Below are 144,179 nucleotides of genomic sequence, written 5' to 3'. Positions count from 1 at the left end.
ATGCTTATGCAAATATGTACGAAAATGTATAATTAAAAATCAAGCAAGTCGAAACATCTTTTTGATTTCAATTGATTAAGCGATGACTCTACACAACAAACAACTCTACACAACGGACAATTAAGAAATAGTCAAAGATGGCCATTGATTATTTTTTATGCTATTTTAAATGTAGCAGGAATTAATTCACACATAATATATTGTTTTAACATTTCAAATGAAAATATTTAAGAAAATATTTGAGAGAACTGGCAAATTTATTAGTGCACCCTCATTTACAGGCACGTGCTATAATGACAAAATGACAAATATATCAATAAATTTTCAGGTTGAATTAAGACATATGTGTGGCACCAAAAACGCTATTCAACCTGTTCCTCCAAAAAGTAATATACCTGGAAGGTGCAGTGTTTATGCCTGGAAAAACCCCAAAAAGCAAAATACTATTGTTTCATTTGCAATGGAATATTAGAACACGTTACGGTTATTTGCCGACCTTGTTATAAAAATTCCCAACATCATGCAGTCACACTATTATCCTAATACGCTGATCAGCTTAAGTCACTAACTTCCTAATGTCCTAATCAGCTTAAGATGGAATACTGGTAGTTCTGTTATGACATTGTGAAGTCACACTCAACTTCTAATACGGTGATTGGCTTGGGTCACTAATTGCCTTATATGGTCACGAGTAGTTCGGTGATGACACAAAAACACAGCGGAACGAGAGATAATAATTTGGTGTGATTTAATTATGACCATTGTGAACGAGTTTGATTTAATTTAATAAAATAGCTATATTTACGTAAATACGTGTTTTAACTATTTTAATAGACGATACTATTTTAATAGACGATAATCAGTGATGGCAGTTTTCTCAATGGTTTAACTAATGTCTTATAAACATTTCAGTATCAAAATTAGATTTCAATTTTCATAACATTGACATTTTTAGCATTGAAAGTTCTGTATTAGAACTACTACCAGTTTTAGTTTATTTGAATAAAACTGAAATCACCTTTTGTGTTTTTTATACTGTGTGTGTATCATTAATTGTTAAAGCCCAAGTAGATATTCACTAATGAAAAGGTATCATATTGTTTCAAAAAAAAAATGTACAAAAAATGCCGACCTCTTAAACTACGATGGCACGACTATGCACGTCCTGAAAATTCATGAGGGAAATCTAACTGGAAGGACAATGGATACACTTGGAATATAATGACAAATAACTTTGATGCACAAGTAGGTGCCTTGACTATTTTACGTATTACCTTATTCTGGAAACATTACAGAATCTCAATGTTGCTGTTGCTCACAGTGTCCCAGATTTGGAAAACATAGCTCAATATTGGTCGCAAAACAGCTTTATATAGTAGGATTCTATTATCAAAAGACAGTTATGATTTTGATCTAATGATGAAAATAAAGATATCATATCCTCTTAGTAAAGATACGATTTTTCTTTATAAGCCATCGACCAAGGTGCATCTTCAAATACTTGGCGTCATTAGTCTGAGAAATTAGATTTTGATTAATTTGGATGAGAGGACAGATTTCTTTACAAAAAATAAATGTCACCTACTTTGGTTAAATTTTATTTACCTTAATGCTAGATTTCTTAAGCGATAAATGAATTTTATATAGATTATTTTGTAAATTTGTGGAAGCACGAATTGAATTTTGGTACGAGGCCAATATTGCAATATCGTCTGCATAGGTTTCCACAGTTGATCATTTAGCAGAAGGTATATCTGCAGTGTACACTAAGTCTTGTTAAGGACACAATATGCTGCTCTGTACAAAAACAGATTTGATAGGATGAAGAGATCGTTAGTTTTTTTTTATGAAAGAGTAACTGTTAGTGAGATAAGATCTAAGCAATTAATAATGGGGATATGGTAGGTACCTTTTTGGTTTGTGAAATACTCTAGTAAAATAAACTTTATCAAAAGCTTGTGATGTATTTCAATAGTCACTGTTTATCTGGTTAATTAATCTATGTACTCGTATTATCATTTTATATTTGTTTCGAAACCTAAGTTCATGTTCTGAAAAATTTGGTATCCTTATAATGGTTTTTGGTATTCCCATAATTAGTTTCAATCTTTTTGCATACACTTTTTCAAAAACTTTGGATAACATTGAAAGCTGTAGTTCTGTAGGATTTAATATCTCGGTATTTTTCCTGGGTTTAAGGATTCTATCTTCATAAGCAACTATCCAGCTGCTAGGATAATAATAATTTCGAAGAATTGCGTAAAAAATGTACGTTATTATTTAATATGTTGAGGATGATTCTTGTAAAATTTTTCATATCTTTGGTTTAAATGCAGGTGCTTTTTTAATATTTATTTCAGTTAGCACTGTTCTATCAAGTTTCTTTATTTTTATAGTTGGAAGAGGTAAGTCCATTTGAAATGGAATTCAAGATAATATTGTATTTTGTGTTTCTCTTCTGTATTTTACTTTTTTTAGTTGCGAATGATTTGAATTAGTTTTTGGCAATACATCGTACTTTTCTTAATCATTTCTTGCCCAACCAATACCTGATTTGAAGCAGGAATCATTTTTTGAAGTCTATTCAGTCTTTGAGTCGCTGTTTACAAGTAATAGTCAGTAGTAATTTATTATATTATAGTAGTATATTACAAGTAATAGTTGCGTCAGTAGATATTTAATTTCATAAGTATATCTGATTTTCGGTTCTTATGTCCTAACCGAAGATATTATATAACCAAAGGTATACAATATGTCTCTAGTTCTTTCTGCGAAAGTTTGATAAGTTCTGGTTTGGTACTAAACATAATGTTAAGATTAAGTTGTGAATAAGAAAATATGTAAACTAAGAATACAAAAATTCTTTAACCTCTTAAGGGTTCTGCGAACAGCTAGAAGAAGTATATGACAGCTTACCGAGAAATGTTATTAAAATCACATTAGAAGATACAAATGCTCAAATAGACAAACATGAATTTTTCTAAATAATAAGTTAATATTAACTTCATCAAAACATCAATATAGATTATACCTGGTAAAACAAATTCCAACCAAATTGGTCATGTCTTGGTAGAAAAAAGAGAAGCAACAACCGTACAAGATGAAAGGAGCTGAAGAGAAGGATGTTGTGGATCTGATCATTTCCAAATAAAATATAGATGCACAATTCAGCGAAACAGGAGTAAAAAATAGGACCCAACCAAATAATAACTATAGGTAAAAAATTGAGACTACTATATAAGAAACCAGACTATAAGACTAAAATAACACTGACAAATTACTGACAAATACAGAAAGTCTAGGAATTGCAAACAAAATATTTACATCAGTAAAATAGATCATAGGCAAAAAAAATTCAAAAGAGAATGGTTTAATTGTAAGTGTCAAGAAGATAGTAAAAAAACAAGAAACCTATGAAAAAATTAAAGTGTTTAAACGTATATGCAATTAAAGGGAATGATACAAACCCCCAACAAATATATGCAGAAATCAAAAAGTCAGATAACTAGTGACCTGAAATAAATAAAATCAATCTGGAAAACTTATCTCAAACTCTTTTAGTTACACAAGAAAACGAAGAGTATATGGATATGTATCACATCGGGGGTGACACCGAAAATATAAAAATACTGACGATGGAAGAAGTAAAACAAGCAATAAAAGTATAAAATAATAACGCTTTCAAATATGCATATGCTCATAAATAAAATTTGGAATAATGTAAAGATTCCTATTGACTGGAAAACCGGGATTATATGCTCAATCTATAAACTAAAAATAAAATCTTTAAAAAAAGGGATACACTAAAATGACAAAAAAAAATGAACACGATAAGAACTTTTCAACAGTCAAATAATAAAAGCAAGTAAACGGGGTGGTACCGACAATATTCAGCGTGACTCTTAAAAATGTGATAACATAGGGTTAAATTTAAAAAGAGTTTCTTCTAACAAATAAATTAATACGGATTGCCCATAACATCAGCATTATCTTTCACAGAACGTAAAAGGCGGCAGAAATAGATTCACAAATATAAACAGAGGTAAAAGGGACTGGACTAGAAATAAATATGTAAAAGACAAAAAAGCTAACAAAGGCAGAAGATAGGGAAACAAACGCACAGATGAATTTAAGAACGATATTGAAACTGTAGAAAGTTTCACATATTATGTGCAAGATACATTGAGCACGGATGGAACAAAAGAACTAGAAATTAAAAAAAATAGTAAAGGGAAACACAGCTTATTGTAACTCGCCCAAACGTTCATTTCCAAAAACACAAACTGTATATCGAAAATCAAGGTATAAAACAATAATACCAGAACAATAGTATGTTATGCGTGCCATGGGTAATGAAAGGAAACAAAAAAGGAACATACATGAAAGTTTCCAAAAGAAAAGTCCTAATGAAAATATTTGGACTTATTAATCAAAATGGAGTATGGAGATCCAGTTACAAGCATAAATTCTATCAACTGTTCATAGAAACATCGATCTCAAAATTTGTTAAGCTTCAAAGACTTCGATATGCTTGCGATTTAGTAAGAATGGAGAATGAAAGATTGCCGAAAAAGCCGTAGATAATAAAATTCATGGCGCAAGACCAAAAAGAAGTCCACGAAAAAAGTGGGAAGATAAAGGAGCAGCGGATTTTCAAAATTTAAAAATGGACGTAAGAACCTGGAGAAAATCAACTCGGAACCGGCAAGGTTGGAGGCATAGTTTAGAGGAGACCAAAGCTCGATTTAGGATATATTGCCTTTCGAGAGGGATATGGTTAAGATAGTCGAACTTGCTTCATTCTGGCAGAGTGTGTAAAACAGACTGTGAGATTTTAATCAAAGATTGTGATTATTTATTTAAAAAAATCTTAAATATTAAATAAACAGAGGTTAGGTTAACCGTTATGTCAATACCCAAGTACCTGATACGGGAGTCTATACCCGTGCTACCCAGGTACCCGGCATTGTTTCGGTAAACTTCGCTTGTACATTCCGAAAATAACAGACAATTGGGATTTTTCTTTGTTTGCTATCAGTGTTTATTTAACTGTGCTTACAAGTTGTTAATATCTTTGTGACTATATGCGTGTTTTATGTTGTAATTACTTGTAATAATGACCAGAAGAGAAGTGAGTGTTAGCGAATTTAGAAGGTAAGTTATTACTGTTTATTTTTACAATCTTTTATACATAGATCATTCAATTTTAGAATGACGTATGAAAAGCAACAGAAGTACTTGCAACAATTTATAGACGATATAGATGAGGAAGTAGACAAAAATATCGAAAACCAGGAATCAGATGAGGACTATGTTTCGCAAAGCAAACCGGATGGAGATGAAGCTTCTGACGCAGAGGACGTTTTTACTGATATCAATAATAAGATTGAAATCGATACCGACGGCGACGATAGTAGTGATGAAGATTTTGACGATTTTCAAGAAAGTTCTTCCCAAAGTGATGTTCTGGTTGCAAATGATAAAACGATTTGGCAACGAAAACCGTTTACTGCAAGTCGAACACTGAAACGTAACCTTTTGCGTGAAAAAACGGGCCCAGTACGTTCTACTAAAACTCTTTCGATTAGAGATATATTCAAATGTGTTTTCAGTGACGTAATGTGTGACATAATTATACGCGAAACCAATCGAAAAGCTAATAGCGTTTGTGAAAAGTATAATGTTGAAAACCCCGACAAACCTCGAAATGTTTGGAAGTCACTCACAACAGAAGAATTTTATGCATACTTAGGTATTATTATTACAGCAGAAGTACGGCATTCAAATTCAGAGCACTCGAAAGATTTATGGAAAACAGACTCTCATCCTTTGTACCGAGCAAGTATGGGCATAAATCGCTTTTGGAGCATCAGCAGATTCTTACGGTTTGACAATGACAAAACACGTGCAGAACGTTTGCAAAATGATAAAGCTGCAGCTATTACAGATATATTCCATCTACTCAATGATAATTTACGTCGTAACTATGTACCGTCGGATTCTCTTACTGTGGATGAACAGTTATTTCCTTTTAGAGGTAGGACACGTTTCACGCAATATATGCCAGCAAAACCTGCCAAGTATGGCATCAAGGTTTGGTGGGTTTGTGACGCCAATAATTCGTATCCACTTACTGGACAAATTTATACTGGAAAAAATTCGACTGGACGTGAAACTAATCAAGGTGAACGCGTAGTAAAAGATTTGTGTTACCGATACAAAAATTCTGGACGAAACATAACACTGGATAATTTTTTCACAACTCTTCCACTAGCCCCTCTCCTGTTGTCTTGGAATTTATCATTAGTTGGTACTTTGAAAAGAAACAAACCATATATTCCACAAGAAATGCTGCCTTCGCCAGAGCGTGAGCCTGAATCGTCATTACACGGATTCAGTGCAGATCGTGTTACTATTTGTTCATATGTTCCAAAAAAGAAAAAAAGCGTTATCTTGCTGTCAACAATGCATGACAACGATAATGTAAGTGGCCCAAAAAATAAACCTGAAATAATTCAGTTCTATAATACAACTAAAGGAGGCGTAGACAACATGGACAAAATGGTTTCTCATTATTCCACTAAACGCAGAACTTTGCGTTGGCCAGTAGCCTTCTTTTACAATATCCTAGACGTAGCTTGCCTAGCAACCTATATAATTTAGACAGAGAATAATCCACAGAGTTCTACTGAAACCAGTAAGCGTAGAATTTTTCTACAAGACTTAGGGAAACAACTAGTGATGCCTGCAATTTCTGCTAGATCTAAAGTACCAAATGTATACCGAAATTTTTCATCAAGGTCAGGAATTGAGTGTATGTTAGGAAAACCTCTACCTACAGATTCAAGTAATACTGCAGAGTCATTACCACTTCGAGATTCCACAGGACGCCTCAAAATTGTTGGAAACTGTTACATCTGTAGGTCTTTAGCGAAAAAGCGGCTAAGAAAGACATGAAAATCATGTAATGTTTGTAATCGTCCACTATGTAACGAACACTCACTAAATATAAGTAAGTGACTACAATGTGTTTAAAATGTAACTTTTATTTACGTTTCCATATCAATTTTATTATAAAAAAAACTAGACAGAGCTTCATAATTTACTAAACATTAGTGTTACCCGGGTGCCACGGGTGTGGACGTAATGGTGTAAAAACTTTGACAGGTAATTTTAATATATTATATGCATTTTTTTCTTTGATTTTTATTATAAATCTCTTCGTTCTAAATAATTTTAGGAATAACTAGAAGCTCGAATAAAAATATTTATACTATCGTCAATGATTCAGATAAAACAATTACCAAGGATACCCAGGTACCTGGGTATAGACACAAAGGTTAAAGTAACCAAACTTATTTTGCATTTTCATTTTAAAATAAAGTAATTTTATTGATAAGTAAATTTAATTTGTTTTAGTGGTCGTGTAATCTACAGTCTAATAATTTATTTTGTTTAATTATTAATATTATATTTTAAGTGATTTTATCTTTCTCGGCCAAGAAAATATCAAAAATGACTTAATATTTTGATTTCTCTCCATTGCATTGACTTAATATTAATGAGTTTAGTTTCGTTTAAATACATATATAATTTCCAATTAAAACCAGAAGTATTTGGTAAGACAGAGTTATCAGTTCTACATTGTACATCATCATGTTTTGTCTTGATTCCTCTATGAGATATATTATATCCTCTATGACTATTGTTAAATCTTACATAAACCGAACCAGCCAATTTCTCGGTCAAAAGTTATATACAAAAAAATAGTTTCTAAAGTTTCGTTTCATATATGTGTCAGATGTCATTTTCTAATCCTATTATCGTCAGTATTATCTCTATATGTCTGTATATTATTATCATTATCATAATTTTATTGTTTTTAAAGTTGATTTTTTGTTTTTGGTTTCGCCTATTATGCCATAAGGTGAAAATACTTTTTGCTACTTATCGCTCATTTTTCTTCTTAATTAATTTTTTACACTAAAACCTATTGTTTTTCTTCTATATCCTATTATTGTTTACATCAGATACGTCAAAATTATTGTTACCTTTCCTGTGATTCTCTTATAAAATAATGTCAGGTGTTCCTGATAAAATAAGCCCCTGTTACATTTAGTTTTATATATTATTTTGCGTAATATCGCTACTTCGTCTCTTCAGTTTATTTATTCCGTAGTAAAGATCAATCTTAATATTTTCGTAAATACAGTTATATTTTTTCTGCCAACTGCAAGATATTTGTTTATTTCAGATATCCCTGTAAACCTTTTGGCGCCTACTAAAAATATCTTCGGTTCTCGTTAATAGTAACAATGAAACCTAAATGCGGGAGAGAAGACAATGTTGAATACACAATAGTGCACTTGGACCACACACTGAGGCAACGAAAATCCATTTAACACATAGTTAAACAAAAATAGATATCTCTTTTCCACTGAACTCTCTAAAATAAAGACAGACTAAAAATAACAATATTATTAGTTAGTAATCATATGCATCATAAAGATACTACAGAGATTTAGTAAATATATATTATATACATATATATATACATATATATATATATATATATATATATATATATACATATATATATATATATATATATATATATATATATATATATATATATATATATATATAGATATACATATATATTTATATTATATATATATATATATATATATATAAATCTGTAGGAAATATCAGGTATAGTGGTCTATAATAAAAATCTTTGTTTTTGTTAAGACTTAATATTTCGCCATTTATTTTATAGCTTCATCAGGAGTAAACTGTAAAACAATTAGAACATTACAAACAAATGATGTACAAATAGATTTAAAAATCACTCACAGAAATTAAAAGATTTCACAAATAAAACTAACATTGAAATATATAAACTTTTAAATGTCAAGATTAAACTGTCCTAAATACGTTTTTCACAGGACTACGATAAAATAATCAAAATTACTTCAAATGTACAAATAAAAACAACAATAAAATAAAAGAAACGTTAGAAGAATGATATCACAGGCCGACATGATTTTTGGTGTTTTGAGTTTGACCTAATGTGTCCTTAGCTAATACGGGTACGCTGATTCTGAATATGAATTCAGTTTAAGCCCATCAAGTCAAAATTTTTCACAAAATTAAAAAAAAAGCCTTGTGAGATATTATGTACTGGTGCAAACAAGTACCTTATTGATGCTTGTAAAGTTTGGTGATCAGGACAGACCTTGGGCTCCACACAAAGTGTGGTTTAAATGTGCCGAACTACTGAGAAAATAGACAAAAGGTACACGTAACTCTTTAACCTTCGGTATTCCTATGGCATGGAGAAAATTACAGCAATACAGAAAATTCAATATCCTGATTTACCTTCTGCTAAACTACCTGTATCTCATGAACCAGGAATCCCTATTCCTCCAACTTTTCTTTACACCATCCAACAGCAGTCATCAGATGAAAGTTCAGACGAAAAAACCGATGAAGATGAATTTAATCCTAAGATAGACCAACCTCAAAAGTTTATCCAAGCTGAACTAAACGACTTAGTGAGAGACTTGGGCCTATCGAAGAATGCTGCACAAATCTTAGGATCACGACTGAAAAATTAAAATCTATTGGTTCCAGGTACCACATTATTATGGTATAGGCATCGTGAAAAAGAGTTCGCGAAATATTTTTCTCCAGAGGGCTCACGGGTGTATTATCATAATATTTCTAAAGTAGGCATAAAACTGGGAGCTAACAATTACGATTCCACATCATGGCGGTTATTTAATCATTCTTCTAAGAGGTCTTTAAAGAGTGTCTTGTTGCCCAATGGTAATACTTGTGGCTCAGTGTCTGTTGCTAACTCCGTGCATCTGAAAGAAACATATGAGAATCTTGAGCTGTTGCTAAATAAAATAAAGTATAGCGAATATTGTTGGCAACTCTGTGGAGGTCTCAAAATAATATCCATGTTTTTGGGTCAGCAGTCTGGATTCACAAAGTATCCATGTTTCTTATGCGAGTGGGACACTCGAGGACGAAATTTACATTACGTTAAGAAAGAGTGGCCACTCAGAGAAAAACTAGTACCGGGACAAAAAAATGTGCAACGTGATACACTAGTTGACCCAAAATTAGTTCTTTTGCCTCCTCTTCAAAAAATTAGGATTGATGAAGCAGTTTGTCAAAGCTTTAGATAAACAATGTGACTGCTTTAAATATTTGCGCGTCAAATTTCCTTCTCTTTCTGAAACTAAACTTAAAAAGAAGGAATTTTTGTAGGCCCTCAAATGCGAACCTTACAATGGGAGAGATTGTTTCAGAATACAATGACTCAGGATGAATCTGAAGCATAAAGTTCTTTCGTAGAAGTCATAGACGGTTTCCTTGGAAACAACAAGTCTCCAAACTATAAAGAAATTGTAGCTAACATGGTTGAAAATTATAAAAAACCTGGATGCAATATGAGCATCACACTTCAATTTTTGGATTCCCACGTTGACTATTTTTCCGAAAATCTTGGAGCTGTCAGCGAGGAGCTGGAAGACAGGTTCCATCAAGATATAAAGGAGATGTAGAGACGGTACCAAGGAAAATGGGATATAAGAATGATGGCTGATTACTGCTGAAGCTTGAAGAGGGACTCGATCACAAAAATCCATAAAAAGGAGACCACAAAATGCAGTTTTCATGGAAAACGAGAACGGTTTTATTAAAAAAAAACAAATATTGTCTAATGTACGTTATACAGAATTATTTTTTTTAAGAAAAACTCAATTTTGCAGTGTAATTTTATATTAAAAATAAGGTTTCAATAAATATGTTCTCAGTATCTTTGGCAGTTTCTATGAAAAATTTCAAACACACTTTTCTTGAAAACCTGACGTGCTGGAAAAAAACTAAGTACAGATTCGTGATCAGCACATCCCATTTACTATAGGACACCTATTCAACTTAAAATTCTTTTTCATGAAAATAAAAATGTAGGCCTGTGTATTTCTTTAATGAATTATTAAGGTTAGTTGTTATTAAGATGAATGTTAGCTATTTTGAATATTTATAGATTTTGATCAATACATTACAATATATGTTACTTAATTGATTAAATAGATTTTATGTCACTATTTACTGTAACATTCTGGCCAGCATTGTTTTTAAAGAAGTTCGGCCCAATAATTCCACAAGATCATAAAGCACACACAACAGTCAGTTTTTCTGGATGTAATGGATTTTCAACATACATTTAAGGATTATCTTAACTTCAAATAGGAAAATTTTGTTTGTTGGCGTAGCCATTCAACCAAAAGTGAGGTTCATCGCTAAACAAAATTCGCTTATGAAAATCAGAATCAACGGCAATCTCGTTTTAGACCCACTTACCGAATCTACGAATCCACGCCTTGCTATGTGATGATGTGCCTTCAATTCTTGCATTAGTTGGATTTTGTAAGCAATTAAAGCAAGATCTGCTGTGCACGATCGCAGATAGACAGATTTGGGTTTTCTGTATGCTATGCTCTACAGCAGCAACAACTTCTTATGTACGCACTGAACGACGTATTTGTGATTTCTTTCATGATTTCTGTTCATGGTGTCTTTTGTCTTCTTTACTTAAACCTTTTTCATTAAAGTTCTCTGTCACACAAACCTCTCAGCCTTTCCTTGAATTTCCATCTGTTCTTCCATTAATTTCTAACAGCTCTTTCCTTCGTTCCACGTAAGATAGTTACGTACTATGTGTGGTGCATATTTTTATACGCCATGGACATGTACGTTTAAAATATCCTCGATTATTAAGTTGAAAACTTTCGAAATGTGCATTCTGCAAAGAATTTTCTGCATATTTTATAGGGATAGGGTGAAAAACAAGAAAGTCTTAAGAATGGCAAATGCTAAAAGAGAAATTATTAGCTTGACCAAGTTACGAAAAATTGCATAACTTGACCATATCCTGAGATGGAAAGGATACACAATTACACAACCCAAAGAAAGATTGAGGGCAAGAGAGGAGTCAATCGCACACAATTGTCTTGGCTTCGGAATATAAAATATTGGACATGCATAAACACTGGCGAGCTTTCTCATGCTCTGAGGGATAGACGTCTGGCCTTAAAGACTTTGTTTTTTTTCTTAAAATGTATAAGCCACAAAGATCAAGCTTTCTCATGTAACAGAAAATAACAAGTTGATGTTACCGAAATACGTAATTACTTTTGACGCTGACACTTCAGCATTTTAGAATAATTATTAAAAACTTAAAAAATATAATTGTTTTATTGACACGTTTATTATTAATTTAATACACTGTAGGGTTGCCCCTCGCTATTCTTAATATTGTAACTCTATTTAGTATATAATGGGAGAATCTTCTACAGCTGGCGCCTTTTCTCGCATCCTAGTTGTCAGCGTTTTCTGTCGAAGCAATCTGTAGTTTTTGCATCTTCGACGGACAACATGACCGTCTAGGTCTACCTTGTTTTCTTCTAGCGAGCGGAGTCCATTTTTTTTTGTTTTTTGGCCACCTTTTTTTCGGCAGGTGTCCACACCAATTTAGTATTTTGGCTTCGATAATATCTATTATGTCTAAGTCAATTTCTATTTCTCTCCTAATATCCACGTTCCTCATCCTATTAAGTCTAGTGTGCCGGCAACAACGTCTCCAATAGTCCATTTTCATTGCTTTAATTTTTGATTTATTTTTGGATTAATTACCCACAGTTCGGCGCCATACAACCCAATACTTTGTATTATTTTATAAATTCTTCTTTTATTTTCTTTTGGTATTTTATTATCCCACGATATAGTCCGTGTAGCTGTCTAGTGGCTGCTCGTGCTTAGCCAATCCTAGAATGTATTTCTTTGTTACTCCCTGCTTTTGATGATATTTGGACATCCAAGTATTTGAAGGTTTCAGTTGATTTTATAGTTTTCATTTCAATTTGTAGGATTTTTTTACTTTTAGATTTTTTTTAGAAGATTATTAGTTATGGAATATACTGTTCTCACATTGACACATAATGTCTGAGAAAGTTTTGTAACTCATTTTCTAGATCTTAATCATCTTTACTATTTAATCACATCCCTTTGAGAATAAAACTGCTTAGAAAAAAACAATATGTAAGCGCTTTTAACGTACCATTAGAAGTATCTTTTCTTTAAGAACTATGGGTTTTTACGAGGGGTAGGTTACTGGCCTAGTCAATCACCCCCACATTTTATCGGGGCTTGGGACCCGTTGTGGTTACCGCAGAGCTGCTTGATTCATTTCGCAGTTATCCCAGATAGTTATCGGAAAAGACATTAAAGGCAGAATTTACAAAACAGTCATCATACCAATACATCAACAACAATAATTAACAAAATACGCGGAAAAAAACACTACCGGATGGTGAGAGATGGTTCTTCAAAAGTGGGAAGATCATGACAACTTACTGGAGGTATATTGAAAAAGAGAGAAAGCCAGTCTACATAAAAAGCAAAAGAAGAAGAAGAAGCATTTTAAGTATTCAAACAAACAAAAAAATAAAATATAGTTTGTTTGTCATAACCAAAAATTCACCGATACCATAATCAAACGTGTATCAATTGAACAAACATAGCACTTATTAGTTAAAATAAATTTAATGTCCAATGACAACCTCTAGTTAAATAATAAATAAGTAAAATCAATCTTACCTATGCTTGTATGGATCAAAAATAATTTTCATTGTTTTATTTTCATTAAGCGATCCTTAATAATTATTATCATTATGAATTATGATGGAATCTGCTGGAAGTTCAATATAGTGTTTACAGTATCTTCGCCAATTTCTAAATCTTTCCTAAAAATAGATTTCGAATATTCCAAAATATCATCAGCGAACATATTTTTAGATGAGACGTGGATGCCCAAATGCATAAAAATATAAGGTTTATTAAAAATAATATCATAAGGTAAAATATTTTTTTAAATTATCAAAGATGTGGTTAGTTAAGTAAATACTGATTTATTTAATAAAATTTTTGCTTTATGAACTTTATTAAAAATATTAAGTACAGTGAAGTTTGGACTTTACATATTGAATAACTGTGTTTTTTTTTAATTATTATAATATGTTTGTATTTTTTACTAAACAATTTTGCAACTGCAAAAGTGAAAGTAAATCCAGAGGGATAAAACGGTTACCTGATTTTGTAAATATGTGTTAAATTATATATAAAAGTAAGAACTGTTTTGAAGAAAACTGGAAATATAGATATGTATAACCAATCTTGCACATTACAGATATGGCTCTTAATATCAGAAAACCTAGAAAACTTCAGAAATGATATTACTAGAGATTTCCTAACACTGGTATCAAGCTTTTAACAAGATCTTATACCAAGTACCTAAGAGAGCTATTCAGCTAGTGCTAAAAGAGGCAAGTGAAAAGAGGCGATCATGTAGCGGCTGCTCTCCCACTTTTTTTGTCGAATTCTAATTTTCACTAGCAGATTTGTTAATGATTACTTAAAAAGTATTTACCCCATATTCGTCTGCCAGCTGCACGGTATTATTTTTTTTTTTTTTTTTTTTTATTTACAAAGAAAATAGTCGCTTCAACCACTTGGGTCATTAGCGACATTAGTTTTTACATTAGATTAAATTATATAAAGATGTATCTTTAAGAAAATTAATTAAGTCTTTGATGTTTAAATGTTCACCTAATACTGTTTTTAAATTGTTGGAAATATTGTTATTTTGTCTGTTGACTGTATATTTTCCACATTCTGTTAGGAGGTGTTTAACAGTAATGTTGATTTGACAGTATTCACACACTGGAATGTCTTCTTTATTCATTAGGTACTTATGTGTAATGTTGGTATGACCTAATCGAAGTCGAGAGATTTTGACTTGATCAGCTCTTTTTAAGTTCACTAGGCGCCACGGACTCACTGTCGATTTAATTTCTTTTAGTTTAGATTCCGATAAATTCCACTCATTTTACCACGTACTGATCACTTTTTCTTTGACGAACTGTTTTATATCACTGGAAATAGTCTTTGACACTATTGTAGCATGATCGTTTTTGTAAGCTTCCCTTGCTTGGAGGTCGGCTTTTTCATTACCTTGTATTCCCATGTGAGATGGAACCCATATAAATTTGACTTCGGAACCAGTTTCTTGTAAGGCTGCAAGTTCTTTCTTGATAAGTAAGGCTATAGGGTTCTTAGTGAATAGTTGATCAATTGTTGTTAACGAGTTTAGAGAATCTGAGATAATGACGGAGGAAGACTGTTTTGTACTTTTGATATGAATGAGGGCTTGTAATATTGCATATAACTCTGCTGAGTATATAGAGGTGGCCGACGTTAATTTAAATTGGAAGGATGCATATGGAGTGACAAATGCTGCTCCTACGTCGTTTGCAGATTTGGAGGCATCTGTATAAATGCAAAAACTTTCCCCGCAAGTCTCGAGTTCTTTTAAAAATGACTGTCTGATTACATTTGGTGATGTCTCTGATTTGTGATATTGGAGTAGTGTCGTATTAATCTCGGGAATCATGATTAACCAGGGAGGGGGAGTTTTTAGATTTGAAGGATAGAGGTCAGGAATTTGCAGTTGCAGATCTTTTAAATTTCTTCGGACTCTTTCATAGAAAGGTGGATCGAACTTACTTTTTTTATAAGCTTCTAGATACCGGTCCGTAAATGTATTTCGAAACACTGGGTGGAATTTGTTACTGGCAACTGAAGATGCATACGAAAGGCTTAGATACTTCCTTCGTAGGGTAAGAGGTGGTTCTCCTGTAAGACATTGGAGATTCTTAACGGGTGTGGTTCTAAATGCACCTGTGGCGATCCGAAGTGCTGTGTTTTGAATGATTTCAAGTTGATTGGTAACGTGTTTTTTAGCCGAGTCATATACAATAGCCCCATAATCTATTTTTGATCTAACAAGTGACTTATAAATATTTAATAATGTGGTTTCGTCGGTTCCCCATTTTTTATTTGATAATGTTTTCATTACGTTTAATCCACTTTGGCAAGACTTTATTATTTCTGAAATATGATGTTTCCATGTTAGTTTTTGGTCGAATACCATTCCGAGAAAATTAATTTTGTCTGAGAATGCCAGCGGCTTGCCACACAGCTTTAGTGTAGTTCTTTGCATCCGGTGCCTTCTTGAGAAAATCATGCATCTTGTTTTTAGTGTGGAGAATTGTACACCTACTGATGTAGACCATATCTCTAGTTTGTAAATGGATTCTTGTAAGTGTTTTTGAACCATTTTTATATTCTTGCCCTTTGCAAATAGAACCAGATCATCGGCATATAGTCTTCCCTTAACTAGCGGGGAGCAATGATCCAGTATATCGTTGATAGCGACAAGAAAGAGAGTTGGGCTCATAACTGATCCCTGAGGTGTTCCGTTTTCCTGAATTCTTTTTGTTGAAGTGGAATTATCGGCGCGCACAGAGAAAGCTCTTGACTGAAGAAAGTTTTCTATGAATCTTAGCATATTACCCCTGATTCCCCATTTGTGTAATTTTGATATAATGTTAAACCTCCAAACTGTATCGTACGCCTTGGTAATATCGAAAAACACTGCGATGGTTTCTTGATTAGTTGCAAAACCCTCGTGTATCTCTGATTCTAAATCTAATAGATTATCTACGCATGATCTATTTTGACGGAAGCCACTTTGCTGTGGAATTAAATGTTTTTCTTGTTCTAAGTACCACAATAGTCTTTTGTTTATAATTTTTTCTAGAAATTTGCAGGATACATTAGTGAGTGATATAGGACGGTACGAGTCTACCTTTGTTCTGTCTTTGTTGGGCTTGAGCAGAGGAATTATAATGCTGTCCGACCATACAGATGGAAAGACCTGATTTATCCATATAAAATTGTATAATTTTAGTAGCCAAGACATTCCACTTTCTGGTAGGTTTAACAAAAAAATTAATGGTATGCCGTCTGGACCTGGAGCGGAGTTTTTAGTTGACATTAGGGCATCCCTTAGTTCTTGCATTGTAATTGGCACATTTAGTATATTATCATCTTGAGAGTAGTATTCCAACTTCGTTTTTTCTATGCTTTGTTTCTTGAGCTTAAATTCCGGTGAATAGTTATCGTTACTTGAATTTGACTCAAATTCACCGGCGAATAGCTCCGCAATTTCTTTTCGGTCGCTTATAATTTTGTTATCTTTTGCCAGGAAAGGTATTTTATTTGAACATTTTTTTCCAGATATTTTCCTTATATTTTGCCACACTTTACTTGCTGGGGTAGAACTATTTATACTTGCAACGAATTTTTGCCATGATGTTTTCCTGCATTTTTTTAGAATATATCTAGCTTCTGCTCGACGTTTTTTGTATTCTACCATATTTTCACTAGTTTTGTGATGATTATACCTATTGAAGGCTCTTTTATACGTTTTTACTGCTTCTTTGCATTCTGTGGTCCACCATGGTAAAGGTTTATGATATTTTAGTGTTTTTGTTTTTCCAATATGATTTTCTGCTGCTTTTTTAATTATTGATATGAAGGTATCTAGGTCTTTATCTATGTCATTAAGAGTAATATCTTTTATGTTGTTTATTTCATTTTGTATGTATTTTGTAAAGTTCTCCCAGTCTGCATTTTTTGTATTCCATTTCGATGGGGTTGTGGTAATATTGTTATTTTTTTGTTGTGGAAACGTAATTTTAATGGGATAGTGGTCACTTCCGTATAGGTACGGGATAACGTCCCATTCTAGTGTTGGGGATAACATTGGATCACATAAAGATATGTCGATGGCCGACTGACTACCCGTTTGAATGCTAAATCTGGTGGGTCTACCATCGTTTAACAAATTAAGATTTTGTGAGGTCATACAAAATTCCACAATCTTGCCTCTAGCGTTTGTTTTTGTTGAACCCCACATAGGATTGTGTGAATTAAAATCGCCTAAAATAATGCGGGGGCTGGGGATTTGTTGCAGTAGATTATCAAAATCTTCTTGGACTATAATTTGATCAGGAGGTAAATATATGTTGCAAATATTGATTGTTTGTTCCATGTTTACTGTAATCGCTACTGCTTCAAAGCTATGTGTGTTGATTTGTAATTGCTGGGCTTCATATTGTTTATCGACGTAAATAGCAACCCCTCCACTGGCTATATCAGCGTTTTGTCTGTGTTTGAAAAAGTTTGAGTATTTTTGAAACTTGAATGCATGGCTGGAATCCTTAAAGTTGGTTTCTTGTAAACAAAGTATCATTGGGTTGATTTCAGAGATAATATGCTTTAGCATTTCGTAACGGCTGAAGAAACCGTTTACGTTCCATTGTATTATGGACGCCATTGCTTCTATTTACTATGTACTTTACGCTGAATCGACAGAGGTGTCGGATTCTTCTTCTAGATATATCTTCATTGCTATCGGGTCCATTTTTAGTTGCTTCATAATCTTACGTCTTATTCTCGTGCTTCTGTTTTTCATTCTTCGGTCTTTGTAATAAGGATGAATTTTAGCTAATAGGTTCAAAAAATCATGAACATTCTCGGTATATGTTTTAACTAAGCTTAACGGATCTGTGTTTCCTTTCACATTTACAAAGAAATCGACGATTTCATCAAAACTGAGTTTAAGCGATTCTTCTTCGAATATTTTCCTAGTTGGTTCCAGTAACGGCAGTATTTCATTAGATTTTGGTTCATGTGTTTTGGGCAAGCATGATTCTTCTTCAGTATCAGTTTTGGATTTCTTCTTTCTCTGCGTAGTTGGTACTAAAAATGTAACTTCAGTTTGTGAGGACGGAGGAGGTGTTATTACGTCTGTAATACTGCGTTTGGAACCTGTTTGTTGTACATTTTCTGATTCCTTTATTTTTGGGGAAGGCGTAGATATGTCTGTGGTTGGTTGTTTATCTATATCGTTATTATTATTTTGTGTATTTGGTGCTATGTTATGGGTTAGAGGTTGGGAAGGTGAAGATTTTTCATTTACTTGTACAGTTGTCATGATAGGGATTTCATTTGGTGAGGTAGGGATGTTGGTATTGTTTGTAGGCTCTTGACTTACTGCAGTTAAGCAATTGTTTGAGAAATGACCTGTTTGATTACACTTTGAACACAGCTGGCTTTCATGAGACAAAAAAATACGATATGATATGTTATCATGAGATAATAAAATCGAGTCTGGGACCGTATTGTTGGGAGGTGATATATAGATGTAACGACGAAAACTAAGAATGTGTTTATACTCAGGGTTGGTTGTCCCAATTCTGAGAAAATTTAAAGGAGATACTAAGTTATAGCCTTGTTCTCGGAGTTCTTGTTCTATACAATCATGTGGGATAGATGGACACACATTAGATAATAATAAGCGTTGGCTTGGAGTAATGAATCTGCGAGTTTGAATTTGTTCTGAATTTACTGTAATTATTCCATTGTCAGTGTTCATGAATTCATCGACCTTTGCCACACTGGATAGATAAACACATATTCTATTGTTAGATATCCTAGACGAGAAAAGTATATTTTTCGGACTAATTTTCGTTCCGATGGATATAAGATATTCTTCTAGTTTTATTCCATTAAGGGAGTTGAAAACTATAGCTTGATTTTTTAAAGGGAATTTCGGTTGGGTAAGAGCTCTTGAGTAACTTTGTTGTTGATTGTTAGTATTGTTGACAGTAATAATTGCAGCATTATTTTGAAGTTCCATTATTTCCAAATAACTATTTGTACCCCCTCAGGCCGGACCTGCCTTGAAGCAAATCAGACTGATAAGAGGCACGAAAACTAATTAATAAGAAACCTGTCTTTGTTTTTATTTCTTACTTTAGTAGATTGTTTATTTACTTCAAAATAAAATAATAATTGTGCATCTTACTTTAGTTTTAAAGATGCAAAGAGACTGCACTCACTACTACTTATCACTACATACTTATTTGATTAGGAAAATTAACTATAAGTAGATAAAAATTATGAATAATTATTTTAAACTTGGTAAAATTAAAAATTCAATTATCACTAATTGCTATAACTGATAGCGTGTTTACACTTCCGGTATTATTTTTATGATTTGTGTTTGTGTTTTTGTATGGTAACTACTGTTGTTTATTATGTTTGTCTTAATTTTTGCTTTGCCGTTATTTTTTTAGTTATTATTCACAATCGTCATAAAACGGGTCCATGTTTTTTGTTCTTGGTTTTTGTCCCCGAATCTGTGATCATTCTTGGTTTGGATCATTGTTTTTTATTGCTTTAAGTATTATTATTTTTACTTTATGTTCAAAATATAGTTTTACCTCAGTTTGTTGCAAGACCATTGTTGCGTAAATTTTAATCATATTTCCTTTTTTACTTGGTAGCTTTGGAATCTCTTTTTTAACATCGTTATCAGTGTGAAATGGTATGAAGTACTAGCATCCCCACTGTATTTCCTACTGCTCTATAGAGTGTGAACGAGAATATTTTCGATTTAATTTGCTATGTTACCGCCGATGGACATACATGCTGTTTTTCTTCCCTATCATTAGGTGTACTTATGATTCTTAGTTTTATTTTTCTTGCAAGATTGTCTGCTAGAAGTCATGCTTTATATCCTTACCTTTTCTTGGGGCATGTATATTACTTATTGTTATTTTTATATATTTTCCTCTCAGACGTAATCAGTACATTCTTTTGATATTGACTTTAAGTCGAATATAATCTCTTTTTTTCCTAATACTATAAGCCTTGTTTTCAATAACTTATTTGCCTTTTAAGTTTATGTCTTAAAGGATCATAAGCGGCAACTCGTATCTTTTTATTATTTCTACTAGGTTTTGTTGGCCCTCACTCCTTGCATATATTTTTGACATTTCACGTGGCCACTTTGACTTGATTTTAATTTAATTTTTAATGTAGTTTTGCTTTTTTCGGTATAATATCCCTGCATTTTCCTCCCACTGCCTCTCCATTTAAACCTTAACCCCTTCCTTAAATCCTTACTCTTTCGCATGTTCATTGCCTTTGGCCTTCACGGGTGTTTGTAGTTCACCGGATTTTGTCTCCATCCATCTGGTTCATCTTAATCGGGTGACCTCTGGATTCGTTCTTTGCGTAGTGCTTTCTACAAGTTCTTTTGTTAAAAAAGGGTGCTTGTAATTACTATGATTTTGTGTCAACCTATATGGTTCCTATTAATCGGGTGACCTTTAAATTCGCTCTCTGGATGGTTCTTGTTTTTTAAAGCTGAACTAAGACACTTTTCGTTCATATATATTTTCTGAAAAATGGACAAAGGACAGAGAAACAAAGGTCAGATGGCAGATTGTATAAAAAGGCAGAAGAAACGGCCAAACATATTGTCTGGAACTACGGAACAATTATTCGCACATGGTATGAATAACTGGAACAATCATTTTGGTCTGACGATGTCCCCAGGTCTCCGAAACATAAAGTAGGCTTTCTTGGAACACTTGATCTGTTAAACAGAACAGAGATCAAATTTAATAACATAAAGCTAGGTACAAATTAAATACGCAGTTTCAGTCAGAAATCAGTAATAACAAAAGATTTATTAAACTTTTAATTTCAAACAGCCGTCAAAATACTGCCGCCGTCTCTCTGCCATTAATTTCTTTGTACACACACGTATTTTAATCTTTTTAATCATAATTTAAAACACGTTGTCTATGATTTTGGCAACAGTTGGAGATTTTTGGGTATTTAAAGTTCATTCGTAGGATAAAATATTATACAAATATTGTGAGTCATTCTTCTGAATTTTGATTATGATCGTTTTATTTTTATTGAAGTCGTAAAAATAGTACAATCCCAATAGAATTTTAATTTATGCGAAGTATTTTTAGATGATGTAAAATATTAAAAAATATAGATTTAATAGCTGAAAATGTGACAAAGTTTTAAACATAAAATTATGTTAACATTCTAGTTAAAAAGTATACGTAATCAGCTAGCACTTCTGTAAAAAATTTGTATTTTGGATAAAGGCTTTTCACTCAATTTATAGCAGATCCATTATACAATATGCGTCTAAAGACCAAAAAACAAAAATAAAGATAAATCTTTGGATAACTAAACTGAAGCACCTGTTAATTAGTTATATTGTAACGAAATAGCCCATCTCCGATACGTCATAATTCTTAGAAGGACGAATCTAGAAAATGTAAGAATCGGCATGTCAATAGCGGCCGTCTTTCGGACGGGAGACAATTAGAGGTGGGACAACGCCAGAATGTTCTCTAAAAGTAACTTTATTATATATATGTAACGTTGTTAGGAGTGAGTTTAGTTGTTAAGATACTACCGAACTGTAAAGTTATAAATAAATGTATGTATATAAATTCGAACCGCTCGTTTTATTTAATCTCGCTACAGTTGGTGTCCGGTGTGAGATTTGCAAATAAATTCAGCAGTGATTTTTGGAAAAGACTTTTGAACTTTTGAAAAGTATTGTTCGTCGGGAACATCCGCGTAGTTCGGTAGTGCCCTTTGTACGAAAGAACATTTAAAAAAGTACGTGTGTGCCTAAAGAAAGATGCTGCTAGTACAACTCTCAGTAAAACAGTTGCGATAGCAACTAGAAGAACGCGATGAAGATTGCAGCGGGTCCAAGAAGATACTCCAAGAACGACTGAAGACTGTTCTCAACAAGAATGGAGAAGACCCAGAGACATTCCAGTTCCAGTCAGCAGACGAAGCCGTTTTAACTAAAATAATTGATGGAAAATTCGAGACTGTTTCCAAAAGATTCGATGAAACGTCTCAAATGATTGAAGTAACTTCGCAAAAAATTGAAGAATCTTCTCGAAAGAATGATGAAAGATTCAATGAAACGTCTCAAATTATTAAAGAAATAGCTAGACAAAATGACGAGAAATTTGAAAATGTGTCTAGAAGATTCGACGAGACTTCTCAAATAATTAAAGAAGTATGTAATCAAAACAATGAGAAATTTGAAGAAGTCTCAAGAACATTCGATAACATACAGAAAAATGTAAACAACGTAGAAGACAAGATCAAACAGTTAGAGAGCATGATAACTAATACAAAAGTGCTACCACCAGTTAATACAATAGCCTTAGATCCGGTAGTGAAAGAAGAATCACCTAGAGACGAAACGACACATAATATGAGATTCAAATTGCCACCATTTGATGGAAAGTCTTCTTGGTCCATATACCTTGGACAATTTGAAGCTATTGCGACAGCCAATCATTGGACAGAACAAGAAAAAGCTGTTTCCTTGACTGCTGCTTTACGAGGTGATGCTGCAGATATCCTAAGATCGATTCCTAAGGGTCAAGAAAAATGTTACCAGACCTTGTTTACCCGACTAGACAAACGTTATGGAGATGCCCATCTACAACAAGTCTACAAGGCGCAACTAAGAAGTAGAATTCAACGAGCAAGTGAAAATCTGCAAGAGTTTGAAGCAGATGTTGCTCGTATAGTGCGGTTGGCTTATCCGGAGGTACCCGACAACATTTTAGAAGAAATTGCTGTAGATACCTTCGTCAATGGGTTAAAAGAAAGTGAATTACAGAAAGCTTTACGACTAGCAAGACCAAAAGTTCTAGATGAAGCGCTCGCTATTGCCTTGGAACATGAAACAGCCAGTCAAACTTCACGGAGTCATCGAGTAAGAACCATTGAAGAAGGCGACGAACCAAACGATGAACGTCTGGAAGAAATGGTACGAAAAGTAGTTCGTAACACGATGCCGAAGAGACGCGAGCCCAGATGTTGGAATTGCGGTGACGTAGGTCATATTCGCCGTAATTGCAAGAAAATGATACAACAGTCGGAAAACTAGAACGGGTCGACAACAAGGGGCAACTGCCGACCTCGAGAAACACAGTCCCCATAGTAACTGTGAACATTACGTCCTCAGGTGGAATTCATAGCTTGTACATAGAGGGTCGTATCAATAATAAATGTAGATCGTTTTTGGTAGATACAGGTGCAACGAGAACTATTGCACGGCCAGAAGTAGTACGAGGCCATCTTAAATTATTGCCTGCAACAGTAAAGCTTAGAACAGCAACTGGTGAGATAATTAATACATATGGCGAGGCTAATATGTCAGTATCCATTGGCCAGACCACAGTGAAACATACAATATTAATTGCAGAGATCTCCGATGAGTTCATATTGGGGATGGATTTACTAAGGAAAGATGGGGCTGTATTGAATGTCAAAGATGGAGTTCTCGAGATCAGTGGTGAAGAGTTGCCGTTTCATGAAGACAAAGAAGATGTTATCAGCTTAATAACTACTTGTGACGTAACAATACCCGGTAATAGTGAGAAAATTTTGATGACCAGACCTGATGGTTACTGCCGAGAGGGAAGTTTAAGGATGGTCGAAGATGTGAATAATGCCGAGTTCCTAACAGCAAAAGCTTTGGTGAGAATTCGAGATGTCGTTCCTGTAAGAGTTATGAATTTAAAGGGAACTGCTATTAAGTTAAGTAAAAGAACTTTGATCGGACAGTGTGTGCCCGTGGCTTCGATTTGTTCCATGAATACTAATGAGAAACCGTCGAAATCTAAGTATCCAAAGGAGCTTGTTGAGACGATGATTAAAACGTGCCAAGATCTTGATAATGAACGAACTAAAAAAGTGAAGTCTATGCTGATAGAATTTCAAGATGTTTTTGCCATGGATAAGAAGGATAATGGCAAAACAAGCATAGTAAAGCATAAAATTAATACCGGAGACGCTCAGCCAATCAGACAACAACCTAGACGACTTCCATTTGCGAAAAGAGATGAAGCCGAAGACATCATCAAAGATATGAACAAACAAGGGGTAATTGAACCATCAAACAGTCCATGTACATCACCAGTAGTCCTAGTAAAGAAGAAAGATGGTTCAACACGTTTTTGTATTGACTACCGACAGCTCAATGCAGTAACTAAAAAAGATAGTTATCCTTTGCCCAGAATAGACGATACTTTGGATACACTTTCTGGTTCTCGTTGGTTCTCCACACTCGATCTGAAAAGTGGATATTGGCAAGTAGACATGGAGCCAGCCGATCGTGAAAAAAACCGCATTCTCGATAGGATCAGGGCTTTGGCAGTTCACAGTTATGCCCTTTGGTTTATGTAATGCCCCGGCCACATTTGAAAGATTAATGGATGCAGTTTTAAGAGGTCTAACATGGAAAACATGCCTGGTTTATTTGGATGATGTAATTGTAGTTGGAAGATCCTTCGATGAACATTCCAATAATCTAACAGAAGTCTTTCAACGATTGCGGGCAGCGAATCTGAAGTTGAGTCCGAAGAAATGTCACTTGTTTCGACGAGAAGTGAAGTACTTGGGACATATTGTACCAAGTAATGGTGTAACGGCTGATCCTGAAAAACTTGCAGCAATTAAGGATTGGCCAGTACCAAGAGATAAACACGAAATTAGAAGTTTTCTTGGCCTATGTACATATTACCGACGTTTTGTCAAAGGATTTGCCAATATCTCCAAGCCATTAACAAAGTTGACAGAAGAAGGCAAAGAATATACATGGAGCGAAGAGTGTCAAAGAGCTTTTGAACACTTACAAATGGCTCTGATCAGCGCACCGATTTTAAGCTACCCTAGACACGCAGGAAAATTTGTGTTGGACACCGATGCAAGCAACAGTGCAATAGGAGCTGTTCTTTCCCAAATCCAAGATGGGCAGGAGAAAGTCATCGCTTACTTTAGCAAAGTCTTGTCAAAACCAGAAAGAAACTATTGTGTTACCAGAAGAGAATTGCTAGGCGTAGTGAAGGCTTGTGAGCATTTCCATAAATACTTGTATGGCAGAAAGTTTCTTCTTCGCACGGATCACGCTGCTCTAAAATGGCTCCTACAATTTCGTAATCCAGAGGGCCAGATGGCAAGATGGTTAGAACGATTACAAGAATATGATTACGAGATCGAACACAGGGCTGGCAGAGTTCATTCAAATGCTGATGCCCTTTCGAGACGGCCGTGCAGTGCAAATTGTAATCACTGTCTTAAATTAGAAGAACGACTTTGCCCCGTGAGACGAACCACCGTCATTAATGAGCAATGGCAGCCTCAACAGCTACAAGACGCTCAAGCAGATGATCCATGTATAAAAATAGTATTGGATTGGATGCGTCGAAGTGAGAGACCTTCTTGGCAAGACATTAGTGCATGTAGTCCAGAAGTCAAGTGTTACTGGAGCCAATGGAATTGCCTAGTGCTGAAAGATGATCTTCTGTATAGAACCTTTGAGAACGATGATGGTACAGAAACTAAGCTTCAGTTAATTGTACCTAAAAGTAAAGTGTCAGAAGTATTGCGTCAGTTGCATGACGGTGCATCAGGTGGACACTTTGGTATCACGAAGACTCTGCAAAAGGTTCGAGAACGGTTCTATTGGGTGAACTGTAAAGATGATGTAAGAAGATGGTGCCGGAAATGTGAACTGTGTGCAACCAGTAATGGTCCAGCTGGTAAAAAGAGGGCACCCATGAGACAGTACAATGTTGGTAGTCCTATGGAAAGAGTAGCAATCGACATTGCAGGTCCACTTCCAGAGACAAATGATGGAAATAAATATATCCTGGTAGCCATGGATTATTTTACGAAATGGACTGAGGCCTATGCGATACCAAATCCAGAAGCTGCTACCGTTGCAGAGGTACTTGTTAAAGAATTCTTTAGCCGATTTGGTGTTCCTTTGGAGATCCACTCCGACCAAGGGCGAAACTTCGAGTCAACCCTTTTCCAAAACGTTTGTAAATTGATTGGTGTCAATAAGACCAGAACGACACCCCTGCATCCTCAATCAGATGGAATGGTCGAGAGAATGAACCGAACAATGGGTAAACACCTGTCCAAAGTTGTATCAGAACATCAAAGAGATTGGGACCAGCACATTCATTTATTCCTAATGGCCTACCGCTCGGCCGTGAATGAAACTACAGGCCAGACTCCAACCTGCCTGATGTTAGGTCGTGAAGTTCGTTTACCCTGCAACCTAGAGTTTGGCTGCAGACCTTCCGAAGAACATGTTGCAAGCGAAGATTATGTCGACCGCCTGAGGTTAAGAATGAACAACATTCATGAACTTGCCCGACAACACATCCAGATAGCCAGTGACAGAATGAAAGATCAATATGATTCTCGATGCAAGAGTGAAAGCTATGAAGTAGGTGATCTTGTTTGGCTTTATAATCCACAACGTCGTCGAGGCTTATCTCCCAAACTGCAAAGACAATGGGAAGGTCCATATGAAATTAAAAAGAAAATAAATGACGTAATATACCGAATTAAGAAGTTGCCGAAAGGTAAACCAAAAGTAGTTCACATAAATCGTCTTGCACCATATGCTGGCTCAAATGAAACAGAAGAAGCACGAACCCTTCAACATGAGATCAAAGATGACCGGCGACCAAGCTTTAATGAATTTATGTCAAATTACGCAGAGAGAAAGAGTGCTAGATTCGGCGTGACCACAGAAGTTCAGCAGGATCTTTTTAGTGTTCCGCATAACGTCTCTCTAGCCCACTGTGTTGCCCAAGATCTTGAGATGACTAAAGGAATCTCATCCGTATTTTATAAGAAATTCGGTCGTTTGGACGAGTTAAAAAACCAGCAGCCTAAAGTTGGAAGAGTACTGAGATTAGAAGATGGTTCTCGATCTTTGCTGTATATGGTGACCAGGAAGTCTTATACAGACAGGGCAAGCTACGAGGATATATGGCGTGCTCTAACTAATTTGAAGAAAATTGTGTGCAATTACGACATTAAGAATTTGGCCTTACCCAAGATAGGCCATGCACTAGATAATCTGGACTGGAAGATTGTCAGAAGCATGCTTGAAGTGATCTTCCGAGAAACCGGCGTACGAATTACTGTGTGTTGCATTAACCCGATGAGATCGTATCCTTCAAAGTCAGTAGACTGTTATTTCTTTCTAAAGGGTTCATGCAGAGCTGGAGAGTCCTGTAGATTCCACCATCCTGTGCCTACATATAGAGTTGCTGATCGGGACGATCAGATTTAAGAGGGGAGCAGTGTAACGAAATAGCCCATCTCCGATACGTCATAATTCTTAGAAGGACGAATCTAGAAAATGTAAGAATCGGCATGTCAATAGCGGCCGTCTTTCGGACGGGAGACAATTAGAGGTGGGACAACGCCAGAATGTTCTTGAAAAGTAACTTTATTATATATATGTAACGTTGTTAGGAGTGAGTTTAGTTGTTAAGATACTACCGAACTGTAAAGTTATAAATAAATGTATGTATATAAATTCGAACCGCTCGTTTTATTTAATCTCGCTACAATATCATAAAGTTTAGCCACGTAATTATTAAAATGGTGGACGGGCTACACTTAACAAAATTATTTTAAATATATGTCAATAAATATTTTTGTAAGTCGTTGAGTACTGGCGGTGTTAAATAGCTTTATGAGTTCAGCATATGCATTGACAGGTCCAGTTGATCTTGCAGTTTGCTAGCTGTGTTGAATTTTTGAAGACCATGTGTTTGTTTTATCTTTTTTGCATATTAAAATAAATATATAGTGTTTTTGTTCCAACAACTCAACTCCAGATCTCTTCACACTGTGTTTTTAACCAATTTTCTTTAGGCTTTCCTATTTCGGTTTGATTTTCTTCTTTCTTTCATGAGTTGCAGTGTATTGTCATTAATCCAACTTTTCCTCTTTTCTTTATTTTCGATTAGATTTTCTTCTCTAATCTTGTTAAAGGTTTCACATATATTCTGGAGTGATTCTTCTAAATCATATGTTTGCTGTATATTACTAAGCTTTTTTTAAAGAATCCGTGTGACTGTCTTTTTTGTTTGCTTATCTTTTAGTCTTCTCCTATCACAGATTTTGTAACTGTTCGTTTTTGTAACCTGTTGAAATCTAAACCTAAATTTACCAGTAACAGAAATATGATACGTTAGCACCGGGGTAACTTTTAACTAATAAGCTTCCATTATGGAATCTCTTATTCACCATTATGTAATATAAATTTGATTCCTTATTATATTTCCTGTTTGATCTTGCGGAGAGACCCAAGTATACAAACATCTTGGTGGTAGTTTGAAGAACGTATTTAGTATTGCAAATTCTTTTTCCTCTACAAATGGTTTTATTCTTTCCCCCTTTCATTTCTCTGCCCCCGACCAAAATCAGGAATAAATTTACCGCTTTTTCCTTTACCAATTTTCGCATTCAAGATAACCATAATAATAGTTATTATATTAGTTATAGTAGTTATTAGTTATAATAATAGTTATTAATTAACTGCAAATAACAGCCTATGCCGATGATATGACCATCAAAGCAAAGACAAAAACAGTACTGATAAAATTATTAGAAAAATTATCACATCTGATCACCTTTAACTGTAAGTTTAAAACTGTAAATACTTAAGGGTGACAATTAAAAAAATTGGGAGGGATAGAGCAGAGAAATAAAAAAAAAAGATAGCTTATTCTCTTCTCATTGCGCCGTCTCCTTTCGAAGGTTGGCGATCCAAATGGCAATTGTAGTTTTGGAAACTGCTGCGCGAAAGATCTCTGCGGATGAGCTGTCGAACCATCTCCTCAGGTCTTTCAGCCACGAGTTGTGGCGTCTTCCTACTGATCTTTTGCCCTGTACTTTTCCTTCTACTATAACTTGAAGTAATTCATATCTTTCGCCTTTCAACACATGACCCAAGTATTGCATTTTCCTCTCTTTGATTATTCTTAGTAATTCTTTTTGTTTACACATGCGACGAAGTACCTCAACAGTAGTATTAGTTAAAGATAGCTTACTAAAATTTAAAAGAAAAATAATGAGGGCAATACTAGGCCCCAACATAAAATAAAAATTAAAACGAGCATGAAAATAGAAAATAAATTAAAAATAATAAACATAGTTAAAAACATCAAACGTCTTGACATAGAAGGGATTAGATACATAATAAGAAGTCCACATTAAAACATGCTTTGAAGAATAACCAAGTGCACTCAACTATAGCCTAGAAAAAAGAACAAAGACAGAAAAACATGGATAAATAACGTGGAAGACAACCGCAAAAACACGTAGCGAATTATACTAAACAGAGGAGAACAATCCACCTCTAACAAATGGTATTTTTAAAAGCTTAGGTGTGAACCATATTCACACGAGATTGCAAGGATATAATAGTGATTGTAATACAGTAAACAACATAATTTCACCAGTGAAAATCCTTCCCGTAATTTATACGATTTTAAATTTAGTCCAACTTAACAAGAATAAGACAATAAAATTAATTTTGGTTTTCTTGAGAAAGCACCTTGAAGACTCGTCATCTGTTTATAGATGGTTTAAAGAACTCAAGAGTGCATGGACCAACGTGAATGATAAATTTAGACTGATTGTAAAACAATAATGTCAACAACAAGTTTGTCAAAACTATTAGAGGCCTTGATGGTTTCAATTAGAGTCTTGTAAGCGAATCTCCAGTATAGTAAGGTAACTTCGGCAGAACTGTTGCTATTTGAGAAGGTCAGATGTAGCGTTGATAAAAGATCCCTGCATTTACAAGTGTTATATAACAGGTCTATCGGGTATTGGTGAAGAGTCTATATATGGTCCTTAAACTAATAGTCAACCGTCATCAGAAACCCAGTCGAGGGGGGAAATGTATAGTAAATAATTCTAAAACATTAAGGGAATTGCAACAGCGAGAAGTAGTTTGTAGGAAAATGGACTGCTATAATTAATAATTGATTTAGATGCAAAAATGGACCATCTGACCTGAGGTAGTACAAACACCAATGAAAGAGATGAGTCAATACTACAGTTTACTCTGGAATATAATTTAGACATAAAAAACGTAGAAAACAAACTAACTTTTGTAACTCTTTAACGAAGGAAGATCATTGATAGAACAGTGGCGATCACCTACCAAGTGACGAAAATTTAGAAAAATTACATATGTGTTAGATGTGGAATCTTGTTCAGACCATTAACACATTTGTTTTGAAATATTAGGTATTGAGCCTATCAAGTAAACTTACCATAACTCTTTTGAAATAGACTGGGAAGCATATCAAGGGGACTTGGACTAGTATTAGTAAGAGTTAAGAATCAAATCAAATGTCAGAAATCAAACACACATTCCACAATCCGGTTTGCACAAAAAAATAATCTCTCTGAACTAGAAAAGTTAGCGAGTATATTTCAAATCGGCCAAATATTTTTTTATTACAGGTAGATCACTGCAAATTTTCCAAGGACCCTTAAATTATCCACGTTTGGTTGAATCTTGTATCGTAAGTCTTATTATATCTTAATATTGGTCTTTTAGATATCCTCTTTGCTTGACGAATCCTTAAATTTTTTAAAAATCATTGAAGGTTAAATGGATTTGGAGTTTGGGGATGAAAAGGGTTTATTAGTTCGCTTGCGATTTTTCGGTTAATTTTATCGTGACAATCTTCGTAGATTGGAATTCTAAAATAGCTTTTACAGTTGATTCCTGACAATTCTCCAGTTGGTTTTTAAAAGAATGAGGATTATGATTAATACTGCCAATAAAGTTAATATGTTTGATTAACACACAATCACTCGAACATATACATGACGGATTTGTGTTAAAATCTGAAGCTTGCGATTTATAAGTAAATAAAATGTTTGAAATTTTGCCAAAGCAATAAAAAACGAGACTGCTAAATCAGTGTAATGGTGTCATTTAGAACTTAATTAATCAATTATTCCGGTTGTTAAATCTGTGAAGGTGTATCTATAAAGAGACCGTTAAAAACAACATTATTTTCAATTTCATTATGGAATTTTTTAGGTAGATTAATAGTTATTATCTCTATATATAAAATATATACAGTCAAAAAAAAACGTAAAACGTATTAAACCTCTATATTAATTATATTGCGCAATATTGCGAATTTTGCAATACAATGAATCTTCAAGGGCTAATATTGAATATAACGTAAAGATTTAACGAAAGTTTGAGCGGGCTTAATTTTTATTGTGCCACATTTCTCCATTGAATCATGTAAGGTCTGTATTAAGCAATAATTTATAGTCTGTGTTTCGTCTAACTAACAATGCATAATGCACGCCCAATTCATGCACAATGCATACAAAATGCAAATATATATATATATATATATATATATATATATATATATATATATATATATATATATTATATGTATATATATATATATATATATATATATATATGTATTATCTAGCTAGGGGACGCCTTAGACAATGTTATTGTAGGTCTAGGGGCCGCCAGAGAAATGTAAAACAATATTAATGGCAATTAAATAAATTCATATCAGGTACAACTATAAACAGTCGCATTATTGTATAAAGAAAAAACATATTAACCCATTTGGTCCCTCTATACTTCTCCGAGTACATCAATAAAAATTACCTAGTATTGACACACCAAAGAGTGGTACTCCATGTATATTTCTGATTTTATTAGGAACTTTTCTACTAGATTTTTACAAATTAATCCATAGGTAACTCTCCTCTTCCTAACTTTCGCCGCATTAATCGAAAATTAAGCTCCATATTTCTGGTAACTCATTGACTATTTTGTGATTTTTATATTATTTGTCATTTTTTTAACTTTTTTTATTGGAAGGGTAAGCAATGATAATGTTTATTTATGCAATATAATATTATTTTTTATTATTGTTGTTTTTGTGTTAAAAATTGACATGTACTCATTTGAGTACAGTGGGTTTGTTTGAGATCAAACATGTTCATTTGGTATTTTATGCTTTTAGGTTCAATATTTGTAATGGAGTGAATTTTCAAGAATTGCCGCCTATAAGACCAATTGAATTTTATTGAAAACGTTCCTCCTGGGTTTAACTATCAAACTGACAATGAGGACCTAGATGAGGATAAAAGCTTTTCGAATGATGTTCCCGGGAAATATAGGTTTACTACATGAGTGATGAATCTCACAACGACGAAGAAGACAATCTCCCCTTGCCAATGGAAAAAAATTACTAAAGGGTCAAAATAAAACCAAAGAATCTGACTGGACGGAAGAAATTAGTGATATTAGCATGACATCTACAACCGGTTAAAAGGGTCCTCTGGCTGATATGAAAGAGCAAATCACAGCGACTTAGATGGGCCGGACACGTAATACGAATACCTGACAACGTGATTGCTAAAAAGCTCACGACAGGAATCCCTATAGAACGAAGAAGCAGAGGCCGACCTCAAATTAGGTGGTTAGATGAAGTTAAGATCGACTTAGGAATACTAGAGATTAGAAGATGGCAACACGTTGCTAAAAACCGAATACAATGACAACTAATCTTAAAGCAGACCAGGATCCACAGATGATTGTCGAGCCAAAGATGATGATGATGATGAGACAAATTTATATGCCACTCACAATAATAATCGTCAATTTCATGTAAGGCAGAAAGAGATAAAGATATTTCTGATCATTTTACTTTTTACTGGATATCATAGATTGCCTTCTTCTTCTTATAGTGGGGTGCACCTTTAGTGCGTTGGCGAATTATCTTAAGACCAGACGTTTGTCTTTTGCGGCATGCAAAAGATCGCCAGTGTTATTTATGCCTGTCCAGTTCTTTATGTTTCGTAGCCATGACATTTGTTTGCGACCTACTCCTCTCTTGCCTTCAATCTTTCCCTGGATGTTTAGTTGAGGGATTGCGTATTTTTTTCCTCTCAGAATATTGCGGAGATATCCAATTTTTGATGATGTGGCTATATCGGAGAATGCTTAAGATCCCGTGGACTGACTGAGTCACAAATGAAGAGGTCCTCAGAAGAATGAATAAGAACTGAGAGGTACTGACCACCATCAAATCTCGAAAGTTTCAGTTCTTCGGACATATTATGGGAAATGAATCCAGATATGCTCTCCTTCAAGCCATCCTGCAAGAAAAAATATTTGGAAAAAAAGTATAGGAAGAAGAAGAACATCTTGGTTAAAGAACCTTAGAATCAGGTTCAATACAACATCTGTGCAGCTTTTCCGCGCTGCTGCAGATAAGATAAAGATTGCCATGATGATTGCCAACATTCGTAACGGATAGACACATCAAGAAGAAGAATCCAATTTTTCATACCTTGATCGAATTGAGTAGTTCTCTCTCAGTATTTTCCTTTCATAAGACTTCCTCGTTTCTCACCCTATCTGTCTATGGTATGCGGAACATTCTTCGGAACGTCCACATTTCGAAGCCCGTTAAATTATTAATGGAAAGTACTGTTAACGTCCATGTTTCCATACCGGATAACAATATGGACCATACACAGCATTTAACCATCCTGTAGCAAAGATTAAAGGAATGATTGGCAGTTACATAGTTGCTTGTTCGGTACGGCATTTTATTTCTTGTTGAGGATCCCGTTGGTCATTCATCATCATTCCCAAGTATTTTAATGTTTTCACTTGATCGATTGGAGCATTATCGACTTACAGTTGTATTCTTAAAAGTCCATTTTTTCTTATTGCCATGCATTTAGTTTTCCAGCATATATTTTCAAGCCATATATTTTTCCTACGGTGTTTATTTTATTTAACATCAACTGCATATCATGTTCATTGTCTGTTATTGTATATTGCCACGAGAGTGCAATTATTGGTGTTTAGATGTGGGCGTTCAGGTTTCCCTCCTGACTAATGCAATTTCAAGGAACCTTTTCCAATAAATTAAAAATACCTAAATTTAGCAGATAATGCACACATTAAAACAAGAGTAAAAATGTATAAAGCGTTGCTTTTAATGAACAAACAACAATTTTTTAACAATTTTTCATATTCCACAAAGATTTATCAATTGATGCAGCGATGATAAAGTACTTTAGACGTCACTCCTCTAAACAGTATACAAGAGAAAAGCCAGTTAAATTTGGGTACAAATCTTGTTGTTTATGCTTTGTAGTACAACTAAGTCTTGCTACAATTTTGGCACATATTGTGGATCATCAGTGGATAAGTCGAAAGTCTCAGCGTTGCCTTTAGGATCAAAAGTTGTTTTAAAAATGATTGATGTTATTGTTTTTCCTACTAAACATGCATAATTTTTTAACAATTATTTTAATGGTTACAATTTAATCGAAACTTTGAAAGGAAGGAGCAACATGCTCAGCAAATAAAAATCGTGTAAAAAATGTCCTTTACCACCTTCCACTGCAATGAAACAAAAAAAAAGTAGTGAATAATTCAAATATTGCTTTAACAAAACAAGTCTACTACTTTTTGTAAAATGGAAGGAGAACAATTTAGTCATATTGAAATCAAATTACGATAGTATTGAACCACTTTCATAAGTAAAATGTTAGTGTGCTGCTGTCGAAGCTAAAATTAATGTACCCCAACCAAAACTTTTCTCAGCATACAATGCTTCAATGGGCGGTGTTGATCACTTTGACCAATCGGTCAATAACTACCGAGCCAGTATACAAGGTAAGAAATGGTAGTGGCACATTTTTATCCAATCTTAACTCAACTTTATCCTATCTCAACTCGGCTCTTGTTAACTCGTGAAGGTTACAAATATTAGCTGGAGATAAGGAATTAAATCTTCTGACTTTTTAACGAGATGTAGTACGTCAATATTTAAGAATTTTGGGGAAATCTACTTATTCTAGAAAACACCTAGCACGATTTGTACCAATAGGTCTAGAAATGGATGGAAGCGGTCATTTTCCAAGAAAATAAACAAACATTTTCGGTGCCGCTTATGTCATTAAAGGATACGTTGGACTTGTATTAAGTGTGAAGTTGCTCTGTGTATGGAACGTAATTTTTTTGTATAATTTTATAATCGTTAAAGTATATTACAGCATATACCCAAGTATGCACCTATATAGTCTGAAAGTAAGACATTTTCATTTTTAAGCAATATTTTATATTTTTGACTCCCGGTTAGACCATTATTTTTTTTTTTTTGGTAAAAATTCAATTTTTTATGTCAACCAACAATGAATTTTTGCTATTTAACGGAGGTTCAACAGGCACGTTCAAAAAAGTGTTTTATGGAAAAAAAATGTCGAGAGATCAAATGGGTTAAACAAAATTAAATTATTATTTTAAAATACTTAGTTATAGTAAACAAGAAGCATTAGGCTTATTCAGTCAGCTGATAATTGATTGGGTCCTTTAAAAAGTCATTTTATTTGAAGAAAAGTGCTAACAAAATAAGTAGTATAATAAGTGTTTTATTATACTATTGATCAATATGAACTACTGGACAATTTTAGTATAATGCTGAACTTTTTTGTTAAAATTATATGTTTTGATACGTTAAATATAATTGTTCCTTTAACAATGTTAATAGCTTTTGCTCTTTTTTCTTTAGTCATTTAAGTATTTGTTAATATTAATGAATTAATTTGCCAAATACATCTACATATCAATTTATAGTCAAAATGTAGAGGCCAATGTGGCGTATTAGATTTAAATACATATAAAAAAGATAAAAGTATTTACAAAATAATTACTTACCTCAAATTATGATTTTTATTTATGTAAAAATTATCTACTTTGTGTATTTTTACTGCTTTTTAATATTTGGCAAAGACTTTGATACCTGTCTAATATATTTTTAACCTCCAGAATTTACTATTCAATCATGACATAATTTCTGACAGTTAGCTATGAATAATTATTTCAAAGTAATTACAAACTGGAAATTAATATATTATTTTGTAGATTTATTTTCTACAAACTAGTAGTATATATTGTATCTGGATACTTTATTATTGTTGTCACTTATTTATAAATTATACAAAATAGAAAAATGTCAGAAAGACGTAAAATAAAAACATATTAAAAAATAACATACATTGTCAATAGAATTTAGAGCTTAAAACTTAAAGGTTAAAGTAAATAAAACTTAAAATATTCTTAATATTTTTAAACCATCGTATTTTAAAAATAATTTAGAAGTATAAATTGAAATGTTAAAATAAATGTATTGAAAGGATAATTGTAGTTTTTTCTTAATAAAAATGATAAACTATCACAAAAGTTTTTCATTAGAAACATTAATGTGAAATACTTCTATCAGGCTTTTGCTTTACTAGATTTTATTTCATCTATAAGGCTATTACATAATTATTATCTATATATATTAACTAAAATTTTACACGAACTAATGAAGCAGGAGATAAGTTTAGTAGATGGACAACACATCGTGTACGGATACAATAGTCGGCATAAAGCAAATTACAGAGAAATCACTAGAGTTCAGTACAAATGAAAAAAAAAATGTTATTCTCGTTCTTCATGTATTACAATAGATGAAAAAGTTTTCGCAAAAAGTACAGCTTCAGACAATATACCCCTTCCAAGCCTTCCAAGTATGGAATTAAAATTTTCTTAATATCTGATTCAAAATTATCTTATACCAGCCACCAAGTTTATGTGGGTGAACAACCAGATGGGCCTTCCAAATAGATATCATTGCAAAAGAAGTTGTAGAAAGGCTTTGTCAGCAAATCAATGGCAGCAACAGAAATACAATCACAAATAACCAATAGTAAAGAGCTCTTGCAGACAACCTAAAATCAAATAATTTAACTTTATAAGAAACATTTGCAAAAACAAAAAAACAGCACCCTTTATAATTTACTATAAATTCAGGTCGGCTTATCGGCTCCCTGTGGTCTGGAACCAAAACAAGGACTACACCCTTTCAAGTTAAGTTTCGAATATAAACTGAACAGACAAGGCACGTGGCCAAAGCCGGCATCTTTATACCCATTATATTATTAAAAATCTGGGGAATTCCATCCTAATTATCTTGCAACGAATAGTACCTTCGGATATGAAATCCAGGTTTTCTAGTTAAGTGATTAAACGCGAAGATTAGTATTGAAATATCCAAAGAGATAAGGTATTCTTATTTACAAAATTGTTAATGGTTAAATTCTTATTTTTATTAATATAATATAATAACATTAGCCGTGAAAGTTTTAATTGTTTTTTGCTAAATATATTAGTATTAAAACATTATTAATGTTATATATAACAGTATTAAAACATTATATTATTATTTAATGAATAAACACCTCAGAAACGCCTATGATGATAAAAATTTTACGACCGTTTTATGACTTTGAGGCACATTTCGTGCTCTCAACATTTTGTGAACGGAGAATAATAGGGATAGTTTTCACCACTAACAAATAAAAAAAGCAACGAACGGCACAAGTCCAAAAGTGAAGTGGAGGGTAAGTAAAACCTAAATTCAAATTTTCATGCAATAGTAGTAGTGTGTTTTAAATAAACTGAATACAGGCGCATGTGATTCAAATATTTTTTAGTTCTTTCATTAGGAAATCTACATAAATTTAATTGTGGTCATTTGTGTTATTTCGTATTGTCTTTGCACATTACATTATATCTATAAGAAAGCAAAAAATTGTATTTTTTCAGTATTTTTTCCATTTTGGGTATTTTTGGATATTTTAATAAAAATCTCCCTGTTAGTACTGTAGTAAATAAAAATTAGTAGTATTTGCAAGCACATCAAGCATATTTTAGTCTTACCTTCTACGTACATAAACAAAAGAGCTCCTCCAACAGTGTATAACCCCAGCACTATAGACAGGAAGAAATGTGTAAACCATTTTTTGCTTAATTTCGTTACCTTGCCATAACACCAATATGAACACTTTTCACCGATTCCTAAACCAGATTTAGCAAAGTCTTTGATTCCGTCAAACTGATGCATCATAAACATCGATGCCTTTCTTCCGTATGTATAATGTGGGTATCCATGAGAATGATGGGAATGATTGCTTATTCCTCCAGGAGTATATGCACCGAACTGTGGCGGATAATATGCTTGAGGAGGAGGAATGATCAACGTAGGTCTAGCAAAGCCTACTTTCTTACCAGTGTCCACTCCTGGAGTTCTGGGTTTGCTGCTGGAGATTGATTTGAGTGATGTAGAATCTGTTGCCATTTTGATCAGTCTAGCTCTCTAGGTACTTCAGTATTGGCCCCTTGTACTGGTTACGTTTTTAGGCATATAAATCTTAAAAAGAAAAATCAGATACTTAATAAGCAGATACTTTTTATTAAACAGTTTTAAATGTAATACGATATAATCTTGAAATAGACGCTTTATAAAGTAAAAACGTGTATACGAACATCTGGTATATCTATTATATAATAAAAAGTTATTTAAATAATACCTAAATGGCAGAAATTTCTTGATAATAGATATTGAAAAGTAAAATCTAATCATACTCTTATTTTTTATTTTTACTTTTGAATTTCTACTACCTGTTAATGACAAAATTGACAACATTTTATACATATATGGTCTACTCTTTAATTTAGTTCCGGCTTCTGATTGTTTAAAATCCGAATTTCAATGAGAAAAGGTATTGAAGGCAGTTAGTATCAGAGATCAGGTAAATTTATGGATCATTTCATATGTTTCAAATCGTTGGTTTTATGTTGCGATAGATAGTAGAGGCTCTGATATTTTTACAATAACCTAGGAACTCCTCAAGAAGAAATACTGGGTTTGCTACTTTTGCTTAGTGTTTTAAGGCCCAAAATATCTATCCAAGGGATACAATTTGGTGCGATAGAAATAGATTGGTCGTAAATTTGGAAAATAGTATGATTCATAATTATTCTTATAGTGAGAGGTGATGATCCAAACTTTTTTTTAAATTCAAACAGATAGTATAGAATCGTAGACTAATTTTCGAAACCAAATTCAAGAATTCCGCTTTAATCTGTGCCTTCTAAGAATTGCAAGGCAAAAACAGACGTTGATAAAGGTGTTAAGAGAGACATGGGGAATCTAAAACTTGCATTCCACAACATATCTTTTCAACTAAGCAAAATTCTTAGCGAATTGGTTTCTAGTACTCGTACAGAGTATATCGAAATAACAAGGAAAAGACAGTTAAGATTTTATTTCACGTATAGGGACTTAACTGTCTTTTCCTTGTTATTTCGATATACTCTGTACGAGTACTAGAAACCAATTCGCTAAGAATTTTGCTCAGTTGAAAAGATATGTTGTGGAATGCAAGTTTTAGATTCCCCATGTCTTCTTAACACCTTTATCAACGTCTGTTTTTGCCTTGCAATTCTTAGAAGGCACAGATTAAAGCGGAATTCTTGAATTTGGTTTCGAAAATTAGTCTACGATTTTATTATCAGATGTCGCTACATTGCGTCTATACGAAGCCATGTTATAGTTGCTTCCTAAGACAGAGAAGAATTATTTCACGTTCAGAGCGCTTGCGAAAGCCGTTCTGATGATGCCTATTGGGCTGAAATACGTATAAACGGATGCGCAAGCTCCCTATACGTGAAATAAAATCTTAACTGTCTTTTCCTTGTTATTTCGATATACTCTGTACGAGTACTAGAAACCAATTCGCTAAGAATTTTGCTTAGTTGAAAAGATATGTTGTGGAATGCAAGTTTTAGATTCCCCATGTCTCTCTTAACACCTTTATCAACGTCTGTTTTTGCCTTGCAATTCTTAGAAGGCACAGATTAAAGCGGAATTCTTGAATTTGGTTTCGAAAATTAGTCTACGATTTTATTATCAGATGTCGCTACATTGCGTCTATACGAAGCCATGTTATAGTTGCTTCCTAAGACAGAGAAGAATTATTTCACGTTCAGAGCGCTTGCGAAAGCCGTTCTGATGATGCCTATTGGGCTGAAATACGTATAAACGGATGCGCAAGCTCCCTATACGTGAAATAAAATCTTAACTGTCTTTTCCTTGTTATTTCGATATACTCTGTACGAGTACTAGAAACCAATTCGCTAAGAATTTTGCTTAGTTGAAAAGATATGTTGTGGAATGCAAGTTTTAGATTCCCCATGTCTCTCTTAACACCTTTATCAACGTCTGTTTTTGCCTTGCAATTCTTAGAAGGCACAGATTAAAGCGGAATTCTTGAATTTGGTTTCGAAAATTAGTCTACGATTTTATTATCAGATGTCGCTACATTGCGTCTATACGAAGCCATGTTATAGTTGCTTCCTAAGACAGAGAAGAATTATTTCACGTACAGAGCGCTTGCGAAAGCCGTTCTGATGATGCCTATTGGGCTGAAATACGTATAAACGTAGCTGCATTTTAGTAAGAACTAGAACACATAACGCAGAAACGTGAGTCAACAATACAGACTAGCAATCAATGGAACAAAACAAAAGTTATAATAATTGATCGAGCTTAAAATAATCAAGCAACAGTTACAAGCATAGTAGGATATGAAGTAGTGTGAAAGTTCAAGTAACTAGGATTAATAATATTAGATCATGGCGAATTTGAAGAAAAAGTAAAGCCACGAAACTTTGCCTTGCATGTGCATTGATATTTTCTATTGCAACATATTCCTCTGAAACGTGGACTATTAAAAAACCTAATGCAAACATAGTCAACTCCTTTGAGATGTCGGTATACAGGAGGATATTACTAATTCCATGGACAGCACTCAGTGCAAATGAGTCTGTACTTCAAGAACTGGGTATTAATACCAGATTTATTTATCATTATCATCATCATTATCCAGCCTTCATGTATCACGTCCACTGCTGGACATAGGCCTCCTTTAAACTTCTCTATTCTTTTTCATTTTGTGCTCTTTGTTGCCAATTTTTGGTGATACGCCTGATGTCGTCAGACCAACGTGTAGGTGGTACTCTATTACTTTTGTCTGGCTCTTGGCCTCCAATTTGTGATTTTGCTTGTCCATCGTGAGTCGTGCATTCTTGCTATATAGCCTGCCCAGTTCCATTTTAGTTCCGCCATGCGTTCCACAACATCAGCAATACTCGTCCTTTTTCGCAGATCTTCGTTTCTTATTCGGTCCCCCAACGTCACTCCCAGCATAGACCGTTCCATTCGTCTCTGTGCCACTCTCAATTTCATAGCCGTAGTCTTGGTTAGAGTTATAGTTTCCGCCCCATAGGTCATGACCGGTAATACGCATTGGTCAAATACTTTTCTGTTGAGGCTAATTAGTATGTTGGCCTTAAGTGTGTCTCGCAGTTTTCCAAAGGCTGTCTCCACCAGTTCTACCACGTTGTCTTGACTAGTTAAATGGTTATTGGGACCATATTTGTCATAAACTTAGTTTTGGTCAAGTTCATTTTGAGACCCTCCTTCGAAAATGCAAAGTCCACTTCATTTAACATATCTGTGGCTTCTCCTAAATTATCTGTGATAAAGACAATGTCATCTAGGAAACGGAGATGGTTAAGCTTTTTGCCGTCTATTGTTACTCCTCTGTGGTGACAATTAAGCATCTAAAAGGCATACTCTAATGCCGTTATGAATAATTTCGGTATCAATGTATCTCCTTGCCTTATCCCACGTTTTATTTTTATTGGTCGGGTTTTATCGTGTATCTTAACAGTCATAGCGGCATTTTTGTAAATATTGTATATAAGTTCACTATACCTGTGGTCAATCCTGCTGTCATTCATTGCTCTTATAAGGATGTCTATTTCGATCGTGTCGAACGCTTTATGAAAATCTATGAAAGTGAGGACAAGAGGTTTGTTGTATTCAATAGATTTTTCAATGAGCTTGTATATGTAATTCAACAGGTAAATAGGTCTATAATTTTCTAGATCCGTTATATCTCCTTTTTTATGCAAAAGAATGGCTATGGCATTGTTAAATTCTTTGGGCACCCATTTTTGCTGCAAACATAGATTAAACAGTTTCCTTAATTTATTTAATAGCACATCTCCTCCATTTACAATAGTTTCTATTACAATTTCAACCTCTACTTGGGCTTTGTTATTTTTCATTTTTCTTAACGCTTGTCAAATCTCATCTCTACCTTTATTTCTGGCATTAGTTTAGAACCTTGATTCATGATCTTTAAAATGGCTGTTTGTGTTCCTGTTAGATCTTTTTATCTACTTCCATATAATACCTCGTAAAACTCTTCGACGACCTGTAATAACTCGTCTTTACGTGATATTATATCATTTTGTTTGTTTCTTAATTTATGAATTTCGCATTTTCCATTTGTTAGCTTTCTACGTACAACTTTTCTAGGTTAAAACGTTTAATATTATTGGTTTTAGATTTCCTTAAATCTCTCCTGATTGCCTTTGAAACAGTTTTATTCCTTTCTCTTAAAGTGTGGCTGTCTGAGTCACTTAGCCACAGCCACAGACAACCAGACAACCAAATTCCAGTTCGAATTCTTTAGTTAAATTGGTTAGATATTTTTGAATTTTTTGAATTAGCTAGTAATTAAGCTCTAGTAAAATATAAATATATGTATTCTGATATTTATATGACGTAAGTAAGTCAAGTAAGGCGTAAGTAATTTTACAAGCAACGGAAGGCTATAAGTCGCTCGGGAACGACTTAGAAAAACGCGTCTAATAATAGTGATAATAAGGAGAGGTGTGTAAAACTAATAGATTTCAATAATAGATGTACATCATGTGATAATGGGCCCTTTTGTGTATTTGTAAAATACAAATATAAAAATTTATGACTTTCCAATTAAAACAGGACACTTTCTACTTAAAGATGAAACAGATGAAACTTAAAAAAAAAAGATGTATTAGATATCAAACCGGTAGGAGTAAATACTGTAAAGGTTATTTTTAATATCTTGAAAATAAATAACAGCTTAGTTAAATATAATGCAATATTAAAAAAGGACTTAATAGCATTTATACCAAAATTCTATACTCATAAAAAGGAGTTGTCAGAATGGTATATATTTTTAAATTGGCTATCAGATCAAACAAACAGGTAGCAAGCGTTCATCGTATAAAAATAAAAATTATAGACTGATGGAAACGTAGTTTTGTTAAACAGACAAATGATATTAGTAGAACTTTTAGGAAATGAAATTCCACAATGTATACAAATTAATTAATGCAATTTCCATGTTGAAACTTATACTCGTATACAACCTGTTATACATTGTTTCAAATGTCTGAGATACGACCACTCAGCTAAACAATGTAAATAAAAGGGAGATGATGAGAGATGTCCAAACAGTACAGATACAAGTCATACATAAGACGGTTTTAAGGAAAATAATTTGTCCTTATTGCAATAAAAGCGACCACCGCTCAATTTCAAGTAATTATTCTGTTAAGATAATTATATATATATATATATATATATATATATATATATATATATATATATATATATATTTATATATATATATATATATATATATATATATTTATATACATATACATATATATATATATATATATATATATATATATATATATATATGTATGTATATATATATATATATATATATATATATATATATATATATATATATATATATATATAATCCCTTATATGCAAAAGTGCTTACGAATAATCGATTCTCGATTTTAAATAATGATTACAATTTTTTGACTTTACGAAATACTTCTGGCGACAGTTCCTTACCTAGTCAAGAACCCAAACTCATTATTTCCAATCCACACAAAGCAGATTTCAAGGAATATAAAGAGGAAACTATTATGTTAATTACCTCCTTCATAAATAAATTTTAAAAAAATTTTGTCAATTTGCACCAAATTTCCTTATGGAATCTAATATCAGGTACTTTGTAGAAGGTGCATTGGTTCCAAGTGATCCAAATGATGTATTTTACTAATTAAACTTCAAAAATAGCTAATAAACAGTTGATATAATAATGAGTTGCAACTATCAGTTAATACAATACGTACTTGCACCAAAAAATGGCGAATAAAATTAAATAAGACTAAATCTGCACACATTATTTTTACAAATAAAAAAACAGAAAATTTCCTAGTTAGAATAAATGAAAATAAAATAAAAAAATTTCCCAAGAAAGACGAAAAAAGGGCAACCACTCTGACAAAGTGGCGGTAACAAGGATGATAAAACTAAGCTACCAAAAATGGAAAAGCTACTGGGTGCAAAAGACTAGAAGATAGCAAACCAAAATAAACTGATAATTGAACTACGATAAAAGGACTCAGGAATTACAGGATAAGACTGTGAAATCAAACCAAAATATTATCGGCCACATCCACAACACAAAATTCGACGAACTAAAAGCTCCTAGCACAAGCAAAAAACCAGAGAAAAGCTGGGGAAAACAGTTCAAGCAATCAGACACATCCAAAAGTTCTGCAGTAAAAAGCCTAAAAACCAAGAAAAGTGGCTGACAAAAAGCCCTTTCTATACTTGCCCACAAAGAAGTGCCATGTACAAAATGAGAAAATCGCTTGCGCTCTTCCACTCGCAATCGAGGTTATGGAAACTGGAAAAAACGTCACTGGTCGGGCTAAAAAACAACTGACCAAACTAAACAATATAAACCACCTGTAATTAAATTGCAATACTTGAACGAAACAGGAGCAATCCTGAAAATAGCAGAAACCCACTATATATTCACGGTCGATAGAATCCCACGAAAAGGCAGAGAGACTCTGAAACAAGCCAAAAATCCAAAAGAATATAGGAAAATATTATAGAAGATTATTCCAAACTAGTGAAAATACAATAAATTTCCTTCCCATCAAAAAAATACATCAAGACAAAACTAGTGTTAAGCGTCGTACCCTCAAAAACTAGCAAAAAGAATATCATCGAAAACTTGATAAGAGGATATGGCATAACACCATTAGCCGTATCTAATATTAAGTAAAGGGAACCAGACAGGAAAAAACTGGCCAATTTTCATATTCACCGTGGAAAACGAGAAAGTAGTAACAAAAGTGAATAACAAATCTTATGTACATGAAAATGGTCATAGAAGATTGTTCAAAACGCATGCTTTAAGAACGCAAAATACGTGAAATTCTAGGAGGCAACAACTAACAAGACAATAAACCAGGCCATTATATGCACAATGCACAGTCACAGAATAGTCTACGAGGCGATAGATTACATAAAGCTTGCGCTGGACTTTAAGCACGCTAAACGGGGATACTTGAGCTTAGGCTCCTGGAATCCAGACGAATTTTCAATCAAACCAAAATATACTTCTGATCAACTGATCAACAGATTCACAATGTACGTCGTAGTAATACAGGAAACTAAAGTAGCAAACATCATAAACTTTTTCTGGCTACGATATCTTCAGGAACAAAAATACAAGAAGGTCAAGAGGCACAGTTATCCTAGTGAAAAAAGGGATAAACCTCACCAGAATGCTAACACCACAACTTAACACTATGGAAGCAGTATTATTCAGTGCAAATGAGGTAAGGAACCTCCGCCAATGTAGGGCCACAGAATTTACTACTTGACGACGATCTAAACGCGTTTTGTAACATAGCCGAACCATCAATAATTTTATAGGAAACCTAAATGCGAGATTCCAAATTAGAATGATAAAGCTGCAAACAGACACGACTACTACTACTAAAGACACGACTACTAAATTCATCATCATCCAGTCTTCATTTATCACGTCCACTGCTAGACATAGGCCTCCTTTAAACTCCTCCATTCTTTGCGATTTTGTGCTCTTTGTTGCCAATTTTTCGTGATACGCCTGATGTCGTCAGTCCAACGTGTAGGTGGTTTTCCTCTACTACGTTTGTCTGCTCTTGGCCTCCAATGTGTAATTTTCCTCGTCCATCGTGAGTCATGCATTCTTGCTACATGGCCTGCCCAATTCCATTTAAGTTCCACTACTGAAACCGCGATGTCAGATTTAAAACTACTAAATTACTACATAGAAAACAACGTTGACATCAATTCAACACATTTTTCAGGAAATGAACTACCCATATAGACATTGTAGTTGCTAGTAACCTACCACATCAAACATAAGTCCAAACACTTAACGTGGGAACAGCAGATCATAACACATAAAGTGGATCAAATACAAAAGATTTGTGAGCATCAGAATAAACAACTTTCCAGAAATAAACAACCCACAAGAAATAAAGGAAAGAGTCCTAGAGATTGATTATCGTACAGGAGAAACTCGGAAACACAAAACAAGAATAAAAGAATATAACAAGGAAAAAACAGAGCCAAAAAGAGAGTTAGAAGGACAAACCAGACAGGGCAAATGGGCTAAATAAAGAGGTAAAAACGACATTAGAAGAACACCGTAGCCGAAACTGAAACGATCATCAAATATGCAAAATATTTTTAAGCTGTAAAAAATCATAAGAAGCCACAAAAAACTCATCTTTCCAATGCACGAGAAGAATGGAATTGTCCACTCTTTTTGGGAAAAACCTGAGGTGATAAATATGACTTTTGAGAGGCAGTGCACACCAAATTCACCCAGACGAAGACATAGACTTTATAGAAGAAGTATACGAGCAACAAGAAAGGCCCAAGGAACCAAACGAAGTCATTGCTCTAACATCTCCAGAGCAAATAAATGAATGAGGAAATAAAAATTAGTTCCCCAAGGAAAGCACTTAATACAGATTAAATAACAAACAGAGCTCTAAACTACTTACCGGCGAGAGTCATAGTATTTCTAACACACATACCAAAACGCGATATTAAGATATTGGCTCTTCCTAAACCGATGGAAGAAAGCATAATATGTCATTATAATTTTTAAGCCAGGAAAGACCACCGTGTTCCTTTAAAACTACAGGTCGATAAGCTAAATTCCAGCGATTAGCAAGATTGTAGAAATAGTCATCCTCAGCAGACTCCAGGTAACAACAAACGGGCTAGGACTACTTCCTGGAGCTCAGTTCTTCTTTTTAGCAGACCACTCCACTGAGCGACAAGTACTGAGATTAACAGAGTACATAACAGGCGGTTTCAACGATAGACAATACATAGTAGCAGCCATCCTGGACGTAAGAAAATATTTTGATAGATTATGGCATAAAGGATTAACATACCAAATGAGATCCTAGAGAAAAAGTGGGGCCAAAACGAGATTGATTTGTTCTTACTTGGGCAACTGGACCTTTAGAGTTTTGATAGGATAAATCCTTTTCAAACTCGGAACTCCGAAGGCTTAGGTACCTTAGAAAGCAGCCCTGTCACCATTATTATTTACAGTATACACCGTCGATGTTCAAGAATCACCTAGAGAATCACCTTAAATAATAAAGCGTAAAATGTAGCCATCAAATGGAAAAATGATAAATACCTGGGAGATATAATGGATCAGGAACTAACTTTCAAAAAACATGTAGACGCCACACTACAAAAACGCATGGGGACTGGTCTACAAAACAAATAAGAAGAGAATATAAGCAGCACAAGAGTCAGCCCAAAGTCAACGTAACCAGATACGTCGCTGAACATTTTCTGTTCAGGGAATTCCAACAATTCAGAGAGACCAACATGATGGTGGAAAAAGCCAGGATAAAATTCGCAAAACTGTAAAATTATTCAAATTTGATATTACGAGAAATAATGAGGTACTTATAATGCGTTCTCTCGATGGAAGCAAAAACGCTCCAAACAGCAAAAACTGGCATAAATGCAAATATGTAAAATCAGAGGAAAATTCGGAAAATATTAACGTAGATATCCACAATCACTGTGTAAGCCCATTAATTAAGTTATTTTTGTTTAGACATCCTTCAAAAAAAAAATCACAAATGACATGAAAAAACAATAACAAAAACCAAAAAATCTCTGACACGAAGTACACCAAGTCGCCGAACTGGGCGTAGACTGCATCGGGTGTAGCCTACCTAGCTGATTGGTTAGGGAGCTATGTTGGAGTTTTTGTACACAGAACTCCCTCGTGATGAGCATTTGGCTGATAGTGTGCCCCTATCTCACATCAGAGTGCTATAGGGACACAATTCAATATAAATAGTAAATAAACAGTTAATACAGTAGTTAGTTAGTACATTTATGGTCAAAAGAATATCAAATATAGAGGTCTAGAATCTTACAAACAAATATTGGAGAATTAAAACTTCTTTCCCACTTTCTGATGCTTTTACTGACAGTTATAGACATATAGAACTAATACATGGTCGAAAAAATAAAATGTTTATGAAATTATTTTAAAGTCTTAATGTTTAAACCTGTAGTTTTCCCCCTATTTTTTAGCATTTCTACAGTTTCATCAGATTTCATCTTTCCCAGGAGATTTGTTATTCTTCATTCCGTTGAGTGCCTTTTTTATTTCATTTTTAATGATTTCTGGTTGTAGGTCGGAGTTAACGTTCTTTATTTTCAGTTGTAACTGATTACGGATTTCTTGAGTTGGTTTTTGTTCTGTTTTATAGAGATTTGTATAATATTCGTGCGTTATCTGTAAAATTTCTTTTATATTGTTGGACTCCACTCCTTCTTTGTTCTTTATGCTATTAATTTGTATGTTTCCCAGGTTCTGCTTTAAGCACTTCATGTTTCTATTTTTTTTTTCAATTGTTTTCTCTATCTTTTCTTCCTGTACTCTCCGTTTACACTCCTTGATATTTTTTCTAATAGTTTTGTTTATTTCTTTGTATTCCATTTTATTTCTGTCCCCTTGTTCTAGTAATATTCACTACAGTGGAAGTCCTTTATGTACTAATGAATAAAATATTAAACACAAAACAAATACCCACCTCATGGAACGAGGCAATAACACTATTACTATTTAAGAAAGGCGATAGAAACGATCTGAAAAACTATAGGCCCATAGCGCTACTGAATGTAATGTACAAACTGTTAACTAAACTACTAACAAACAGATTAACAACTAAGTTAGATAATTACCAGTCAAGGGAGCAAGCCGGTTTTAGAAAAGGACTCAGTACAAGCTACCATCTGCTTATGATAAAAATATTAATTGAAAAGGCCAACGAATATCAAATCCCAATGTATATGGCATTTTTAGACTTTGAAAAAGCATTCGGTAAGGTGGAACATTGGGCAGTAAAGAAGTCTTTACAAAATGGGTGAATAGACTATAGATACACGGACTTAATTTTCAATATATATGATCAAACAAGAACATCCATTAAAATAGTTGAACAAACGGAGCCCATTAAGATACAGCGAGGAGTCAGACAGGATGACACTATATCACTCAAACTATTCAATCAAGCTTTGGAAGACGTTATGAGGAAAATACAATGGAAAAAACGGGGTATTAACATAAATGGCCAATACTTGAATCACTTGAGATATGCAGACGACATTGTATTAATAACAGATAAAAGGGAAGAATTACAAAATATGATGGATGAATTAAATAGCGAATCAACAAAAATAGGTCTACAAATGAATTATAATAAAACGAAAATTATGACCAACCAACCAAAAGAATTAATAATTACAATTGCACAAACAACTATAGAACAAGTAAAAGAACATGTATATTTGGGACAACTAGTTAAATTAAATAAAGAAAATCAGACCGGAGAAATAAAGAGAACGGTTGGCTTGGGTATCCTTCGCAAAACTTTCCTATATACTAAAAAATAGAAAATACCCCCAATATTTAAGAACAAGAGTATTCAACCAATGTATACTTATACCATTACTTATTAATTTTTAATGCAGAAGCTTTAGCTGTTAGGAAAGCTTTAGATTGGTGTGAAGTTAATTGGCGTATATCCGTGGTAATTGTAATAGACTCTCTTTTAGTTTTGCACGTCGTTAAAAGGCCTCCTTTGAATCATTATAAAAACCATATACTATTTATATAAACTGAAAGAGTACAGGTGCAGGAGTTATATTATTCTGGGTCAGAGGTCATTCAGGGATAACTGGAAATGAAGCAGTTAATCTTGCAGCTAAAAAACCACTTAACACAGAAATGAGCGTGAACATTTGCAACTTATTAGATTATTAATATATAAACGGCTGAAATTAGGTTTCGATGGAAACTTCAGTACAGAAAATTTTCAACTGCATCAAAAAGTCTCTATTTTAAAATTTATCTGGTTTTACCGACAAATATTCCTCACATAAATTCTTGGGATTATAATATATATAAGTCATCAATTATATCACGTTTAAAACTTAATCACGGACGCGTTCCAGTACATATGTTTCGTATTGGTATCTTAGAGTTATCGTATTATCCCCACTGTTAAGAAAAACCTTTAGCTGATATAAATAAAGTTTTCTTAGAGCTTTAAAAATATACTGCACATACAGATGTGCTGTATCAAGAACTAAAAAACTTTGCACGTCTACCAACTAAAATTCCCACTTTTTAGCATAACGAGAGAAATAAATATTCAATGTTTAAATTGTTTGTATGTATATGTATCTATATATGTAAGTATTATGTGTACCGTGTATATGGCTATATATATACTAATATAATTAAAAACATTCCGTAGCAAATAAAAATGTTCTAATGCCATCCATTCTCTTCACACACACACACACACAAAGACTCAATTCAACAATAAACAGATAAACTTTTAGAAAAACTTTTGGTTATGATATTGTGTTTCTCATTTTGGTAACTTTACAATACAGACATAATATAATTGATAGTTTTGTTCCATTTTTGTACAAATTATTTTGTATTTTAAATTTAAATTTCTAAATAAATAAAAAACTTTCGAAAAACTTGGAATATAGACACAGATAAAGTAAAATCTAATACAGAACAATATAAAAGCCAGTTAAAACCCGCGAAAGTATTAAATCTAGATAAACTTAGCTTAAATGAAATCAATGAAGTCATAACAAAAGAACTATTAAATGCAAGCTCAGAAGTGGCAACTGCTAACCGAAAACGAAAATCAAAAATAAGTGTAGAATCACAAAACATGCTGAAACAAAGAAAAGATCTTCTGAGACAAAACAAAAGATACACTGCAGAATTTAAGGAAATTAATCGAGTAATAAGAAAACAGATAAAAGAGGACATTAAAAAACATCAAGAAGACCATATAGAACAAATCGTAGAGAAAAACCGAAGTCTCAAATGCACCAAACCGAAACTAGAAAAGAACAATATAATAAGCATTAAAAATAAACAAGGCAACTAGAAAAAAGTAAATCTAATATTGCAAACTCAATTAAAAACTTCTACGCCGATCTGTACCGTTCCAGAAACGAGTCCTCTAACTCCTCAAAGCAGATTTTGAAAAGGCAGATAACAAATGTTAACTCAGAAGTGATGCCTGAAATAAGCCACGAACAAATAAAAAGAGTAGTAAACGAAATAAAAAAGAATAAAGCTCCTGGAAGCGATGGAATCCTAGCAGAAATGCTGAAGGAAGGCGGAGAAGAAGCCATCACATATCTAAAAATACTATTTAATAAATGTCTATTCCAAGACAACAAACCCGAACAATGGAATACTGCTAAAACAATACTAAGACACAAAAAGGAAGACACTACAGATCTGAAAAATTATCGACCAACTTCACTTCTTTCACAACTTTACAAAACCTTTACAAAGATTATTACACACAGGTTAACAACTAAATTTGACAGATATTAACCAGTAGAACAAGCCGGATTTAGAAAAGGGCACAGCACCTGTGACCATCTATATACTTTTCCTAATAGAAAAGGCTAACGAATACAATCTCCCATTATGTCTGGCTTTTATAGATTATGAAAAAGCTTTTGATAGTGTAGAATTGTGGGTAATACAAGAAGCATTAGTTAACAACCGGATCGACTCCCGGTACAGAATAATAATACATAATATTTAGGAACAAGCTGAAATGATAGTGACTTTGGGTAATGGAATCGAAACAAGACCAGTAAAAATCAAACGAGGAGTAAGACAAGGAGACACAATGTCTCCAAAATTATTTACAGCTGCCCTAGAAGATATCTTTAAGTCAATAGACTGGAAAAATAAGGGAATCCCTATTAACGGAAGATACTTGAACCATCTTAGATACGCAGATAATGTAGTACTAATAGCCGACACGTGAAATGCACTGAATACGATGATTGAGGAGCTCTACATAGAATCCCTAAAAAAAGGACTTAAAAGGAATTTCAGCAAAAGTAAACTAATGTCAAGCAAAGATGACAAACCTATGATAAACATCAAAGGGAGAGAGATAGAACACGTAGATGAATATACATATGTGGGTCAAAATGTTAAGGTAAGCAAAGAAAATCAGACTAGCGAAATAAGCAGACGTGTAAAAATATGATGGGCAGCATTCTAAAGACTCTCATACGTACTTAAAAATAAAAATATACCTCAAAGACTGCGAACCAAAGTATTTAATTCCTGTATCCTACCTGTAATTACATATGGAGCTTAAACCTGAACATTAACTAAAATAAACATGGAGAAGATCAGAAAAACTCAGGGAGCTATGGAACGATAGATGCTGGGTATCTCACTCAAAGCCCATAAAACCAATGAAAACATTTGTAATAGAATAAAAGTAAAAGATGCTGTCAAACTGGAAGCTAAACTGAAATGGAAATGGGCTGGACATAACGAACGTCTTACGGATGGCCGATGGAATAAAGAAATCGGGAATTGGCGGCCATATGAAGCCAAAAGACCACGAGGAAGACCGCAAATGCGATGAAGCGACGATATTAAAAGAACTGCAGGGCCAATGTGGAAACGTCTTACAAACAACAGAGATTAATGGCGATAATTAGGAGAAGCCTATATTCGGCAATCCTAATAGAGAAGAGAACAAACTTACAGAATGTTAATACTTAGGATAATTTACTATTTTTTTTTTTTTTAGAATAGTCGATTTAGTTTTATACTTTCATGTTTTATCCAAAACAGGCGATATTGAACTAACCATATAACACAAATCATTGCATATTATCTAAATTGTCAAAAATACCAAAATAAGTCAATGTACACAAACAAAAAAAAAGTAAACGACTTACAAATGACTTAATGATAGGTAATAAAACGTTGAGTTCTTAGCGAAATATTAAGACAACATAAAGCAGCAATAAAATTAATTCACTAAAGAAATCGGTAAACAAGAATTTATAAAACAAACACAAAGTATTGAAATAGACAGCACGTTTTTCTTAGGCGAATACATTAGTTGATTATATCAACCATTGTGAACTAAATGAGGAAGTAAGAGAATAATGTATGAGTGAATAAATCCGTAAGTGAAATTTAACGTGAAAATGGCAATGAATAGAAAAAAAAAATAAAAATAAATGGTTCTCGGAAAACAGAATAGCAAGAAGAAACCTGGAACAAGTATTAATCTTAAATAAATGGTTATAATAATTAAAATTATCTAATTATAAATACAAATAATGAGGGAAGAATATTTCTTTGGACACAAAAATAAACAAGGCAGTTTTTGAAAATTAAGAAATACAAAAAAAATTGAAATAAAATCAATTAATATGGAATAAATAAAATAAACCAATTTCAGTAAATATAGTAAAATGAATTAAAACTAAGTGGGTATAACTCAAAATTTAACAATATTTAAACTCAAATAAGCTACATACTCAATAATGAATATTTCACTTACCAAAAAATAAAAAAAAAACAAAAATACACAATATAGTCACTAAACAGCACTTAATTACATAAAACCGACTTCACTTTTCTAGCGCGTATTTTTCTACATTCAATAGATAATATTTTGGACTGTTTTTATGATGCGTCTCTCTAAATTGAAACCGTCCCGACGACTAGTATTTTGGTTTTCGAGTTGCTGAAGGCTCTCTCTCCGAACGGTGGCATCATGTGGGGATATTTTTGGAAAAATCGGTTTTGTATTTTTCTAAAAACAATTTGAATGACAATATTTATGTGAGACTAAGAGCTTTTAAGAGAAATAGACTAAAAATATATATAACATAAAAAGATATTAGAAGTCTTTAATGCCACATATTGCTACTATATTATCAATGTTAAATATAAAGTATTGCTACAGTTATACCATTTCTATGTTATGAGTAGACTTTGGCAAATGTGCAAAAAAAGTGACAATTATGAGCAAAAATATGCACTAATTTACCTAAAAATATGCAGTTCTTTTCGAAAATATGCATGCTATCAATGAATAAATACATTTTATAATGGTATATTAATTAAAGTTTATTTTAATAATTTGAAAACAATATAAATAAATTTAAAATTTAAGTAGGTAATTGTAATGAAATTAGTAAAAAAGTAAAATACTGTTCCTTAGAATAATGGAAAAAACATATTTTCAAAATTTTCTATCTGTGTACATTTGTAAATTGAGAAACTTCTTTCTTTCCACATAAACAAATATATTGCCAGTATATTTTAAATTTACAAAAACATTTGGTTCTAAATCAATTTCTTTACAAAAATTACCATCATGAACATCAGTGACCTTAGAAAGTTTCTGAGACCATTGATTGTTTTAATTATTGTTTTAAATTTTGGAAAAATATCTTTTTCAGTGTCACATTTGGCTTCTTCTTCTTCTTAAGGTGCCGTGCATTTCTGCGTAGGAGTCCACCGTACATCGTCTTATCAGTTGAGATATTAAATAGTCAGGATTTCAGTTCAGTTCATAGCTGTGGATTCCTGTCCATTGTCGAATATTGCGCAGCCATGATATTTTTTTACGTCCCAGACCTCTCCTACCCTCTATCTTCCCTTCGAGTATCAGTTGCTGAAAAGTATATCTTTCTCCTCGTAAAATGTGTCCCAAGTATGCAGTCTTCTTACTTTTTACATAACTAAAAAGTTCCCTATCCTGTAAGCCCGCTCTTCTGAGTACTTCCTCATTTCTGACCCTGTCCGTCCATGATATTCTAAGCATTCGACGCAGGCACCACATTTCAAACACTTCAAGTTTGTTAATGGAACTGGCCTTTAACGTTCATGCTTCCATTCCTTACAAGGGAACAGACCACATGTAACACTTAAGCATCTTGTATCAGAGGTTGAAGTCCAATTTGCTATCAGTCAGAAACTTACGAAGCCTTAAAAAAGCATTTCTGGCTTGTTCAACTCTGCTCTTTATTTCATTCTCGGGGTGCCAACTCTCGTTCAGCAAACAATCCAAGTATTTAAATTGCCTGACCTGTTCGATTTCTTCTTCAGAGACATATATCTTTGCGTTGGGGTAATCATTTCTACTTATATTCAATGTTTTTGTCTTTTTGATATTTATTTTCAAACCCCGAGCTTCACTTGCAAAAAATATATCATTTAAAAGGCATTGAAGATCTTCAATGTTATCTGCCACTATGGCTGTATCATCGGTATACCTGATGTTATTAATAAATATTCCGTTAACTTTAATACCCTTATTAGAGTCTGCCACTGCTTCTGCGAAGGCTTTTTCTACGTATAAATTAAACATCGTTGGAGACAGTATACAACCTTGCCTTACCCCTTTTTTAATGGAAAAATCTTCTGTTTCGTTGAAATTTTGAAGACGTACTGTTGCTGTCTGGTTCCAATACAGGTTGGCGATAATTCTTATATCCTTTTCGTCCAATCCCAACTCTTGTAGGTATTTTATCATCAATTCGTGTTTTATATTATCGAATGCTTTTTCATAATCGATAAAACAGGCAACAATATCCGTTCTTTGATATAAACAATTCTGTATTAATGTTTGCATACTAAAGATCACTTCTCTCGTGCCAAGTCCATTTTTGAAACCAAACTGACTCCATCCACTGACCTCTTCACATTTCTTAAACAATCTAGTGTGCAGTATTCTCAGGAAAAGTTTTAAAAAGTGACTTATTAGGCTTATTAGTCGGTGGTCCTTGCAGAAGTTCGCACGTGGTGTTTTCGGTAGGGCGATAAATGTAGAGCGAAGCCAATCTTTTGGAATCTGTCCCGTATCGTAAATGTCGTTAAAGAGCTTGACAATAATGTCTAGGTTTTCTTCATTAAGTAACTTGATTGTTTCTGCGTAAATATCATCTGTTCCTGGGGTTGTGATACTTTTTAATAGTTTAATAGCGTGTAAAATTTCAGCTTTCAAAATACTTGGGCCATACAAATAGTCTCCCAGTTGTGGTGGTTTTTGTGTTCTGTCATCATTGAACAAATTGGCTGTGTACAATTTCCAAGTATTAAGTATATCTCTAGGGTCCATTATTAGTTCATTTTGGTCATTATGTTTTTTCTTGAAGATACCAGATCTCCTTCGCCGCTATAATTTCTTTACGAAATTAACTGTGTATATTTTGGTACCCTACGTGGTTCTAACTAATCTTACACTGTCTGCGTTGTTCCATCATCTCTAATATTTCTTCCGTCATCCACTCATTCTAGGTAGTTGTTTTACTCTCGAGTAGAAAAGTGTTGTTCACCTCGCCAAATGATTCTTTTATGGTGGTCCATGACTTTTCAACATCATCCTTAGTTGCCATATTAGAGAACCTATTGTTTATTTCCTCTATGTACGCTTCACTTGTTTCATTGTTTTTGAGTTTTCTAATGTTTACTGATGCCTTCTGGTGTTTTCTTTTAGCTGTAGCGAGCCTCAGTTTAATATTTGCTAATAAATGATTGTGGTCGGATCCTATGTCTGCTCCAGGTAATGCAGATACATTAATAATAACATTCCTGTACTTTCTATTTATTGTCACATAATCTATTTGGTTCCTTATAATGCCCTGATGTCCGTCTAAAGGCGACTTCCATGTGTAAAGCCTCTTGGGTGGTAACTTATACCAAGTATTCGTTATGACTAGATCTTTGTCTTGGCAGTACTGTATCAATCTGCCCCCCCTGTCGTTTCTCTGACCAAGACTATATTTTCCAACTACGTGATCTACGGCTCCTTCCCCAATTTTAGCGTTAAAGTCTCCTAATACGATGTTAATTATACATTTGGCAATCTGATTTAATTTCATTTATTAAGACTATGCCTTCTACTAAGGACAACGTTGATGATTCTAATTAAGGAAAAGTTTTTTCTTTGCAGCTTCTTTGCTTCAGCAGCAACTTTTATTAATCCATTTTGGATAATTTTTACAAATTTTAATAATAAACCACTGAGAATTTCCCTTTTAAATTTTAAATAGTATAATAAAACATTTTATTAAAATTTCCTGTACATTTAATCAGACTTAAACATCGTTTTATTTATGTGTGTTAGTGTTTCCTTTGGTACATTTTTAGTCTTGATATCCCGATTCAGTGCCAAATAAATTTATTCTTTGCCTGCTATTTTTTGGATATATTCTTTATCATTATTTTAGCTTTACAACCCTGTGTGGGTCCTAGCCTTCTTAATATTTTCCCTTCAGTCATCCCTATCCATCACTTTCCTTCGCCAAGCACGTATTCCCATATTTCTCATGTCTTCATCGATGTTATCAAGGAACCTTGTTCTGGGTCTTCCTATTCTTCTCTGACCAATGGGTCTATCAAGTAGCGTTTTTCTAGTTGGTTTATTTTGGTTTATCCAAATTACATTCCCTATCCACCTTAGACGTAATATCTTAATATGTTTTACGATATCTGGTTTCTGGTATATCCTGTTAACTTCGAAGTTGTATCGTCTTCTCCATACTCTATTGTCATTTACCGCTCCACAGATTCACCTTAGTACTTTTCCCTCGAAATATCCTAACATGTTTTAATTAATTTTTGTTATAGTCCAGGCCTCTGAACCATATGTTAGGACTAAGCGCATTATTGTTCTGTAGAGTTTTATTTTTGTATTTCTCGATATAATTATTGTGGATTTAAGGAGAAAATTAAGCCCAAAATAGCATCTATTGCCCGTTCAAAGTCTGCAATTTATCTCTGCGGTAGTATCATTTTTAGTACTAAGGAGCGCTCCCAGGTATACAAATTAGATCACTACTTCGATGCCGTCATTTTTTATAACAAGTGGTTGTAAGCTTTGTGGTGGCGTGCTTATTTTCATATGCTTCATTTTGTTGGTGTTTACTATTAAACCCATTTTTGTAGCTGATTATTTTAATGCTACATACGCCTCTCGTACAGCGTTTTTCGTTCTCCCAACAATATTGATATCATCAGCATGGGCAAGGATTTGCAGTAATTTATTATATATTGAAAAAATGGTTGTGATTTTTGACATACGTATTACTTTTTCCAGAGCCAGATTGAACAGTATATAGGAGAGAGGGTCTCCCTGGATTCGTACCTTGAATTCGTACCCTACATTCAACTTTTTCGAGAGTTATCAACAAGAATAGCAAACAAAATACCAGAGCTACATAATATCGTTGGTTTCGTAGTTCGATGTAGTGAAATAAACACACATCTGTAGGCCAAGATACAAACAATTAAAGAATATATTTAAATATTGAATTCACAAGAATACATGTGGGAGGATAGTCCGTCAAAAAATTCTACAACAGAACAATGGATCTTTCTACTGTATACTTTAATTATAACATTTCGTATATAAATCCATATACATCATCAGTTCAATCTAAAACAAAAAAAATGTAGGTAATGTTTACAGCTCAAAGTGGAATCATAGACTTCTAAAATTTTAAATATTTTTTTATAGAAAAAACAGAACTACGTTACTTTTTACAGTCAAAAGAGTAGTTGTGTGAGAAAAATTAAAGTATAGTAAATACGTGAAAAACGAACCGTATTTTCATTACTGATATAGGTATTAACAAATGTTAATAAATAAATTAATTAATAATTTAATAAACTTTTAGTATGCTTTTTTCCATTTATAGTTATTCTGTAGTCCTCATAGTTCAACTTGTTTTAAAAAAGATTAACAAATGTGGTGACATGGTATCTCCTTGTCGATTATCTTTTCTTATTTTAAATGGTTTCGTCTTCTCGTGCATGTGTACCTGTAAGGTTGCTTTATCATAGACATGTCATATATTGTTAATGAGTCTATGTCGGTAATATAGCGTGCACTGTCTAACTCTTCTCATTCTTTGACCCATGTATTTGGTATGGTCTGATATTTTGGACATTTACTGAATATCACTTTTAGTAAAGGATTATTTTTTCTTTCGTTTCCTTGATAACTTCTATGATAATCCTATCTTGTCTAATGCTTCGTTTATCGCTAGTGCAAGGGTGCAAGTGTTATTTTTCTTTCAGACGCTGTTATTGAGGTTGAGCCTGCAATAAATATATATTATTTGTTTTGACTTCCTTTGGTTTATTCAGTTTTTTCGTTCTTCCTATTCTTTTTGTTGTAGAACATAGTTCTGTTTATTGTATCATACCAGCTCTTGGGATGTTGATGCAATGCGGTTTTTGTATTGGGTTTATGTGTTTTTGCCCATTTTCTTATTCTTCCTGGATTCATTTTAGTCATTTCTCTACAATATGGATTTCTCTTTTAATATATCCTTATTCCTTATTATCTTTCTGAGAGAAATTTTTCGTATAATTTTTAACACTTTAATTTCTCTTGTTCTCATTGATCTCTAAGTAAGCGACTTTTCAGCTCTTCCGCTGAGTATGTTATTACTGGACTTACACATGATTTATATATAAGGATTTTGTCGTTGACTTTTTTCCACTTCCTCTGCAGTATATCTATTAAACAATACACGTATACCAAGGTAGGTGAAATTCATGGCTTTTTCTGTTATGTGATCGTTAATCATTAGTTTACATCTCATTGAGCTCTTGTCTTTACCACTGATTGGGTTTTTTTGTAGGATACAAACATGTTTAACTCCTGTGCTTTTATGTTAAATCTGGAGATGTTAGCTCTGGTGGTCATCTTCAAGTTTTGCCATGATTACTGCATCATCGGCATACCAGAAGATACTTAAAGGCTCGGTTCACCATTTTATAGCCAAGGTTAGTTTAATGTTTGCTTTATATTATCTTTTTCATAATCACGTTAAAAATATTCGGAATGTAGCTATGATTCTTATTGACAGGATTATTTTTTTCGGTTAGTCTATGTTTCGTTTTTATTTTTGTTTTATCGCTACTATTACCTTCTTTGATTATTGATATGTATTTCTTACTGGTCACTTCTAGTCGTATAATTTCTTATAATAATTTTCTGTGATTAATAATATCGCTTCTTTATTTATTATTAGTTTAGGATTTTTTCTTTATTTTTTTCCCAAATATTTTATATTTTTGTTCTATTCTATGGTTTCCTTCACTAGTAGTTAGTAGAAATTTGCATAAATCTACGAATGCTTTGCCTAGTTTTATTTTTACTGCCTTATATTTTTGGTTTTGGTTTTCCTGTCTGTTTAGTGATTTTCCAAATTCATTTCTTGTGTTTTTATTTTAACTTATTTTTTTTGTATTCTTTTTCCCAGGGGATGCTTCGGTTTATCTTGTTTTTTATTTATCTCACATTCCAACATTCTAAAAGTACCAATTTAAAAGTGTCCGGCTCTCCTTAAGTAGCTTGCTTTAGGTTTAACAAACTTTGGCTGTTTATAGCAAAACAACAAATGTTAAGAAGATGTAGAACTAGTACTAAGCCTTATGTAAATTTTGTACGTTCAATGCAAAGCTTAGAACTATATCAAGAATTTTAAATAAAAATTTAAAAACTTATAATTTATGACAATTCTTAATAAATAAAATACTTAAAATTGTAAGATTATTTAATAATTCACTATTGGGTATCTATAATTGCAGTGATAAATTTCTGTGTTAATCTAAGATTATTCAGAATATTAATGAAAGATGGGAAAGTAATAAAATGCGATGAAATATCAGTCGAATTTTTAATAGTTTTTAACGAGAACAACCTGAATGTAGTATTAGAACTATTTAATAAGGTATACGATACTGGTCAAATTCCATCGGACTGGTTGAAATCTACATTTGTGCCCATTCCCAAGAAATTGAATTCTAAGACGTGTAGTGAATATCGCCTTATAAGTTTAATGAGTCACACCCTTAAAGTATTCTTGCGTATTATCCATTCCAGAATACGAGCAAAATTAGAATACTTTGCAATACAAGTCTTGATTCAAAAATGTCTGGATCAACAGACAGATCTTTATGCCTGTTTTATCGACTATGAGAAAGCATTCGATACTATCAAACATAGAACAAACATAGGACAAACTCATAGAACTATTACATCTTACAGGATTTAACCCTAAGGATATCCAGATTATAAAAAATCTATATTGGAATCAAACAGCCCACATAAAGAATGGACCTATGGTGAGTGAAAACGTAACCATTTCGAGAAGGGTCAGACAGGGCTGTATTCTTTCGCCACTGCTTTTCAACCTGTACACGGAACAAATATTTCTAGAGGCACTAGAAGAGTACAACCAGGGCATCAAGATTAATGGCGTATCAATAAGTAATTTTCGATATGCAGATGATACTGTTAAACTGGCCGATAACATCCAAGATTTACAGATGATGCTAAATAGAGTAAATACAACTGACAACCAATTCGACAAAAGAACATTCAACATATCGACCTGAATATTGAAGCCGAACGTATTGAAAGACTACACCGATATAAATATCTAAGATATACAGTAAATGATAAGTGGGACTCAGATGTAGAGATTAAGATCCTAATTAAAATAGCAAGATCCAAATTCATCAAAATGAGAAAGCTCTTAAGTAACCGCCACCTAAGCGTTAACCTCCGATGGCGCTCCACGAAATACTGTTTTATAAAAAGAGAGGTAATATGAAAAAAATCATGAATGCCTGAATTCTAAGCGAAATATCGATCTAATTATATGCCACACATGGTATATTATTTGTTAAATTAAAGGTGTGTAGTACGGGAAGAAAATGGCTGACCAATGGCGGATATCTATTGTGTTATAGAAGTCCCCGTTTAAATAAATTTGCCCTGTTTTAACAGTTGCCTAAGACCAATTAATATTGCCAAATATCAGCTTGGACTCTTTCGAGTGGCCTACCCTGTATGCAAAATAGCTAGGATTTACATTACATTGTAGTATAGGATAATGGATAACGTTGTAGAAGCATATAGCAAATACGGCCTAAAACTAAATTGCAAAAAGACAAAAATAATGATCATTATTAAGAATACCAACATAAACGTCCAAATTACAATAGACGATACACCGTTAGAAAGAGTGGAAGAAATATGCTATTTGGGCTGCAATATTAAGGATACTTGTATGGGATCACAACTATTAAATAAAAACTCGTATTGAAAAAGCCAGAAACACTTTCAACAGCTTTACGAAGATTCTCTGCAACTTCTCTTTAAGTATCAATATACGCATAAGAATTCTTAGATTTTACATCTTTCGTGTCCGCCTCTATGAAGTAGAAAGCTGGAACCTTACAGAAGATGCCATAAAACGATTAGAGGCATTTGAAATGTGGTGCTACCGACTTACTAGAAATTATTTAAATTAAAAAGAAAGAAAGAAATTATTACAACGTAAAGAACAGAAAATTGGCTTACTTTGGCCACATCATGCATGATAATAAATACCGACTGGTCTAACGTCAACTGAATTATTTCGAGGTGTTGTGAATAGAATACGTTGAGTCAATGTGGTCGCCAACATCTCCAGAAGATAGGTACCTTTAGAAGAAAAAGTAGTATATTTTTGGTAATTGCTTTGTTACTAAGTAAAGTCAGCTTTATTGTCTTTACAAATTATCGCTTATATCCGAATAAGTGCGGTACCTCAGATGATCAACGATTCGATAAAAAATACATATTTTTTAATAAATATTTCTATCTCACCGAACTCACAACCACTGAAATTTTAGGCTCAGCATGCTGACGCTCTTACGACTGCACCAGCAAGTCGTCAGCTGGATATAGTCAATGATATAACAGAAGAAACACTAAGGGGTGGAGAGACTAATATAGATCTCAGAAAAAACTGTAAAATAGAAAACATAAATGTTTATATGTGTAGACAGAGAACAAAACTTGACCAGGCACATAAATAGAACAAATGAGCATGTGTTAATAAAATATTAAGACATATATCAACATACGTCTGGAGACGTATCTTTTTACTTGCTGTACATACATAATATTACTATATCAGATTATCAAAATATAACTCACTTTATCAATGACATAGTTTTAGTGGAGATTAGAACGGTAAATTAGTACAAAGTAAGCTGCAGACAAAAGTTAAAATATTAAAAAAAGAACTATTAAATCGAAGATTAAACTTAACGGAATTAAGTTATTTGATAAGTACACTAATAAATCTAAACAATACCAAACAATCAGTAAGTATGGTTCTATTACTTATTTTTTTTTAATTGCCGTATTGCCAGATTTCAGTAAGAGCCTTGAATTCTGACAGGCAATGGTGGGGGAAATCTTTTTTGGACATCTAAGTCACGGAACAAGAAACGCTGGCATCTTTCGGGCGAGTAGGATACTAGGCCAGAAGACTCTAGGGTAGTGCCGAATTAACCGTGTTCGGTTAAAACCTTAACCACCGTTTTAGAGAGGTGGTCTTGCCACCCAATGAACAACTAAAATAAAAAACTGAAAATTTATAAATAACCATACCTATTACCGTAAATCAGAAAATGTTTCAGACATTAGGTCATAAACTAATAAATAATATTAACCATAAATAACAGATCCCTGGCTTAATTTCCTCCTCTATCCTCCTGCTCTTTTTTTCTTCATCACTCCAGAAATCAGACAGTGTACTTCTCTCCATTCTTTCTCTTCCCTCAACATTATGTTTGCAATGTTTCTTTCATAGAGCCCGAGAGCCATTTGCCCCTCGAAATCTCCCCTTTCATTAGCCTATCTCTGCCAGTTCAGACTGTGGGCGGGAGCGTCCGGTACCCCACAAACAGTGCAGTTTGCCAAGGCAGATTGGCCTATTCTATTTGCGAAGGTGCCAAAACTACCATGTCCGGTCAGAAACTGCATTAGGAAGTAGTGTAGTTTCCTGAACTTACATTGTCACCACGCCCTCAGATTGGGAAAAAGCTCCTTCGTTCACCTTGCCTTTCCGCTAAGATTCGCCCATTCTCTCTGCCACTCTACTATCGTTCTTTCTCTCTCATTCTCATCTATATTTACATCCATCCTCCTCGCATACCCTCGCTCGCTCTTTGCACAACAAAACGATCGGTATCGCTGCTCCAATGACATATAGAGCCTAATTTTATACTGTCCTATATGCGAGTATCCATCAGCTTAGCGTATTTCGCAGGGTTTAGTACGCTACACCACACGGGGGCAGAGTAGGTTACCACCGATTGGAAAACTCCATTTAGCACCTGTGTTTTGGTGCTACCTGGGCCTCCAATGTTTCGCATCAGCCGTATCAACGACTCCAAACTTCGCTTCGCCTTATCTACCATCTTTTGGATGTGTACTCCGAACCTCAGTCCTTCCGACCACCAGACTCCCAAATATTTATGTCACTTATTTTAAGTTGCGAAAATATTACATGTTAAAATATAATTAGTATTAAAGTAAAACAGTTTATTTTTAAGCAAAGTTAATCAATGATCTGATTTTGCCATTATACACAAACCCAGTACGGACTAGTGAAGTGGCGTTCAAGAAGATCGAAATAGCAGTTACCTAAATCCATAAATGGACACAAAAATGGAGAATCAGGCTGAATGAAGTAAATCTCTTCATGTCAATTGTATCAACAAAAAAGTACAATATGTACCCGTTTAACAATATTTCAAGTACCATATGCACATACTGCAAATTATTTACGTATAACATTAAATGCGAAACTACAGTGGAAGGCTCACGCCAAGAAAAAACATGAAAAACTAAATATAAGGTATAAAGAAATGTATTGGGTAGGTTTAAAGAAACTCCACTCTGTCGATATATAATAAGTTACTACTATACAGACAAATATTGAGACCTAAATGGCGTTATAAATAAACACTGGAGGGGTGTGCTAGATCAAGCAATATAACAATATTACAAAAATTCCAGAACAAAATACTGAAAAACATTGCAGATACTACTTGGTATGTGGCAAACAGTAACTTTCATTAGGACATAGGAATGAAAACTATGAATGTAACATCAAGAAGATGGCAGAAAGTCACCAGCAAAAATTTCATGAGAATATTGAGGCAATTTAGCTCCTCGATATTCCTGACCAACCTAGAAGATAAAAGCAGGCAAAGCCTTTTGAACTAATTTTAGTAAAAGTGAAAAACAGAGCACAGTCCTAGTGCGCGTGGACATCTTAAAATAGTGCACAGTATTGTTAATTTAGTTAAGAACGCTATAGGCTAAGGTTTTAATTTTAATAAGCAGTAGAAATTTAGGTTAAATTTAAATTGCTCATTGGTCATTTATGACTAGATTGTAATTAAGAAAATTTAAAAATAAACTAACAATTAAAAATGTGTACATTAAAAATATTAAAGCGACGTGCACGAAAAATGAGCAAATAAGTTACAAGTTTTAAGACTACAAAACTACTTTGACCCTGGGTAAGTCCGGTACTTAATTCTAGCGACTTAGGTCTGGTGGGGTCTGGTGTAGACCCAACTATCTGAAATGCCGTAGATCCAAAATTATTTTGAAAGTTTTATGTTTGAGTTCTCTAATACATAAAACAACACATAATTAAACACGTTTTATGTTTTAAATAAACAAACGAATAATAGGATTCAATTAATCTGTAGCATTTTTTGCGACTTGTCTGTTTTTGCAATCTTTACATGTAATAAAGGAATGCGGAATACATTTTGGTTTTTACATTCAACACAAAAATATTGCTATTTTTTATCCGATCTTCATAGGCACATTTCGCATCGTAGTTTCTTTGGGTTTTCTTCACTGTCTATACGCGCACTCCTACTGGTGGTAAGTTTACGTAGTGAACGAGGTAGTCTTTCATGTTGTGGTCTTATTTATTGTTGCTCGTCTAATAACTCGTTCCCAAGTAATTTAATAAGAGCACCCCTTGTCATTTTATAATCGTTTGTGTTATTTTGGTAAATCATGAAAGCGTTTAGTGGCAGTATGTAAGACGAAGAAAAAAATTTTAAGTGGCCATCTGCAACAATTTCTGGATACATCATATGTTGCTTACAGCTGATCGACAATGTCGATTAGCTCCCAATATTAGATTATACAAAATACCTATATGTGGCTTTTTTTGTTCTCCTGTATTCGTATCGATGGGATCATCATGATGGAAAGTGAAAAAAAAAAGAATGAAAGAAGAATGAACAGAAGAACAGTTTTCACCGAAGTCAATCGATGTTCAGATAAGAGGCGTATTATAAGGTTGTAGTTGGTAAACTAGTTAACAAAGCTTATATTATGAGCAGTTTTACTTACTGGCCCAATTAGACGAATAACGATGTAAAAAATTTTTGATTTAAAATCCTTTATAAAAGGTATATAATCAAATACCCAAACGAGCTATATCACAATTACAAAACGTATAGCCCGTTTGGATATTTTATTATATACCTTTTATAAAAGATTTTAAATAAAAAATTTTTGTGATACATGGTAGACAGCCAGCTACAGGAACTTAGTTTCCTAGTGAATAACAATGTCTTCACCTATGTTGCTGAAAAGGTCCCTCTGGCTGCTTACCGACATAAACGTCCATATTTAACGTGTAGAAACATTTAGCATCTACCAATGCAAAAATTTTGAGGCTATATTTGGCCGGATTATTTGAAATATATTGACGAAAAGAGCATTACTCCAAAAAGATTTAAATTTGTCATCGATCGTCAAATATTCATCGATCGTCATGCTATGGTAAAAGCAGCTTTCGAATTTTATACAAACTGGCCAAATATCTCTCTAATTGGATAAAGCTTATCTAATTTTTTTTCGCTCGGCTAGAGTTTTGATGTCATTAAAACGTAGGCAGGCTAAGAGAAATCTGTATAGTGCCATTGCCTTTTTAAAATTCCTAACTCCTGTGTTATTAGCTGCCAAAGATCGTCCAAATTTTGTCCACCAGAACGATAAAAATTAAGTAAATATAGAAGGCCAAATAAAGAGCATAATTCTTGACGATTTATTTCTTTTACTTTATATTTATTGTTTTCCGAGTATGCTAAGGACTTTTCCTGGATCTTCTTGTTGGTGTAAATCACAAGTTCACTTATCACACTTATCACTTACAAAATTTTCCAGCACTCTATTGGTGACTTTTCATTTCTATTTTGTGGTCAAACGCATGGTAAATGTCTTACAATATTTTGTTCACATGTCTTGATGTTAGGTCGAGTTTTTATTGGAGTTTTGCACTATTGTGCGCTTTCTAGTTCATCTAATCACGTCATTTTTTCTAGCTTCTAATAGGTCGTTTTCAAATTCAGAATCATTAGCTTCAGATTCTGAGCTTATTATTTCAGCATCAGAGTCACATTTTTTATAGAGAGCTAAAAGCCTAGCTTATTTTTTTTCCCAATCTTTCATTTTATACCTATCTGTAATATAATTTTTGTTATATCAGTTTTAATTATTAAATAAAAAATGAAAAAAAGGGCCATATTCACCAACAACAAATACATCTACAAATAATTATTCGAAGAATAAAAGACAAACAAGGCTATTTTGTAGTTGGTGAAACGTAATTAATAGAATTTATTCTACACATAAAGTTAATCTTCGAATAGCGGTTTATTCTTTTTTGGTGAATAAGGGCCTAAGTAGTATTAATTTGTTTTATTTATTCATACATATTAGACCAAACAGGTTAATAAATTACTCAAAAATTAAAAATCATAAACGTACCAAAAGTCACAAAAATATATCTCTTATTTGGTCTGCTGGGGTCTAAGAACCTAGGCGTAGCTCGACGGTTAAAATTGCACTTACTACGGATGTCTCGACCCAACGCACACAAATACTTACCGCGATACCGTAGTTGGAGTAGGTACAAATAAATGACGCATATATATTTGAACCAATGGGTCTATTAGACCCCACCAGACTAGCGCAAGCTTAAAAATAAAATCAGTTTTTTTAATAGACCAATAGCTCAAATAGCCTATTTTCAGTTTGTACTTTAGAACTACTATAACTTTTTTATAATTCTTTACAATATATTTGTTAAATATATTCAAAAATATAAAGTAAAAATAATAAACCTGCATTAGTATCATTGCGTCGTCATTATTAAAATATATTCTTCAAAAGTATGAAGCGTTGTTTCGTATTAAGTATTACGTATTAAAATATAAATAGTTCATTCGTAGTGTTGTTAGGTCATCACTGTTGACTCGTCCCAATTTAAATTTAGACAAACTCACTTAAAAAATAAATTCCAGCTCGTTACCTTTGGTGACACCCTCGACATAAATATAGACACATTTTATGGGCAGACGAGGTATTAGTCACTGATACGTACATTTTATGGTTTAAGAATGGTTTAAGTTTACGCGTATTTTAGTTTTAACGCCGTGTCAAACACTATACTATCTTATGTTTTCTTCAAGCCGCCATTCTAATAACTGAGCATGTTATAAGAATACCAAGAGACTAAGAATAATTATTGTTTTAGGTACTCATCGCGTCTTAAAATATGATAACTTAAAGGATAATAATTAGTTTGGATATATTTGTCACTGATTTAGTATGGATTATTAGATGATCTGTTTATGGTAAAAGTAGTAGTGAACCAAAAACTTTTTCTTCTTTTTTTTATATCTGAAATATATAGCAGTTATTATAAGTAATTTATTAATTATAACTTACTTCAAAGGCATTTTATTAATATACCATTTTACTACAAGCCTCTTATCAGTTTCGTAACTGATAAGATAATTGGAGTGTATGAAGATTTATATATTCATAATAAAGGTTTTATCAAAGTATGTCTCAGACATTTATCGCCTTTACTAGTAATTAAGTTTCTTCTTCTACTTTTTCTTCTGTTTATATAGATATGACTCTGTCTGTTTTTCAATGTGCCTCCAGTAAGTTATCGTTCCATCGTTTTCGTGGTCTTTCTAATGATCGTCTTCCTATTGTGGAACCGTCTCTTGCCCAGTGGCGGCTGGTGTGGTAAAATTTTGGGTAGGCCAAGCCAGCAAATTACATATAACTATGTGTAATCAATGACGGATCCAGAGGGAGGGGTCACGGGGTCATGATCCCCCCCCTAACTAATTTTTTAATGATTTCTCTGTTCATTTTAACTTTTGCGTTGTATCTAATTTTTGCGATTTTTGATTTTTCATCTAGCAAATCCCGAACAGAAAACGCCCTCTTCTGTACATCCTTAAAAGACAGGAAATTACTTAAATGTTTCTTGCAACTGGAATGTTTTTTTAAGGATGCAGACATATTTTTTAAATCAAAGTATCCTTCACAATTCCATACACATTTCTTATTAGAAAATAATAAACACGGCCAACAATATAGTCTGTTTTTCGTAATACTTCCAGACAACCATTTGTAGACATCATACCAAGAGAAATTAAAAGTACCCTTTTTCCCATTTTTTTGGTCAATGCGGAATGTTGGAGTAGGCCTTTCATTCACAATAATTTTTTTTTCTATCAATTTCAGTCATTTTTATGTATCAGTTATAAAACAATCTCACAATATATAAGTTGCATACAATCAGGCGATATAGAAATCACGCAAACGTGATTTTTTTTCTTCGAATTTTACGAATTTTTTTAAATTTATTTGGGCAACCGTGCACTTATTTGCAATTGTGTTGTTTGTTTAAAAATATGTTACAATTATATATTATGTTGCATATTTTTTTATCATAATTTAAAAAAAAAATTATATTACAATTTGATAATTACGTTACAAGTGACAACGATGGTCGCCGTAGGCCCGATCGTCTGGTGCCTAAACAGCAAGCATAAACACGACAACAATAATCGCTGTTCGGCAAGCTGCATAACTTCAAACGCTTTTTGTACGGGGATCTTACGTGAGCTTGGTTGGCCAGTTCCGATCGGGCCTATTAATGATATTTAAAATGCCTTAATACGATTCGATGCTTTCTGTGGTAATATAATAACATAGTTGTTTTAACTGAAGCTAATGTATTGAGTGATTTAGTACATTTAAAAGTTATTTACATGCATTAACATAATTTTTGAATATATGTTTTTCAATTTTGAAGCTCTTAAAATTATTGGGTAGGCCCGGCCTATCCTGCCTACCCACAAAAGCCGCCACTGCTCTTGCCGTCTTTACTACTCTATTGGTTGTCATTCGGCTTACATGATCCTTCCATTCTACTCTTCTATTTCATACCCAGTTCTTGATTTCTTCGCCTTGCATTTACGTCGTATATCTGTACTTATAGCTCTGTCCCATAGTGTCTTAACATCAATTTTTCTAAGGGTTTTCATCTCTGCTGTTTATAACATCCTTTTTGTCCTCTCTGTGTCAGGTTTTGTGCCGCGTATGTCAATATTGGTTTGATAACTGTTTTATAAATTCTGCCTTTCGTTTCTTTCCCGATATTTTCATTTGTTCATATTGTTTTATTCAGGCAGCCTGCGGGTCTGTTTGCTCTATTCACTTGATCTTCCACTTTAGTATCGAGCTTTCCGTAATAATGTGATGCCTAGATATTTAAACTCGATCACTTGTCCTAGTATCTGACCTTTCAGCTCTAATTTACATCTTAGTAAATTTGCTATTGTAACCATACATTTTGTCTAAGTAATTAAGCTGTAGTTACAAATAATGCATGCAGCCGTTTCCTCTGCATTTTCATAGAATATGCATATAGATAATTGAGTAAATAATGTCCAGTCAGCAGTGGTAACACCTGTGATTACTCTACCCCGTATTGCATACTGTGTCAAATTCGAAACACGTCATGTACACGTTATTTTTAAACAGATATAGCCACAGAGTTTTATTAAATAACCTAGTGGTCCAGCTCTCTATGATAAGGGGGTTATTTTTCGTCGAGAAAATAAGGGACAAGAATTTGAAAATTACACTGGACTGCATATAAGAAAATTATAAAGGAAATCGTTTATGTTAGCTTTATTTATGATTATTTTTATCATGGAATAATGACATTTGGTACTTTCATTATCAACTTGCAAATTCTAAGCAAGCAAAACAATTGTTTTATGCCAAAAAATTTCAAAAAACAATACCTATATTGCGAGTTTATTGTTACACTTTTTAGTAAATACATTTTAAGATAAAGGACAAAAAAATGTGTTTGAATTTGAATATTTATTATATGTACCTATTATGTATTACAAGAATTTAGGTATATTAACAAAACAGTTTACGTTTTTTATACATAATTAAAAAATTGTTGAATAGGATATTATTTGGTTCGTTCACGCCCTTTCAGTCATTTTTTTTCCAGTGCATAGAGTCTAACTCTAAGGTATTCTTGGATAACGATTTTAATAAACTCGGTACGGTTACAACTGAAGTCTAATACATCAACATATAAAGAGAAAACATTGCCTGAAGAAAGGTTATTTACTACAGACAGAAAAATGCCATTGACTATCTTAATATTCACACATGAAATATTTTTAAAGTCACCAGTTGCCAGGAACTCGGCTTTTTCTGTATTTTACACAACCTGAAATGTATCTTTTGTGGTAATAACTAACTCATCATATTTTCTTTTAAATTTACTTATACAATAATAATAACAATAAACTTAACCGCACTCACAAAACATAAAAACGAAAAATAAATATAAATTTGATTTTGACAAAACTAAGATTTTAAAAACTAAATATAACAGGAAAAATGGGGAGCCCGTAGAGTCTATATAAATAAAAAAATAAGGCAATAAAAATAATCAAAAAGATGTCAAAAATTTAAACAAGATACATTTTAACTTTATTTAAAATACATTAATGGATAATTAACTTATTGTTTAAATGAAAAACCAACATCAACAAACAACATATTACATTTTAATAGACATTTTAAATGTTGTGAGTTAGTGGCTCTCTCCTATGATTTTATTAGTTTTTAATTCTAATGTTTAATTGTATACTTGTTAGCAACTAACTTTTACACGGTTGGTCAAAAGTCAAAAGTTTCTCTTTTGAACGTTATTATTTATGTCTTTTGATAAAATGTTTGTTAGTCAATAATATTTTTTGAAAAAAGCATGGATATCCTGCTGAAAGGTCGAAAAAGTCAATAAAAATGTCTTAGTATCATAGACAATCTTTGTTATGAATACATTAATCTTAATCTTAATTAATGTTAATTAAACATTAATTACTATTTTAGTAATAACTATTTGCTTCAAAAACTAGTTAAATTTAGTTACAATACTAAGAAATAGAAGACGAACTGTCACACTTTAACCTACATTAGCTTGTCAAATTTACCTCTTAAAAGTCTAGTAGACAACAAAAAAACTCAATTTTTACCAGTTCCTCTCCTACAAAGTGATGTAGTGCCAACAAGTGCCCCCTTTTAAATGTATGTGTGTTTTGTCCTTTTAATTTGTGTCCTAAGTATCCTTAATTGTTTTAGTTTTAATAATTTTAACATATCTGACATCACAACATTCTGAAAAAACAGAAATCAAATTAACTTTATCAAAAAAATTTAATAAATATACAAGTTAAAGAAATTGCACACCCACAAAATTGTACATCTAATTTCATTCATTGTCATACAACTGTCATTTTATTATAAAAAAATTTCAACAAATTAACACACATTTCTAAAATATATCTTTTGAATAAATATAAATATCTTTTAATAATTTAAATAATATAAAACATCACATTCATTTAACCCTGAACTGGTGAGGTGGTGCCATACACGACCCCACCTCTATAGTACATCCACTAATAATTTTCCAACATAAACATGTCTGATTCTGGTATCAAAGAGACCGCCTTTCAAATCAAGGTTGTCAGACATATTTCCTAAAATTCCTAAGGTTATATTTAAAAAATATTCTCTATCCGCTATTATTCAATTGCTAGTCAAAGAACGACACTCTTAAAAAATGATATGAACATATTCCCAAAAAATATATCTATAAATTAATTAACTAGGTACTAATATTTCCATGGACTCTTCACTAATGAATTAAAGCAACCGTGAACGTTTATATATTACTTATGCTCTAAGTAATTTTCGAATATCGGCAACATTGTAGTCTGGAGAGAATTTGAACATTCGATCTATCTTGACGTTGCCATGTTGGTGAATTTAGCGGTAATACTCTTATAGATATAATGATCGACTTTTAAGAAATCAGACATCTTTTAAGAATCCAAGTTCTCAAAAACGGTTACAAGAATTGTATTATTTTTTTCCAAATTTCATTGATTTTATACCTTACCTGGAAACATGAAAAATTGCAGATATATTAATATGTTATATTAAAGTTACATTCAGTAATTTTAAAGTCATGCATTATGACAACAGCGCATCGCAAAGCGATAAATCGTAATCAACACCTGTGTGTCTGGCTCGGTGACACCATAAAATATTCCTATTTGGAAGCAGATATCACAGGCGGAGTATGTATGGAGTTTATAAGGTAAGTAATATTATATTTTTCTAGAATGGCATTTTGGAGACCGTTTGAAACGAATGATCAAGATGCATCAACTTCTGTGTTATCAATAAATAATGAAAATGATTTTAATGACAGCCCGGAATTAAAAAATAAAGATTTGCACGTACAATCCCAAAGAATAGTTTTAAATATGTATGAGTGTTTAAAAAAAGAAAATATTGGGATGGCTGATAATGCAATTGTTTCGAGAATTCATATATTAACAAAAATCGGGTATAAGACGATATATACAATTATTAAATTAGGCACTGTTACAGATCATTCCTTAAAACGAAAGCGACCAAATAAAAAATTGGGTAGGATTGACACTGCTGCAAAAGACGTTATTCAGCGAACAGTTTACAATTTTACAGGCACACTGACGATTCTTTTCAGTCCTTCTAATTAATTTCTTTACAGCTATCGCGATGCATCTTGAACACTAGTATTCATTATTATACAAGTGTGTCGCATTTAAGATGAAGACAACTCTATATATCAGCTACTAAAATACATACAGATTTGACATTTTGCACAGTCATACATGTTGTTAGTGCACATTTTTTTAAGATAGTCATCTGAAATTTAAATTTTAAACGCGGCTTACTGCGAATCCACAAACAGGGTAAATTTTCGATATTTTGCTTCGCGTTAGAGAAATCGGAAAAACTTATTTGGAAAAGTTGTTCCACTTATTGTAAACGCACATACCAAATTTCATGACAAAATTCGCAATTTTAGTTTTTCAGTATTATTTGTAATCTCGATCCTAAATCTACAATTGGCTGTCTAAAGATGCATCTCGGGACAGCCAACTGTCCGTTTTAGAATCCTGACTACAATTGAAGAGCTTATTTCCAAAGTGTCTTACATCCATATAATGAAATCCATGAAATTACAGATTTTCATACAAATTTAACATACAAATTATACAATTTTACAATTTTCATATGCACTTTTAAATGGTAAATAAGAAGTTGTTTTGGTACATATAACTTTATTCTAGACTTGAAGAAATCTATAAAGTTTAAAAAAAGAAAATTTAAAAAATCGAAATTTTGGATTTAAGACACTGGAAATAAGCTCTTCAATTAATGAAAAAAGTAAAAGTGCGAATTTTGACATAAAACTTTGTTATGTGGGGTTAAAATAATATTTGGAACATCTTTTCCAAATAACTTTTTCAGATATCTCTAACTCGAAGCAAAATATTGAAGATTCACCCTGTTTGTGCATTAACAGTAGGCCGTGTTTAAAAATTAAATTTCAGTTGACTATCTTAATTGCTGGATAGACAATGTTTTAAAATTTTCTGACAGAATGAGCCATTATTTACAGATAATTGTAAAAAAATATTATGGTTTATGTAAAAACTAAATAATAAGTCCAATATTCTTATAAATCACTAAAATTAACAAGCTTTAATTTGAAAGAATTAATTTGTTATTTATTCGGTGTTGTGAGCCCGCTCCCATTTGAAAAAAAAACTGATTCTGTCCTTTGAAGAGTCCTATTCAAAAATGCCCCGTTTAAACAAATCGAAGGTTGAAGGGTGCCGGACATTTTTGCCGGAAACAATTCAAATTCAAAAGATCACCTTTTTCTGCTACGGAAAATATTGCTCCGATTTCTCACCAAAATCAATGTTGATACTTTAGTTTAGATACTCTTGAATCTCAAAAATACTCATTTACATATTTTTCAAGCCTCGAAAATGCATATTAGGTATCGCATTTTTCGGATTTTAAATCGCTTATATCTCCAAAACTATTAACTTTTGAGAAAAATGACATAGATCTTATTTAGAGTCACCCAAAAACCTAAAAAATATTTTTTGGAGCACAAAAGGTGATATTTTGAATTTGTTTAAAAAATTGTTTAAACAATTTCTGCCCAAAAATTGAGAAATTTTCCTGAATATAATTATGTAAAAATTAATAAAAATTATATGATTTTTCTTGAAATATGCGTTTGATAACTGATCCCTTTTCTTAATTTCCACGCCAATGGTCGGCACCGACATCAAAGAACCTCAAAAGCCGACGCTTGGCAAATTGACAATGGAAAAAGTATACCAAATATTGGTGATATCTCAAGGTTACGGTTATCTATCGCCAGACTCGTTTAGGAATGCCTCGTTCGAGCAGTTTTATGAGAGCTGTTGCGCGAAGAGTGTCGTGTGAATTATTATTTTACTTTTATTTCGTGTTAAATATTTGCTGGGGTACGTGAACGCACCACATCACCGTAAGTGTATTTTTTTTATTTTGTAGATAATTATGTACTTACTGTTTTTTGTAGAAAAATGGCTAGTGAGTCTGCAAATGCTTATATATGCCCAATAAGCCTAATAAATATGGCATCAAAATTATGACCTTTTGTGACGCACGTACATCATATCTATTCAACGCGTATATTTATTCGGGAAGAGGTAATGATTATCAAGAACTAACAACAGATGAAAAGCAAATCAGTTCCAACTCAAGCTGTTTTGCAGTTATGTAAACCGATTTATGGTTCTAATCGAAATATAACTGCAGATAACTGGTTCAGCTCCATTCAAGTTGTTGATAAATTATTAGAGAAAAAGTTAACTTACGTTGGAACGCTAAAAAAGAATAAAAGGGAGATAACTATTGAATTCCTGCCGTCAAAAACTAGAGCTGAAAACTCATCCTTATATGGATTTACATTTAATAAAACACTTTTGTCTTATGTTCCAAAAAAGGATAAGGCAGTTATAATAATTTCTTCTATGCATAAAAACAAGGCTACTGATGCTGACACTGGAAAAGAAGCAATAATTTCCTTTTATAACTCCACTAAAGGTGGGCTTGATAGTCTAGACCAAAAATGTGCTACTTTTTCGACAAGCAGACGAACTCGAAGGTGGCCGATGGCGATTTTTTTGCAGCTCCTGAACATTTCTTCGGTGAATTCATATGTTTTATATAGATGCACAAAAAGTAGTGAAAACAAATCTAGATTTCAGTTTATCAAAGATCTTGCATTTTCCTTCGTAAAACCTCAACTTCTTAAAAGAATCGAGAACACACGGGTGTCACGAGAACTCCGAATTTCCATAGGAAAAGTCTTGCACATTCCGTTGCCCATTGCTATGGATGAAAATATTTTAAACAAAAGAAAACGCTGTGAAAAGTGTCCCAGGTCCAAAGACAAGAAAACTATATTCTCTTGTAAATTTTGTAATACGCCAATATGTGCGGAACGTACAGAAAAAATATGCAAGGATTGTTGTGAACAATAAATTTGGTCCAATAGATCAAGTGTCATTTCTTAATAAATATTATCTTTTAGAATTGTTTTTAACTTTTTTTATAAGAATATACTTTCATTTTTTAAGTTAAACTGTTAAAATTTTCAACAAATTTGTTTTAGTTACTAATAAAGTATATGTTTGTCAAAATAAAGGGTTTTATTCAGAATGTGTTAAATGATCATCTAATAATCAAGTTAGTTCTTTAAAATGTAATATTGTTGTATTTGTAGTTTAAAGTAATATGTAAATACACAATATGTAATCAATTATTCAATTTATAAAAAAATAATCCGATAAACATTATTTCAAAAATGGGGTCCGCTAAGGCACCACGTCACCAAGTACGCAACATATTATGCACCTCACCAGTTAAGGGTTAACAAACAATCACATAATACCTTATTCCTATTTCATTTGTTAACATCTCTCCCCTAAGAAACTTCCCCCCTAAATTATCAAACAGTTACAATAAAAACCGAAGATCACCCATCATCAGCAATACAGGATAGTTTGAACTATGTTTCCCGAATCATTAACTAATAATTCTTGTATCGGCATGTAAGTAGTAAGTCAATAGATTATCTCGTACCAATTTGTGGGTTTTTACTTTGTCTGCTTAATCAATTTTATTGATATTAATAAACATAGACATGTAATATTGGCATAATTACTGTAATTTTTTATCCGGAGGTATTATACGGAGGTATATAAAGATGATAGAAAATTTGAGCGCTATTTTTAGAGTCAACATAGTTAAACAAAATATATATATATAATAATATATATATATATATATATATATATATATATATATATATATATATATATATATATATATATGTATATATATATATATATATACATATATCGATATTTAGGCGCCACGCTTTTCCGGTAGGGATCTATGGAGGAGTATCACCGAGCCGTAAGCCCTTATCTCTTGCTGTACTGCTCCACCATAGGCCGATCAAACACTAGCATATTCTAGTCTAAGTCGCAGGTTCATCTAGAATTTTAAACCGTTGCGTTAGCCTTTTTTATTTTTCTGTACACCGAGCTGGGGCTCGAAACCACATCCACTGAACCATTCGACAGTGAAGCTAATGAGAATCGGCCGCCTAGCCCGCTTGGCGATCTGACCGTTATTTGTTAACAGAATGTTAACAAATAGATAAAATTAAAATATAATATAATAAAATATTCATTTGAAGATTAATACCAAACATGTGACGATTATAACGTTACGTAATTTTTATTACTTAAGAAGAGTAGAGGTTTTTTAGTGAAACATTTTTATTCAAATATTTCAACAAGAAAAATACAGTATAAGTAAGAGAAAAATAGATAATAAATAGACATTCGTAAAGATATTTTTAATTTATTAATCATAAAATCGATTAGGTAATATTATTTTTAAAACATGGAGTTTATTATTAGAAATAATTGATTAATTAGTTTAGTTTCCATTAGAATTATGAGCTTTTTATTTTTTAAAAATGTTAAATTAAATAGGTGATGAGACCAAACATATATCTTAAAATGTTGAAATAACCATAGCACATGAATGTAACTATTTATTTGTGTGAAATAGTTATAAAAAAAATTAAAATCGTTATTTTATATCTATATATGTGATCAATTCGACCGTTACTTGATGAAAGTTCATTTAATCTAACAGTAAAACATTAACATAAACATAACATAACAAATGTTTTGTTTTCCACACTTCCATAAAATTAATTTTAATTTACTATAAGGGAGTTCGGCCCTGATAGCGGTCAAATCTACCACCATACCACGTTACCACGTTATCAGCTGTCCCGAAATCATTGTTTAGTCATTTTAAATGGTAAAAACAAATCATAATTTAATATTTTTTCCTCTACTACACATTTAAGTGCATTAGTTAGTGCTGACAATATTATCTCAACTGAGTAGCACTTCTTTTCGTATTATTTTTACAATTTTAACAAAATAACCTAATAATACCTACGTAAAGAGATAACAAAAAATTCAGTTGAACCCTGAATTAACTTCTAAAGATTACTCCAATGAACCAGAGGAACTAATTCAGATCCTTAATTTTGTTTATTGTTACACACAAAATTCTAGGTTAAGAAATAATATCACCCGACTAAAGAAAAAAATAAACCCTAACCCATCTTCAGCTGACGAAACTGACGAATCATCACTAGTTGAAGGATAATCAAAGGATGACTAATTAATTTATAGTGTAATGGAACATAATTGGGTTTTATACCCATTATGAACAGTTAAAACTACTAATCGGCGAGCTTTCCCCTTTAATTCTTTGTCTTCAAGAAACCCACTTCAAACAAAATAACATAAATTTTCAATGTTTTCAAAAAAATCGAATAGCTCAACAAGCTGGTGGTGGAGTAGCTATTTTCACCAGAGCTGATTTGGAAGTTAAACCGATCGCGCTAAGTACTTATCTTGAAGCTGTAGCAGTCTCTATTACCTATCATAAAAAGATTAACATATGTAACATTTATTTACCACACCCTACTAATCTAGATATGCACGAATTAAATAATCTTATAGACCAAATTCCACATCCTAAATTAATTTTAGGAGATATGAACTGCCACCACCCGGCATGGGGAAGTCACAAAACTGATAAATACGGTAACTTCTTGAAAAACCTAATTGATTGTTCTGATTTATTGTTACTTAATACAGGGAATCCAACTAGATTTAATTCTTATAACAGCTTATTCTCAGCCATTGATATATCCTTATGCAGTCAATCACTCTCAACTACATTGTCATGGAACCTTTGAACTCATTATATAATAGTGACCACTTTCCAATTTCTATAACATCAGATCACATCCATCCCCTTGATTTCCCAATATATCAGTCCTGGAAATAAAAAAATGCAAATTGGGCATCTTATCAATCCTATATCAATAATAAACTTGAAAACTTCCATTTAAGCAAGGATAGAAACTATGATATCACCTCTTTAAAAAATAATATTATAGAAGCAGCTTTAGAAAATATAGGAAAGACAAAACTCTGTAAATGGCAACCCGTACCTTGGTGGAATAGTGATATTGCAAAAGCCCTCTCATCTTGTAAACATGCCTTTAATAAACTTAAAAAACATAATACAGACGAAAACTTACTTAATTTTAAAAAACTCAGAGCCGAATCAAGAAAGCAAAAAAGATACCTGGAAAAACTACGTATCATCCATAAATTCATCAACACCTTCACAGGTTATTTAGTTTAAAATTCGGAAACTTAAAGCTACCAACTCCTTTAGGCATATCAATGCACTAACATATAATAATGAGATCATCACCTGTAAAAAAGCTATTGCTGAAACTTTAGCCGAAGTTTACCAAGAAAATTCTAGCGACCAAAATATAACGCCGCAATTATTATTACATAAGCAAAATATAGAATCATTCGAAATCGTTGATAAAGAATATGGTGATCCATTAAATGCTTCCATAACTCTTCAAGAACTAGAATTGAAGAACTATTGTTAACTCCAAAAATACATCCCCAGGACAAGATGATATTCCACCAATATTCATAAAACACCTACCTTTCAGAGCAAAAATAATATTGTTAGATTTATTCAATACCTGCTTTTTAAATCATAAATTTTCAAAACTCTGGTCTCAGGCAATAACTATTCCCATTATTAAATCCAATAAGCCCAAAGATATACCCTTATCATACCGTCCTATTTATCTCACATGCAGCATGTGCAAAATACTGGAAAAAATTCTAAATCTCCGTCTAACATGGTATTTAGAAACAAAAGTCCTTACCCCATTTCAGAGTGGTTTTCGCAAGGGACGGTCTACATTAGATAATCATATTTCACTGCAAACCTCGATCAATGAAGCCTTTGCAAACAATCAGAAGTTGATTGCAATATTTTTTGACATAACCCAGGATTTTCATAGGACATGGAAACACTCTATATTAGCAACACTTAATAATTATGGAATTCAAGGTAACATGCTTGCTTTTATAAAAAAATTTTTAAGTAATCGTTCTATACAAGTTAGAATAAATGGAATCACAAGTTCTCCAAAAATGCTAGATAATGGAATCCCTCAATGACCCATTTTAAGTCCAACCCTATTTTTAGTGGCTTTTAATAGCATCATAAATGTAATCAGAGCTCCTATTAAAGCTAGCATTTACGCGGATGATATTGTTATTTACACCAAATCTAATAACCTAGTTTCAGCAACAAATATATTACTTATGTTAAATCGACTTCAAAATTGGGCATTACAGACCGGATTCAATTTTTCTGCAGAAAAAACTCAATCCGTAATTTTTAGTAAAAGTAACACTCACCATACAATTAATTTAACATTAAATGATTTACCTATAAAGCAGTCAATAGAAGTAAGTTTTTTAGGCCTATATTTCGATAAAAACTTAAATTGGAATGTGCATATTAATAAATTACAACAAACATGTCAAAACCAGTTAAAAAATATACTTAAAATATTATCTGATAAATTTTGGGGTGCCGACTGTAAAACAATAATTAACCTTTACAAATCACTTATTAGAAGTAAATTAGATTACGGTTGCATATCTTACGGTGCTGCAAGCAAAACTGCTTTAAAAAAACTAAATAGCATACAATCTACAGCTTTGAGATTAGCACTGGTTGCCTTCACAACTAGTCTTATTAGTAGCTTACAAGTTTTAGCGAGAGAACCACCTCTATATATTAGACGCCAACAACTATCCCTAAACTATATATGGAAAATATCAGCACAGAAACAACACCCAGTATTCTCCCAAATTTGCCATCCCAGTATTGGTTCTACAAAACCAACTAAAAATAGTACTCCCCTTATAGAACGAATAAAATCTTCTAACTTTGATATGGATAAACTAAATCGATCTCTACAAGTCAGTGTAAATTGTTCCTCCATTGACAATTCAACCACTTACCATTAACTTAACCCTCACAAAATACCCCAAATCAACTACAAATCCGATTTTCATTAAACACTTGTACTCCGAAGTAATATCTCATTATCCTAATCATCTCCAAATTTTCAGTGATGCCTCTAAAGCTCATGACGGACACGCTGCTGCATACTATTTTAAATACACTACTCACAATATATCCATACCTACAAACTGTTGCATCCTCACAGGCGAGACCACAGCCATTTTGGAAGCCTTAATTTTCTTCAAAACGCGTAGTGAGAATAAATGTGTCATCATCACAGACTCATTAAATGCTCTATTATGTGTAAAACAAATATACACTACAAATCCAACATTTAACGCTATAAAAAATGAGATAAATATAAGTCAATCAACTCGAAAAAAGTAGCATTTATCTGGGTACCGTCGCATGTAGGAATAGCTGGAAATAAGAAAGTAGACAATCTAGCAAACACAAGTCGAATAAACTCACAATACACAACCAAATTAATAAATTACTCATACTCCGATCTCAAAAACCTAATTAAAGACCACTGTATGAACATATGGCAAGACTACTGGAGAGTTCAGGAACCAAACTATATGAGATTTATCCCCTTGTGAAAAACATCTTGAATAATCCATCCAATAGAAGGGATCAAGTAATAACTAACCGACTTGGACACATTGCACTGACCCATAAATTCTTAATCAACAAAGAATCTTCTCCAACCTGCAGAAACTGTGCTCTCCCATTGGCGGTGAAGCATATTCTGATTGACTGAGATATTCTGAGAAACAAGAAGAAAATATGGAATCTCAGATGACATCAAAACCACTTTAACCATAAACACTGACCATGTAATAAATTATTTAAAAGATTTACGTTTATATACATCTATTTAATGTAAATAAAATAAACCCTTGTGTACGTTACTCCACTAATAACCCTGCGTGGTTGATGTGGATTGTATGTTTTTCTAAATAAAAAAAAATTAATATTAGTACAGCTGTTTTTACCGAAATAACTGTAAAGGAAAGTATGTAAAAGTTTTAACTGGTTCTATTTTTGTTCCTTTAATTGCTATATTAAGTTTTTCTCTTGTTCCTACTATCTAAATAACTTTTCTTTTGTTAATATTACTTCGTATTGTTTTGAGTGGGTACTTCTTTCCACATTTTTAAATTATTACAAAAATTTTTTACTGTTATAAAACTTTTTTGACCAACCCTTTTTGAGTGTTTGCAATGTGCACCAAATTCTCAGCAAATACTTCTTCCAAGATTTCTACTTTTTTACGATTTCTATTCAATGCGTTTAGTTTTATATTGCTTGTGCATTTTTTATTATTTGGTCCATAAATATTATAAATATTGTTGGGCAAAGTTTTCCTCCCTGTCTTAAACCTTTGCTTATTGTAAACGTATCTAATGTTGATTTTTTACTAACTACAATATTGTTGTTCTCATTGTATATTTTCTGTATCAAAATACACAACATATCATTACTTACAATGAAGTGAAAACTTCTTTTCGTAAAATGGTATAAAATTATATTATTAAAATTTTTAAAAATGATCTAAAATGGATTTATAAAGTGTCAGTACGTTTTCGACTCTATTCAATTATGATCAGTGAAAAACGGCTACGTTTTTAAGAAAATGTACAATTTCCCAGCTCAAAAAAGGGTAATTAAAAATGTAATCTTTTATCATCTTTAAAATTTTAATAATAAAATTTTATAACATTATTACTGTATATATTATAATATATATCTAACTTATTATTGTTAAGTATCTTTAGTTTTGTTTTTATCGATACATATTTGGACTTATTTGGACCTATTTATCAGTGGTCTTAGGCTTCACATCTTTTTATTTTTGTTTGCCAAGCTGTCCTTTAGTTCCCATTCTTCCTGACCTTTTTTTTCTATAGTAACCACAATAACCATCAAATATTTTGTCAAATAGATGATTTAAATTTTTTTTACTGTAAATTTTTGTCCAAAATATATAATTTTTACTAGAAATCGAACTACCTTTAAAATGATGTGTTGAAATTGCAAATTTTTCTTCAAAGTTAGGGACTGAATCCCTCAGTTGAAAGTCATTATAAAAAGGATGTAATTTCTTCTTCTTCCTATGCCGTCCCCATTAACGGAGGTTGGCGACCACATTTTTAAAAGCTTCTCTGTCTTTTGCAACGTGGAATAATTCGTCTACAGTCATGTTTGTCCAGTCTCGAATATTTCGCAGCCATGACTTCCTCTTTCTACCTATTCCCTTTTTGCTATCGACTCTACCCTGCATGATGACCTGCAGAAGACTATATTTATTATTTCTTAGTATGTGTCCAAGGTATGCAGTCTTGCGTACTTTTATCGTTTTCAACAATTTTTTGTCTCGACCCATCCTTCTCAGCACTTCCTCATTGGTGACCCTGGCAGTCCATGGAATTCTTAACATTCTCCGGTATATCCAAAGTTCAAAGGCTTCAATCTTTTTAACTATTTGCGCTTTTAGTGTCCATGTTTCTACCCCGTACAATAGTTGCGACCAGATGTAACATTCAACAAACCTCAGTCTCAGCGCAGTATTCAGATTTTTGTCACAGAACAATTGTTTGAATTTTAATAACGCTGCCCTTGCCATTTCTATTCGTACCCGGATCTCTTGGTCTGGATCTAATTCTGTGTTGATGTAAGCTCCCAGATATTTATATTTTGTCACTCTCTCTATTTGCTGTCCACCAAGAGTTAGTTGTTCATTATTTATTGGACTCCTTGATACTATCATAAATTTGGTCTTATCTGTGTTGATGTCAAGTCCCATTTGAATGCATTCACTATTTATTGCATCTAGTAAAGTTTGTAGTTCTTCTATACTCTCAGCCATAATTACCGTGTCATCTGCAAATCTCATGGTGTTTATTATTTCTCCACCAATTCTTATTCCCTCTTTTCTTTCCCATAAGGCTTTTCTGAATATGACCTGTGAGTACACGTTGAAAAGCGTCGGAGACAAGACGCATCCTTGCCTAACCCCTCTCGCAATCGGTATATTATTTGTTTCTATATCGTTTACCTTTACTACTGCTTTCTGGTTCCAGTATATAGCCTTAATAAACTCAATGTCTTTTTTGTCTAAATTGATGTTTTTTAATTCATCTATTAACTTCATATGCTGCACTCGGTCAAAGGCCTTCCTAAAGTCTATGAAGCATACATATGCACTCTTGTTATATTCCCGACATTTCTGCAAGAGTACCGTCAATGCAAATAATGCTTCTCTTGTACCCATGCCTCCTCTGAAGCCAAACTGAGTTTCATCTATCTGCTCCTCACATTTCTTATAAATTCGGTTTTGAACAATTTTCAAGAGAATCTTTAAAGGGTGGCACATTAGGCTTATCAATCTATAGTCATTACATGATTTGAGATTGTTGTTTTTTGGTAGAGGTAAAAATATCGATTTAAGCCATTCTTCCGGGATGTTGCCCTCTACATAATATATGTGGTTGAGAATTCGGGTGAGTCTCTTTATATTACCGTCATCTAAGGCTTTTAACAGTTCAACTGGAATTTGATCAGGACCCGGTGCTCTTCCTTGTTTTGCATTCTGTAGGGCATTCTTTACTTCTGAGGGTAAAATTTGTAGGTATTGTTTTTCTTCACCTATATCTTGTTCATTTTCTCTCTCGTCATGGAACAGATGGATTATATATTGTTCCCATACTTCCTTTATTTTGCACTCTTCAGTAAGTATTTCTCCATTATTATCTCTTGTAACGAGTGTTCTTCTTTGTCTGGTGTTGCCTGTAAGTTCTTTCATTTTTTTATGTAAGTTTGAGGTGTCATGTTTGTTGCTGAGTTCTTCCAATTCCTGGCATTCTTTGTTCATCCATTCCTCCTTAGCCTTTCTGATTTCATATTTGATTTTATTCTTGATGGTTTTATACTTATTTTCATCTTTATTTTTGTATTTTCTTTTTTCATTTATTAGCTCAACTATTTCCGGTGTCATCCAGTCTTTTTTAGTGGTTTTCTCTTCTTCGCCTAGGACCTCCTTTCCCGCTTTTAGTATGGCTTTTTTCATATCTGCCCATTCAACGCTTCCTTCAGTTAATTTATTTATCTCTGCGTTTAGTTGCTGTTGGCAGTTGTCGTCTTTTAGGTTTTTGATGTTAATTTTGGTGGTTTTAACTTTTTTCTCCGGTTTCCTGAGTTTAATGTTGACGTTTGCTAGTAATAGATTATGATCCGTATCTGCATCTGCGCTTGGATAGGTTTTTACACTTTGTACTCCATTACGAAACCTTTTGTTAATCGTTATAAAATCTATTTGGTTTCTGATTATATTGTTGGTGTTATCTTTTGGAGAAGTCCACGTGTATAATCTTCGTAAGGGTAGGTCGTAGTATGTATTTGTTATGACTAATTCTTTCTCCTGGCAGTACTGGACTAGTCTGTCTCCTCTTTCGTTTCTTTTACCTAACCCAAAATTTCCTACTATATTTCCAGTTTTTCCTCGACCGACTTTAGCATTAAAGTCGCCCATAATTATTTTTACCTCCTGCTTCTTTATGTTTTTTGTTAACAGTTCTAAGTCCGCGTAGAATTTTTCGACCTCAGCATCATTGCTATCAGATGTTGGAGCATACACTTGGATTAGATTTATGTTTAGAGGTTTGGCTTTCAGCTGAAGTAGCATCATACGTTCGTTAAAGGGAATGAAATTTGTCACAAACTCTTTTAAGTTATTGTTGATAATAATACCAACACCACGGCTGTGTTCTCCAGTGCTTTTGCCTGAGTAGAAAATAGTATTATTATCCTTGGTGTAGTTTCCAGACTTTGGCCATCGGACTTCTGAAAGGCCCAATACTTGTATGTCTAATCTCTCCATTTCTAGCATGACTGTTGTTAATTTTCCTGCTTCATAAAGTGTTCTTATATTCCACGTTGCTATGCGTTTTAAATCGCTTACACTAAATTTGTTTCTCCACCCGGGGATTCTTCGCACCCCTGTCCCATGAAAGGGACGCCGGGCACTCGGGGCCACTGTTTGATTTACGTCCATTTGTGCATCTTTAATGCAGTGGTTTCTCCTTGCCTTCTGCATCCTTATGCCGTTGATCTTGGTTCATCCGCCTTTGAGATCGATTTCTCAATCTCAGGACAAAAGAGTGCCCTTCCACTTACCAACTAATCCGCCCGAAGCCGTTGGTCAGTAAGTGGGGGTTTGCTTATACCGGCAAACATTCGGTGATTTCGCAGTGTCACAACCGGTTAAATCATAATTACCGCCTGTGATTATTCAGTATCAGACCGGTAAAGAGATTTTCTCTACCGCTCCGATCCTGTAATGACATAGCAGCTGCCCTATGCCATGCTCTCAGTTGATCCGCGGGTGTTTATTTGGCAGAGCCTTATTCACACCTGCCCCACATATCTGTAGGACGTTCCCTATCAGCCATTGGGACGCGCCGTGTTGAGGTTGAGGATGTAATTTGAAAATATTAAATTCACTTTTTTTAATTTTCTTTAAATAAACATGATTTGGAATTTCCAGATAAAGTTAAATTAAATTTAAACTTTTATATTAGACCTGGAGTCTGTTAGAAAACAAGTCAGTCATTTCCGTCCAATATTATATATATTTATCAGTGATTTGCTGACTGTAAGTTTTCCCCCATTTTATATAGAGATCATACAAATTTAAATTAGGAATTCCCCGAGCTTCGATAAATTTAGATTACGAATTATAAATATTTCGAGTTAACCAGATAGTGAAATCCTTGTCGTAAAGTATGAATAGTGCATAAAGATGAGTCAGTTTTTATTTAGATATAAATGAAAGGGGTTGAGTAAAAGCCAATCTTTACGTTTACTTAGTTTATTAGTTATCAAAAGCTTGATAGTCTTCTCAATAAGTAATTTATAGCGGATGATTTATAAGATTAAGTTACTTTATAACAGTTAAGAAAGGGAATGGATTTATATAAGTAGTTTTTGATCAAATTATACGTAAGTCGTGAATAATAACAAATGCTTTTCAGTGTATGTATATAAAGATATAAACTTCCATCACAATCATAAAAAAAGATTTTTCCAGTATTTGCATTAAGAGAACATAGAACTTTAACCTCTGATATCTAAAAACTACAAACTACCGACATCTTTTTTTATGTAATCATTTTGACATAAGGCTGGTCGAAAACAGTACTATAAACCTAAAACTATTCTTGATTTGATAAAAATTAAAATAACTGTCAATATTACAAACAAAGTCAAATAATATAACACAAATCAATTTTTAGCAATCTTATAGATGGCACAAATTATTCTTCTAAATTGTGGTTACCAAAATAGTCCAATCGTAATAAAATCATTTGGACGAAGAGTCAAATCTTAATTTTCAAACTAGGTCAGTAAAGGAAAATGATTATCACCAAATATTCTGCAAAGTATTTTTTCCCAAAATTCTAACCTGTCTTAAACGGTTTCATTCATAAATGATGTCTCGGCACCACATAACATTGTTGGTCTAATAATCGTTTTGAATACCCTTCATCTTCTTTAAGTGCCATTTTCGCGACGAAGGTTGGCAATCATCATGGCTATTCTGACCTTCGAGGCAGCTGCTCTGAACAATTGCCTTGAGCTGCAACCAAACCACTCTCTCAGGTTCTTCAACCAGGAAACTCTTCTACCCTCTACTTTGATGTGAACGATATAACGAGTGCACTTTTAGCTCTAGAGTAAGTTTTCAAGATGGTTCAATTAGGGTGTGCGCTGATGTATCTTCGAAGAATATCTACAGAATTGTACGTTGTATCTCTAACGGCTAAATGAGACGCTGCAAAACTATGTTGTCCAATATGCACCATTTATTGGAGAAAACTTCACACTGATGCATTACAATACACGCCCTCATGACGCCTGAATTGTCAGAGAATATTTAAATCAAGGTAACATTACCCATATTGCGTGGTCAGCGCATAATCCCGATATAACTCTTATCGAGCATGTTTGGTACAAGCTTGTTAGTAGTATTCGAAGCCGGGTATCTGCTTGTCTTACCTTAGATAAACTTAAAGTGGCTATTTTAGAGGAATTAGAAACAACTCCACAGAATGAAGTTTTAAACTTAATTACCCTAGATTACCGGACATTCGTAAATTTTACGCTCCGCATACTTCTTTAGGTATTTTCGGCTACTTCCGGTCACCGATCGGCCTAGGGCCGCTCGTTACCTTCCAATTTAGTCGTTAACTAGATACGAAGCTCCGGTATCTACGATAGTTTTATTAGTAGGTGTACATTTTTTTTTGGCTATTTCCATCGTCTTCGAATAAATTTCATAGAGGTAAGTTGTTAGCTCATTATTTTATTTTGTATTCTTGTATTAAATATAAATTTTGGAACTTACTATTTTAGTTGGGAATACAGCCAAAATTTTAGTTTGAAATTATTTTTTGACGTTTCGTCTTCCACCTTGGAAATCATTTTTTGTAATCGGTAGTTTAATAACAATTTCCGAAGTGGAAGTCGAAACGTCAAATAAATTAATTTTAAACTAACTAACTAACTAACTAACTAACTTTATTCCCAAATAAAATAGTAAATTACTTAAGATGCCCCAATCAAATAGCTTCAGAACAATATATTTTGGATTTCAGTAAAATGGATTCCAAAAGGCCACTGACAGAAAAAGAACTGGAAGAAGAGGCTACGCGTATTATGAATGGTGAAGACTTTGACTCAGATTCCTTACAGTGGCAGCGACTGGGAAGAAGTTAATCTGGAGATAGAATCTTCACACTCGAATAATGAAGCTGTCGAAGATTTGTTTGTATCTCCTTGTTCTAATGAACCGACAGAGCAAGATGCCATTTCTAATATTGAAAAAGTTTCTACGTCGATATCTGAAAAATCAAAGTATGTAGTGGTACCAACAAAAGAAAGTTTTAATGGTAAGAATGGTCATAAGTGTTCGACCGAAGTTCCCCATAAATCAAGAAGGACAGCTGCAAGGAATCTTGTTCACTTCGTATCAGGTACCAGAGGTACCGCTAAAAACTATAATACTTTTAATGAACACTTCTTACATTTCTTTCCAAACACGCAACTTGAAATTATTTTGCAACATACAAATGCAGAAATTGTAAGACAAGCTGAGAAACAAAATAATCATGAAAATGTGTCTCAAAAATCAATTGAAGAATTTAGAGCCTTTGAGTTGTAATCGCTTTACATTTCTACTAAATTGTATAAGATTTGACGAAAAGCAAACAAGGTAAGAGGAGCAAGTAAATGATCCTTTCACTCATATCCGCGAAATATGGGATATTTTCATTGAAATATGCCCCACTTCATATACTTCATCATCATATCTTACAATTGATAACCAACTGCTAGGATTCCGGGGAAGATGCCCTTTCAGGATGTACATCCCCAAAAAATCTTCAAAGTAAGGGATTAACATTGTTATGTTATGTGATTCCTCTAGTAAATATATGTTGGATGCAAGTCCCTATTTCGAAAATAAAACTAATACCAATGGTTTGCCACTAGCAGAGCATTATGTCAAAGAACTAACAAAATCTGTCCATGGATCAAATCGGAACGTAACCATGGATAACTGGTTTACGTCAGTGAAACTAGTTGATGAACTGTTACAAGAGCCATATAAATTAACAGCATTTGGTACTCTTAGCAAAAACAAAAAAGAAATTCCCACCGAGATGTTGGCACTAAAAGATCGAAATGCAAACTCTTCGATGTTTTGTTTTGATCAGAAGAAAACTTGTTTATCTTACGTCCTTCAAAAACAGAAATTAGTTTTACTGCTTTCAACTTTGCAAGACACGGCACAAATATCAAAAGAAATAGGAAGTCCGTAATTACAAAAAATTACAATAACACAAAATCACGCGTAGATACTTTTGACCAAATATATTCCAACATGAGCTGTAACAGGAAAACCAGAAGATGGCCGTTGTGTGTATTTTATGCTATGCTTAATATAGTTAGTATTAATTCCTATGTCATTTACACATACAATACATTAAAGCCCGTCTCTCGGTACCAGTATATGGTAGATTTGAGCCAGTCTCTTGCCGAACCATTGATGAGACAAAAATTCGCAACCTCTACTTTGCGTCGAAATATTCGTCACTATATAGCTCACATTTTAAAGATGCCTGTTGCAGAAGAAGTTCCCACATATTAAGAAAGAAAAAGTCTAAATAATCTAATCAAATGCAAGCATACGATATGCGGTGAGCATCGTGGAAAAATGTGCACCGAGTGTTTAAAACATTAACCAATTCTATTTTTTATTCGTTTAGAATATGTTATTATAGTGATAAAAACTATCCTGTTCAGATTTTGAATATACGTTTTGTAGTTTTTTTATAGGTAGCATTTTTTATAGGTACTAAAATTTACAATAGTCGGGTAATCACGATAAAGTACTCCTAGCTTCTAGTCAAGAAGATCTGCAAACACTACTTGATAGTGTCGTTGAGAGTTGTAGGGAGGCAGGTCTGGATCTGAACATACGGAAAACCAAAATACTCGTAATAAGTAAACAACAGCATATAAAACTGTCTATATATGTAAATAATACCAAACTTGAGCAAGTTGATAAAATCGTTCACCTTGGACGGCAATTAAATTGTAACACAGAAAGTCACGGCAAAATTAGATCTAGGATAGAGCAGGCTAGAGCAGCTTTTAGAAGGATGTCCAAGGTGTTATGCAACAGAGACCCAAAATTGACATTGGGGATCTGCCTACTTCGCTGCTACATGTTCTCAGTCTTACTTTATGGTGTCGAGTCCTGGACTATGAATAAAATCGATCTAAATCGCCTTGAGGCTTTTGAAATGTGGTGTTATAGAAGAATTTTAAAAGTTTCCTGAGTGAAGAAGATTCGAAATTATACAATACTAGAACGTCTCAGCAAGACTACTAAGATTATAAAAAGCATCAAGCAGAGAAGGCTGGAGTATTTCGGACGTGTAATGAGAGGTCCCAAATATAGGTTGCTACAAAATATCATGCAAGGAAAAAATAGCAGGCAAACGCAGTCCAGGACGAAGAAGAACCTCATGGTTCTATAACTTGCGAGATTGGTATGGTGTTGATACAAGCATGCTATTTAGGGTGGCAGTGAATAAAATTAAGATAGCTATGATGGTAACCAACGTTCTGAAAGGACATCGTACATGAAGAAGAAGAAGGGTAATCACGTGCGGCTAAAAAAGTCCGGTAATCTAGGGTTAACAGTGTCTCAGAAGAACGAAGGCCGTTATACAGGCTCGTGAAGGTAATAAGAAGTATTAATTAAATCAAGAAATAATTTGTATACGTCTCCTTGTTATTTTTGTTTTGTTTCTGAAGATAATTAAATAGGTACCATTTTGTGTTCTTTAATTTTTATTTTGTATTAATTTGTAATTTTGCACATTTCTCTTTCAATAACAGGTTTCGTACGAATTTTGTGTCTAAACATACCTTAAAACCCTGCATCAGAGTATGTCAATCGTCGATAAAAGTTACCATAAAAAATAAAGTGTGCTTCGACAATTTTATTAAAATTTCAAGGGATGCCCGCTTTTCGTGCAGGTGGTAAGTTTATTGAGCAACCAACATTGGAAGAAACGATAAACGTCATAAAACATCTAAAAAATAACAAAGCACCTGGCACAGATAGAATAACTGCAGAACTGATAAAGAATTGTGGACATGCGCTATGGAGGCGTATCCATAAACTAATCGACCGCATATGGACACTAGAAGTCATCCCAGAAGATTGGAAAGTAGGAATCATACTTCCTATGTACAAAGGGGGGAACGACTCAGCAAAAATTATAGGGGCATAACAGTTTTAAATGTCGTCTACAAGATATTATCAGGAATTATATACAACCGCCTGGAATCGTTATCGGAGGAGATTATTGGTGAATACCAATATGGCTTCAGACCAAAGAGGTCAACTATAGACCAAATACATATGTTAAGAGGTATACATGAAAAATGTGTTTGATATAACATACCTATTTACAACTTGTATATCGATTTCAAACAGGCGTTTGATGGAGTAGATCGACAAAAGATGTTAAAGCAACTATCTATGTTAGGGAAACCCAATAAGTTGGTTAAACTTATACGAATGACTCTGGAGGGTTTCAAAGCTATGGTGAGAATAGATAGAGATATGACGCAGGCCTTTGATATTGAAAATGGTGTTAGACAAGGTGATGCCTTATCAACAACACTTTTTAATCTAACTTTAGAAGCTCTTGTTAGAAAACTGGATATAAACGGCTGTATTAATACAAGATCAATGCAAATATGCGTATATGCGGATGACGTTGCCATAATAAGCCGCAACAAAAGAAGCGAAAAAGTTATAGAACGGAAACGAAAAGCTGCTACGTTTGGTCTATATATAAATGAAAGCAAAACAAAAAATATGGAATGAACATGAGAATCTGAAGGTAGACCATACATACAAATATGCCTCCACTTTTCCCTACCTAGGCTCAATAATAAATGACAACAACAATATCAGTCAAGAAATACAAGCACGGATTCTTAGCGGTAATAAGTGCTTTTATGCATACAAAGACTTAATGAAAAGTAAGTTACTGAATCGTGAGTCTACGCTGAGCATCTACAAAACAGTAATTAGACCAGTGGTCACATATGGATGTGAAACGTAGACCTTCTCAACCACTGATGAAAATCAACTGAGAATATTTGAGCGCAAAATACTAAGGAAGATATTTGGACCAACCCAATGCAGCGATGGTTCGTGGAGAATTAAAATGAACCACGAGCTGGATGAACTAATGCAGCGCAGATATTGCCAGATTTGTAAAGTCTCAAAGACTAAACTGGCTTGGTCACCTAGAAAGAATGCCAGATAATCGAGCTGTAAAAGTAGTCCAGAGATGGAAGCCCCAAGAAAACAGAACAAGAGGAAGGCCCCGTAAAAGATGGATAGACGACGTAGAGAGGGATCTTAAAACCATGAACATCAGGCAGTGGCGAAGGAAAGTATCCGACAGGGCAGAATGGAAGAACATTGTTAAGCAGGCCAAGACTCACAAAGGGTTATAGCGGCATTGGCAGAAGAAGAAGAATGTAAGTGTATTTCCAAATTATAAATATTTTAATAGTAATTTAATTAAATGTTTTAATAAAGTTTAAAGGTTTTATCTATTATCTAATAACCACAGCCATAAAATTATTATGTATTACTTTAACCGCATCCCACTCAAACGATAGTGATAGAAAGCAATTACGCCTGTTAACTAAATTTATAGACTTTTAAAATCTTTTATATTATTCCTTCTTGCTATTTTTGAAAATCTAAAAATAAAAATTTACTATTACGACTTATTGGTTACTCACATTAAACTACATTTTTATTGGTAATAGCTTAAAAGTTCTCTTCAGAAGTTATAGCATATATTTTTATACTTTTGATGATTTTGGAAAAACCTACTGTTACTAACGTGTACCGTGTTTTTAATAGGTAATAAAAAAAGATTTCATTGTTAAAAATGAAGAGCGAAAAGGAGAATAGAAATAATAAGATCAAAATATTGGGGATGGAAAACTTAAAAAGGAATATTAATAAACTCCACTTATCCTTGATGTAAATAGATTTATTTTAAAATAAATCAAACCCAACAGTGCTCGCTACAAAATACATCCATACATTTGATCACTTCTTCAGTTAACACTACAATCGCAACACCTACATCGTCTGAGTCATCCTCTAATACCCAAAAACATAAATCAACCTTACCCGAAACAAGTCAACACTTACCTCCAAATAAAAATACACATTTGAATTCTTACGAACCCCAAGTAACTTCGAACAAAGCAACCGGAAAAAGAACCCTAGAAGATGCAATCACGCCACCCTCCGAAGAAAACTTTGAAAAACCTAAGCTTCAATTAAAGAAAAAAACCAAAACTGATGACAAAAACTTAAGAAATGATATACCAAATCTCCAAACATTATTGGAACCAGTTAGAGAGTATGTAGAAAGGGAAAAGCAATTGTTAAGCTTCGATCAAGTAGTGGATCTATTCGAAAATATACAAGGATCAAAAGACATAATCAGCGTAACAAAATTGTATTCAGAAGACTCTTATGTACTTATAAAGTTTCTAACGGAATTACATTCATACTACATCGACAAAAGAATGAAAACCATAAGCACCAAATTAATACGAAAACTTGGCAAACACATAGGTTTACTCTCTACAGTGAAAACTTCATTATCGGAAGAAGATCCCGACTCATCGGTAAATAATTCCTCTAAAGAATAATAATATCACTGTTGACTTCATGTCTGTTCCATCACAAGTCTTAGGAAAAAACATGAATATTAAAAAACACAATAAGTTATCTTAAAGACTCAGAACTGTAACAATTATTGTAATTTTTTCTACCTTTACCTGTATTATATTTTTTAGGTCGCTAATAACCCTTGTTGTTGCAGCGTAAATAAATAAAAAAAAACAATTAACGAAATTTACTATGTTTATTGGGAATAAGCATCGTTTTTATTTTCAAATAAGTTTATTTAACGTTTCGATTTCGATAATGTTTCGATAAACAAAAATTACAAAATATTCTATTATTCATTTTGTATGAAACGCTGCAAAACAATTATTAAACTCTTTTTGTCCTATGAAGGCCGATATGTAATTAAGATATGATCAGTAGGCCTCAAAGAGTGGGACGTTAATATTTAATTCCGATCGCTTGAAAAGTAAAAATATTTAATTTCCTGTATTTTATGTTCAGTAATAATATTGGATTTTACAATATGTATAATATTGTAATATTATATACACAATATGTATATACAGGGCGGTTAAAAGAAGTGGGACGGAATATTTCGAATAATCGAAATTATTTGTCGACATCAAATGTTCATCAAGGTCTCTATAAGTCTCCATTTTGCGTAGAGTGAAAATTATATGAATGGTTTTGCATCCAGTTAAATTGGAAAATACTTGTCTAGTTGCTGGCATGTCCAAATTTGAATAAAATACATCCAAGACTTTACTTTCTGCAGACACTGTATTAAATATAACCTTGAAACAAATTGGCACTAAATCACTTTCGAGTTTTTAGCAAAACAAAAGGTTTAAACATGTGTAGTCCAGTAATTAATACTAAAGCTATTGAGAGTATGCTGTCCAGTAATTAGACCGAAGGTACTTTATCGCTTAACTTAAACACACCACAAAGTCCGAACTGAATTCACTGAAGAAACACTTTTTTGTTTCATCTTTTTAGCAAACGATTTGTCCTATTCTGTCTGATATTTCACTAGCAGAGTCGTCACTATCTGAATTGTCTATCCGAATAATAAGAGGCCGGACCTCATCTATAACTCGTTCGGTTTGAAAAGACTGCACGATTATGTCTTTCGTATGTCTAATACAATTTTAAACCAAGAACGCTAGCGTCATCTTTTGTTTTGAACGCGTGTTTACCATAAAAATTTTTGGCTATACCCCAAACTCAATTGCATTATAGTGGCAATGGTAGGGCGGAAGTTGAAGAACTTCATGGCCATATTTAAGAGCCATTTGGTCAGTAACAAAATTTTTTTGAATTTTGTGCTCTCCACACCTTTGAAGTGAATTGACTTTTAAAAATATGTCACTGTGATAAATTTTCTTTTCTGTCAACCACAACTTTATTTCTTCTTTTGTCCAGCTGCTTCAAGAAAATCTCTTATTTTATAGAGATTTATAGAGATAGAGAAGGAGTTATACATAATTTCCCCTTCGTTGGCGTTAGTTGAATCGTCATCTGATTCTGCACTTCTTACTTTTGGTGGAGTTAAAAATATTTCATTAACTTGCTGACCCCTATCGTCATCACCATATATCATATTTAGTGCCTCGGATAGTGAAGTACTTTACTAAAACAAAAACCATATATATTGTAACTATTATATATAAATATGTCACTATTTTGTCATAAACGCCTACGGATACCAAATGGTATCACGCTAATTTAAGGCTTCATATCAACAATAAATTAAAACTGATTCAAAATATTTATGCTCAAAACAAATCATTAATCTATGTTTGTGAAAGTACTGAGTCTTTATTTTTATATTTTACATTTAATATTTTTCTTTTACTGTATTACAATATAATCTTATTTAATGGTGTGTGTTAACTAGTTGTTTGCTTTAAAGGTATTATTTTCTGTTATTCAGTAAAATCTCATTGTTAAACTGGCTTAAATACACTGAGTCTGTTTTTAAGTTCAAAGAATCAGATATTCTTGTGTTATTTTCAAAATTATGTCGCCAGCACACAAACCGCTGTAAAATATCATATTTCAGTGACCACTATGTTAGATTATTGCTATTCAAAATCGCAATACAATAGAGTAATTTATGGGTGTGCAGTTGACTCTCTTTCTGACGAGACAGCGAACAAAACGCACCCAGTTAATAGGTTACGGCCTATCGTGCCTCTTGTGTGGGCTAATACAACTCTACTTTATTGGCTGCGATTAATACACCAATATTTAAAAGTAAGTTTTTTTTCTTTGTACAGAAAACAGCAATGAGTTAAGCTAGCTAATTTTCGTAATTTTAATTAATATTGATTATTATTATAATTTCATTTAATCAGCGACCTCTAAGTTTTACACAAAACATTTGGTTCTTCGAGCTGAACATTATTTCGACGGAAAATAAAAACTGTTTAAGAAAAAAGTTGCACAACAATAAAACACACAGCAGTCAGCTTACAAATAAGATAAAATAAAAGTCTGTCATATCTGCTCTCCTTAAGACTAAATATATTTGAACTCCTATTAAAAATTTAGGCGCTAAGGGGTTGAATTATCTTCATAAGTGCCTATTATTTAGCAAAATGGTATACCTTACTATTAACCTTCCGAGTACGAAGACTGGGTCAAGCGTAGCCAGAAATTCACTGATTTCTTAATATTTCATGAAATAATTTTTTTACAAATCCGCTTGATCCTTATTTGTTTCAATCTATTTTTTCGTGTATCATTCGTGAACATACAAATTACAGTTTTTCCTCTACGTAACATCTATGACGCCGGGTCAGTTCTGACCCGGTCTTCGAATTTCGAAGAATATTTTTAATTATGTTTTTAGGTACACGTAAAATGCGGCCATCTCTGTTTACCAGTGAAGGCTATTCAAAGATAAAAATAATTATGTTTGTAGAAATATTAGTAGATAGAAGTTATTCTTAGGAGTAAATGTAGTGTCAATAGGCATATTCTATGAGAACATCCGAGACGAGAGGTCTAACTTTGATGTAAAGCTGTATGACACGTTTGTTTATAAATTTAATGCAAGCATCGATAGTGAAGAAGATGACGTTGCAGAGCTGGATGAAGGCAATAGTTAAGCAAGTGGTAATGACGGTTGTGATCAAGAAGCACATTAAGGTAATTTATCAATTACTGAACTCAAAAATGAGGAAGTTTTAGCGACAACTTATGAAAATACAGATAGTGAACGATCTAACATGGCGTTATTTAGTGATTCTCGAGTATACCAATAAGAGAGCTATTGAGTTCATAGCTGCGTATAACAGTAAGAACGAGAATCGTTGATCTAGTCGAACTGCGTGCTTTCTTTGGTATACTTATATTATGTGGAAGGTTCAGAGAGTCTCATGAGAAGGTGCATAATTTATGGTCCAATACAAATATTGCATTTACGCGTCCCATTTATAAAGCATCTCTAAACCGGGATAGATTTATAAGTATTCTGAAGTATTTCGCTTTGATAATTTGAATACTTGAGCAGAAAGAAGAGAACGAGATAAATTAGCTCCTATTTGAGAAAACGCTAATCTATTTGTACAAAATTGTAGGGAATCATATGAATTATCTGCTTTTGGTACTATCGACAAGCAGCTTATAGATTTTTATTGGACGTTGTCCATTTCTGATTTATGTACTTAGTAAACCGAAAAAGTACGGTATAAAGGCTTGGACCATATGTGACGCTGAAAATTTTTATTGCTGTAACTTTGAGATAAATACTGAAAAGATTGGTGATTAATCTGAACATAACCAAGGCCCAGGAGTTGTCAAAACACTTGCAGAACATTGGTATAGGTCTGGTTGAAACATTACAACTGATAATTTTTTTACCGACATTGCTTTATCTGATGAACTCTTATCCAAAAATTTAACTCTTTTGGGTACTATCAGAAAAAATAGGAAGACATTACTTTAGTTTCATATGTAACCAAGCCTAACAAGTTTGTTGTATTATTGTGAACACCAAAAGTTTAAACCAAAGATTATTTTGGATTACAACAAAACCAAAAGTGAAGTTGATATTTTAAATAAATTGATCCAAGAGTACACATGTAAAAGAGCAACAAGAAGATGACTCTTACGTATATTTTTTAACTTTTTGGATATTGCATGCTACAATATTTACTTTCTATGGAATATGAAAAATCCGAAATGGAACACCCAAGTAAAAACATCGCAGAAAACTATTTCTGGAGGAGCTTGGAAAACAATTAATCTCACCCAATATAAAACAAAGAGCTGAAGCAATACAAGAAGAACCCACCGGGTACCATAAATCAGTAATCGCTGCAATAGAGACCACCGGTATTAGTGTAAAAAAGCAAATAGAAGAGCCGCAATCTGCAACAATACGTGGTCGTTTTTCTTCTTGTAGGGGTAGTGACAATAAATATTCAAAAAGGTGTGACATGTGTAAAAAAATTGTTTGTAATGCTCATTCAAAACGCGAAAGAAGTCCATATTTTCAAAATTAAATGCAACTACTGCCAAAAAGACCAGGATGGTGAACCATCCTAAAAAATTTAAATACAATAATTTAGGATTATAATTTTTAGGTTTCTTTGTTTTTTGTTGAATTAAAGATACTGTTTAATAATACTGACTATTTAAAACATCCTTATAAATAAAATGAGAATGGGTCACGCTTGACCCATCATCGTAATCTAAGTAAGTAAAAAATTCTCCGTACTCCGAAGATTAACAACGGTTAAGAGAACTATAATATTCTTGTTGAAAAATCATAACATACGTTTACAAAACAAATCTCCTACAAAAGTTATTTAATATCAAACATCAAAAGCGTTTTCCCGACGCCTACTGTGCTGTGCTGTAACATTTAAAATTTTATCAAGCTTTTAAATAGTTTTGATAAAGGAGCCAACTTTACTAATTTGTTTCTCATTACATACGTAGAGCATAAAACACAAATGATTTTCTAAACAATTGCTAGTTTTATATAAGCAAATTATAAGTATGTAATCTAAGGAACAAACATTTTGATCAAATTTTAATACATTGTATATTTGAAACAATCACAAACATACTTTGTTAAAGAAGATAATTTTTGGTGTAAATTTATTAAAGTAGATAATTTCGGGTGACTTTGACTCACTTTCGAAGTTTGAACGTAGATTTCAGTATTCTAAATACATAAAACTATGTTCCTTAATTTATTTGTATTTGAGTCTTTAACTACTTTTTTACAAAAATTACACTAAAACACAACGAAGCGCTTACTTTATTACAAAAAAAATAAAAATGTGGTGTGCAAAGTCACCCGCTGGTGTCAGGTGACTTTGTCTCAAGCTACATTTTACATTAATTCTCTGTGATTATTAGTGTTTGGGCTTAAGTCACCCTACAAGATAAATAACAAATAAACATTTTATTAGTTAAAAAATATTTATTAAAATTTCAAACAAAATAAAACTAAAACTAAAATGAAACTATACATAGGACCCTAGGTTTACAAAGAACATCATTTTTAAACAAAAAATGAACAATAAAACAATTTACAATCTGGTTTTTAAATCTGGAAAGAAATATCGGTTATGTCCAAGTTCCAATGGCTCTGTGAAATCAATATTACCCAGGTGGTAGGATTTTCTTACGGGGACTTCGGGCCATTGCCACAAACTTCTTTCACCAAGTACCATTACTTGCACACAACCGTAACAGTTATTACTGCCTCTTACAAATTCATCGAATTTTCCTGGAAAGCTGTCGACGTAGTCGGATACAATTACGAAGTCTCCAACTCCAATGGAAAGCTTTTCTAGATCAGCATTATTCCTGTAGCTCTTATTAGATGCAGAATTAGAAGTAGTATCTGTAATGTGTCCAAAATCTTGTATTTTATTTAAACGTTGTGTTTTTTTACCGTCTTATATTTAGTCACTTTACTACAGCCAGGGCTGCTGGCGGCTAGGCTACTGTCAAGTACAACTTCGTTATTAACGTCTCCGAGGACCTCATTTTGTTGTAGATTTTCTTTCTCTGTTTCGCAAATCTGATTATTGGCTTGATTATTCGCCTGTTCAGTTTTCTTTCCAATCTTACTTTTTGCTGTCATTCTAGTTTTTGTTTTTGATTTTCTTTTAGCGCCATTTTCTTTTACTGGCTTCTTCTTAGCAGCTTTTATTGCAACTGCAGCCTATTGTTGGCTTTTAACATCTTCAGCACTTTTTCCTGCAGCAATTTCCATTTTTCTTTTTCTTTTAACAACTCCATCAGCTGTGGACTGTACTCCCCTTTTTTCTGCAAGAAAAATTAAAACAGCATCACTTACTCTCAAAGGTACTTGCGTAGCATCAGTTTTATAATTTGGAATTATTCTAGTTAGTACTTCTTCTGCGTTTAGGGGAAAATGCCACACTTTCTAAATCCACTTTCCAAATTTTTTTAACCATTTACACTAATTATGTCAACCAGTTTTTTTAATAGGGTGGGAAATGTACTTTTTGGGATTAGGTTGGTGTTAACATTCAGTGTTTTGTATTCTACCAAAATATTTCGCCAGGCTATTTTCATCGGTCGAAAGTAGGCGACATCTAATGGCTGTGTTAGGTGCGTAGAATTGGCAGGAAGGCACACGAATTTAATATTTTCTGTTGCACAAAGCTGTAAAACTTTTATTGATATATGGGACGATAAATTGTCACCAATTAACACTTTAATACCAGGAATGGGTTTCAATGTTGTCAATAAAAGAAAAGCGAACCAGTTTTCGAAACAAGCTATGTCGAACCATCCGCTTTTCGATCTGTTATACCGTGCTTCATTTGGACCATTTTCTACCCAAGTCGATCACAGTTTATTTGATTTATATACGACATATAGAGGTAGCATTTTTCCAGCCGCATTTCCACAAAACATTATTGATGTTGCCGATTTACTAAAATTCATCATTCTCTCAGGATATTTAGTTCCACGTTTTGTTAAAATTTTCTTTTTGCCGGGGTCGTCACTTAAATTTGTTTCATCATAGTGCCAAATATTGTTAACTGGGACATCGGCGAGTTCATTCTGCAATTGGTTAAAGTAGTCTTTTATAGTGATTTCACTGATTTCTGCTCGCGATCGTTTGATGTTGCTTGCAAAACGTTGCGTTAACAACGGATTTCGGTTAAGGAAAGCATTTAACCAGTCTTTTCCTGGCAAGTTATCTTTAAATTGCTTAATAGTTCGACACTCACGATCTTAATAATTTTTCACTAAATTTCGTAAATCTGTCTGATCCAATGTAAATCCGTATAAAGATAAGCTACAAATATGAGACGTGAAGGCGTTCTCTTCAGCATTTGTAAAAATTGTTTGACCACCATATTGTTTTGTATGTCTATTTTTTAATCTATTTTCTTATTATAACCAGTATTACCGTGATTTATTGAAATGTTCCTAAAGTTAATATGGTACTGATGGTGCGGTATAATGAAATTTACGATAATTATGATAATATATTGTACATATGCACTAGTTACTAAAATATCTTTTTCCCAAAATGAGCCAAAGTCACCCTGGCGGGCCAAATTCACCCGAAATTACGGTATTGGTTCTTATAAGATTGTTTTGGGTGGCATGTATCATTCACCTTCTAGTTCTGATGCAGTATTTTTAGATAACTTAGGACATATTGTTGATGAATTATATAGAAGTAATGTCAGTTGTATTTTACTTGGTGATTTTAATTTATATTTTTTAAGTACTAGCTTCTACACCCAAAAAATTAAAGCAATGTTTTTACAATGTGGCATTTAGCAATTAGTAACGGAACCTACTAGAATTAGGAAGTTTAGGGAAACCTCAATTGATTATGTTCTTGTTAATAATGATCTGGCTAGGTGTTTTGATCATTCAACTCCCAAGTTGAGTGATCATTCAATAATATCGGTCAGTTTTAGTAATAGTTTTCAAAATTTTATTGTCTCTAGTAAGCGTTACAGATGTCTTAATGAGGAAAAATATATCAAATCCAAATGAATTTACTTTCTTGTGATTAAGATTTAGATTGTACTGATGTCAATACTATTTACAATAAAATTTTATCAAACAGTCAGTCTGTCATAAATAAAATAGCACCTATTCAAACATGTCAGATCAAAAGTAATTTACCATGGTTTAACAACGTAGTTAATAGTAGAATTAAAATTAGGGAGAAATTCTACAAAGATTTTAAAACTGCTAACATAAGTGATAGAAATTCCAAATGGGAGGATTTTAAAAGAGCAAAAAATGTGGTAGTTAACATTTTAAAAGCAAAAAAAGAACAATATTATTTTGATAAAATCGATAGGTATAAAAATAACTCTAGACATGTGGAAAACGCTAAAAACACTAATTAACAATAATTGTCAAACATTCCCTTATCGCAATGAATTTAAGGTTCAGAATCAGTTATGCATTCTGAGTGACAAAGTTGAAATGGTTCCTCAGTTTGGTGTGTATTTCGTCTCTAGTATTCAGCAAATTGTTAAAACTATCGACTCTGAAGAATTATGGATTTATGATAATTAGAATGTGTATCCTAGTGTATATGAATTTCGGTTACAGTCACTGAGTGACTTGGCAGTCATGGTTAAGTCGTTAGATAATAAGAGTAACATTAATGAAAAATTAAACTCCAAAATATTAAAAGAGTTTTTTGTAACTTGTGATCACATTATCTTAAATATTATAAATCTTTTCTTAGATCATCAAAAATTCCAGATTTATTAAAAATCAGTACAGTTGTTTCAATACCATAAGTTAATAATACTATTAAGGCGGATGAATTTAGACCTATAAATATACTTCCGCCCATTGAGAAATTATTAGAATTGGTAGTATATGATCATGTCATGGATCACATTGCTAAAAATAAACAATCAGGTTTTCGTAAAAAGTATGCATGCGAAACTGCACTGCAACTTTCACTTTGTAAATTCAGGTCTGAATTGGATAATGATAATTATTTAGTAGTAGTATTCCTTGATTTAAAAAAAACTTTTGAAACTATTGATCGTAATATATTTCTCACTAAATTAGAAGGCTACGGTATTGGAGAAAATGTTCTTAAATGGTTAAAAGATTACTTATTAGATAGAAAGCAACAAGTGAGGATTGATGATATTACTTCTTCTGCAATTAGTGTTAATATTGGGGTACCTCAAGGTAGTGTCTCAGGACCCCTTTTGTTCATATTGTATTAAATGATATAAACTTGTTTGTTAAATGTGATTTCTTTAATTTGTATACAGACGACACCCTACTTGCATGTTTTGATTCAAACTTAGAAAATGCTGTATCTAAAATGAATTCAGCATTGCAGTATGTTAATAAATATTTAAAGATCAACAAATTAAAGTTAAATGTGTTAAAGACAAAGACCATGAGAATAACAACTACATACAAATACTCAAATATTGATATAAATACTATTGATCTTCAAATTGACAATGACAAAATAGAATTCATCACAACAATTATGTACCTTGGTTTTCAATTGGATAATTTATTGTCTTTTAATGACCATTTTAATTACATATTAAAAAAGATTTCTAAAAGATTATAATTTTTTTCAAGAATATCTAAAAATTTGTCAACTTTAACTAAAATTACAGTTTTTAATGCAATTATTCAACCTCACTTCGATTTTTGCTCGTCAGTTATTTTTCTCTTCAATTTAAATCAATCGATTGTGTGTGACATAAAGTGTCGTTGCTTCAAAAAATTTTTTTTGGTAAATAATAATTAACATTCTTATTAAAATCTAATTATCGCTTAATAAGTATTTAAGGTGATTTAGGAAATTTGATATTTTGATAAAATTACCTAGCTTTATAAAACATAAAAAATATTAAGTTCAATAAATAAATTAATAAGTGTGGTGATAAGCTGTGAAAATGGATGATGAACCATCCTTGTCCAGGAACAGTGGATAATGGAGAAACAAGCATAGATATGGTTAGGTTCAGCAACACGTCAACCAACAATCAAGATGGTAAAAACACAACTGATAAAGATAAGGACACACATTCAGATATCAAGCAAAAAAGTAAGGTTTTCTATTTACAAAAACCCAACGTGTATTCAGATTTTGTCTATGTATTTAGTGAAAATACCAGTTATGAAAATATAGGTAAATTAAATCATATCGATGGCTTGGTTCCAAATGTGGGTAACTACAATGTTTACATTTTTGAGTTATTTACATAGTAAACCGCATAATTATTTTAAGTTTTGTTCAAAATGTAGCGCATTACATTAATTTGAAAATTGGCGCCAGAATATATAGAAAAATTAGTATCTATGTACACAATGAACGTAGTTCGCAATTCCATATGTAGCTAGTAACACATAGCCAGCTTTATACAATAACACATTTAGTGACATACAATATACAATCTCACATTCAAAACTTAAAAGTTCTTATAATATAAAATCAATATTAAAAACCTTAAAAATGAGACTAAAAATCTTACATAGTAAAAAAACAAACAAGATATAACAAGAACAAAATTAACAATCTCACTATAGATATCACAAAGCAAGAGATCTTTTTAACTGAGTTAAAGTTATATTGAAAATATCAGAATTGAGAACAATTAAAAGCCCCATGTTTCTATCCAATGGGTTGTGAATACCATAGGTTGTTCTGTGGAAAGGAATATTCAAAACATTGTGGTAACGTAGAGCTTGACGGGGAACATTTAAGTTAATCTGGCTTAACAGGTTTTTTTTTCTTCTTTAAAAGCCGTCTTCCGATCGGAGGTTGGATATCATCATCAATATCTTTACTCTATCTACTGCTGCTCTGAAGAGTTCTATAGAACTGCATTTAAACCAGTCTCTTTAAATTCTTCAACCATGACACTCTCCTTCTTCCTATACTCCTTCCTCCTCTTATCTTTCCCTGTATTATCATCCTTAGCAGTTCATATCGCTGTCCCCTCATTACGTGTCCCAGATATTGTAACTTTCTTATTTTTATTGTGTTTATAATTTCGCATTCTTTGCCAATTTCTCGCAATACTTCCGTGTTAGTTTTCTTCTGTGTCCATGCTATTCTAAGCATCCTCCTGTAACACATCATTTCAAAGGACTGTAACTTATTTACGTGTTCTTACTTTAATGTCCAGCTTTCAAGCCCATATTGTAGTATCGAAAACACGTAGCATCTCAGTGCTCTTACTCTCAGTTCTAATCTAAGGTCTTTCTTGCAGAGAATTGTTTTAATTTTTACAATACGCATTTCTTGCTATTTTTATCCTTGCTCCTATTTCGGTTGTTTGATCATTATTCTCTGAAATCCAGGTACCTAAGTATTTGTATTTATCAACCCTTTCTATCGGTACATTTCTCAAATGTATGTTTGTTGGTATATTTGTTTTCTTTATTATTATCATGTATTTGGTCATTTTTATATTCATTTTTAGTCCATATTTTTCACAGAAACTGTTTGTTTTGTTTATCAGTATTTGTAGTTGTTCAGCAGAGCTTGCCATAATTATGGTGTCATCTACATATCTTATGTTGTTAATAGATCTTACGTTGATTATTTTTTCTTCACTTTGAGATAGTAATGCTTCTTTAAAAATGGCTTCACTATATACATTAAATAGAAATGGGAACATAATACATCCTTGCCTAACTCCTCTCCTGATTTCAATTTCTGGACTGGGTTCGTTATCTATTACGATTTGTACTCTTTGATTCCAGTAAAGGTTTGTTATTATTTGTAAGACCCTATGGTCTATGTTTTTTGTCTTTAGAATTTGGACTAATTTTTCATGTCTTACTTTGACAAATGCTTTTTTATAATCAATGCAACAAACATGCACATCAACATTCATATCCATGCATCTTTGAGCTAACACATTAAAAGCAAATAACGCTTTTCTGGTTCCTAGTCCGTTTCTAAACAAAAACTGACTATCATCTATTCCTTCTTCCAGTGTTTTATTTATACGACCATGTATTATTTTTAGGAATAATTTGAGAATGTGATTTATTAGTGATATTGTTCTGTATTCACTGCAATTTTTAGCGTTTGTATTTTTAGTACAAAAAGTGGAGAGTAACCATTGTTTCGGTATGTGTCCTGTTTTGTATACTGAGTTAAATAAGTCTATTATAATGTCTAAGGTTTCATCATTTATGCATTTTAAGGTTTCTATAGGAATTTGGTCTGGACCTAGTGCTTTACCATTTTTGCTGTTTTTTATTGCCGTTTTAATTTCTTCTTTTAATATCTTTAAAACCATATCCTCTTCTACTTCTATCTCCATCTGTTCTGTTCTATTGTCTTTGAACAGTTCATTAATGTATTCTATCCATCTTTTTAATTTGGCGTTAGTGTTCAACACAAGTTTCCCATTTGCATCTTTCAGTATTCCAGGTTTTCTTGATCTATTATTGTGAGTTAGTTCTTTAATTTTTTTATGTGTGTTAAAACTATCATGTCTTTTCTAGTATTCTTCAATTTCTGCGCATTGTTCTTTTAATCATTGTTCTTCCGCTTTCTTAATTCTGTATTTTATTTGTTTATCCCCTTTTTTATACATCTGATTATCTGTGTTTTTATACTGACGTCTTTCTTTCAATAAATTTATAATTTCTTCCGTCATCCATTGCTTCTTTTTATATCTGGTTGGTATTAGAATTTCTTTTTGTCTTTTATCTATTTCTGTCTTTATTAACAACCATTTTTTATCCCGTTCAGTATTTTGTAGAATTTGTTCTTTAACATTCATTAATCCATTGTTGATTTCATCTGCCAGGCGTTGCTTTATGTGTGGGTTCCTTAATTTACTTGTATCGATTTTTTCGTTTGTTGTTCTTCGTTTTATTATTTTCATTTTGAGCCTAATTTTGGTCACTACTGGGTTGTGATCTGATCCTATGTCGGCACTTGGATAGGTTTTTGCGGATATAATCAAATACAGGATTAGTCAAGATTAACAATCAGGATTTGCGGATATAGTCAAGATTAACAGGTTTGGACAATCAATAAATCCATGTATGATCTTATTATATAAATATAGCTCCTGACATATCACGACAGTTCTTGAGTGAGGGTAAAGATAATTGTTGTTCGCTACCGAAATAATCATGATGGTAAATAGTAGTGTAGACATGGTAAACACAATATCTTAAAAATTTATGCTGGACTCTTTCTATGCTATGGTATCAATATTATTCTAAAACTAGGGTGGTAATAACTGAACAGCATTCCAAAATAGATTTAACTAAGCAACAATAAACTAATCTTGTTTAATCAATGGAGAAATTGCAATTATTCCTAGTAACGAAACCAAAAAGTTTAAATGCAGAAAGTAAGCTATATATATATATATATATATATATATATATATATATATATATATATATATATATATATATATATATATATATATATATATATAATATGTATATATATATATATATACATACATATTATATATATATACATATATGTATATATAAGCTTATTAAGCTTATTACATTAAGGACCCCAAAAAAGATGCAATAAAGTTTATCACTTTTATCCCCGGGCTTCCCCCTAAAACGCCCCTCGCAGGGGAGTAAAACCGCAAAAAAATTGATTTACCAAGTATCTGTACACCGTAGAAGAAAATGTTTCAAATAAAAAATGTTGCTGAGATAATTTTAAACAAAAATGTTTATAGGCATGTTTTATGTAGAATAAACCGTTCTCTTAGAAACAACGGTTGAAGCGACCGTCGATTTTGCATGTCAGTTACGCGCTCAAATTCAATGTTCACTAATATTTGCATTAGCTTCACTAATATTTGCATTAGCTTCACTAATATTTGCATCAGCTCGACGGTAAAAATTCGGTAACTTTTGATTCAAGTCACCTATCTACAAAAATCAAAATGCGTTTTAAAGGTAAAGAGTTCGGCTTTCGTATGCAGTTTTTGTATTTTGCCGAAAAAAAACTTAGAATTTTATAAAGGTAGTAAATAAAAAATGTGGCACGATTTTTGCCATTTTTTCTGATTCTCACGAGATCAATACAATCTATCCCTTTTATTGACTATCCACTATGAAGTTTTGATTACTAAAGCCTATCCTTAAGAACCTATGTCAGAAAATTTTAGTTTTAATTTTTGGCAACAAATGTGAGGCATTTGAAATGTGCTTAAAAAATGCTGGATTTAAACTTGCACACAACAAACGATCTAAAACATTTAAAACTTTTTTTTAAATAGACTAGTACGTTTTTCAAAAGTAAAAAACATCTGGAATAAACTACACCCAAAACCGTTTTCTTAAATGCATTTCCCGTGACGTGTGATCGTTTGTAATGTAAAACATTAAACTCTGCGTTTTTTATTCATATTCCAAAACCTTATATTTGTTACCACAACTATAAATAATAATTTCATGTCATTGATTTTAAAGATTGATATCTAAAAATGGAAATTTTACTGTAACTGGTTAATGAAAGTGATCAATTTTATTGATCTCACGAGAATCATAAAAAATGGCAAGAATCGCGCCACGTTTATTTATTTAACATCTGTATAAAACCTGAGGTTATTTGCGACAAAATATTAAAACTGCATACGAAAGCTACTCTTTACCTTTAAAATGCATCTTGATTTTTGTCGATAGGTCACTTGAATCCCAAGTTATCCCAAGATAAAAATTGTATTGAACATTGAATTCGCGCGCGTAACTGACATGGAAAATCGACGGTCGCTTCAACCGTTGTTTCTAAGATAACGGTTTAATCTACATAAAAAATGCTTATAAACATTTTTGTTTGAAATTATCTCAGCTACATTTTTGATATAAAACATTTTTTTTCTATGATGTACAGATTCTTGGTAAATCAAATTTTTTACGTTTTGACCCCCCTGCGAGGGCGGTTTTAGGGCGAAGCTGGGGGGTAAAAGTGGTAAACTTTTTTGAATCTTTTTTGGGGTATCAATATAATAATCTCTGCAAAATTCAGCTTGTTTCTATGATTTTTAGGGGTCAACTCTCTGACGACTGGACTACCTACTTGTATTTATTAATGTAAAAATCTGAAGAAACCAATAAAAGCAATCTTATACTTTATTTCAAATATGAAAAATATATACATGCAGCAAATTCCGTATAAAATAAAATTTCAGATTTTTATTTTGCCAATGACTGAAAGCTGTTTTTCGAGGAAATATATACAGAAATATTTTTTGGAAACAAGGCATCTAATTGTCAAATATCAAAAATAAACATCCCAGAAGTGAGCTTAAAATTATCTATGTCGGGTTTGGCACAAAGAAAACTTTTGTGGCGTCGTAAAAAAATTGTGTGGTTGAATGATCTTTAAATGTTTTGGTCACGTCTATTTTTTTAGTTACTTAAAAAGCTGTAAATATAATTTATATTACATTTTTATTGTATGTTTAAAATAAATACATGAAGTACTTAATAGATCATAAATATTAACAGATTAGCAAATAACAAAAACAAATATAACTTTATTAGAATTTAAATAAAATGCACGGTTATTTAAAATGGTAATCTATAATAGTATCTATTATAGTATCTAGTAGTAAGCTATTATAATAGTTCAAGATAATAGTTATTAGATTAACGATGCGATGTTAATTTATGTTCAGGCTTTGTGCTTAAGAAGTTTCCAAAATATTGTTACGTAAAAATATGAGTCATAGTTTTAACCTTTAAAACATGTTTTTAATCTAATATGTTGTAGAGTTTACGAGAGGCCTCGATTTACCTGAGCGACCTTCCAGAAGCGATGCGAGGGAAATCCAGTTTGCTTTTACCGTTTCGCCATCGAAGGTTTTAGACGATTCGAGATAACGGCACTGGTATATAATAACGGAACTTTATTTGGAAGGGACAGTTAATAAAGAAGATTCGCGCTCGTGATATTATTGTTACGCTCGCCTACTAATAAATTATTGTATATGTAGTGATAAATAAACTTATATAAATTATCGTGCCTTTTAATAAATTAAAGTAGGAACAAGATAATAAATTAGTAAAGACATTATAAATTAAAGACATAACAATTAATAAATTCACAACAAATGGTGTCAGAGTGAGATCGAACATAAATTAGACTTATAATAATAATACAAGTGAATATAAAATAAATTGTGAAAATGGCTACGATTTATGAGCTGACAGTGACTAATTTAAGAAGACATCTTGAAGACAGAGAATTAGCTTCTACCGGAAAAAAGGCTGAGTTAGTCCAACGACTAAAGAACGCTTTGCTAGAAGAAGGACTAGATCCAGAGACTTATATATTTGAAGACAAACATGATGCTGTCCTCTCGTCGATTTCGAAAGTTTCCGGCGACATCGCATCATTAGAGAACAAAGTTTCCGACGATATTTCGAAAGTGTCTTCTGATGTAGCCAAAGTTTCCGGCGACATCGCATCATTGGAGAACAAAGTATCCGGCGACATCGCTTCTTTAGAAAGCAAAGTTTCTAACGAGATTTCTTCTCTGGAAAGCAAAGTTTCTGCTAACATCTCTAAAGTCACTTCTGAAATATCTGCTCTTGACGATAGAGTGTCTTCGCTAAAAAACCAAGTTGCTGCCGATAAGTTGGCCTTCGAAGAAAAGATTAAAGAGATGGAAAGGAAGATGGAAGAAACAGGGACAGCAGAGAGAGGTAACAATCCGATTACAGTGGAGATAAAAGAAGACGAGACGAAATTTAAGTTGGAGACACGGCCGAAATTTGAAGGAAGTGGAGGTTCTATTCATGTTAAAGTCCCAACTTTCGACGGAAAATCATCATGGAACAACTACATGAAACAGTTCGAATCAGCCGCAAGAGCAAATGGATGGTCTGAAAAAGAAAAGGCTGTAAACCTGACTATCGCTCTTCGAGGAGATGCCTTAGATGTGCTTCAGACCATAGCCGTAGAGGAGACCGATGATTTCGAACAACTGAAGAAGAGGTTAAATATGCGATATGGCCACGAACATTTGGAGCATGTATATCAGTCACAGCTTAAAAATCGTAGACAGAAGAAAGATGAGGCTCTTCAAGAATATGAGGTAGATATTGCCAGATTAGTACGATATGCTTATCCAACAGCTCCCGAAGACATGATGGAAAAATTGGCCGTTCAAACGTTTATTGATGGTCTTCGTGATCATGAAATGCAGAGAACACTGCGATTAGCTCGTCACAAGACGCTGGTTGATGTCCTATCCGCCGCCCTCGAATACGAGTCAGCTACGCAGGCCTCTGGCGGGTACAGTAAAGTTAGGACTGTAAAAGAGGAAGGAGATGAAGATAAACTTGACCAGCTCGTTAATATGATGAAAAGCATGACATACAAGAAAACGAAGACCATCAGATGCTGGAATTGTGGCGAAATAGGACACGTACGAAGCTCCTGTAAGCACCCTAGGTACGACGCAAATCAAGAAACTCACCATCAGGAAAACTAGAACGGGTCAGCCTTAGGGGGGCAGCTTCGACCCAGAACTTTTCCAAAGACCCTCTCATACTAATAGCTTCTTTGAAATGTCGTGAAGATAGTGTATATGTCGATGGAGACATAAATGGTAAAAAGCATACGTTGTTGGTGGATACCGGAGCGACCAGAACCATTATACGCCCGACAGTTATAAACAGCCGAAAGAAACTGTTACCAACGAGGTTGCGACTTCGGACCGCTACAGGTGAAAATGCTAACATTCATGGAGAAATCCAGGTACAATTGGGAATTGGAGCAGAAAAGTTCGTCCATACTGTTATAGTTGCTGACATCGAAGAGGATGTTATATTAGGAATGGACGTAATGAATATGCATGGATTCCAATTGGATTTTAAGAATAAGGTAATCAAAGTTGGCAACGAGGAGGTATTTCTCCATCCACATAATGACAACACTGTGCAAGCAGCCATTACAGAAGATACAGTCGTGCCTGCGAGAAGCGAAACGATCATAGTAGCGCGACTACAGGGAATTGTAGACGAAGGGAGACCTGTTATGATGGAGCCTTGGAACCACGACGATGAGGTTGGCCGTGGAATCATAATTGGAAAGGAATTGGTGACTTCGGCTAAAGAAATTCCTGTGAGACTTATCAATGTCAACGACTACCCAGTGACCATAAAGAAAGAGACAAAAGTAGGAACTTGTGTACCTGTGACATCCATAATTCGTCAGGCGACAACATCTGATAATTCCAACGACAAATTCGACCAAATGGTTGCAGTTGCAGGACAGTCTCTAAATCAGATGGAGAAAAGGAAATTAAGGGAATTTCTTCGGCAGTATCGTGATATTTTCGTACCGAAAGGAGGAAAGACGGGAAGAACTACCGTTGTTAAGCATAAAATTGATACTGGTAATGCTAAGCCAATTCGTCAAACAGCTCGACGATTACCACAGGCGAAAAGAGAGGAAGCTGAAACGATTGTTCAGGAAATGAAGAAAGACGGGGTGATAGAACCTTCTACGAGCCCATGGGTCTCTCCGGTGGTCCTGGTTAAGAAGAAAGACGAAACGACGAGGTTCTGTGTGGATTACCGTTTGCTGAACAACGTTACCAAGAAAGATAGTTATCCTCTGCCTCGGATCGATGACACATTGGACACATTGGCTGGAAGTAAATTGTTTTCCACTTTGGATTTGAAGTCTGGATACTGGCAGGTAGAAATGGACCCAGTAGATAAAGAAAAGACAGCCTTCACCACAGGATCTGGATTGTGGCAATTCAACGTTATGCCATTTGGACTCTGTAATGCTCCTGCGACATTTGAGAGGCTTATGGAAAATGTGTTGAGAGGGTTATCTTGGAAAACATGCCTGGTTTATTTAGATAACATAATCGTCTTGGGGGAGACATTCGAACATCATTTGAGGAATTTAGAAAACGTTTTTAATCGACTTAAAGCTGCCCAATTGATGCTAAACCCCAAGAAGTGCCAGCTATTTCAAGGTAAAGTCAATTATCTGGGTCATATAGTCAGTAAAGAAGGAGTGGCCGTGGATAAGGGAAAAATCGATTCCATTAAGGAATGGCCAAAACCAACTGACAAACATCAAGTGAGAAGTTTTCTTGGACTATGTACTTACTACCGGAGGTTTATTAAGAAGTTTGCAGATATCGCTAAGCCATTAACGCGACTTACAGAGGAAGCAAGAGAATACCGCTGGGATATAGACTGCCAAAATGCCTTTGAAACGTTGAAAAAGCATTTAATAACAGCACCAATTTTGGGGTATCCACTGCCAGAAGGAGAGTTCATCTTAGATACAGATGCAAGTAATGTGGGAATTGGAGGAGTGCTGTCTCAGATTCAAGGAGGACAGGAACGAGTCCTCGGATATTTTAGTAAAGTTCTTTCAAAACCTGAGCGGAATTATTGCGTCACGAGAAGAGAACTTCTGGCAGTAGTGAAATCAGTAGAGCACTTCTATCAATACCTCTATGGAAGGAAGTTTTTAATCCGAACCGACCATGCCGCCCTTAAGTGGTTGATGCAGTTTAAGAATCCAGAGGGTCAGATAGCCAGGTGGATCGAACGACTCCAAGAATACGATTTTAAGATTGAGCACCGAGCCGGAGTTAGCCACAGAAACGCTGATTCTCTTTCCAGACGGCCATGCCCAGCAGAGTGTCCCCACTGCAACAAAACGGAATCCAAGGAAGCAGCAGTGCTAAGAACGACGATTGTCAACGACGACTGGACGCCTACTAAGATAAGGGAAGAACAAGAGAGAGATCCAGTTATACAGAAAATCCGAAAATGGAAAGAGGAAAACCGTCGACCACCTTGGCAGGAAATATCAAACCTATGCTCAGTAGTTAAGACGTATTGGGCCCAGTGGGACTCATTTATCATCGAAGATGGCTTGCTTAAACGAGTCCTGGAAAATGATGACGGTTCAGAGAAGAGAAGACAGTTGGTGATCCCAAAGAGCAGAATAGCCGAAGTACTTCGTCAGTTACACGACAGTCCATCGGGAGGGCATTTTGGTGTAAGGAAAACCCTTCAGCGAATTCGGGAACGGTTTTATTGGATGAACAGTTCCGACGACGTAAAAGACTGGTGTAAGAAATGTACTATTTGTGCTACGAGTAACGGGCCTCACCGGAAAAGGAGAGCTCCTATGAGACAATATAATGTTGGAAGCCCGTTTGAAAGAATAGCTTTGGACATTGCAGGGCCATTTCCAGAAAGTGAAAATGGGGGCAAGTACATGTTGGTAGTAATGGATTACTTCACTAAGTGGGTCGAGATTTACGCACTTCCAGACCAGAAGGCCGCCACCGTTGCAGATAAGTTGATCCAAGAATATATCAGCCGATTTGGAGTGCCTTTGGAGATCCATAGTGACCAAGGCAGGAACTTCGAAAGTGATCTATTCCAAGGAATATGTGATAGACTAGGCATGAAGAAAACAAGAACTACCGCGTATCATCCGCAATCGGATGGTATGGTAGAACGAATGAATAGGACAGTTGGCAAGTATTTGACAAAGATGGTGTCCGATCATCAGCGAGACTGGGACCAATACCTTCCGTTCTTCACAATGGCCTACAGATCTGCTGTTAACGAATCAACGGGCCAGACACCAGCCAGAGTCCTATTCGGACGCGAAATGCGACTACCTTGTGATCTAGAATTTGGGTGTCGACCTGGAGAAGATGTAGCAGGTGAAGATTATGTGATCGAATTACGAAGAAGAATGGACGATGTACATGAGTTGGTCCGTTCCCACCTTCAGATCGCTAGCGACCGAATGAAGAAACGGTACGATACACAAGCCGAAAAGGGTTGCTTTAAGAAGAACGACAAAGTATGGCTGTATAATCCCAAGAAGCGAAAAGGTTGTTCTCCCAAATTGCAGCAGTTTTGGGAAGGTCCATACCTCATCATGGAGAAGATCAACGATGTCATCTACCGAATAAGCAAGATTCCGAGGGGAAAGCCGATGATAGTACACCATAACCGGTTGGCATCTTTCGAAGGTGACCACGACGTAGATGAAGAAGTGGAAGTAAACCAAGTCCAAGATGTGTTTGACCTCACGTTTGAGGAATTCATGGGTGCCTATGGAGGTACCGGTAAAGCGAGACATGGTGTTACCACTGAAGAAAAGCAAGATCTACTCGAGCTCCCCGATGACTACTCGCTGGCCCTTACCATCCCGGCCAGTATCAAAGACGCACCAGGGTTGGCATCCGTCTTTCGAAGGAAGTTTGGTCGAGTTGCAGAACTTCAATGCCAAGTGCCAGCTCCCGGTAAAACCTTGAAACTCCAAGATGCATCACGTTACCTTTTCTACCTGGTAACAAAAGACACTGCCCGTGACCAACCTACCTACCGAGATGTATGGGAAGCCTTACTTCAATTGAGAGGGCACGTACTAGAGTCCGACGTGCAAAAGTTAGCCATGCCAAAGTTGGAGTGCCGCCAATTAGATTGGAGGGTTATCCGAAATATGGTGGAGGAGATCTTTAAAGACACCGAAGTCCAGGTGTTAGTCTGTTGCAATCCGCATAGTTACTGGAGCGGAGAGAAAACCGTCCCTTGTCATTTTTATACAACTGGAAGTTGTAAAAGAGGGTCCAGTTGCCGATACCAGCATACCGTTCCAGTTCTAGTCCCAACAAGGTTCCAGGAGGAACCATCTTTTGAGAGGGGGGCAATGTTACGTAAAAATATGAGTCATAGTTTTAACCTTTAAAACATGTTTTTAATCTAATATGTTGTAGAGTTTACGAGAGGCCTCGATTTACCTGAGCGACCTTCCAGAAGCGATGCGAGGGAAATCCAGTTTGCTTTTACCGTTTCGCCATCGAAGGTTTTAGACGATTCGAGATAACGGCACTGGTATATAATAACGGAACTTTATTTGGAAGGGACAGTTAATAAAGAAGATTCGCGCTCGTGATATTATTGTTACGCTCGCCTACTAATAAATTATTGTATATGTAGTGATAAATAAACTTATATAAATTATCGTGCCTTTTAATAAATTAAAGTAGGAACAAGATAATAAATTAGTAAAGACATTATAAATTAAAGACATAACAATTAATAAATTCACAACAATATACTCAGTGTGTACTATGCATCTATTCTGCTCATTCACTGTACAGGTATTTCCACTTCGTAACAAATGTATTAAAATAGTATATTCATTATTTTACTATGAACTGGAGTACAGACTAACTTATTGGTACATTTGGTAATAAACGGATATAATTTATATTACTAAAAATAAATTCCCGAAATGTTGGTACGGGTATCACTTTACGGTAGGCTTACCATACGTCCCGGTTTAACCGGTATTGTCCCGGTTTTAGACATCGGTCCCGGAGTCCCGGCCGGTTTGTCATTTTGTCCCGGTTTGACAAAACTGTCGTAATTTTGAATTTTTGTTAAGTGATTTCACACGAATGATTTTTTCCTCCTGGATTCATATTTACTGATAATAAATAAGATTATTTACGTTTGTATTATATAAACAATTCTAATAATGATGACTGCACATCTGATTGATAAGATATTTTAATAGGGTGCCCAAAGAAGACGTGCTTAATTCTCGAAATCATCAAAATGGAAAAATTCAGCAATTCACATCACTTTTCTTAAACACATTATTTGAGTGAGTCGTTAACGAATATAAACATAAAAAAATCAAGAATTGATGAATTAAAGAAAAAACAGATCTCAGTTTACCCTAATCATTTGCAGTGCGATTACATTTCGTTTTTTTTTTGTGAACGATGGTAAAATACGAAAACACTTTGTGTTTTATTTAATTGCTGGGTTTGATTTAAAATGCCGAAAAGAAATTGCAAATTCACGAGCGAACTTTAAAAAGATTATCCTTTTATAAAAAAGCTTTGTAGTGACAATCTTCTTCTTTAAGTGCCATCTTCGTTCCGAAGGTTGGCGATCATCAGGGCTATACGTATTTTCGAAACTGCTGACCGAAACAATTCGTTGCTGCTACAGCTATACCATTCCCGTAGATTCTTTAGCCAGGAGTTTCGTCTTCTTCCTATGGACCTTTTTCCTGCTATTTTCCCTTGCATAATTATTCGAAGCAGTTCATATCTTTCGCCTCTTGTAATGTGTCCCAAGTATTGCAGTTTTGGTTTTTTGATCGTAAATATGACTTCTTTTTCTTTATTCATTCTTCTCAAGACCTCGACATTTGTGACTCTCTCGGTCCATAATATTCTCAGGATTCTGCGATACATCCACAGTTCAAATGCCTCTAATTTTTTGGTATCAATCTTTTTCAACGTCCATGACTCCATTCCGTAGAACAGCACAGAAAGTACGTAACATATCATCAAGCGAAGTTTCATTTCAAGGCTCAAATCTCTTCCGCAGAAGACTCTCTTCATTTTAGTGAATATGGATCTGGCTTTTTCTATTCTTATTTTGATTTCTGCTGAGCTAGTAGTGACAATAGCAGGGTAAAATGCCAGCAATGTTTTTCAGAATTTTCAATTGCACACGGTGGGCGAGCAGAATATTAAAGATCAATTAAAGTGTGCAAAACACAAGGCTTGTGTAACGGCGATTGCAAGTACTTTTTCTATCAATTTTTTTTTATAAATGAGGATCCCATTAAAAACGATTTAATTATTGCAGCTAAAGAGACCACATTCGCTTATCACACGGCAATGCATGATATAAGCTTCAAAACATCTGATTGTACGTCGAAATTTATTTCAAAATTTTTTGAATCAAAAGTTGGGGTTGCGAGAACCAAATGTGAAGCGATCATTTTAAATGTGTAACTTACACGAAGGCTTACAGAAGGCTTTTTTTGTAAGTGATTTTAACGACACCTCAAATAAAAAGCACATAGCACAAGCAAAACTGGCACCGATTATTGTTAGATACTTTTTTCCATTAGAAGGTGTACATGTGAAACTATTGAATTTTAAGTCCATTCAGGGTGAGACATCGGAAATATTGACTCAAAATATAATTTCAACATTACGTCGTCATGACATTACAAATAAAGTAGCTGCATTTTGTGGCGACAATTGTAATACAAATTTTGGAGTTGTGCATAGAAGAGGACAAAATAATGTTTACAAAAAACTTAAACAAAAACTCGGTGTAGATATTGTAGGAATTGGATGTGGCGCACATATTGTACACAATGCATTTTAAAATGCTGTGGATCGTTTACCAATCGAAATTGAAGCACTAGCTATCAAAATATATAAACATTTTCATATCTACACAGTTCGAGTATCTCAGTTGAAGGAATTCTGTGAATGTGTAGTTGTGAAATACAAAAACCTAATCCAATCCAAACATTTCTGCCCTAACAGAGACCAAATGAATTTATCTTAGTTTGATAGTTACAAGTTGGAGTTATTGCACACCCACAAATTATACAATTAGAATGATTTATTATCGTACAGCTATCAGTTTCTGATAAATAATTCAATAAATTAACACACATTTCCAAAATATACCTATTGAATAAATGTAAATACCTTTTAAATAATATAACGCATCACATTATTTTCAACAAACAATTACACAATACCTACTTCCTAGTTTATTTGTTAGTATCTCTCCCCTCAAGAACTTCCCATTTAATTGTCAAATAGTTACTATATGATGACCACCCATCCCAAACCGATGATCATCCATCACCAGATAATCCAGGATAGTTTGAACTATGTTTTTTAAATCACTAAATAATACTTCTTATACCGGCATGTAAGTAGTATTTATTGGTTATTTACTAATTTAATTTCAATTTATTAGATTATTTTGTGTCACTTGTTTTACTTTGTCTGATTGAATCAATTTAATTCATATTAATAATCACAGACGTATAATATTGGCATGATTGCTGTATTTCTTTACTAGACAGCACCCTAATGTGGGTTTTTGTAATTTCAGCATTTAATTTACTATGTACCGTAAGACCTGAAGATGCATATTAAATTGTAGTATGGGAAACCGGTCGTTGGTGGTTAAATTAAATAGATTGTGAGTAAGTCTTATTCTTATTTCTTTTACCTATTTGAAATGGACTCACACAGGCAACACATTCAAGATTTCCTGTAAACTTAAGAGCTTCAGCGTTAGGGTCACTACAGCTGAAAGTGTTTTCGATTAATGCTATAAAGTTTTCTGGAGAAATAACAGGTGATTCTGAGGTTTGCTGTTAGGCTTTTTTGATAGCGTCTTTTGTTAAATCAGAAAGGTAACGTTCTGACGGTGAACTTGTTCTGAGTTTCTTTTTTGGTTTCTAAATATCTCTACTAGGGGGAGGCATGATGTTATCCTCAGACGGATTTGCGACAGAAATGATATCAAGAACATCAGGCTGCTTCTGCATACTTGTACTTTTGATTTTAGGGTGGCAACGTTTATGTGTGGGTGTTTTAGTCGGTATACTCCATTCGCTTAGCTCGGAAATATTTTGACAGATTCATTGTCGGAAACCTACAACACAACAATTCCTACTTCTCAGTATTAATAGCTCAAGTATACTACTATTGAAGACTTTTTTCTTTAAAAAAAGAAGAATTATTCTAAATAGTGGAAGTGTATACTAAACGCATAACATTTTGGGTAGTATATATTTAAAAGATATATTTTAGTTGTTATAATTTAACATGACTATTTATTATATATGGTGCAAATAAATAAATATTGATTGTCGGTAATTTGTAAAGTTCTATTTTATATACTATTTAGTTTGTTTACTATTAATATTGGCTATAAGTACGTGTGCTTGGTTGTATAGTAATTTCCAGCTACTTCGAGTCTGTCAAAAAGTAACTAACCTCGCAAAAAATAATTACTAAATTCACTAGACAGTTCGGACTGGAGATAACGAACCGAGTATATGGAATTGTTTAGATCTGAAGCAGACATCTTTGGTTGTGTTGCGGGTAGTATAAAAGACTGTGGGAGTATGGGATCTGATACGTTTGTGGATATTAACAGCCAAGGCTGGGATGTTTTATATTTGGGTGGAAGATTGGGACAATTTGAGGTAATATGCCCTGACATAACTGATGAAGTTTGCAGATTTAAATAGTCATTAGAGGTAAAAACATGCACTTGCCTTCTAAAACTCGTGATGTGCGAATATTCATAGCCGGGAATAACTGCTCCTAAAAATGAGACTTTGTGGGCCAGTTGGGGCACAAGTTAATTTATAGCATTTTCTGCAAAATCGTGTAGTTGATGTCGTGTAGATGAAGATTATATTGGATATTATTATCCTTTTTGTGGGAGAGACTAGCCTGTACACATTCATCACAGAATTTTCTACTGTTAACATAGGATGAGATTTTAAAAGTTCGTCAACGAGTTCTAAATTAGTTAAATAGATACAGATAATTTGTTATTAGATATTCTGGATGCAAATAAGATTTGTTTGAAACTAACTGCGTCACCTACCTCCTTAACGTAATTGAACAATTTTAGATTTCCATCTGCATGCAATACTATCGCTTGATCCGTCTTTGGAAAAGTTAATCTAGGAGTTGATTTGATTGCAGTTGCATATGAGGAAGTTAATGTAGAATTATGCTAAATATTTTGTGACATTTGACATGTGACAAGTTGTGAACTGTAAGGATCTAATATAAGAACTATATTTGTTATCGGTACTCTTTTAGTCAAAGGTAGACGAAAAGTTTTTTTCTTTGTTGAAATTAGTTTCGTTTTAGGTATATTCTTCTAAAAATACATTTAAGGTAGATCTACGCTACTAGGCCCAGTTTTTGAAGGATTGACCAATTTGCTAATTAACTAATCGGTCCAAGAAAAAAACATGCAATTAGGCTTTATCAATACAAAAAAAATATGCAATTATCAATACATACGATAAAGTTTGGTCTTACTAGTAGTTCAAAGTATTTGTTTAATTTCAGAAAAAGCACTAAAACTCGAAACAAAACACTGATATGATATTACCTCGTTTAATTACATACTCAGAATTCTTTGTTCGTATTTGGTTAGTCTAAGAATGATCGATGTTTTACGTTTTACATTCTGAAAAGTTAGGCTACGAGAGATTTTACAACTTTAATTTGTTTTTAGTGGACCTTATTACTTTTTTTAAATATATAATTATATTGTACTGTCTTAATCATTATTGTACATTGATTCACATGTACAAGCGACTATTTGTTTTTGTAAAAAATAAAAAAAAATATTGAAAAAGTCTATTTTTGGATTAAGGGATGTAAAATTATTACTCAGATATCAATTTTGACATGTGTCACAAATCCGTGCTATGCACACTGATCAAATAACTATCTATGCAGTGCTCGTCGGCACGGATCCGTGACAAATACATTGTTATGAGTGGTTTAGGCCAAAATTTATGTAGAAGAAACTTTAAAAGATGCTAAGAAAATCTTTTGTTAATAATCAGTAAATAAAATATTTGAATTCTAAGATTAAAATAAAAAAAAGAACAAGAATAATGCACTTTTCCCAATAAAATAACAAAAACAGGAAAATATGTTGTGTTGCAACAAAGTACAAAATAAAATAAACTAATACAATAAAAAGATAATTATTTTTCCAATAAACTTAAAACAAAAAAGAACAATCTAAAACAAAAATAGTAAAAACGTTATTTATGGGTAACATCGAAGCAATCTCCCATACAATATCCACGTTGTTCAGGGCATCCTTTACAATGGTACAATGTCATTTTCCGAATTTTCTTTTGTGAACAAAATTTACAACGTTTTCTGTTTGTTTCACCTTTTTGTTCACGGATGTAATTTTTGTCAGTTTATGTAATGTTGGGTTATTGGTCCAAGCAGCTTTAGTATTGGGTACTTCAATTTTTAATAGTTTTGATATGACAGCTAGTCGGAAATCATAAAGACTCATGGTTTTACCTGAATATTTTTTGAAGAGGAAAAAGGCATTGAGGAGCATACATTGTATAAAATTGATACCTAATATTTTGTACCACCTTAATGTTTTTCTGTCACATTGATAATATGCATTCATTTGGTCCTGGTGGTCTACTCCGCCCATCTGCTTATTGTAATGAAAAATTGGTTTGGGTTTTGTTTTGGTACAATGTCTTCTATCTGCAAACTTGACCATTTCGTTTTCATCTTCATTAGATAAATATAGAACATCTCTTTTGTTTCTCCATTTGCCGACCAACAGGTTGTGAGAATACACTGCACATATTTCACCCTTTTTAAGCTTTTTAGAAATAAGTTTCGTGGGATTATTAATTCTTTTTGAATTCAGCGTTCCAGTGAAATAAGTCTTGTGCTTAGTTAGCTGGTTGGCTAGGTCAAAAGATTTATAGAAATTGTCTAAGTATATAGAATGACCAGCATCTAAATAGTTTTTCAAAAGTTCCAAAACCACCTTTGTAGTATGACCTTTTCTTCCAATATGGTTCTAAGCCCAGGTATATACCAAAATTTTCAGAATTGTGCCACCCGGTTCTCTTAACATATATAATTTAATTCCGTACATATGGCGTTTGTCCTTTACATACTGCCTAAACACCAAACGACCTCACCATAGCACCATGGATTCTTTAAGTGATAGATTTTTTCCAGCTTAGTATTATATAATCGATCCTGGGATGCTTTGTATGGCTGCGGGTATGTTTCTAATAAAATGTAAACACCTCACTATCAGCAAAAATCGATCACGACTCATGTTCTGTGAAAAACAATTTAAATTAAATAATGGGTGTCTTTTCCAATAATCTTGGAGGCGATTCACGTATTGTACCTGTGTGTAACACTAGTCCAATAAATGTCAACATTTCTTGTAAAGTTACATTCTTCCACCTAATCATTCGAGATTTTTCCAAAGCACCGTGAGACAGGAAAACATCATCTGCTTAAGTATTAGTTTCTTCTACTATGTGGCCTACAATTTGGTCATCAAGTATTGCTCTGAAGTAGTCTTATTGCTTGTAATAGCTCGTTAGTTTTAGAAAATGGAATATCTAACATACGCATAGGAACTTCCGACCACTTTGGAATGGTACTTACTGTGGTTTCAGCAAGAGTTGTGCCTACTGCAGGATTCTCAGCTGCAGCCAAATCTGTAACAACGGGAACTTGATGTTGTCCTTGTGTAGTCGACAAAACTGCTTCTGTAACAAATTTTATATTAAGTTTTTGAAAAACGAATTAAAACTATTTTTGAACACTAGATATATAATACTACAGTGGCCACTTTTAGAACTAAACAACATTATAAATTTGACTACCTAAATAAATATGAAATATTATCCTACCTGATTCATTGTCGCCATCATCTACTCAATCACTGTCTAACTCGTGATTACTTAACTCATCGTCGAGTTCAAAATTGTCATCGTCATCACTAAAATAGGTTTCATCATCACTCGATTCTTCCAATAGTTGTAACAGTTATAATAACAAAATTTTATTTTTTTACTATTTATTTATTTTTTATTTTAGTCTATTTATTTTTTTATTTTTTTTTTCAGGTTGCAGAATGTCGAGAGAAAGAAAGCGGAAATTCGACAAGAAGCAGTTTTCTATTGAAAGCATGAAGCAGGCAGTGACTGCAGTTCTAGTTGGAATTAGGGGTACACATCTGTCTTTGCGTCAAGCTGCAAAAGAATTTGGTCTAAAATTTCAAACTTTGCAAAGGTATGTTGCTAAACAGAAAGCCAATCCTGATCAAGATATTCGTATGGCTCCTAACTACAGCTTCAGAAAAATTGTCAATAATGAAGAAGAACTATTGTTATTGGACTATATCACTATTTGTTCCAAGATGTTCTATGGCAAATCAACCAAAGATTTTTGTGAGCTGGCCTTTGAAATGGCCCAAGCCAATAATATACCACTCCTTGAGAGCTGGACTACAAATAAAAAAGCAGGCATTGACTGGATGCAGGGTTTTTTAAAGCGCCATCCACAGTTGCAGATACGTCAACCAGAAGCATGTAGTTTGTCAAGGGCTACATCGTCCAACAAACATAACGTTGGTATTTTCTTCCACAACTTAAAGTCTGTGTATGACCCTTTAGACTGTTTTCTGATGAAATACGCATCTACAATTTAGATGAGACTGTAACAACAACTGTTCATAAACCAAAGAAAGTACTGGCAACTTAGGGTAGTAAACAGGTAAGCAAATGTACCAGTGGAGAAAAAAGAGTGCTCGTTACGACATGCTGCATAGTAAGCGTTTCTTCAAATAGTTTACCTCCGGCAATGATTTTCCCAAGAAAAAATTTCAAAGAGCACATGATCAGTGGTGCTCCTCCAGGGACTCTGGGATTGGTCACTAACAATGGCTGAATGAATGGAGAGGCGTTTGTTAAAGTTATGAAACACTTTATAAAACACAGTGGGTCCACAAAGGAGAACCCTACGATTTGACAACCATGAAAATCATTTTACTGTTCCAACATTAAACCTTGCCAAAGAAAATGGAGTAACTATTGTTACATTACCTCCTCACTGCAGTAACAAAATGCAACCACTTGATATGGCTGTTTATCAGCCATTTAAGGCACATTACAATACTGTTGTTGATTCGTGGCTTTTACACCACCCAGGCACACCATTATCAATTTACCAGGTTGCAAAGTGTGTTGGAATTGCTCATGAAAAGGCGCTAACACCGGCTAATATCTAATCTAGTTTTAAAAAATGTGGAATTTTTCCATATGATAGTGACATTTTCACAGAAGATGACTTCCTTATCAGCTACGTAAGTGACAGAGATCTTAACAAGACCCCACTCAGAATTATTCATGAAAAAGAAGGAGAACCATCAACGCCCACAGGTCTTGTTGTTAGCTGCACACATTTGTCTGGCGCTATTTAAGATAAAGCTGATTAATCGCAAATCAACACTCACTCTATTCCAAGCCCTATAAGCTGCCAATCAACTCGAAAATTTGTCAGTCCCCACATTTTGAAAGGTTTTCCAAAGGCAGGCGAAAGAAAAGGTGCGAGGAAGGCACGTTGTAAGCTTTCAAGCAGTATCGTCACTGACACCCCTGAAAAGGATAGAATCGAGGAGAAACTAGAAAAAACGGAGTTTTTATAAAAATCGTGAGATCACGAGAATCACTACGTTTTAAGTGAGAGCAGCGAGGAATTTGAAATTTCTGCTTCCAGCAATAGTAAGGAGTTTTCAGACACTGACAATGACCAGCAAGAAAAAGTGTATCCTTCAAAATTTAAGCCCCTTGATGAATACCCAAATGTTGAAGCTTTTGTCCTTGTTAAATTTGAGACTAAAGACTTGAGAGATGTTTATTACATACGCAAAGTAATCTCAACAAAGGACACAAATGGTGATGTAAAAGTAAGTTTTTTAAGAAAAAGTTTAAAAAATTTAGGCTATTTTTGTTTTCCTATCATCTCAGATATCTCAATGGTGAAATTTTCTGATATCAAAATAATTTTGCCAAAGCCTTCACCTTTGGATAACACAGTCAGGCTTCGTTTATTCCACAAATTCTCTGTTCACTAAGATTTAATCACAGTAAAGTAAAATATTTTTCTTAGAAAGCTTACTTCTACATTATCTTCACCGTTGTATTTTCTGTTAGATAAGTATTTATGTAGATAACTGTGTTTTTTTTTGTAAACATATAATACATTGCTTATAAAAGGCTGTATTTGTGTTTTTGTTACCATGTCTCAGTGTGGCCCATAACAATGGGCAACACTGAGACATGGGCCACAACAATGGCCCAAGCATGGGCCACAATGAGACACTTGTAATGATTTTTAAAAAGCTGTATGAAACTGATTGAAATCAATCACAGATAATCAATTTCAATGTAAAACGTACAGAAAACGTCAACGTTTCTAGAATACTATATTTGAAAGGAATCTGTCCACTAACAAAAAATTAAAAAATTAAAAATTGAATTTCGTCTCATAGTGGCCTACCCTCTCTTATGTAATATGTACGGATTGAACTGACTTTTTAGGTTCAAATTTCTCTAGACAATAATTCAATATATTGGGATGAATATTAATAATATAATCTAGCACCATTGTTTTAAAAGAAAAAAGAAATCTTTTTTAAACAATACTTACAGTGTTATACCCTTTATTTCAGTTAATAGAACGATACTCATTTTCATTGGATTTAAGTTGAATGTATTTGATACGACGAATTAGTGGAAAATAATAAAAGAATAATATAAAGTTTTACTACAGTAAGATTAATAAAAGAAAATTGGTAATGTTAAGATAAGATAAAACAGCTACTTAACATAAAAAAATAAGAATATAATCTAATCATGGTTGAGCCATTGCTCGCGCCATCTGGAAAGAGAAATGCTAAGCTGTGTGGAAATTTCTGTATTCCAACCGCAACAGGAATCTATACTTATAAGAAAATTCAATACTACTAATAATAATTGTTGAAGGAAAATTTAATGTATTGAAAATGTTCCTTAATATTTTTGAATAGTGTGAATATGAACAATTCAATGTGTGGATATAAAAAGGGGCATTATTAAAATAGAACATAAGTACATAATAGTCAAATATCAAATTTATGAAAATAAACATCGCCGTAAAAGAAAATCAAGAAAAAAATATTTAAGCTCACATTTTTTAGGCAAGTTTTGTTTTACAGCTTTCAGCCATTTCTCCTTTGGAAGTCCTCTTCTTGTTGTCAACATTTCTCCCATATTCAGTATTGTTTTAACATTTCTGATACCTGGCATTCGAATAACGTGACAAAACCATCTAGCTCGTTGGGCTAGTATTTTGTCGGAAATTATTATTCTTCCCTATATCCTAATTATTTCTTTAATTGTTCGTGTTCTCCAAATATTCTCTGCCATCTTTATTCATTCGAAAATTTTTCGGAGCACTTTTCTTTCTTTCTTTGGCATAGGTCATTATGGGTCTAATTACTGTCTCGTAGATTAGCAGATTTGCTGTTCTTGACATATTTTCTGCTTTCAGTATTGAATTTAGTGACCCTATCACTCTCCTTCCCTACATTAATCTTTTGTCTATCTCTGTTCCTTCTCTTTTCGTATTCGTTATGGTTACTCTGAAGTATTCAAATTCTGACACTTTTTCAAAAACAATAAACAGCCTCTGCTTCAATTATTTTGATATTTTTGCTATTACTTATTATGTCTACTCTTATTTTCATATGTTGCCTTTTTGTTTGTTTTATTGCTAGTCCGTATCTTCTCGCTTTTTTTCAAATTTTTGGAAAACTTTTTCTAGATGTTTTTTTGTTTCCGTTAGTATCAACACATCATTTACTTTTCCTAATAATTTTTGCCATTATTTTATAGACTTATTCTAACCGTGCTATAACTCTATAGTTTGCACATTCCGTTTAGTCCTCTTTTTTAAAGATAGGGCAAATAAGAGCACGCTTTTCCATTGTTTAGGAATTTATTTCTTTTGACAATCTGCTAATGCCAAGCTAAATATTCTTTCATTTAATCTTTCGCTACATTTTAAAAATCTTAGCTGGGATATCACTTTCTCCTGCACTTTTGTTACTTTTTAGGTTTTTTATTTTTTTGATTTCATTCAAGTTGCTTTCTCGCACGTCTTCTCTTTATCTTCTTGCCAGTGTTTGCCAATTTCTTCTTGTTGGTCTGTATTCAATAGATCTTTATTTTTGCAATACTGTAAAATATTTATGTAGGCCTCTTCTATATTTTTTACTGCTTTTCAAGCTGTTTTCTTTTTTTCTTTCTGCAAATTCTTTTAACTTCTCTTCTTTTAACATAGTAATCGATCGTATTTTGGATATTTTCTCTTTAGAGTTTTGCCCTGTTTCTTTTTGCCGAGAAATTCCTACATTTTTCATTAAACTATTCTTGCCATCTCTTTACATACACTCTTCCTACACATTTTTCCGCTGTTTCCAACATAGCTGACTGTATGCCCTGCAATTTTTCTTCTATTTACTTTGTGACTTGATTTCCTAGAATTTATTTGTCTCTTCCTCTAGTCTGTTTACCACCTGCTTCTTTTGAAGGCACTTTAATTGGTAATTGGTAATTTAATTTATCTTTTAGTAGGTAGCCTATTTTAATGAAAAAACAGTTTATTTAGAAAAAAAATATTTTGACAAAACTATAAAGGTAAACTTACATCATTTAGTAGGAAATATGTCCCCTTTGGCTGCAATTATTACTTTTACCCGTTTTGGCATAGATTCTATGAGCGTCTGAGAGTACCCAGATATCCTTTCATCTTGAAACCAAACCTGAATGACGGATTTTATCATTTTTATTTTTGTAGTACAGTCGATTTTGCGCAGTCTAGTTTTGCAAATGGCCCATAAATTTTTAATGGGGTTGAAGTCTGGCGAATTACCGGGCCAAACTAAAACATTAATCTTCTTATTTTTGAAAAATTTCATTTTTGCTTTGACTACTTGTGACAGGGAGCAGGGAGTTCTGTTAAAGAGTCGCTCCTCCTTGAAGCTGACATTCTTGGAGTTCTGTGTTTAAACACTGTTTCAACATGGATTTATATTTTTGGCTATTCATCACGTCTTTGATTGGTACCAAAGATTTAACCCCCATGTATGAAAAACATCTAAAGATTTTTTTGACGGGTTGTTTTACGGTTTGATCAATACGAGATGGTGTAAGGTTTTCATGGTCAGACTTCCTGACGAATTTCGACCGTTGTCCCTGAACTAAAAGTGTGTTTCATCTGTAAATAGGACTTTTCACCAGTCGTCTACAGTCCAATTAGAATCCACTAGGAAACTAAGTTCCTGTAGCTGGCTGTATACCATGTATCACAAAAAAAATTTTATTTCAAAATTTTTAGTAAAAGGTATAAATGAAATACCTAAACGGGCTATAACACAAATACAGAACGTTTTCGGGATGTAAATTCCATCATCAGTGTAACCTGAAAGTAATTAACCACTTTAATTAAAAAGAACGTAAGGTTTAAAATGTTGACTAAGGTTATGCAAAATGTGGTTAATACTTACAAAGTGCACATGCTGTGAGCCACTAAAATATATGGGTAAAAACCCTTTAAATGATGTAAATTTACAAATATGTTACATTATATACTATTAAAAATTAGGATGTTTAAGTTACCGTTGGAATTGGTAACATGGCAACGTATGGCTCTACATCGGTTACTTGGTCCTGAGACAAAGTGTCTTCGAGGACCTGTTGATAACAACTGATAAAAATGACAATATTGAAATGTTATCAAATCAGTCAGTGCAACTTACGGTAGTTGTCTAAATTGACAGAAGCCAGCATTATTTAAAATTGAATAAATTATAATTGTAATAATATAACAGTATCAACCATCAATGTTGTAGTCTGTAATGTGAATTTGTCCTATGTTTATGTTGAAAAACATTGAGAAATTTGTTTTATAAATTAATTTAGATAAACTGGAATAAGTACATGAAATTTTGTAGGTATCAATAGGCAACCAACTATACATGTGTCTAAATTTGATTGTTCTTAAGTAAAGATTTTAACAACAGGTCCTGTATATTATAAAACATTTGGGACCTAGGAAATAGTGAAAAAGACATATGTAGGAAGATGGTTCTATAAAATTTATTGTTGAGGAGTGATATAGTAAATGATATGTTTGAATTTACTGTTAAGATAAAATTTGAATATGAAAAGAATGTTTTCGTAATGTAATGTTCATGTATTGCTTAACTTACAACTTAAGCATGGAAGGCCCTCTATGTCAAAAAACAACATTTGGTACCTGGTAAATGTAATAGATTTTTTAAGTTATAAGTTCATGAACATAAATTACTGGTTCGGTTTGAAGGGTAAAGATGGTAAGTTGTTTTGTCTGTTGACCAGTATGCAATATAAACAGAAAATTGATGGCTGATAGGTGGTTTGGTATTGTATTGTTCAAACATTGCTCAAGTTGTAATTTAAGAAAAAGAAAAAGGCCCTACATGTTAAAAGGAACATTTGGTACCTGAGAAATATAAAAAGGATGAGTTATAAGTTTTAGTTTAAGGTAGGTAGATGAAGTTAATAGGCTTTTGGTGTGGATTGTAACGATATGTAAAAACTGCAAGAGTAGTTAGGTTTTAAGGTGGCTCTGTTAAATTTACTAAAGTTAGGTGATGTATTAATATTATTAAGAAAGGAGAAAAGACTCTACAAGAGGCTGAAGTCTCCAGAGATCCGGAACCAAACCTTGAGGGAAAGTGGATAAGTAAAATAAAGTGTAGTGAAAACAGTATGAAAATGTGATGATATGTGGTTAAGCAGATAAAGATGTATGGTAATGATAAAATTTTGAAGGGGAAGTGGAATAATCAGCTCTGAATTTAGTTTGTAGAAAAGGAGCATGGAGAATATTGGGTGTGGGGTCAGACTTGGCGCTTAGATTCCTAGAAAGAAGTGAGGAAAGGGGGGGAATTGGATATATTGAAAAAGTTTGATAGGACTAAGGAGGATTAATAGGTGATAGAAGAAGAACGAAAAATCTAATACTAATGAAGAAATAAAGTAAGACTGTGGGTTATGAGAATAGTTGACGATGGAGCGGAAGGAAGTCTCGATTGAATGAGACATGGCGATTAACACAATTAGGATTTCCTTGAACCTCCTGAGACCCAGAGTATATTTTTAAATATTTTCAAACTATTTTGGGTTTTTACCCTTTTATTTGATTGCTACTTAGAGCAAAAAATAACAAAAAAAATATGCAACGGAAAATCTGGCTTTTGTCAATGTCATATTATATATATGACATTGGGTCTATTGGTCAAAATAAACTTAAACATAAGAAAGAAACAGTACAATAAATACTCATATTTTAGCAATCTTTTATTATTCATTATTTTTATACACAGAACAATGTATTGGAACTTAGTCTTTGGTATGAAACTGTAAAAAACAATTTCGTTTCCGTGTACTACATAAAAATATCTTACATTTTATACAAAATGCAATTGTAGTATTTTTACAATTGACTTTTCTGCATCCATTTTGTTTATCAGCATAGTCCACTAAATGTTCAGCCTTATGAAGACCTTTAATTTCCGCAGGTATGGGTTTAATTTCGACTCTTCGTTTTTTATGTTTTGGCTTCAGGTTTTCGTAGTCGCTACAGGTGTCAGAATCGGAAGATTGAGTGTTGTCCAAAATCATTTGTTCTCCCATTTCTAATTTGAATAATCTCAGTTGAAGAATGTTTTTGGCTGGTACATGTTTTTCCTTTTGTACTGCTCTATATTGACACCAAGAGTTGCAAACTGATAAATCTAGCATGTGGCTGATGAAACGAATTGTCCACTTTTTTGTACGTGCTCGTGCCGGACAGACTGCCAACATTCTGTCAACAAGGTCAACTCCACCCATGAACTGATTGTAGTTCTTGATCACCTTAGGTCTATTAACCATTTCGTATTTCTTTTTACGGTTTGACCATCTTCTCTATTGATATAGGTTGTTAGCTGCATGGTATGTTGACAGAATCTTAACAGGTTTGTTGTCTAACCCGCGAGTTATGGCAATGCTTCCATCACCTCGAACCTTCGTTTCAGATGTACCTCGTGGATTTTTCATAAATTTTTCTATAGAAAAGACACAATTCCGAGGGACTCTCTTGTTTACAATCGTGCCTGTTGCGTGGAAACCTCTTTGTAGTAACATATCAGCAAGTTTTATTATCGTAAAATAGCAATCGAAGTAAATGTGATGACCAGGAACAAGACTTTCACACAAACTAAGAATTGCTGATTTACCCAAGCCATATTTCTGTGCTTTAAGCTCTGAGAATGTTGAATCACCCTGATATGCTATCATATTGCATACTAACCCATTGGGATTGGCAGGTATAAGAATACTAATACCACCAAGAATTGGGTTTCCTGGGTAATATTGACGAATTCCGCAATGACCGGTGACAGGTATTATCATTTCATCTATACTTATATCATCAGATCATCGATTTCATCATCAAAAACAACCTTTAGAGATGTTATGATTATAAAAAATCGGGTTCGTGTCATAGCATTTTTGACTATTGGGACACCATACTTTCTCGACCAATACATTCTAATTTTTGGGAGCTCTGTAGCACTCATAAAGAATATGTCACCAATAAATGTTTTTAACTTTTTACTTGTCAATTTCAGCTCTGTTTCTTTTCTTTCAAGGTTGTATTTGTTGCTACAGTCATGGTTTCCAATATGCGGTAATCAATATATTGCTTAAACAAATTTTAAGTCTTTATAACTTCGATGATAAAGGGGTCTTTCTAGGGGAGAGAAATTACCGGTCCATGCATCAGTTAAAACTGGTAGTGGTACTGGAGTACCATTACGGCGACCTCCACTACGTCTTACTCTTGTTTTGGCACCACGACTACAACCTACTCTTATAGATCTACGAGACGTACATGTTTCTTGTGTTAATGATGACGAGAGTGATAATACTGACTCCGAGAGAATCTCTGAGGTTTCTTCTGAGGTATCCGAGTTATCTGAAGAATTTATGTAGTCAGAATTGTGGTTATCCGATTTTGGCGGTACAAATAAGCGGTCTTCTTCATAGGAAAGGTTTAGATCCGATTCGTAAAGAAGCTCTTCAAGTTCCTGTTGAGTTAGTGCTGTAACAAATGAAACATTTGTTACGTTGTTGAAAATCGTACAAAATTGTTAATATACAGACCCTATGTAATACCTATATGACATAAAATAAAATTAACAATAAAGGTTGAGGCCCCACGTATTCAATAAACCTATATCACATAAAACTATTACCTGCTACATTCAAAATAGGTCCTCATAAATGTACAAAATAAAGATCGGGTAGTAAAAACTGATCATCTAGGTACACAATACATATAAAATTATATATACAAAGTATATGATGACATTAATATTTTATGAATAATTAAGTCGTGAACGAGGACGGTAGGCCATCTTTCATGATGTATTTATTTTACACTGTTTTAACCTAACATATTTCACAGTTAGTTATACAGGTCCCAAATACTAAGAAAGTAAAGTAGTTTTCTTTGGTATTAGTTAATAAGTTTAGAATAAATTACGTAAGATAGCGTCACCAGAAATGTTTGATTTTTATGTTGTATATATATGACACTAGGCCACAGGAGGTTAAGGATCATATATTCAATAAAGACGTGATTTACTTTAATACCACAAATATTTATAAATAATAATTTGCATTTAAAGGAAATAAATAAAAGAAAATGAATAATGTAATGATCAAAACTAATATACACATTAATAAAACCAAACAATGGATGCTAGAGCTTTTTGAAGCGCCCTCTGTAACTAGAAATGCTAAGCAGTCTAGAAAATTTATTCCTGCGTGCTAGGTAGGAATCTTTGTTAACAAGAAATTATTGAATACTTTTTGTAAACAAGTTTTAATAAAAGTTTCCCTTAAAATGTTCGGTTCTATATTTCAGCATTTGTGTATAGATGACAGAGCTTATCAGATTTTAGTTTAAAAAGGGAAAATTTAAATGAACTACTTACAAATTGGAGTTCTGGAGTATAAAGGACAATCAAAACTATAAAAAGAACAAAGAAAAAGTATAGAGAACCGAGGAATCGAAAAAAATTATTGAATTACTTGAAATTACTATTGAAATTATTATCTTGAAAGTTACATTTTAGCAAAACAATACAAACTACGTAATTTGAAAAAACAAAACGCAATCTCACAAGTTACAAGTCAAAAAATAATCAGCTAAACCGTACATAAAATTTCATGCAACGACTGGCTTGTACATTTCATAAATGATGGGAACCCGCTTGATGATTGTGAAATTACTGTTAGAAAAAAATTGTTATCGTTATTCTCTGAAGAGTTAAAAAGGTTTTAATAGTAATCATCATCATCACATAGTGCTACAACACTTTAAGCCTTTCTACGCCACGAAACAGATTTACATCCGTTGACTCAGTAAATCAACACGATCTTTAACAGCTGAGTATGACGATAGGACGAATCTGATAAAACTGTTTTTCAGAATCAACATAACATACTAACATTTAGTTTCATATAAGAAATAAAACCAAGTATAAAGTGACAAGACATACATTTTTATACTATAGTTAGGCTGTTTATAAAATGAAATTATTTTGCTTTTTTTTATGTGTTGATTATATGAAATTATGTTTAAGTGTTAAAACGAGAAATTTCCAGTTTCAATTTTCCGGGTTAAACTAAAAAAGAACATAATATAACCAGAATATGAATAGACATGGAAATAATACTGTGCGCACTAGCAATTTCAAATTAGGTACCTCTGAGCTGTTTACTTGAATAGTTTCACTGAAGAAACGATTCGCGGCATTGACAAGTTATGTGTAAAAGCTCAATGTTTGAAATAGTTTTTAATAATAGTGGTTTTAAATCTTATAATAATTGTTCATTCGGTCACTGATAAAATTCACTCAACGAGAAGCAGCTGCTAATAAACGTATTATTGACTAAAAAAGTGCAAGAGCATGTGGTAAGCATGACAGGTAATTTTTTGTCAGGTTTTGTCGGTGTATCTTATGTAAGATGAAAATCGCAAACAAAAGAGGGTGATTTAACTTTTTTGTTGAAAAGACAAAAATCATTAAGTTTTCTCGCAGGACAGCCAGTACTATAATTCCTAAAATTACCATAAATGGTACTTGTCTACCTGCAGTAAAGAGTATGCGGATTTAAGGACTCACATTTGACAGTAAACTTACTTGGAAATGCCATTTAAAAGATCTCAAAACTAAGTACATGACAAATCTTAACTTATTAAAAACTCTGTCTAATCATCATTGGGGTGCAGACGAAGATTCCTTGCTTCAGATTTATAGATGTCTTATTCGTTCTAAAATAGACTACTGCAGTTTCATTTATATGTCAGCTAGCCCATCAGATTTAAAACTTCTTAATTTTGTACACAACACTGCACTACGAATATGCCTTGAAGCCTTCAGGTCGAGCCCCGCAGAGAGTTTATACAGAGAAGCTAATGAACTTCCCCTCTGGCTACGTCGCCGTCAACTCATTTTAAAATATTCGCCTCGAATCTCAGCCAATACCGAAAACCCAGCTTATAAATTATTAAGTAACGAACTTTTTAACTCTCCTTCTAGTATTAAACTTCAGTCTATGCCACAGTATCTCTCGTCACATCTGAATAATATCGATCTTTCAGTCACAACTCCAATATTAATATCACCTAAACCTCCCTGGAATAAATTGATAGCAGATTTTAATCTCTCGTTAGCTAATTATAATAAGCATCAGACAAATCCACAATTTCTTAGGCAAACCTTTAGAGAATTAATTGCTAACAACAGATTTGACCAAATTTTATACACGGATGCTTCTAAGAGCCCTATAGCTGTTGGATGTGCTGTAACTTCAAACACAGATTTAATCACATCTTATAATCTTCCGCTCTTCTGCTGCATACATGCTGCTGAATTATTCTCTATTCTCCAAGCTACAAACTTACTATCTCAAAAAAAAAGTAGCAATATGTACAGACTCTTTAGCGTCTACCTATTCTCTCAAAAATATGTACACGGTACGTCCTTTGGTTCAAGCTATTCAAAACTGTTTTGATAGTTTAATCTCAATGGGAGTATCCATAACCATGATATGGATTCCGTCTAATGCAGGAATCCCAGGTTACGAACTAACCGACCTCTTTGCAAAACAAGCCTCGTCTTCCAATATGAAAAACATACAACTTCATACTAATTTACAGTCGCATTTTAAAAATATCATCCAAATGTCTTGGCAAGATCACTGGAATAAAATCCCTCCCAAGCTTCGTGACATTCATCACAGCGTTAAAAAAGCTTGAGTTTCCTTCCATGACACGAAAAAACAAAATCTTAATTCGTCGACTTAGAATCGGCCATACAAGACTAACTCATAAACATTTAATGACTTCCCAAGATCCACCTACCTGCACACACTGTGGTAATATTCTATCTGTTAAACATATTCTCGTAGACTGTCCCCATTTTAGCAAAGAAAGAAAAAATAATCTTTTAAGTCGAAACCTACAAAATATTCTCAGTTCGCCAGATCAATTCCAGAACCTTACTAATTTTCTCTATGAAACCAAGCTTTACCAGGAAATTTAGAAGAGAAACGTAGTTTAGAATTTGATACTTAATAATTGTTCCAATATTTACTGTATTTCTTTATTGATTGTAATGTTACTGTATATTCTTGTATTTTAACGTAATAAAATTGTACCTGTGTCAGTGGCCTACGCTGTCGAGACACGTAAGGCAAGGCGCTCACCAACGTGGCAACCAAATGGCGTGGCAATGGCGAACAAGTGTTGTGGTGTCCCAGTGGCAGGTAAAATGTATAAACATATGTAGTCGCACGTGCGACCTTTCGATACGTGCGACTACATTATGTTTATAAAGGTTTAACAATTCTATCTGCTACTGGGACACCACAGCACTCGCTCGCCATTGCCACGCCATTTGGTTGCCACGTTGGTGAGCGCCTTGCCTAAAGCTGAATAAAAAAAAAGTGGGTGATTTCCATGACTGTATGCATTTGTTTCAACTACAAAAAGTGGTTAGAAAACAATTTGTTAACAATCTAACTTCTAAAACCAAGATGATAAAGCAACCACATCTACATTAACAAAGAGTAAAATGATAGATTGTCTAAAAGCTAGATAATGAGGGTCCGAGTAACAAAGTCGGCAATCCCCATTACTTTAACTCTTGAGTAAAATGCAAAACAATGATATGCCTTTATTTTACGTAATATCGAAACAAATACAGTTTAATTTATAAGACAATGGCAAATGACAGCAAATAGTGGAGAAACTTTACCTAAATTATTAACAGTTATTTTTTAATTGAAAAAAATAATGAAGAATGCCGGTTTTAATTCTAAAAAGGTGTATATTGCCGGTTTTGATACTAAAATTTGGCAAGAGAATAATTCTTCGTATCTAGTTTTCATCTAGATTATGCCTTTTCAGCTTCTTCTAAGTGCACATTTTTTCTTCCTTTAATTTGCTTAATTTTTGTTATCTGCACAATTTTTAATTTCTAATTCGAAACAATCATATCTACTATAAGTATCTTTTTATAACTTTTTTCTTTGAAGATTAAATCGTGTTAAAACTATTTTTTTTTGTAAAACGAAAATTTAACAGGATCATTGTCTGCTTCTTCAATACAATATACAATAATTTATAGATTTTACTTAATGTTGTGTCTTCTGTTAGGTATTCTCTTTTCTGTGTTAGCTCTTCTGTAATGTGACTTGTACTTAGGGAATTTTGTTATGTGCTCAATTACTTTTTGTACACGATTATCATTAATTTTGTTCTGACCTCCACTTTGACCACGACAATTTCGAACACCCATTGGACGTTTCATAGCTTTCAATGCTGCATTGACTTTGCAATTTGTAATTCTCAAGATCTGTAAAAAGATAGGTTTACACACTGTCATAACGGATATTGTGTATATCCTTGTAGTATTTCTTTTGTTACTGGTTTTTGTTCTTTTACGCTTTATTGGGACTTCGAAAATATTTGAACAAATTAAAGCTCTCGGAGCATCATGAGATTCAACACTGTAAAACTTATCAAATTCTTTTTTAGCATTATCCACACCAATCTTGTCCAAACACTTACACTTACAAAGATACATACGGAACTGTTTTGATTATTTTCATACATTTCCCTGTGTGAAGTAACTCTTATTTTGAATACAACTTTTTTTTCTTGATTCGCGACTTTGATTTAGGTATTTACGTATTCTTCCTTTTTTTAATCTTCCCATGGGTGAATAGTTTTTTATCAGTTCACTGTTTAATGCTATTTCCTCTGTTTTTTCTTTCTGCTAAGGAATAATGGTACTTCTTGTTTATCCTTTAGAAGTTGAAGGCATCTGCAGTGATTCTTCTTGTGCATCTTCTGGTAATACAACGTCCAGAACTTAGATCAGTATTTTCAACAGAAATTTCATTGTCAGGATTGTTTTCATTATTTAATGAGGTTTCTAAAGCAACTGCACTTAATAACGGTTTATAACGCGACACGTTAAGACGACAATCTAGCATGTAACACTACTGATTAATTAATCTTAGAGGATTAAGGTTTACTTTTATAAATGAAAATCACGATATTTTAAGAAAGCGGTGTATTTTACATAGTTCTTTTACAAAATCTGAAAAATAACTAAATATAATGGGTTTGTTAAAGGTTATTTTATAGAAAAATTTAAGCAATAACTGCCACTACTTCTTAACCTAAACGCCTCAACAAGTTACTGTCAACAAAGTTCATGTACGTATGTTGCCAAATATTCGATTTACAATCATTAAAACGCTCGCAAGAGGCGCTTGGTCTACTGATGCAAAACTAATACACAAAATTAGTCGCTTGGTCTAGTTATGCAAAATTCAAAATCCTGAATAAGAAGACAGGAACTTGGTCTTTTTAAATATATCTAGTTAACCGTTACTAACAGACTAATGGGATTTATTCTGTAGATAGTTTATGCTATTTCCCACCAGAAAGCGCCATAATCCACAATTTGAGAAAATAGCGCTTGGTCTAGTGATCACGATGATAATTCTAGAGTTAGAATTGTAGTCGATGAATTGTAGCCAAGAAGTGTAATTTTTTTATAGCCGGTTTTTGTTAATGATTCACTGTTTTTTATGTTCATAATAAATAGTCTGGAATTTTATTTTCCCAGAATAAATGAAAATTTCTATAGCAGTATTGTCAAATTTTTATAATAATATAGATATTAATTACTAAAGTAAAAATTACCACTTGTTTTTTTGTTGTATTGCTCTCATACATGAACAATTATATAAATACCAAATAACCCTCGTTTTATTTTCCCTTTTTTACTGTACGTTACCTAAAGAATTATTAACTTGACTGTGTGTCTTAGGAACGATGTAATCCTTCAAAATTAAAAGGGCTTTAGTGCAGAGCTTCAACAGAGTATCTTTTCTAGATGAGTTTAGGTGCTGAGCTGCGGGATAGAAAGTCATTATAACTTGTTTACTTTTCAAGTTTGACGAGGGAAGTTTCGTGAAAGTTTTTGACTTTATTACCGGCTCCTTCCATGTTGAGAGGAGAATGGGGAAAATGTTTGGAGAGTGTGAAACGTTGATTTAATTATCGAGGTTTTTTTGCATTTCGCAAAAAGAGATTTGGGATTATCTTAGTTCAAAAGGATCTTGTTACGCTAGAGTATGAAAATGATTAATAGTTTAACAAAGTTTTTTGGGTTTGAACGTCTTTTTGAATATTTACGATAAGGCTAACTCGAAGTATAAGTCGATTTTTTCTTATATGGTAAGGAGGAGAAAAACTAAAAATCGTGTACATTAAAGGATTTTAAACTTATTTGGTGTTATTTGGTATATCCGTAATAATAATACACGCATTTTAATGCATATAAAAAAGGTTTTAACTAAAATTAAATATTCTCAAGAGTTGCATATTTATATCGGTTTTGATTTACAAAAATTAAATGGTAAAAATAGTAATAGTGATCCAAAATACACTTCCTGGGATAAGAAGGTTATAACTTTTTTAACAAAAATATCAAAATATAGCAAATTGTCGTATACGTATTTTTTTAATTTGAATTTTTGTGAAAAAAACTTTCCGCAGATAACGTAAAAAATTTTTTAAATTTTGATAACGTCGGTCTAACAAACCGACTTTTCTAAAATAAAAAAAAAACAAATTTAGCTGTAGGTGACAAATATTTGTAATAATAAAATTATGTACCTTATTCTCTTTACACAAATTATGAAATTTTTAATGTTTCTGTTATTTTAACAATTTTAAGGGGGTATTAAAAAAAGTGTAATTTTTATGAACAGGCTTTTATTAAAATCAAAATCATTCTAACAAAGAAATTCTGGTTCCACTACAGCTTAAAACAGTTACTTGAATGTTAATAAACAGGAAAAATTTTTTACAGTTTGTGCAAGAATATCTTTTTCTTCGACTTTTTTAGTGCTGCAGTAAGTACATCGTCCATGAGTTTGATTCTGGGAGCAAAATTCTTAGTTTCTATATGCAAACAGATTATCCTGGAAATATTTTGCTGTTGTGCTGGTCGACGATTATGTGGGTCAATTAATTGAAATCCTAAATTTTCTAAGAATTTCCTTCTATCGAATTTTGTTTGGGTATTATAGGTGTAAATGACATAACTATTTATTCCAGCAACTGTAGGCTTCGCACATTTTGTCAACATCGTCGAAACCTCCTTTCGTTTTGTTGTAGTCCATGTTGATTTCCGGTTTGCCAGGTTTTTCGTCAACAGCATCATCGTTAATATTAGTTGATACTAACAGGACATTTCTTTTTCGTTTGAAACGAGCGTACACTTATCTCTAAATGAAACATAATGGATTTTTCTGGTCTTGCTAATAACATTTGAGGAGCTATATCACGTTTATTTTGACGTAATGTCCCAACTGTACTAAAACGGTGTTGCTTTAGTATCTCCGTCATAGGCAGGCTTGTAAAAAATTGTTAAGCGTGACATTTCTTATTCGATCCCAAGATAGGTGAACAAAGAGGAGGAACTAATGCCAAATTTAACTTATCCCGTTGAAATGGTCCGGCATGCTGTTTTCCTATGTAAACTTCCAAATTCGCAGTATAAAACATTGTGGAATTAACTAAGACATATATTTTTATTCCATAGCGATTAGGTTTTTTAGGCATATAAATTTTGAAAGGACAATTACCTCGAAATACTTCGAGTTTTTCGTCAATCGTGATATATGCTGGCATAGTGTAATGTTGGGACAAATTAAATATAAACTTATTGTAAATTTCTCCAATTAGAGCTAATTTTTCGACTCTTGTCTGGTAGCTTTATCGTCAAAACGAATATATTTCAACAAAAACTGAAATCGTTTCCGGGACATAGTAAGTCTGAATATATCCATAGCCATTCCGTCTGTCCTAAATAAATCTTCAGCGTTTCTCACGGTTATTTTTACTAGCACCAGAAATATATAAAAGTCCCAATAAAGCTTTTATTTCTAATAAATCAGTTGGTCTAAAAGAACGACTTTGCGAAATGTCATAGGCTTGCATTTCTATAAATTTATTGGTGTAAGTAACAATTTTTTCCAATATGTTTGGAGAGAAAAAGTATTCTCAAATTTCTGAAGCTTTATTTTTATGCCTTATGCCTTATACCTTAGGTCCAGGTAAATGGGTGTAATTATTTTCAGCGCGTGTTCGAATATGATGCAGGATATTTTCGCCATCTGGTAGTTCCATCTTTACCGATAAGACAGAGTATTATTGCAGCTTGTTCGAATCACATTTCTTCAAAAATTCGTAAGTTTTGTCCATTTTTAAACTCCTATTACAAGTCTATATCCACAATAATTTCTATAATATGGTCGTCTATCAAACTCATATCATCATCATCTGGTTCTGCTTCTGGTAACTCATTTTAAACGTATGCCCTAAAATATAATATAAATCAGTACTGTAAACAAAAATCAAACAAATCAGTCTTATCTCAAAATGTAACGGAAACTATAACGTCGGTTTGTGGGATACCAAATCGTATATAATATTCAAAATTCCTAGTAAACAATACACACTGACCACTTGCTAGACTACGACTAGACACAGGCACGTTCGAAAGGTACTGTGAAGTGCAGATTGAAATAAAAATTAGCGGGGCTTAAACTGCAAAAATTTGAATAAGTCGGTACGAGAGACATAACGTTATCAGCGAAAGGTTAATGGTGAATATTTTTGCAACTAGTTTACTTATATTTTCTTAGAAGAATAAGCCAATAAAGCTTAATAAGTCTTTAGGGAGGTTAAAAATTTCAATTTTTATATTTACACTATACTGTGTCAAACGATTAGTTATTTGTCTATGTTTATTTAAATAATGGTTGATTTATCATAATAAAAATATTAAATTTTAAAATTTGTCTATAGCTAAAGTCACACTTTAGTGCGGTACGATTAAGACAGAAATGCGAATTTGCCGAATTTCACGCCATTTGCTTAGCAGCAAACAAGTCAAAGTAGTCACACAAAAAGTAGTGGTCACGTACAGAATTGTCCAAAGATCTTGACGATGGGGTTCTATTACAAGTAAAACTTCCTTTTTTTAATTTTATTTATAATGCAAATTAGAACAAAACAAAGAGACATTAGATATTTATTACAAAGCTCATATATTTAAAAATAACTGTCTTCAAATAGGTTAATAAGAGACATGCATTTTAATAAAAAAACTTAAAGTTTTTAGGAAAAATTTTATTTTAAAATGGTACACTTTATCAAACTAACAAATATATTTAAAATTTGACAATTGACAATTATTGACGTTTGAAAAAGGGCCATTTTTTACATTATGGACAGTTGTGACATCCAAACAGTT

The sequence above is a fragment of the Diabrotica undecimpunctata genome, chromosome 2 (genome assembly GCF_040954645.1).
Source record: "Diabrotica undecimpunctata isolate CICGRU chromosome 2, icDiaUnde3, whole genome shotgun sequence".
Lineage (NCBI taxonomy): Eukaryota > Metazoa > Arthropoda > Insecta > Coleoptera > Chrysomelidae > Diabrotica > Diabrotica undecimpunctata.
The sequence above is the reverse complement of the archived record's forward strand: the minus strand, read 5'-3'. Positions refer to the sequence as shown.